The sequence below is a fragment of the Mustela putorius genome, unplaced genomic scaffold (genome assembly GCF_011764305.1).
Source record: "Mustela putorius furo isolate JIRA1106 unplaced genomic scaffold, ASM1176430v1.1 tig00003983_pilon_pilon_pilon, whole genome shotgun sequence".
NCBI classification, from domain to species: domain Eukaryota; kingdom Metazoa; phylum Chordata; class Mammalia; order Carnivora; family Mustelidae; genus Mustela; species Mustela putorius.
This window is the reverse complement of record NW_025422123.1, coordinates 4,377,358-4,521,536: the sequence shown is the minus strand read 5'-3', so window position 1 is coordinate 4,521,536 and position 144,179 is coordinate 4,377,358. Positions and strand designations below refer to the sequence as shown.

Here is a 144,179-nt window from a genome sequence, read left to right as displayed (position 1 = left end):
CCCCATTTAAAGTATAATGACATTGAAACTCAGAGCGATTAGCTGGCCACCTGCCCCAACGTCACGCAGCTGGTATCAGACAGGGGCTAGGTCCCTGCAAAGCCGTGCCAGAGGGAAACACTGTGCCAGGGATGCCTGGGGGCCCCTTGTCATATGAGAGAAGTTTGGATGAACATGGAAGGTACCGCTCACAGGCAGCACCATAATGAAGGGAGGGGAACTTCCAGAGTTTTCCTCAGCAGGAGTTCTGTGTGGAAGGGTGAGAGGTCAGAGAACTTTAAGGTTAGCTGATCTGATCTCCCTTGACTGACATTCACCCGAACAAGTCTATAACCCGACCGTTCCCCCCAAAGAGGCTTCAAATGTTAGTGGACGCCGCATCCACCTGGGAAGCTAATTTAAAAATCAGACCCCCTTGGCCACCCCATAGGTAATTATCATCCCCAGTTGGCGAGTGTGGAACCTAAGGCTCAGAGAGGCTAGGTAACTTGCTCAGGACCACACAGCAGAGCTGGAATGGAACTTCAGGGCTCAAGCCCTGAACAACAGTGCCAGACTCTGTCTCAGACCCAGGTGCAAGCATTTGAGGAAGCCACAACCAATCCCTTGGGGGAGCAAGATCACGGACAGGGGCCAGAGCTGGACAAAAAGGGTCAGGACCCCAAACTCAGAGGCAGGCCTTCCAGGCAGGGTTGTGTTTCCACTGGGGGCTGGAGGCTCAGAGAAGAAACTGAGGCAGAAGCACATAGGCTCAGCTGTGCGGACGGGCTCAGCAAGGCAGCAGGGCAAGTTCCTCATGGTGAAGGACACTGACTCTGCAGTTAGCAGGGACTGTGTGACCTTGGGTAAGTGATTTGACCTCTTTTAATCTATTTTAAAAAACTACAACTGGATAACAACCAGCCCTACCACACAGGGCCGTTTGAGGAGTAAGTGAGCAGATGCACACATCCTAGCTCCAGGCGTCCCTGTTTGGGTGGTGGTTTAGCCTCCTACAGACCCAGCTCTGAACCTCCAGCGGTAACTGGGTGTACCACCCGGAAACTGCCTGAGGCCACCTTGAAGCCAGCAGGACTCCCCTTCCTCCCCTTCCTCTCCAGGAGGGGAGCAGAAAGGAGGCCTACGTTGGATCCCGATGCAGCCGGGCTGCTAATAGAGTTCCCTGCCCCCGCCCCGGGCTGCCATCTGTGCAGGGCTGGACAGACCTGCAGGTGTCAGAGGGCTGTTCATTTATAACCCACCCGGCTACCCATTTACACTGAGCCAGAAGGGCCGAAAGCCCTGAACCCTCAGACTCTCAGCAGGAGAAGGAGAGGAGAGCAGAATCGGGAAGAAGTTCCAGCCTGCATTCCTTTCCTCCCAGGGACGGACAGGTAGACAAAGGGGCATGGAGGTGAGGCCTCCTTCCTTTGACTCCATCTATCAAAGCCGTGGTCTCGTGTCCACACCTCATTAATCTGCACACTTCCTCGAGAAGCAGAAGCGGGGGTGAGCCTGTGGGGGCAGGGGCTTTGCGGCTCCCCCGCCTGCATCCAGCCCCCGTGCTTATCAGCTCTGCGACCTTGGACGAGTTGTTTGTGCTCTATGGGCCTCCGTTTCCTCATCTAGAAGCCGGAGACACCACCAGAAGCCACCTCCTGGTGCTGTTGTAAGGATTAAACGATAATACCGATAAAGATTTCCAACAATCACAGGCACATGGTGAATGTTCAACCATCATTATCAGCGGCTGGTCCGTCTGGTGTCACTGTGGGCACTGGGGGGCCTACTCATAATAAGGAGGCTGATGTGCCTCATGGCCTCCCTGGGGCTGAGGGGGGGCATTTAATGAATAACAGTTTGGATAATTGAAGAAGGGCCACACAGTGGAGGGAGAAGGGGGAAAGTGGAGGGTGTCCCTGAAGTCTGGGTTGAGGCTATCCTGCCTGGCTCATGCTTTTCCCTCCTTCATTCTTCACTTTTCTTCACTTTCCGAGCCACTTCTAAGGGAAAAACAGAAAGAACATCTGTTGTTGGTCATTCCCCCGCCATCACCAGGCTGGCCTCTGGAGGCAGTCCTTTAGGATCTCTGCCCCTTGGTTGGCCCAGGACTCCAACAGATCAGCGTGGTCCCCACTAAAGGGGAAAGCAGATTGTTGACCAGGAACCAGGAAGCTCTGTTGTCTTTGGGAATAGTCCAGCGAGGGCCCCAACAAGAAGGCATTTTGTTTCAACTGTACATTCAAAAGAGGCTCCCTCACGTGTGGTATCTCCTCCACTCAGACATCCAGCTCTCTGAAGAAACAGTCACTGTTCTGTTCCCTTGTTTAGGGGCTCCCTGAGGGAAGGGTGTTGTCCCCCCTTCAGATTGAGTCTCACTGAGGACAGGGCTGTGTTTTCCCCCTCAGACTGGGATCCCTGAGCGCAGAACTCTGTCTTCCCCCTCAGACCTGGACTCCCTGAGGCAGGACTGGGTTTCCCCCTCAGACTGGGATCCTTGAAGGCAGAACTGTGTCTCTCCTCATACTGGGGCTTCCTGAGAGCAGGGCTGTGTCTCCCCTCAGAATGGGGGTCCCTGAGGCAGGACTTATCACTCTTCAGACTAGGACTCCCTGAGGCAGGGCTTGTCTCCCCTTCAGAGTGGGGCTCCTTGAGGGCAGGTGGATACCACCTCATGTATCTTCTGGAACAAGACTCATGGGTGTTCTAGGGAGGGAATGATGGATGTTCCCTTTACCTCACAATTCCTTTCCTCCTGGGCCTCTTGGGTGGCTCAGTGGGCTAGCATCCAACTCTTGGTTTTGGCTCAGAACATGATCTCAGGGTCGTGGGATCAAGCCCCATGTCAGGGTCCACCCCCAGAAAGGAGTCTGATTGAAACTTGCCCTCTGCCCTTTCCCCTGCTTGTGCTTGCTCTCTCTTTCTTAAATAAATAAATCTTAAAAAAAAAAAAATCCTGTCATCCTATCTAGGTAGGTGGGCAGTGAGATAGAGAATTAAAGGTCCTAGCAGGAAGTGGAAAGACAAGCGAGAGCCGTGGTGTCCCTGTTCCAGCAGTGGAGGGCTGATGGGGGTTCCATCCAGGACGCACCCCACCTTCCCTGCCCCAGCCCCAGTTGCAGCCAGCAGTTTTCACAGACCTGGGTCTGGCTTCAGGGGCAAGGGGTAATGCAGACAGCTCCCCAGTGCCCAGCCATCTCCAGAGCACCAGAGGGAAGCACTTGTGCTATGAGAGCCAGAAGGCCCATCTCTACACACACACCACACACAGATTGCTTCAGTTTGAGTGACTGCCCATCTAGTGTTTGCTGAATGAATAATTGCCAACAGTCATTCTCCCAGCCTGGTTGGCTCATGTCTACCAGCCTCTACCTGTCCAAATCCTCCCAGGTACAGATTCTCTCAACCTTCTCAATCGCATCCTGGCCCCCCATTTATTCAAACGTGGCCCTCACTCCACTGTTCAACCTTGGCAGGGGGAACCAAGGGAGTTTCCTAAAACACATGCCTGGGCTCCACTGCCCCAGGGATTCTGATTTCATTGCCTGGGTGTGGGACCGCAGGACACTGATTCTGTTTAATTCCCCAGGTGATGCTAACCTCCTACAAGGTTGAGAACCACAGGATCAAGAGACCAGGCTGTGGTGTCCTCCAGAGGAAGAGGGAGCCCTTGATTATCACTAAATCCCAGTGCCTAACACCATGCTTGGCACAAGCAGATGCTCAATCAAAGTTTGCTAATAAACAATTTCATGCCAGATCGGCTGATCCCCTTCCTGGAGGGGAGACTGTGATGAAGAGCTTATCTCTGTTGACTAACAGACTCGATTCAAATTCGGCCATTTCCTCAGCCAGGCAAGTGGAGCCTCAGTCTCCTCACCTGTGAATGGGGCTAATAAGAGCCAACTACCTCGAGGAGTTGTTCTGATGGGGATGGAGAGCACATCTGCAAAGGCTTAGCTCAGGCTGTGTTAATCTGGGTCCTGGCGGGAAGCAGAAGGTTCATTCAAACCACTGAGGAGAGTCTATCAGAGGGGTTGCCTGCAAAGATGTGGGCAGAGTTGAGGAAAATAGTGAGGGATGTCACAGAAAGAACCCCAGGGCTGGCACAACTAGGGAGCTATTAGCACCCCCTAGGCCTAGAGGAAGTTGGGGAGAAAGGGGTCATGGGGAGCAGGAGACAAAGCTACCCTGTGGGAGGGGGGCTGAGAGGAAGCGGCCACCGCATCTCACCCCAAACACCGACCACCCCCTTCCTCCCCTTCCTCCTCCATATCTTAGTGCGACCTCCTATTGGACAACACCAAGCAGGGGGAGGGATCTCCGGGATCCCAGGGGAAGCAACCCATAGAGCTCAGCCTCCCAGGGGCCCCAGGCGGGGAGGAAAAGGGCAGAGAAGGGGGGGTTCAAAGGAGCAGACAGAAGATACCCAGCGCCTTGCCATATGGTAAACACTGATTAAATAGTACTGCTCTCATTACTGTTCAAGGGGCTCCTGTGGACCGTTTTGTGACATCTGACTTGGACAATTTAATTGTATCATAGGCACACGTCAGGTCTCCCTAGCATTAGCGTATGGTCTGGGGGCTGGGCCCAGCTCCTTAGCTGTCCCATCTGCACACAGCAGGGGCCCTGCACACACTGGAGGGAGAAAGGACCTCAGAAAGGAATGACAGCACCTTTCCGTGTTCAGCCGTGGGCTTCTGCATGTTTGACAAGCCATCAAAATGGCTTTGCAATAGCAAGCTTCATTAAAATGGAAGCATGGTGTTCTAGTATGCAGATGGGGCCACTTTATTACTTTTTAATTTGTTTACAGAAAGCCCATGTTTGGTGTACACCATCTTTGCAAATAGTAACAAATGGGCATGTTTGCTGCCTCCAAAGCTGCCGTGTCCCTGGATAAATAGGCTGAAACCGTGTTTGAACACTGCGCTTGGTTACTCTTAATAGAATCTGACATGATCCTCAAAACGTGCGGGAGGCTGCAGGGAGCGGTACACAAAATGTGTGGTGGGTGTGGTGTGCCGTGTGTGTGTGTGTGTGTGTGTGTGTGTGTGTGTGTCTTTCCGGGACTTGTGTCCCACTCTGGACTCACTTTCTTGATCTGCACAATAAGAGCCCTGGGCCAGATGGTCTCCACAGCCTTTGCAGCTTTTCTATCCCAGGGCTTTGTGAATTCTCTCCCATCCTAGGAGCTACAAACCTCCCTGAACTGATTCCCAGGGGAGGCCCACTTCACTAAGATGAAATAAAACTACAAATTACCAAATGCATTTTGAAAATGGGTCAAATTGAATGAAGAATACTTAACGGAGCGTTAACTATTCAAGCAACAGTTACAAATACTTACACTGCAGTCCCCGAAAGCAACAATATTTGTAAATCCACTAGAACCCTCCAATCCCAGTTTCACTCGTTAGTAGCTGTGTGATGTCAGATAAGTTGCTTCACCTCTCTGTGCCTCAGTTTGCTCCTCCATGAAGAGGGGGTAAAAATGGGGCCATTGTGGGGGCTAGATGAGATGACTCTTGCAAAGTATGCAAAGCCCTTCCCAGAGCAGGGCTGATTATTAACAACTGTCATTATCTTATGTGTGGTAATAGTATTTGTATTCAAGAGAAAGGACGTAGGCAATCTCTGTTTCATGAATTGTCCATTCAACAGAGCCTGTCCTGTCCTGGCCATGACCAAGGAAGCGGCCTCGCTGCCACAGATTTATTTCCCTTGAGATGCACATCACAACCTAAACCCCCCTTCTTATTTAGCTTTCTGTTTATGTCGGTCTCTATCCACCTCAGTATGGGCTGCACGAGGGCATGGACCTTTTCAGTCTTATTTGTGGCTGTCTTCCCAGCACCTACAATGGCATCTAACTTGTAGTTCTCCACAAGTTCTCATCCAGGGAATGAACATGCGGTGCCCGCGCCGTGCCTGCGATGGTGACCAGACCGGAGCATGAACTCTGGAAACCACTGGTCAAGATCTGGGCCCACCTGGACGCCACATATGTGGACTCAGTGTTTTCTACACACACAGCTAGCCTCCGAGATCCCAGTTCATGGAACTGTCCATTAATTGGACTTGTGTTTTGACTTTTAGGATAAAGCAAGATCAGAAACCCATGGGGAAGAGCATATCCTATTACTTGGGAGGAAGTCCCAGACTGAGCAGCCTTGAGCCATCACCTGGACCCCCACTCCTTGCAGTAACTCCTTGTCCTGGAAATGGGTCCCCAGCTGAGGCTCCTGGAGGAGGATACACCCCCTCGGATGCCCGGGGCTTTACAGTTTAGAAAGTTCTCTTAGAGTCCCCATCCCACCTGATTCTCCTTGGGGATCACAACCCCCATTTTATAGATGCAGAAGCCAGATGTGGAGGCAAGACAGCCTGACCAGGGCACTTTCCAATGATATACTGAGGCCTCTGCAGAAAGGAATGTTAATTACCCTGCTGACTAAGGCATAGGAAGGAGTTGGTGTGTTTCAAATAAAAATTTTTTTTAAGATTTTATTTATTTATTTGACAAACAGAGATCACAAGTAGGCAGAGAGGCAGGCAGGGCGGGGCAGGTGTGGGAAGCAGGCTCCCTTCTGAGCAGAGAGCCTGATGCAGGACTCCATCCCAGGACCCTGGGATCATGACCTGAGCCAAAGGCAGAGGATTAACCCACTGAGCCACCCAGGGGCCCTCAAACAAATTTTCAGCTACAAAGAGAATGAAACTGAAGGGAATGGGCTACTCTCAGCAACCAGAATATTCGATTAACCAGGAATACAACCCCTCCCCTCAGCCCTCAACACTCTAGCTGGAAACATACCTTAAAGATCATCCTCTTGGATGTTTCTAGGATTTCAGAAATTATATATTTCTTTTCTTTTTTTTTTAATATTTTATTTATTTACTGAGAGAGAGCATTGGGGAGGAAGGGAAGAGGGAAAGGGAAAGGGAGAAGCAGACTCCTGGCTGAGCAGCGAGCCTGACATGGGGCTTGATCCCAGGACCCCAAGATCATGACCTGAGCCAAAGGCAGATGCTTAACCAACTGAGCCCCCCAGGTGCCCCAGAAATTATACATTTCTAATTGATCATTCTAGCAAAGATTCACACAGTATGGTAAAAACAAAAAGTCCACCTTTCCTGAGAAACATTTAAAGGCATTCTCTAATTACAATAAAAATACCCAACCAAGGGGCACCTGGGTGGCTCAGTCAGTTAAGCGCCTGCCTTCTGCTCAGGTCATGGTCCCAGCGTCCTGGAATGGAGCCCCCACATCAGGCTCTCTGCTCAGTGGGGAGCCTGCTTCTCCCTCTGTCCCTCCCTCATTCCTGCTCACTCACTCTCTCTCTGCCAAATAAATAAATAAAATCTTAAAAAAAAAAAAACAAAGGGCGCCTGGGTGGCTCAGTGGGTTAAGCCGCTGCCTTCGGCTCAGGTCATGATCTCAGGGTCCTGGGATCGAGTCCCGCATCGGGCTCTCTGCTCAGCAGGGAGCCTGCTTCCCTCTCTCTCTCTCTCTGCCTGCCTCTCCATCTACTTGTGATTTCTCTCTGTCAAATAAATAAATAAAAACCTTAAAAAAAAAAAACCCAAGTATGTACTTACTATGTTCTAGGCACTGTCCTAAGCCCTTCAGGTCACAACCTTAAGATGTATCATTTCCCCACTTTATAGAGGAGAAAACCGAGGTACAGAGATGTTAAGGAACATGCTCAAGATCACACAGCTGGTAAGTCGCAGAACCAGGATTCATACCCACATATTAAGGCTCCTGAAATCATGCTCTTCACCGTTGAATCCTGCTCTCTCTCCAAGGGGAAAAAAATCTTAGTAAATTTTAAAGAAGTAAAAAGATACAGCAATATTGGTAAAAATCAGTTTATTGCCAAGGTTTTAAATCACAAAGATAATGGCTAGTAGTGAAAAATCATGATTATTACACTGGGTGTAAGACATTCCTTATAAATACATCATCTGTGAGCCAGGCTGGAGGAGATAGAGCATCCCTTTGGCTCGTGGATGTGGCAGAAAGTGAGTTTGGGTCACAATTATAAAACACTATTAACTACCACTCCTGCATCCCAGGATGGCACACACATCTCACCTCCGTACTTGTTTTACAGGTAAGAAACCCAAAGCCCAGAGAGGTTAAGTGATTTGCCAGAGGTCACACAGCAAGTGAGTTGGAGAACCTAACCTACTCAGTTCAATGAATGTTTATATAACACCTGCTATGTGATTATGTTCTTTGAACTAGAAGCCAAAGAGGAAGGTGAAGGCCAGATCATAGTAGGCCAACTTGTGAGCCTGGGGCTATTTTCTGCCTTCCACACAGCTGCCACTATGGGGTAGTCACTTAAAGGTTTTAAACCTTGGTTCTCCCCAGGACAGGAAAAAGGAAAGGCCAGACACCTACTGCTCCTTTTATTTGGGGCCCAATGAATCCTTCTCACCTCTCAGAAACTTCCAAATAACACTCTCCCGTCCAGTAATTCTAGGAGAATGAAAATGGACTCCCACCTGCTTCTCCTACCACCATTCAAGCTAATCGCTCAGGGAGAGGCAGGGCAGCTTCTCTGTGTGCCTGTGGTCTCCTCCTTCTCCTTCTCCTCACTGGCCCAGGGATATCCATAACCTCCATCGGTGATGTCACAGGACTAGGTGGGGGGGAGGCCACTGTCCTGCAGGTGACATAAAGACAGAATACTCCAGCCAAGTGGCTGGGAAGCGGGCAGAGCTGAGGAAGGGGGCCAGGAGCCCCTCCATGGGTCTGTGTTGGAGGCTTTCGTGTGAGGCGACAGCAGCTTATTACAGCTAATTTCCTTCCCCTTGCTAGAACCACAAATCCACAGGGTTTTCACAGCATATTTGTGTATCTGGCACTCTCAGCTCGCCTCCCCTTGGGGACCATAAGAGACGCTGAGGAAAGAAACAACATGGTCTTCCATAATTTCAAAGTCAGTTCCAGAGTTAATAATAAATTAAGAGCTGGGGGCGGGTGGAAGGGGACTAGATGTGGAAGGCCCACTCCCTGCCGGTGTAGACTGGCTCCTCTGGGAACATCTTCTAGGAGTCAGGAGAAATAATGGAATCTCTGGGATCTGAGATGCCCAGATGGCTTCCCCAAGGTCACATGGCCACTAGATGCCAGATCTTTGTGGTACCAAACCTAGTGGGTCCCCTACCCTCCCCGCCGAGGATGGCTGGGTGGGGAATGGAAGAATTGAAGCACATTCTCTCTCATGGATCTCTTTCTCCCTCTTGGTGGACAGTGGGGGCACCGGAGCAGGCCCCAGCACCGCCCCTCAGATCATCTGCTGATCCCAGAGAACGGGCAGGACAGAGAGAGCTGGAAATTTCCTCTCCTTGGAAGATAACTAAACCAACTCACCTCTGAGGAGGTTTCTGGACCAGCAGCCACCTCAGCTGGAAATTCAACAGTCCCAAATACCTGTGTAGTTTCGTTAGTCAGTTTTTGGTCCTAGGAAGACTACCTCCCAGACTGGGAGCTCCCTGAAGACCAGGGCCTCTGCCATCAGCCTGGAAGCTCAATTAATTCTTGTCAGGGCTAAGATCGTGAAGGGACTTGGAAGCAGGGGTGTGAGGACTGCAGCCGTGTGTTGGGCACTGCTGGGCAGGTTGAGCCAGGAGAGGACAGTGGGGGTGGGGTTGGACAAGATGGCCACCCCATCGTCCCGGAAGGGCTGTCCTGTGAATCCTCCAGAATTCACTCCTTCCAAGTCCTGCCCCCCAAGAAGAAGGCTAGAATTAAGGGGAGAAGATACAGGGGACTGGACTTTGTTTCCAGGAAAAGATCAACTCTCTAAGAGAGTTGGACAGGGGAGAGGTAGTGAGCCTCCCCCTATGAAAGGCGGAGCTTCTGAGGAGGGGTCCGAAGCAGTTGGCAGCTGGACCAAGCCTTTAAGATCCTTTCCAAACCCAAGGGTCAGTCAGTGATGGTGGATATTCTGGTCTCATCCACCCCCCACCCCTAGGGCAGCTCCTCCTAATAACCCCAGGGATGGACCAGAGGTAAATGGGCAAGAGGACACAGGGACCAGGACCCAGCCAAGGAGGCCACTAAATCCATTAGTCAGGCAAACAGCTACAGCAGAGAAGCACGAAAGCAGTGGTGACTGCTGCGGGCCTGGAAGATGGCCCTGCCATCTGCAGCTGAACAGACAAATAAATAGGGAAATAAACCTTCCTTGCTGGCCAGGACGGTGCTCCATCCTCTCTGCTACAGGGGAGCGAGGCCTCTGCTCACCTAGCACAGAGCACCTGCTCGTTCTTCACAAGGGAACCTGGGCCAGAGCCAGGGAGTGACTTGCCCACAGTCACATGGCCACTGGCTCGCAAGGGGCAGGAGCAGGGCACAGCCCTGGGGCTCCTTACTTGCAAGCCAGTGCTCTTTCCCCCACTCTTGGCTGCTCCCACAGAGCCATCTGCTCCAGCATCGGCTGGGATTCCTTTTGAAAAATATGTTCATCTCAGGCAAGTCCCAAAGTGGACAGAGAGATGATACATGTTCTTTGCCGACCCAGGAAGAGCAGACAGAAGGAGCTCCTGATATTTCTGGGATATCCAGGAATGTGTTACGCTCAGTCTCCTTGTTTCCACCCCAAGCCATGGCAATTTGGAAGGATGGGAAAATTCCTGCGCCTTTTGCTTCCTTCCAGGAGCCCTTCCACACCTACATTCTCCAGTGGCTGATGGGCGAATAAACCCCTTGCTAGAAGATCTTGAAGACTCAAAGAGTTGCCCCTCCCAGGAGAACTTACATTTTAAGTCAGCCTCTGCTAGAGAGGAAGGCTTAATAAAGTGTCCAGAACCTGGACAACAAGGACTTTCAGGACGAGAGGGAGAGATGTGGAGGATCAAAGATGCCTTCCCAGGGCTCTACAGCTACTCTTGGATAGGGAGAGAAGCCTGAGGTAGAGGTGGGGGCACTATCCAGGAGGGAAGGCAGATAACAAGGACCTGGGCACATCACTCAGTGTTGGGGGCAGCCCTCTCCACCAGGCACCAATGGTAGGGCTGTCCCCAGCTAGCCTTGTCCTGTAGAGATCAATGACCTCTCCCTGTTTGTTGATGAATCCTGGAGAACAGGAATTAGAATATTCAACACTAACCCACATCTGAACCAACCGACCACCAGGACCCACTGCAGACCATCCTCCTTCACCACCCCTCCCCCAGCCCCCAAAACAGACACTCCCATCTCACTGACTTGGGTCCCCTCTTGGACCTCATTTTTAATTATTTATTTATTTTTATTTCCTCTTGGACCTCATTAATCACACACTGTCTGCATGCTTAAGACTGGACGCAGTGACACACACACCTCCAACCCCCGGGGAGGGGGGTGGAGGAGCAGTCCCTGCTGGAGGTTTCTAGCTCCATCAATCCTAGGGCACTGGGAGAAGGAGCAACTCCTAGGGATAGTGCACTAAAAGGAAGCTTGTTCACGGGCTCCAGAGCAGGGCCTGAGCAGAGCCCGGAGCTCCTGATCCCTCCCCCACCCCTCCTCTCAGACCCAGGGCAATTTCCCCAGAAGTGTGCTCACGCTGCGCCCTTCGAGCCTCAGCGCCAATTGACTGGATTTCAATCAGAAATCCATCTCCCTTAAGGACCGCTTTGGATAAAAGCAGAAGTAACCTGCAATCTAGATGCTGATGCCAAGTCATAATGGGGGAGCCGGAGAGAGGCCAGCTGCCCCACTCCGGTCCCCAGCCCGCAGCGAGGATGGAACCAGGCTTCCGCGGCGGCCAAGTCAGCTTCCACCGACCTAGAGAAAGGGGGTAGCCCAGTCTCCCTGCATCTTGCCACCCGCCGCGACCGGCGGAGCCGCCGAGCGTGGGTGAGGGGTTAATGGGCGGCTAGCCCTTAGCCAGGGTCCGAGAGCCAGCAGTGCGCACTGGGGGCGCCCCCGGGCGGTTCCCGAGGCGCGAGAGACAAAGACGCCTATAGGCTGGCTGAAGGGGACCAGACGTGCCCTTAAGAGCGGGAGGAGCCCGGGGCTCAGCACCTAACCCCACCCACCCGCCCACCCCAACCTCATCGCAAGCTGCCACTTCTGTCACTCGTTCCTCTCCTGGTCTGTCTACTGCAGTCAGGAAAGGGTCATTCCGCAAGACGGTGGCTGCTCCAATCCCCTCCTCGTCAAGACCCCGCACCCTGCGGGCGGGGCAGGAGGGACCCCCGCGGAGCGCTGGCTGCTCTGGTGCGCAGCGCTGGCAGCCTCCGTGGTAAATAATGCACGCCTCCCGGTCCCGGCTATAGCAGGTAGTGTATCAAAGTAATATCGCGCTGAGAATTGCAGTGTAATCGCCGTAATTTAGGGCCCCATGGGTGAGCCCGTTTCGGAAAGGCTGCGCGCCCGGACGGGCAAGGTGACTGGAGCGTCTGCGTCGGCTTTGACCTCTGGATTTCCTCCAAGCTAAGTGAAGCCATAAAAAATTCAGAAGCCCAGGCTGTCTCCCAGCAAATGGGGTGTGGGCAGAGAGATGGCATTGTCTATCTAGACCCAGAGAGACGGATGCGGGGCCGGGAGGAAAACGCTGTCGCTGTGCGCGCACATCCAGACACGTTGGTCGCCCGCGCGCTGCGCTCGTCCCCTCCCAGGTGGGCCAAGAGGCCGGAGCGGTGTGCCCGGGGACCCTGCCAGGAGCCCGGAGATGTTTTCATTAGGACTTGGGCGGCCCCTGCAGCCTGCTGGCGGATCCGTCCCTCCCACGGGCTGCTCAGCAACCGGCTTCGACTAGGATCCGGCTGGGCCGCGCGGCCGTTCTGCCTCCCTGAGCTAGGAAGTCGTCGGGCATTAATATTCCTGCCCAGGTCCTCCTGAGGGGTCTGCTGCCCGCCTCCCCTCCCCCAGCCCAGCCGGGGAAAGTCATCGTGGGGTGGAAAGATGATAATAGGAAATGTATTTGCAGGCTCCCTTCGAACTTCTTGATGGGAGCCAGCTGGAAGCGCCGGAGCCGCGCTGTCCCTCTGCGCTCCGCTTCTGGTGACCTAGAAGGTGATAATCATGAGCTTCTCTGAGGAAAGACAAAGAAATGGAAAAACTTATCAGGCCCTGCAGCCCTGTCACATTGCATTAGCAGAGAGCCTGTGTATGTGGCCCTGCTCGGCTTAGGTGCTGGAGGGGCTGTTTCGTGTCTCTTCAAAAACCCCACACCCCACACCTAATTGTCTGGATTCAGGAGTTCTCTTCCCTTCCCAGCCCTCTCCAAATCATTTTCATCTCTCCGTGAAGAAATGTGACATACACCAAGCTTTCCTGGCTGACAATCTGCTAATGTCCACCCTCCCCCAAACCCACATCCGTTTCCACGTTCCCCTTTTCTCTCTTTCACATTGGCAGTGAGCCTGGGAGCTGGTAGGGCCCTTACAAACCAGCAGTTCTCGTTAAACAAGCAGTGGTTACCCTTACAGCAGAATATTCTATAGTCAGCAAGAATCAATACATTGTACCCCTGAAACTAATCTAACGCTGTATGTTTATTACACTTCAATTAAAATATTTAATAAAAAACAATGAAGGATATTAGTGTGTGTGTGTGTGTGTGTGTGTGTGTGTGTGTGTGTGTGTGTGTGTAAAGATGTCCAGGCTATATTGTTAAACAGAAAAAAAGCAAGTTGCAGAATAGCATGTAGAGAACAATCTCATTGGTGTTACATTTTAAATAAAGGCTATATATACTCACATGCTTGCATATGCATAGAAAATGTCTGAGAAGATAAAAAAGACTGTTAACAGTGGTTGTCCCATGGGATATGGAGAAAGGACTTTAACCTCTTACTTTTAGATTTTTGTACTGTTCAATTTTTTTCAACAAACAATTGCATTGCTTTCATAATTTAAACATAAATCTCAAAAAAAAAAAAAAAGAGAGAGAGAGAAAGAGAAAGAAAGAACAAGAAAAAAAGAGAATGAAATCTTTCATCCTAATCCCCCCATTTGAAACTGGGGCCCAGAGAGAGAAAGTGACGATCTCAAGTTGTGCTGGCCTATCCTGTTCCCACACCAGGCTCCTTCCCAGGCACACCCAACCACCAGTGAGGCTCAGGGGGCCCTCAAGGGAATGATGGGATTCCTTTTCCAGAGCAGTAATGGCCTCTGACAGGAGTGTGACCTGGTTGGAGGGAGCAGCCAGATAAAGGCAAGGAGAACCAAAGACAAGAGTTAGAGACATACTTGGACACTTAGCCAGGGTGGTGACAGATTTGGATGCTTGCCTATGGCCTTGCTTTCATCCAGCCCCCACAGGCCCAGTCTTCTGACCCAGCTGGCTTCTCTTAGTCCAGCCTTAGCAAGGATGGAAACTGAACTTAGGGGGTCCAACTATCTTGACTTGTCCAGAACCAGAGGGTTCTCAGAAGGTAGGCCTTTCAGAGCTAAAATTGAGCCCATTCTAGGCAAACCAGGACATGGACACCTTGTGCAGCAACCCATGAGAGTTCGGCCAGGACACCCCTTGACAGCCCAAAGGTGAAGATTCGAGGTTATCTCCAGGCAAGGACAGCCAGCATCTGCTCTGGCTTTTCTGAGATGTACAAAGCTGTAAGAGTGAATTTATGCCTTGTCAGTTGTGATTTCCCTTCAGTTCAAGCACATGCACGCAGGTGTGTGTGCACACACGTACACAGAACCCCTCCTTCCTTCCTTTAGTCTGTCCATTGGCACATCAGCCAGGGCCCAGCTAGACCACCCAGAGCCTCCACGTGTCTCTGAGCAGCATAATCCTCAAGAAATTCCAGAGTCTTTAATTACACACGGGTGCATTGCAATTTCTCATCTCTCCCTCCCCACCTCAGGAGACAAAAAGGAAATTTCACACCCTAGTGAGCCCAGCTCGTCTTTTCCTTCTTGATGCCAGCCTGGGGTTAAAAAGCAGGGACAGGCAACACACACCTCCTCTGGGTCCTGATTCCTTGGCTGATTTTGAGATTCAAAGCACGCCTCTTAAAGATCATAATCTGATTTTGCCATGCTCGCCTTCCCAGCCGATTAATGGCACTCTGGCTTCCGTGTTGCAGCACCCAGAGTTCTCCAGAATGCCACCTTCCACACCCTGCCCCCATCCCACCACCACGAGCCTTAGGCCCTCCTTGAGACTGATAAGCCAGAGGAGAAAAGGGCAAGTTTAAGCAAGGGGCTATCAGAGAAGAAATGGGAGATCCAAGGTCAGGTCTTGTTCTGTCACTAACTAGCTGTGTGACTTTGGACAAATTGCTTCCCCTCTCTGGTCTTCAGTTTTCTCATCCACAAAATAAAGGGATGACTTAGGCAGTTTCTAAAGTCCCTATAGTCCTAATAAACCAAACTTGCTGAGCTAAAATCCTGGCTTCCCCTTCTTGGTGGGTGAACTTGGGCAAGTTACTTAACCTTTCTGTGCCTCAATATCTTAATCTATCTGTCTCATTGGATTGTAGTAAGGTTTAAGCGTGGTAATATTTGTAAAGTCCTTAAAGCAGTGCCAAGCATATACTAAAGCACTCATGACAGATATCTGTGCCTCGACCATATCCCCTCCGCACTCACTCATCCCATGTGTAGCCCTTGGACTTGCTCCTGCTCCAAGGACCTGTGTTCCTCTGCCTGAGAGCTTCCTTTGATTCCCCTCCTCCCATCCCCAGACTGCTTGCCCTGAGCTCCAGGCAGGCTGGAAGTGTGAGGACTTTAAGTGTCCCAGAGCAGCGCTTGCCCACCAGACCATAGGAGCCGGTGTATAAATACCCCAGCAGCCTTGTCCCTCACTGGGGCAACTCTGAGGCTTGTTCCACACGGTTCCCCAGAGACCCAGCAGGACTGAACCCAGGATCCTGGGTGGGATCTGCTCTTCCATGCACCCTTTCCTGGCTTTCCTCCTTCCCCTGCCTCCCTCCCGGTGCTTCCCAGAATGACCCTCTGGATAAGCTACTTGCACACAAATCATTCCCTCAATTATTATTCTGAGATAAGGCACTTAACAGACATGACCTTCACGTGTTGGGACAACTCTGTGAAGTGAGGGTGATCGTTCTGTGTTACAGATGTGGAAACCGAGGCCCACAAAAGTTAAACACCCTGCCCCAAATCACATGAGTGATTTGAACCCAGGTGTGTCAGACTCCATCGCCCCTGCATTTCCATCTGCTGCCTCTGAATCCTGCTCCAGGGACAGACACCTCATTCTTTCAGAGCTACAGCGGCTGCTCCTTTGCTCCCGGCAGGGAAAAGGGGCACAGGGCCAGAGCCATCTGTGAAGTTTCCTCCCTGGCAGCCACTGAGAGGCCACCTAAGGACTCCTTTTCCAATCACACGGACACCCACAGAGCCCTTGGGTGGCACAGTCCTGGGCAGAGCCATCAGGTGCTTGGTACCAAAGCCCCAGTTTAAGTGCAAACACGTGGAGACCCTTGGGGGAAAAGAAGTGGCCTCCCAGGGTGCAGCGGACCAACCAAGCAGCTGCCTGCCCAGAGGGGAGGCCATGTTTCCTGGCCCCCAGCTGGGCCTCCCTCTTGGCCTCAGAAGTGCCTACTGGAGGCAAGAGCAATGGGCCATATGCCCAAAATGGGAGGAACCGAGCTTCACAGCCATCCCCCAGTAGAAGACCTCACGACAGATTTGGGCTCATTACAGTCCCTGATGTTCTAAGTCAGGTTTTATACTTATCAATAGCTTTTATATGCACATGGTTCCAAACTCAAAAAGACTCCCTCCCTTCTTGGCACTCCACTTTCCCTCCCTGAAGACAACAGCCGCTGTTGCTGATTTACTGTGAATCCTCTCAGAGATATTCTACGGATAGACAAGCACACAAATGGAGGCATTATAGCACCTCGTTCTTTTTTCCCCAGAACAATATATCCTGGAGATCTTTCCATATGAGTACATAAAGAACTTCCTCGTTCCCCTTATAGCTGTTAGTATCCCCGTGTATTTATGTCCCATAATTGATTTGACCAATCCCCAATGGATGGATATGGCCATCCGTTTCCGATCTTTTGCTAACACAGACTTTGTACATATGTTATTTTGCACACTTGGGAATATATAGGAAAATTAGCTAGAGATGGAATTGCTGGGCCAGGGGATAAGTGCATTTGTAATTTTGAAAGATGCTGCCAGACTGATCTCCAAATCATGGTGAATCAGCCATGTGCCCTGCTGAGGGCCAACTGTGCCCGGCATGCATGTGCCTTGCTGACTTTGATCTCACAACAGCCCTGGGAGGGCGGCATTATTATGCTTGTTTGATGAGAAAAGTGACAGAGATTCAACTTTGCCTAAGATGACCCAATAAACCTTTTATTGAGCATTTAATTGCACGCCAGGCTCTGGGCTAAGTGCTTTACATTCATTATCGTATTTAACACTCCCAATAATACTATGAGGTACTTCCTCTTACTATCATCCTTCACTTTACAGATGAACCAAGTGTTGGGGCTCAGAGAGGTTTAGTTTTCCCAGCATCACACAGCCAGTAAGTGGCAGAACCAGATTTGAAATTTCTTGGTGTGGTTCCAGAGCCTGGTCCACAGCTGATCCCAGCCTCACAGATTCCCTATTTGCTGTCTTATCATGTGCCCTGAACTCCTCTAGGCACCATGTGGGTGCACAAGCAGAGTCCCGCTAGGCATTAGAGAGATAGACAGGGCTGGAAAGGACCATGAAAATGCTTTTCAAAGGGGGATCTCTGCCCTGGGGCAGGAAGGGATGGGTTGATAATGTGGCCATAAAGAGTGGTTTCTGGTTGCTTCAATGCCTTGGGCACTACTAGGATCTAAACTGTCCTGCCCTGGGGACACCTGGGTGGCTCAGGGTTAAGCCTCTGCCTTTGGCTCAGGTCATGATCTCAGGGTCCTGGGATCAAGCCCCGCATTGGGCTCTCTGCTCAGCAGGGAGCCTACTTCTCAACACCCCTCCGCCCCCCCCATCTACTTGTGATCTCTCTCTCTGTGTCAAATAAATAAATAAATAAATAAATAGTAAACTTTTCTGCCCTTCAGGGGAGGATCTCACAAAGAATTGTTCCCCCCAAAATGCCTGCAGCTCCTCTATTAAGAAACTCTGGGACCTTTTATTCAGCTAATGAGGAAATAATGGGAGGATTCATTTGGGGGCAGGAACAGGAATACGGTTAGAGGCAAAACCAAGACTAGAAATTGCGCCACTGAGCTCCAGGCTAGAGCCCAGTGCTCTAAACGCTGGGTTCCATGGAGCCGATTCCTGCAAGAGCTTGCATAAAGAGAACCAGACTCAGCAGTTTAGTGTGTGTGTGGAGGTGCTTATTTATGAAGCACCTGCTGCATACACATAATCATTTAAGTTCCACAGTAATCTTATCATGTACATCCCCAGCTCAGGGGGAGCACTAGGAATTGGAGAACACAGGGATACATTAAGTGGAGGTAGATTTGGAGAGAAGGCTGAAACCCATACAGAAGGCATGCCACTGACGACGTGGACAGCAGTGAGTTAACAGGGCTGATTAGAGGTTCTTGAACGAGAACATGACTTCATCAAATGCGTGTTTTAGTCTACTCACTCTGGTGACAATGGTTTGCACATGCTGTTCCCCCTGCTCAGATAGCCTTTCCTCCCTTATACACCTGTAGAGTTATAGCTGAAAGTTCTCTATGAAGCATTTTCTGACACCCCTAGGAGTCTGATCAGGTGCATCCACACCCCCTTTGTTAGATGGGGAACCCCCAAAGCAGTGGCTGGGTCTTATCTTTGCATCCCCAGGCTCTGGTCCAATGTCAGATACACAGGGGGAACCCCATAAATGTTTATGGAATGAATGAATGAATGAATGGGAGAGATAGTGGCAGCAGGAAGAAAAAGGATATATGAAGCCAGATTGAAAGAAGATGGACAGGGCCTCTTCACTAGTTAGACAGAATAATAACAGCTTACACTTTCATAACACTTACTGTATACCAGACACCATAATAGAGTTGTTATTATTATCCCCATTTGACAGAAGAGGACACTAGGGCTCAGAGAAATTATATAGCCAGGAAGAGCTTGAGGTCACATAGCTAGTAAGTGGTGGAACTAAGCTTTGAACCCAGGCAAGTAAAGTCAAAACTGTGCCTTCTGGGCAACTGGAATCATGATGCCCAGAAACCCCAGCTCTTCTGATCTCTGATCTGTTGCATTATCCCTGCTTTAACATATCCCTCCCATTTATCATCTCGAACCCTCTCCCAGGACCCAAGTTTCAGCCCCTTCCAAATGTACAGCCTGGACAGAAGGGGCAGTGTCCTCTCCCTTTCTAGAGCCAGTGTGGAAAAGGGGGCTGGGGAGCACGTGGAAGTGGCGGCAGGGATCAGAACCCACCCTAGTGGCTTTCGGCCTGCCCCAGTGGGCTCTGGGCGCCCCGCCAGTGCAGGCTGCAGTGCCATCTCTCTGCTGCACCTCCTCCTTCACCCAAGTCACACTCCACACGCTCAGGTTCCTTTGTGGTGGGTGTTTTGATTAATTTTATTCTAATTAATTCAGTAATCTCAAGCTGTTTGCAAAATCTGCACTGAGCGCTGCTCTGTGATGGATCTGCAGAAGGGGCTGCAGACAAACACACGATTCATTTCTCCGTTGGCGCTATATATATCTTACGTCTGGGAGGGGGTGGGTTGGGGAAAGGAGCGGGAACACTGTCTGCCTACTGCCTTTCAGTGTCATCTCCCAAATGCCCTCTGCTTGCTTGGGGCCAGCGCTTATGGACGGAGGGTGGTAGGAAGACAAACACCCCCACGGCTTTCTTGCAGGCAGGCTTGGTGTCAGGGATGTGAGTGCCACTTCTGCCTCTTTTTGTGTGTGTGTGTGTGTGGCTCCTCCGGTGGTTTGCTTACCCTCACCAACTTCAGCACCCTCACCTGGAAAACGGAAGCGAAGTGCCTGCCCTGGCTACTTCATGGGCTCTCAGAACCAGCTAGAGTCTGGGGACAGGCTAGGGAGATTATATAGAAACAAAGTGCTGCTGGCATCAGTATTAGAGAGCGATAGAGCATGATGGTTAAGACTCAAACTAGGTTTTCTGCCTCAACTTCTAACTACCTGAGTACCTTTAGAAAGGTTCTTAGTACCTCAGTTTCCACACCTGGAAAATGGGGGGGAGAACACCCACCTTATAAGAATTCTTATAAGGATTAACTGAATATGTGTTTTTACTTTTCTTTCTTTTTTATTTTATTTGTTTATTTTTTCTTTCTTTCTTTCTTTCTTTTTTTTTTTTAAAGAACACTCTTCACCCACTGTGGGGCCCAACATGGGGCTTCAACTCACAATCCTGAGATCAAGACCTGAGCTGAAATAAAGAGTTGGACGCTTAACTGAATGAACCATCCAGGCACCCTGAATGTGAGTTTTTAGAACAGTGCTTGGCATGAGGTCAAGCACTAAAAAAAAATTACTATTATTATAGTTATCTTAGTCACCTTCATCCCTCTGAAATCTTCCCGGTGCAACACAATGTCCAGTTAGGCAGGAAGCCTCTGATTAACCATGACAGAACTTGTGCCCTGGTCCCAAAGCACCCATCCTTCCCTCATTTCTTTGAATGCACTGAAGTCTTCAGCCATAATCTCTATGTCCTCTTTGGGTGGCCCATTTTTGCTTCCTGCTCAACAGAACACCCCAGATTACAAGACCCAACTTGCCCTAAGTCTACAATTCCCACTGATGGGATTAAAGGGGCTGGATCCATGGCTATTCCAGAAGTCCCGTCCAAAGAGACTTAGAGGCAGCAAGATGACTAGAAGGGAACTCATCTTGAAGCTGAGTTTGCTAAGTATTCACAATGATTTTACTTAAAATCTAAATAAATATAGGAAAGTTTCTTTTTAAGTGAAGCAGTGTTGATTCTCTATATGAATGATGATTTTCCTTTATACAAAGGGACATTGGAAGGGACATATGGAAATGATGGAGGAGAATCTCCCTCAATACGAATTTGTACTAGTGCCATGAAGAGGAAAATCTACTGAATCAACAACCAAGAGGGTAATGGAATGGGAAAGGAAGTGATGCTTTAGATGGGTAGTCAAGGAAGGTCTTTTTGAGAAGGTGTCATGTGAGTCAATGTCTAAGAAATGAGAGAAAGCCTGTTGCATTGCCAGCAGGGTGATGAGCACTCCAGATAGAGGGCACAGTCATGCAAAGACCCTGAGATAGGAATGAACCTGGGGTATCTGGAAGACTGAGAGCAGTGGCTGAGGGGGACAGAAGGATAAATCAGAGTCTTAAGGCCACCAGGTCCAGACAAAAGGGTCTCACAGGTCATGGTAAGGAGCTGGATTTCATTCTAAATGCATTGGGAGCCACTGAAAAGTTTTAAGCAAGAAATTAACCCAATTGCTTTGTTTTTAAAGGTCACCTTAGGGGCACCTGGGTGACTCAGTCGGTTAAGTGGCTGACTTACAGCTCAGGTCATGATCTCAAGGTCCTGGGATAGAGTCCAATGTCGGGCTCTCCACTCAGTCTGCTTGTCCCTCTCCCTCTGCCTCTCCCCCTACTTGTGTGCTCACTCTCTCTCTCAAATAAAAAAGATCTTTCTAAAAAAGATAACATTAACTACCTCTCTAGAATTCATTCATTCATCCTTCCATCCATTCATTGACAAGAATTAGCATGCACCTATTGTGTGCCAGTCTGTGCCCAGAACTGGCAGTTCAGAGTGGAGTAGAACATTACTCTCCCCTCCTAAATAAACCTCAGCACTAATGAAGAAGCAGACATAGAGATGCCTTAAAGGCAGGGTGGCAAGTGCCATGGTAAAACTGTGTACAGGATTTGACTGTGGAGGAAAGGCCAGGGACCTGAGACTGGGAACAGGAAAAGCTATCGGTTAGAACAGTTGTTCTCCAAATTGAGTGCTTCAGAATACCCTGAAGGGATTGCTAATAATAGATTGCTATTGCACACACTCTCCCCACACAGATTCTGATTTGTCCAATCTGGACTGGGACCTGGGAACTTGCATTTCTAGCTAGTTTCCAGGTGACGCTCATGCTGCTGATCCAAGGAGTACACTTTGAGAACCACTGGGTAGGAGGCTCTCAGCTTCTATGAACCAAAATATCTAGTTCTGGGAATCCATTTTAGCACCTGGGGTCTTGGACAGTTCCTGGCATGCCCCTTCAGTGTTTCTCTTCCACCCCAGGTGTGAGACAGGGTAGTCTGCTGAGAACAGATGAGGATGGTGATTTCACCACCATCTACCTCCATTAGCTTCCCCTTGAATTCCACTCACAACCCCTTCCTCTCCCCCTCTCCCTCCCTGGAAGGCACATCTTCAAACTCTGTCCTGCAACTGAAGGAGCAATTTCACTCTCAGTCACTTTCATTGATTCCTTTCAGGATGCAGAAGACCTCGGCCACCACTGAACACAGTTTCCATTCAGCCAGCCGACAGCCCACATCTCCCTCCTTCTCAAAACTGTGCCTAGGGCTGGGGGATTCCAAGTCGCCCAGCCTTCACCCAGCCTTCATCTGCATGTCATAGGCTTTATTCATTTCACCACCCTAATGGTCAGACATCTCACCCTCTTCCCCTCTTCCTGCCCCCTGCCTTTCTCTGTGCCATGAGTGTTCCCTTCTCTCCCTAGTATTTTTCCCTAGTTCCCTCCCCTCCTCACCCCTTTGCCCATACCCTTCATGCTAAATTTGGTCAGCTCTCCCATGAAAAACTAAATTACCAGGACTCCAAGTTATCTTGGCCCTGAGTCCCTCAAAGAGGTGGGGCTGAGGTTTCCAACATCAACCAGAGCCCAAATTTCAAAATTAACAAGAATTCTCCAATTTGGGGTTTTCCCAACTATCCTCCAAGACCAAAAATATCCTTGGAGTTTCAGTGGGCAGCAGATCCACTCCCCTCTCCTCTACCAGATTATAAACTCTGAGAACAAGGAGCTTCGCTACTCAACATTGAGATAATATGCTCCCCACAGTGTCTAGCACCCAGACCCTGCTCAGTAAATGGCCCCTTTATTATTACCAGTGTCATGATTGCATTATCAGTGTTATTGTGCCCTCCCTTCCTTGTGCCTTGCCCGGTACTTGGCACATAGGGTCTCAAACCCTTCCAGGTAAACACATAACAGAATGCAGAGTTGTTCTCACCTCGATAGTCTCGCCTCCTACTGCCTCATTCGCCTGTAACAGCTTTTCCCTCATTTGCCTTTTTTTTTTTTTCTCCTTAACTGCCGCTGTGTTCCGAGCTGGAGCATGTGAACGATTTTTGTGCAATAACTCCCCACCCCCAACGCCCAGATCTTGGAGGCCTGGGAGATTAGTGTCAGGAGATTTGGTGGGTAATGGGTTCTGGGCAGTAGCAAACGGCCCCCTTTTCAGAGATACAATTATGCAGGTTACACTTCCCTGGCTTCAGACACAGCTACGGACCTCAGGGAAACTGGTGTCAGCACGTACGGTGCATGGGGCCACATCATATAGAATATTCTCCACTTGCTGTAAAGCTGTTGACAAATCTATAAGAAACAAGACGGTTTTCTTTTCCTTCTTTTTTTCCCCTCCTTTAGCCAAATACTGCAGGCCCTCGTGAGTCACAAAAGTTTTGAGATATTACTCAGGAATGTAGGAGGAAAACTCCATATTTCCCCTTGTCAAAGGTTTGGTTTTCTTATTTATTTACTAGCGTGCCACTGGGTAAATTGAACCCTGAACAACATTAAAAGGAAATAAACATATCTCTCAGCTGCTCACGGACCTGGCACTCACCAGGGAACTGGGTTATCAGCAAGCCTCCCCAACCAAGGATGAAGTCGCAGCCTGGAGGTGCAGTGGGGGTCTAGGGGCCTACAAAGCAGCGGACCTTCAGCTCCCCACTCAAGGTGTGTCGGAGATCCTCTCCCACCCACTGGCTTCCAAGACTCACGACAGACACCTGCACTCGATGTCCACAGCAGTTCCATGCACACAGAATGGCTCCCTTTTTATCCCTGCCTTTGTAGTCCTTGTGCTTCTCACCAACCCCTACACACACACACACACACACACACACACACACACACCAGCAATGACAAACAAACCAGAACCACAGGAGGAATGTCATCTCAGAGTCATATCTGCATGGTTGAAATCAGAGGATGAGATGCATGAGAGCATTCTTATGGCCTGTTTACAGTCACTGAGAATCAATACTTACTTTTGGGAAAGAAACACACACACACACACACACACACACACACACACACACACAAACACACCCATATATATAGCTATGGTGGATGGATGGATCCCTCGCACCCTGAAAACCATGACAGATGGGTTTTGCTCGGACCTCTATGCATTTTAAAGGTGCATTTAAACTCACTAAATTAGAACCTGGGTCGGTGGTGGCGCCCACCCAGCCCTGGCCTGGCCTCCTCTCTCCCTCAGCAGGGGGCAGCCAACCAGGGCTTCTTTCAAAATTCAATCTCGCCTAAGTGGTGTGACTGTTTCTCTCTCTGTTTCTATAACGAGAGAAGCTGGGCCCTCTCCTCAGGGGGCAAGCCTGCACCAGGTGGGTTTATGCAGGTAAAGGCAGAAGCCCCACTGCCCTGTGATCTTCAGAGGCTTCGACCCCACCCCAGTTATGACTCAAGGTTGATTGGGATCAGGACAAGCCGTCCCACACAGGCTCCAGGAATGCAAAACCCTTTCTGACACTCATTCTCTTGCTCAAGAACCTGCAGTGGCTCTCAGTTAACCAGAGCAACTAAGCTTCTCAGTCACAACTATGCCTCAGTCACATAGCAGGGATGGAGATCCAAGGCCCAATGGGGCTTGGCAGGGAGAGTATAGTGACTGACTGGCAGGGTCTGCCATGGATGGAGGTGGGAGATAGGAAGCACAGATGCCAAAGAGCCATCTTCCCTGGATTCCAGAATTAAGTCCAAATACCTCTGCTGCTCTTTCAAATCCCTCCACTACTGGCCGTTCTCTAGTGTTGTCACCTCCTTCTCTCTAACAAGGTCACCCCTCTCACACCAGGCTTCACACTCTACTGGCATGGGTGACCTCTGTACCCACATCCTCCGGTCATTTCTCTATTCGTTGTCTATGAGTTTGAATCCTACTTCTTCCTACGGTCCAGTTCAATTCCCCCTCCCCCAAACAGCTTTCTTATCTGCTTCAGTCTGTGTGGGTCTCAAGGCACTGAAGGATACTACCGCATATTGAAATATCCACGTCTTTGGCATTTTTCCTATTTCTAAGTCTCATCTCCCTAGCATGATTGAAACCTTCACCCCACCATCACCTCCAAATAAGAATCACATCTTAATTTTTTTTTGCATACCCCCAAAGCACTTCACACAATCTGGTCAAGACCCAAGACCCAGAAGAGGACTTCTACAGGCTTCAACAAGTGCTTTGAGACCTCTAGGGTCTTAAAGACCGAGATTATGGGGCCAAAGATAGAGTCAACTTGTAGCGGGAGTTCTCTTGACCCAGATTCCATCCTTTATTCACTGTGCTACCTGTGGCTTGGGCACAGCTTAGCTCAGTTTCTGGGCCTTGAAGTGTCATCTGCAAAATAGGTAGCCACTTTTTGCCCCCTTCCAACCTTCCCACAAGGCAAGGGGCAGAGTTTCACCATCTGCCACCATCAAGCCAGAATCACAGCGCCGGAGACCAGGCCTCCCTGAGCCCCAGGGTCCTTCCTGAAACATTCTCAAAGGAGAACGGTGTTCAAAATGGGTTTGCTCCCTTCTCCTTGGTCCTACTCCCTGAAACACAGTGGAGAGTAATTGGGGAGGAGGTGAGGAAAGGGGAGGCGGGAGAGATGTGGGGCTCAGCCTCTTAAGTTTGGTATCACTTGCCTTATGCTAGAGTTTTCTCTCTCTCTCTGTTTGGTTGTTGTTGTTGAAAGGGAGGCAGGGAAGGGGCAAAAGAGAGAGAGATCATCTTAAGCAGGATCCACACACAGTGTGGAGCCTATCATGGGGATCAATCTCACAACCCTGAGATCATGACCTGAGCCGAACTCAAGAGCCAGATGTTTAACTGACTAAGCCACCCAGGCACCCCCCAGAGTTCTCTTATTCCCCCTCACCTCTCCCTGGGCTAAGGAAGAATTTGGGAAGACAGATGTGCTCTACAGGGTCCATAAGGCAGGGGTCATGGGAGCACTTGGGCCTCCACTGGCTGAAGGGGGTAGATAACTCTGAGGCCTGGAAGTCAGTCATGGGACAAGTCAAGGGAGTTAGGGAAGTCTGAAGGCCCAGTGGCCTCCCTGAGGAGCAAGGTCAAGTGGAGAAGGGCTGAGAAGACAGACCCTAGTTGGAGGATCAAAGAGGGGTAGAGAGCAGAGGTCTCCCAAGCCAGCAGGGCCCTAGTCCTATTAGTCACTGGCCCCTCCCTATCAGATGTACATAGATCCTTCTTGGCCCCACACAGGGACCACCACACCTCCCTTCTCCCTACACGCAGATCACAGCTGTTCTGCCCCACCTTCTCCCAGGTAGTCACGTGGGAGAAGAATCACCACAAATGGTGATTATGAAAATGATGGGAAAATATATGTGGCAGAGCTAAGTGCAGAAATCAGGACACAGCACAGTATATGCAGTGAGAGTACCATAGGGTAAAAGGTGTTGAGAAGTGGTAGCCAGCAGACGATAAGCCTGGGTTTAGCAGATGATAAGCCCAGCTCTGTCTCTTCCAAGCTGCATGACCTTGACCAAGTATTGACCTTTCTGTGCTTCAGTTTCCTCATCTGTAAAATAGGCATTCCCTCCACACCCCATAGTGAGTTAATCTTCAGAAAGCACTTAGCCCAGTGCTTCATATCACTGTGGAAGCCACTGGGATGGAAGCTCAAAATGGTGCAGACTTTTATCTCTTTGATTTCCTGTTTTATCCCTGCACCTAGAATACCACCTAGCACATGGAAACATCAACAAATTATGTATGAATGAATGAATGAATGTTGGTGGGAGGGGAGACACACAGATCAATCAGAGGCTGCCACATGCCCACTCTTGGGGAAAGCAAACACACATTCTGTGACTATGTATGTGAGTCTGGCTTTGCACAAACACTGAGCCTTCACTCTCTGCCTGGCAATGTACTATGTGGTGGCAGGGGTACCACATAGGGATGAAAGAAGCCAGGGCCCTATGGTAGAGACTGATAACTATTTTCTTTCCTTTCTCCTCTTCTACCCTACTCCTGGAGCTTTTGGCAGGTCATAGGGCTAAATAGAAAAAAAAGACTACGCTTCCCAGCTGCCCTTGCAGTTAGACATACTCACATGACTCAATTCTGACCACTAATATTTAAAAGAGATGTGTCAAATGAGAGCTTCCTTAACAGGCAGGTGGCACTCACTCTTCCCCTGGTTGACTGGAAAGTGAACAAAATGACTGTAATTGGAGCAGCTATGTTAGACTATGAAGGGACATTGGTCATGAAAGCCATCTGTCACAGAGCAACAAAATGGTAGGAGCCTAGATCTCAGAGGACCCAATGGTGCAGAGCCACCATATCAGCCCTGGATGCCAGACTTTCAAGAAAGAAAGAACTAAACCCTCTAAATTGTATAAACCAGTATTTTTAGGGTTTGCTATTATCTGCAACCCATCTCAATCCTAACTGATGACTCCCCCATCACTGGAAGCTCATAGTCAACTAGGGGAGGCACCAAAGGAAACAGACCAACTCTGCTGAGTGAGGTAGTAAGAGACATGCACAGGGTACTTACTATAGGGGGTACACAGAGGATGGGGGACCACAATCCAGCTGGGAGGAGGGCGTGCGGGGAAAGGCTCTCAAAGAATGGGGAAGAGTTCAAGATGGTGGGAGGTGGGGACAGTGGGGAAAGCTCGGAAGGGGAAGGAATTTTGTCCCAAGAGACCAAAGAAGGTTTTCCAGAATGAGTGGAGTCAGACTGTGATGAGAGGGACTATGTCAGGCCAAGGCTGGGAGGAAGGACATTCCTAGCTGAGGAAAGCAAGTGCAAAGGCAAAGGGGCGATGGCTGATGGACAGGGATGGTCTGGAGTCATTTGAGCACCACGTGTGCATAGCGATGGGGTAGGAATCATGGCAGATGAATTGTGAGTGTTTTAAACCCTGGTTGGAGTAAGACTGGAGCTCTGTACCAAGTGGCTAGTGTTTCAAGTATGTGATATGTATAAACTCCCTCAACCTCACTATAACCTGATGAGGCAAGCACTCTTAGAATCTCCTTTGCAAATGCAGAAATTAGGCGAAGAAGATTTAAATCCCTTGCTCCAGACTGTATAGCAGTGAATGACAGGGTTCAGATTGGAGTCTGGGCAGTGGGACTCCTCAGCCTATGTGCTTCCCCGAGACCCTATGCATTCTCTCAGAGCTGCAGACTTCACAGGGATTGGTACTCTTAGCCCTTTCCCTCCACCTGCACTGGCACACCCCTGCCTATCCACACCTGGCATCCTCTGCAGGCTCATACTGGCACCCATCCTACTTATGGCAATGCCAGGAGATTTTGATCTCGGTCCTAAAGGGAAAGGGAGAGCGGGTTCTCTTTGGGGAGGGGGGCAGCAAAATCCAGAGCAGCCAGAAAGAAAGGCACATCTGAAAAGGGGAACCTGGATTTATTCAGACAGTGTCCTCCTTTCATTTTAGGGGGGAGATTTCCAAAAGGAAACTTCCAGTACCTAATCTCGTTTGTACAATAGGGATGTAATGACCATTTATACATTAATGCTTTTCTTAGGTGTTTCCATTTACCCGGGCAGGTCAACTCTATGAAGTTTCTAATCTCACCGTTATTTTACAGACAATCTGAGGCACAGAGATGGGAAGTAACTTGCCTGAGGTTGCCCGGCTCATAAATGATGGAGCCGGTCTGCGTGACCCCCAAGCCCACTCGTAGTCGCGCCTGGCTCTTACTGAGTTATCTGTCAGAGATCTTTTTATCCGTGATAGAATTCCGTTCAGATGCTGCTGCCTCTTCCCTCCCTCCCTTCCCCCTCCCATCCTACTCCCACAATCTGTAGTCAACATATGCCTCGAAAAGGCGACAAAGCCACAGACGTCCTCAGAGGTTTAAAAAAAAATGTAGTATTATTATGCAAGAGCTGAGAGAATCATTGCTACAAACACCCTTTGCCTTACTCAGTCCCGGCACGTTTGGAAAACCCGTCCTAAAACAGGAATCTGAGTGCCTTCGGGCACCGAAGACCTTGGACTGGTCCTCCTCCATCCCCCGCCTTAGGGAAGGAGGCCTCTTAAATCCGCGCTGAGCCTGGGAAGGGCCCCTCTGGAACTGATGGAGACGCGCGCTTCCCCGCTCTGGCCACGGATTTGTAATAACCTCTTGGCGGGGAGAGGCCCAGAGCAGGGGTGCGACGCCACGCTAGTGCAGGGGTGCGACCTCACGCCGGTGCAGAGCGCGCCCCTCACTCACCACGCCGCAGCCTCTGTCCCGGGCGTGGCGGGTGGCCGGCCCACCCCCTCGCCCGCTGGCCTCCGCCCCCCGCCCGGGTTCCCAGGTCCCTCGGTGCCCCACTGCCCGGCCGGCCCGGCTTCCAGGGCTCCGCAACTGCTCCCGGCCCGCCTGCTCCAGACCTTGTGGCATTTTAAGCCCCAACTTGAAGCTGACTGATGGCTGGCTGCTGGGCGGCCCACACGTCTGGAGTTCTTCCCGGGAGAAGCCCCAAGTACAGCCCAGTAAATCAATAAACAAATTAATAAGCAAATACTGCTGTCTGCCGAGCCGAACTGGGACTCCCGGGCGAACAGATTTCAAATCAACGCCAGACGGCCACAGGGCATGCCGGGAACCGGGGCACCTTTGGGGTGGAAATTTCAAAGTTCCCCGCCCTGGCCCCCAGGACTCCAAGCAAGGCTGGGGGCGGCAACCGGCCCGGAGCTGAGCCGGACGGAGGCTGCTACGGAGGAAAGCCCCGTTGCAGCCTGAGTTCACCTTCATCCCCAGTTGCTCCCATGGGCCCGCTGTCTCCCGCGGAGAGAGACGCTCGGGCACAGCTGGCGGCAGCTTTGATCTGGGTCCCACGGACGATGATGACGTGGGTGACAAAGGAGCCTTGAATCACAGAAGGCACCAATTACGGGAGTTGGCCCCTTATTGCCAACTGGCGGCTCCTTGCCGTAGTGGCTGCAGAGGGACTTCTGTTCCTGGAGTGGCGTGCGCAGGAAGGAGGAGGGGCCGGCAGCCAGAGGGAAGCCGGGTGACCCCCGTGATCGCCACCCCCATGACCCCATTTGTGAGAAAGTATGCAAGTAGGGGTGCTGGTGCCTGGGGAAGACCGGAACTCCAGCTCTGGCACAAATCTCGGAGCTAGCCCCCTCCCCAGGCAGCAGAGCAGCCACACCCCCATCCCCCACCCGGAAAGTGCCGAGGGGCCAGGGTCAGGATGCAAACAGACGGGCCTGGACAGCTGAAAATAGACTCAATCGGACCTCCTGAGAACTCCAGCCAGGAAGCCTGCGGTGCCCTTTTCTGAAAGGCCCTCCAGAATCCTCGTGTCTTCTTTTTTGTGCTCACAAATGCCACCCAATCGCTGTGAGGCCACTGAAGCTGAATAATAAGGCAGAGAGAGTGTCTGCCTGGGGCGCTGGCCTCTGGGCTGTCTGCCAGGGCTGTCAGGCCGCCCAGACTTCAATACCAACAGAGCTAAGGGACAAGAAAACAGCTCCTGTAAAGGCTTGGAAGCTGGGGAGGGAAATGACCTGTCTTGTGAAGTGACAGAGTTCAGTCTGCCCGAGGCCTTCTGACGTGAGGCTGTTGCAAGGAGGCCCCTGTGGGCAGGCTCTCCCCCACCGGGTGGGCACTAATCGTGCCCACAGTCGGCAAAACGGGCCTTGTAAGCACTGCGCTGCCTGGTTGCCTATGGCTCATGCTGCTAATGAGCCTGGGCCCACCATTTCTTCTGCCGCCATTGGGGAGGGGTCTTGCCAAGCTGCTACAACACTCAGCAAACACTCTTCAGAAGGGAGGGAAGATGCCAGCCCCAAACACCCCAGGACACAGGGAGAATTCTGATCATGCAGTCCACGTGCTGACCAACCTCTGGTGATCTGCCGTTGGCTTATAGAACCACGTCAAGACTCGCGAACATTCCAGTATTCCTCTGCGGACTCAGTCATAGGGTGCCCACTCTGTCCCTTTGAGGAAGGTGTCCAGGTGGTGACAGTGAGCGAGACAGACATGGTTCCTACCCCACCTGAGCGTGCAGTAAGAAGATGCCTGGCTTCCAGATTCAAAAGGTGGACTGGGGTGGGCAGGGTACACTCTAGAGGGAGGCTGGGGTTTCAACAGGACTTAGAGGCAGGCTGGGCTAGGCTGGGAGCAGAATGTGTCGCAGAGGGTGGAGAGGAGGCTGGCAAAGGGCAGAGGCCAGGATCAGCCAGTCAGGGAGAAGAGGAAGCCATCCTGCCCAGAGGGTGAGGGTGTGAGGCAAACAGAAATCTGTCCCGCTTCCAGGCCAGGGGGAAAGACAGAGGGCCCAGACCCGGAGCCTACCTTCTGCTTCCAGAGCCACTTGCCTCATTAATTGGCATACCACTGCCCAGCAAGCTCAGGCCCACACTCATCCCACACCAATCACCACATGAGAGGAAGAGAACAGGGTTTGGAGGAAATGCCAGAGGAAAAAGAGATCAGGCCCAAGACAGCTACCTTGCTGGCCCCAGAGAAGCCAACAGAAGGTACATGGCTGGGGAGTGCAGACCCGTGGGCCAAATCCTAGCTCTGTGTCTTACTAGCTGTGTGGCCTTGTGTGAGTCACTTCCCTTCTCTGTGCTTCAGTCTCCTCATTTGTAAAATGAAGGTAAAAACAGTATCAATGTTCATAGGTTCTTGTGGGAATTAGGTGGGCTCAAGTACATGTAGCACCTAGAGCAGCTTCCAGGGCCCAGTAAGCGCTATGACTTTTACTCTGAGGAAACAAGGCAGCTGGACCTCCTCACAAGGAAGGTGTTCTGGGCCCAGCCACTTCAGCAGTGTAGGCAAAGGAATGAAAAAGAAAGAAGAGAAGAAAGGGGGACAAGTAGGCCTGGAACCACAGGCTGCTGCAGCGAGCTCAGGCCCGCACTGTGTTTGCTGAGTGCTGTAGCAGCCTGACAACTAAAGGCCCCAGGCTTTTAGAAGAAACATGGCACACAAGTGGGAACCCACTAGGCTCTGACATGTGTGCATGTGTGCACGTATATGTGTGTGTAAGAGAGAGATTTTTGTACTGTTGAATGCACTGATCTTAAGTGTACTGTGTAGTCAGTTTTTACATATGTGTACACTTGTAAAATCACTATGCAGGTCAGGATAATATTTCCATCACCCCAGTTCTGTGTATTTCCTACGGGGACAGTGGAGTGGACAGTGGACAGTGAAGACACAGTCTTCATTGAAGCAGGGAGCTCACACCCCAACGAGGCATGAATCTACTGGGTGCCACTTCTATTTTATCTCATCCTTTTCAATTTGGCTTTGTGCGTGTACTTTATAATGCATGTAATACATTAGCACAGGCGTGCATGTTTAGAATTAATAGGTAAACATACATTTGCTGGGGATATGAGCTGAATGTCTCTCCTGCTTGTTCCCTTGGCCTTCCTCCTCCACCCTGCCCTGGGGTTTCTGGTAAGATCTGGCTAGTGCGAGGGCTGACAGGAGGACAGGCCAGTGAAGGAATTTATTTTCAGGCTTCTCTCCCTGTGGGGCCACCTCAGATGGTTGTGTCCCTTACTGGGCAGCTCCTCACAGGTTGGCTCTCTCCCTCTAAATTTTGACAATCATTCCCTCCCCTCCCCAGCAGACGGAAGGATGGCTTTTGCTCTCCTTACCACACTGTCCGTAGTGGTTCCTTTGTATATAAACTTTCTTGGATCACTCTAATTTGAATATGGCATCTCTTTCCTGCTGGAACCCTGGCTGATATACAGGCACATCCTAATAAACGTCTCATCCACAGGGATATGTGCTCAAAACATTTGAAGATCACTGTTCACTGCGTAGTCACTTTGTCCAGAAATCTGGACCCATCAGGGTAGTCTTCCTATTCCCAGAGGAGATGTGAAGGTCGCCGTTTCCAGCATTTGCTGCCCCCTCTCAGCAACAGGTGTCCAGTCCACTTTGGAGATGGAGTGGCCCAGCCCACACTTGTGGTCACCAAGGGTTCCTCCATTGGGATTGGCCCGGAAGCACCCTCCGGTTCATTCAGCTGCCTCGAAGCCCCCATTTCCTGCTGGTGAGGGGAGTTTGATAGTTTGCTTGCAAAGGTGCAAGCGGAGTAGGAAACCCACAAGGCACACTGTTGTACCCTTGGGCTGGCGAAATTGGAGAGCCCCTAAGGGAGGAGCAGTATGGAGGGGGCTGCCTGGCCTGGGTAACTGTGGATACAGGGATGTGATCAGCTCATGGTAACCTCACTGGGGGGATCTGGGTTCCTAACCTCCCTGTCCTCCCTTTTTCCTCCAAACCCAATTGGAAGCCAGAGGTCAGGGGAGCCCTTGGATGTGTCCAGAGACAACAGCTTTCCCAGCCAGGCAGCGGGGTGTGGAAAGGCGGGACTCAGATCTGGAGGGACAAAGGGAAGACTTCCTGCCCAGCACCAGAAATGACTTCTGTTCCCAAAATGCTTTGCCGCTACCCCCCAGGGCCCCTGGTCCCCTGGGTGCTCAGGGTGACCACAGCACAGCTCCATACAGCTCTCCAGGTACAAAGCGGGAGGGACTCTTATCCCAAGGTGAGGCTGGAGGAGTGAGTGGAAATTTGGAGGAAGAAGTCTGAACCTTCCCAGCAGGGAGTGGAGGCAGCTAAGCAGTGATCTGGCTGATTCGAGGCCTGAGCCGGCATCCAGCACAGATGGACAGAATCTCTCTGATTCCTCACAGCCTCAAAGAGAGGAGGCGAGGGAGAGGGGAGGCCACAGATAAAAACACCGCTGCCTCCAGCAAGCCATTTAGGAAGAGCTCCTGAGCCTTTGTTCACTGCAAATACACAGAACTGGTTCTCGCTTCCCCTGGAGCTAAGGTTCTGGTATTTATGGCTGGGAAGGAGAGGGGAGAGGCAGCTGGCGGAAATGGGGGAAGGGATTTCTCTCTCCCTCTCATCCCTGGGAAAACTCAGATCCCCTCAAACCCAGCTCCGCTTGTTTCTTTTCTGTGTAGCTCTGGGCAGTTTCCTGCATTTCTCTGGGCCACAGTGTCCTCATCTGGAAAGTGGCAATCATAGCACCCTCTTCCCAGGGTTCTTGGAGGAGTAAGTGTGACAACACGTGTGCAAGCATATGTCCCTCACCAGAAGAAACGGAGGATGGTGGGCAAGTGCCATTTTATGGAATACCCAAAAGGAATACTTATCTCTAAATATGTCTTGTTGAAATAACAGGACCTTTCCCCCGCCCCCTACTGGTTTACTGAGTGTCTTCATACCCCCATCCCTCACCCCTCTTTGTGGGCTGCCCTGGAGCAGGGGAGAGGATGGGAGGCCGGCAGCTGAGCCAGAGATCAGACACACACAGACATCAAGTGTGGGAACTCTAGAAGTGGTGTACGGCAATTCTGGAAAGGGGGAAATTGGGCCAGGGGGCGCGAGGAGTGTGCCTAAGCAGTGGCAGGGTCAGCATTCCGGGTGAGAGAAGCCTCCCAGGTAGGAGGAGGAGCTTGGAGCAGGAACAGCACCCAGGAGGGAAGGTACTAGGAGGAATTAGCCAGAAGGGCCACATACAGGTCCTGGGATAGTCCGCGTTCTCAAACACCACACCATGTGTCTTTTTTGTTTGTTTGTTTGTTTTCTGGTGGAGATTTATTTATTTATTTATTTATTTATTTGAGGGGGGAGGGGCAGAGGGAGAGAATCTTCAAGCAGACTTCTAGTTGAGCACAGACCCCAATACCAACCCTGGGCTCGATCTCACAACCTTGAGGTCAATACCTAAGCTGAAACTAAGAGTCAGACCCCCCCTTTTAAAAAATATTTTATTTATTAGAGAGCATAAGCAGGGAAGGAGGGGGCAAGGGGAGGAGAGGCAGATGGAGAGAGGCAGACTCCCCGCTGAGCAGAGCCTGATGGGGGACTTGATCCCAGGACCCTGGGCAGATGCCTAAATGACTGAGCCACCCAGGTGCCCCAAGTCAGACGCTTCACCAACTGAGCCTCCCAGGTGCCCCACCACAGCATGTATCTTGATAACCACAGAGGTAGAGACTCTACTCCAGAGAAGCCCTTCCAAATCTTTGTCCCTCTTACTGTTTTTCTGCTCCTTCCTCTGAGCAAAGCCCCATGCCTTAATCAGTCCGGACTGCTGGTGTCTGCCAGAGAAAGTGATTCCTTCTTGTTAGCCCTGGAGTCCCTACAAATTCATTCACTCATTCATTGACTCACACATTCAACAAATATTTATTGAACATCTATTACTTATGTTCACTATTTTAGGCCCTAGGGGATACATCAGTGAATGAAATGGAGCCCTGTCCTAAGGTAGAGAGACAACAAACAAACAAACAAAAAAATAAGCAAAATATATAGGAGGTATAATGGAGGAAAAGGAAGGAGAATAAGAGGATGTGGGAGGGAGGTCAATGTAAAGAAAGTGCCAGAGGGTATCTCATCAGGAAAGCGCCTTCGCCTTTGGAGTAAAGACCTGAAGGGAAGAAGAGAGGAAGCCATGTAGGCGCCTGGAGGGAGAGCATTCCAAGCAGTATGAACAGCAGGTACACAGACACCAAGGTGGGAGTGCCTGACATATTTGAGCAAGAGCAAAAGGCCAGCATAGCTGGGGTAGAGTGCACAAGGGAGAGTAATAGGTGACATCAGAGCTCATGGGAGGATCAAGCTGTGGAGGGCTTTGGAGACTGTTTTAAGATCCTCCCCTCAATCAGGCCCTTAATGTGGCATTTGGTTTCCTTCGTTCAAGTTATTTCAAAATTTCAAATCCCCTGTATCAGTTAGGGTGCATTTAGGTTGCATTTGAAAACCCAACAGTCAGTGCTTCAGATAGATCATAAGGATATATATTGTGTCCTGGACAAGTGTCTGAAGGTAGTGGGTCCCAAAACTAGTTTCACAGTTCACAGATGTCACCAAGGCCCCAGCGTCTTCCTGTCTTTTTCATTCTGTCACCCTCAGTGTGTCTCCTTATGGTGACAGGATGGCTGCTACAATTTCAAGCCTCACACCCCCTCCCAACAGCTTCCCAAGTAGAAATGAAAGTCTTGGACAAAGAAAAATGCATGTGTTTAGTGAGAAAACAGGAAGATTTTCTTCTTCCATATGTCTCTTATCATGGAGGAAAGAGTTTCCCAGAAGACCCAACAGACCTTTTGTTTCATTGCCCAGAATGGGGTCACATGTCTACTCCTCAGCCAATCACTGTGGAAGGGAATAGATGGTCTTAATTGATTTGTACCAATCATGATTCATCTTGGACCTGGACACATTGACTGGTGGAGAAAATTGGGGCTTTTTTAGCAAGGGAGGAGGAAAGCTATGGGGTAGGTGATGGGTACTGTCTACCATGTCCTTCTCAGGTCCCCTCAACCACCCACCTGCCCTCCCACCCCGTCTGTGATCCCTTCACCTATACCCTGGAGCCCAGCCTTCAGGGTTATCATTCCACTGAACTCATTGTCGTTCTTCCTAAATTAACATCTCTGCCTGGCTCTCCTGTCCCAGCAAATGGCAACACCATCCACTAGCCCAAGACAGAATTACATGCTTGCAATGTGCCAACAGGCGCGCCAGTGATATATTGCATTAGCATTACGTTACTAGAGAATGTGATGCAAACAGAGCTCTGTGGTTTAGGTTGGCCTCTTGAAGTCTTGCCATTTGCTGTGAGAAGAACAGGTTCCCGGCAAGCTGTTATCCCTTCAGCCTGAGTCCCCAAATGAGAGAGACATGGAGCAGATATGAATCTGAGCAGAATCACCCAGCTATCCTAAAATCCTATGAGCAAGAAGGGCATACCTGTTCCTGTAGTCACTGAGATTTTTTAAGATTATTTGTTACACAACATTATTGCAACAGTAGCTGACCAATATAATGGGCATTCAGTTTGTTTCCAGTTCTTGGCTAGTACAACAAGTCACCTGCTTGTAACAGGTCACCTCGTGCACCCGTGTATCTTCAACTTTTCTAGTTAGTGCTGACTTGTTTTCCAAAATTTTGTACTAATTTACACCCCACCAGCAATGTATCAGAGTTTCCATGGCTCCACGTTCTTGTCAACACTTGGTTTTGTCAGATGTCTGCTGATCTGATGGGTGTGAAATTGCATTGTCTGTCTAACTCTTACTCATTCGTCCCTTCCTCTGAGCCTCCTTCCCTAACTCCTTAGTCGGAACTAGGTCTGCATTCTCAACACATTCCTGGCTCCTTATGCTTGCCTCTCACACTTCTAGTAATATGGAATTGTGTTTCTCTTTTAGTCTATCAGACAGAGCCCCTGTATCCCAGTCCCAGTATAGAGATCAGCACTTAGTAGGCACTCAGTAAATAATTGTTGAATGAATATTTGATGAGAAACTTTAATGAAGCTGGTCAGCTCCTGAATGTACGAGTTGAGGCAACTGATTCATCACAGGTACAAGGTGTGTACAAATGTCAGAGACCAATTGCTTTTCATGTGGGTATCTGATTTGGGCTTTGAATGCTGCTGATTTTTAGCTGAAAATGTGATCAGACCAATGTGGATCTCAGGAGACAAGCAGCAGCTACAGAAGTGAGTGAATGCTAAACCCAACATTTTGTGGGAAAATGTGATCTAAAAAAAAGCAGATAATGGCAAATAGTTAGAATTTACTATTGTTGCACGATATTCTAAACATTTTATACATATATGGAGGCTTACAACAACCCTATGGGGGTAATATCAGAGGAGGAAACCAAGAAGAGCAACTCGCCCAAGGTACACAGCTGATGAGTGAAGGACCTTGACTGGTTTGAACTCAGGCAGTCCGGCTTCAGAGCCTGAGCTTTTAATCACCATTCTCTGCTGCTGTTCTGGAAACCACACATACCCCCAAGGCAATTGCTTTAGAGATCATGGAAGTTGGCACTTCCCAGAGATCTCATCCCTGAAATGCTGAGAACCCATTTGGATGGCATGGTTGTGTTTGATATATCTAAGATTATATTCAAAGGTCAGAGTTCTGAGCGATCCTTGAAAATGCATCTCTGCTGCCAGTCAGAGCGATGGAAAGAACACAGATCTGGGAGCAGGGAGACTTGGGTTTTAATCCACTCTTGGCCACAGTCTTAGTTTAGGTTATTTTTGTTACATGAAGAAAAAAAATAACTCCAAAATTCCCAAGATGAAGAAAAAGGCTGTATTATAAGGGATGGATTGTGCTGGTGGGAGGTCCAAGTGTTGATCTAAGAAGGGACGCATTGATAGGACACTTTCTGTGCCTTTCTCTCTGAGCTTAAGACCAGCATCTCATTCCAGGGTCACATTTTTGGGTGATGAAATCTGATTGGTTTAGCTTCAGTCAGGTGTTTTCCCTCAGGTCCAATCAATCGTGGGGAGGAAGTAAGATCACTTAAACCCCAGGCAAGGGGGATCATTGTGAGGTGGGTGGATATCTCTGGAAGGTATCTAATAAAAATAGACCTTAGAGAAGCCATCTCCCCTCACCCCCCGCCCTGGGACTCAGTTTTCTTATTTGTATCTTGTTTACCATTATATTTGCTATGTCTTGCACATAATAGATATTTAACAATGATTGAGTGGGATCAAGTCATCTCTGTATTACCTTCTGACTCTGATAGTGTGTCTTCTAGAATGCTTATATGTAAGCTGTGGGGGTTATGAGAGCTAACAGTGAGGAAGAAGAGGGAGAGGAGGGTGGACAGACACTGACTGGAGGTGTCCAATTTAAGCAGTCCTTTCTCTGGGAATCTTTCCAGTGTCAATCCTCTGTCCTCACCAAGCAGCCTTCTGGACAGAATTTGGCTTCTCTAATGGACTTTGTCCCTGGAGAGTTAGTGCCCTTTATAAGTTAAATTGGCTTCCTGACAATAGCCAGCACAGTGTCCTTTGGTAAACATGGTCTTAAAGAGATGACCCTGGTTTTTTTTTTTTTTTTCTTTTTCTTTTCAACCCTGGATGTGATTCCAAGGTCTAGAACCCAGACTGTTCCAGTTACTATGTGACTTGGGTGGGTCACTTAACCACTTGGTACATCAAAGTCTTCATCAGCCACACAGATATGAGAATATTTGTTCTGCCTCACTCACAGGAGTGTTTGAGGGATATTGCATGTAAAATTATCCAGAATGATTGAACTACATTTACGAAGTGCTGACTCGATGCTAGGCATAGCATTATATGCTAAAATGGAGGATTTCACATAATCCTCACAAGAATTTTAGGAGGTACCTACTAAGATTATCCCCATTCTTTATAAATGAGGAAACTGAGGCTCAGAGGTTATGTAACTTGCCCAAGTTCACACAGTTGATGAGCAACAGAGCCAGGTTCAGAGCCGTTCTGAACCACAAAGCTCCATGGCCTTTGTCAGTGGCCCAGCTATAGACGAATGCATGACAATGTGGTAGTAATTATTATTACCAGAGCCAAAGCCCCCTTGGTCAAAATTAACTTTGAGTTTCCTGACATGGGACCTTCGAAACCAAAACTTGGACTCCAGAGAAACACAACTTCAGGGTATCTTCCCTCAGTAAAAAGGGAAAAAAGTCTAGAAAATATATGAATTAAGACATCTCTAGGCTATGAATGAAAGAAACTCAGCTCAAACTAGCTTCCTCAAAAAAGGAGATTTATCAGCCTCCCTCTTGGGAGGGGGTGAGGGTGAGGAACCTCCCAGCTCAGGGCACTTTCTCTCTCTGACTCTCATAGGTGTTTCTTTGTGCTCACAGCCTGCGTTCTCTCATACTTCACATGAGCTGCTTCTCCTGGAAGAGTGATCAGCCAATAGCACTTCCAGGATCACATCTCAATAGCTCTATAACTAGAGCTGAGATGGGATTTCATTTCCCAGCTAGAGATTAAGAATCTCACTGAAGCACTCCATTGGCCCAGTTCAGTCATGTGTCCTCTCCTTTGAGCCAATCAGGACAGCCAGGAGCATGTGGTTCTATGATTGGCTGCCCAGCTTGGGTCATGTGCCACACCTATGTGGTAGTGAGGGACAGTGGAGATGGCAACAAAGATATGGACTCTGGGTGGGGCAGGGCAGAGCTCTGAAACCAGTGGTCACCCCAGTTTGTGTACTCTTCAGCTGGTGGCTCCAAACTTCCTAATCCACATGTACTAATAAAAGTCACCTAGTAGGCTGTTAGTTTCATTTTCTTGTCTTTTTCTTCAGAGGTGTTCAGGTGGTCTTCTAGAGAGTTGGGGGAGTGGATCTGTCCTTTTCTGCAAGCCACTTCATTCACAAATGTACCTTAGCTTCCTTGCCTGCAAAATAGGGATGATCTAGCATCCGCCCAACTTCCTTACAGGGATGTGTGGGGACCCACAGAGCTAATGGATGTGAAAATTGCTTTAGAAGGAACAAAGTGCCATATTTACAAACACAGGATGTATTTATTGATTTATTTATGCTCCTTTGTGTTCCAAAAAAGGATTTGAGATAGTTTACTAAAATGCACACAATACGGCAGGATAAAAATAGATAAAATGATAGAGCAAAGGGAAAACAAGGGTAGAAGAATAAAATAAAGTCAGGGAAGATGCTGGTACATGGAAATCCATGCTCCGAATCCCTGAACAAATTCAGATCTGAGCTTCCTCATGAACAAAAACATGGGAAGCACGATCAAAATGTATAGCAGCCATTAAAGTAAAAACATAACAGCATACCAGGAAAGTTTTCATAGCTTATCTTAACACTCATATCTGATCAAGATGATATTGTGGATATCAATATATTATGAATATGCATATTCAACAATATTTAGATCTCTGTCCTTCCATTTTCATGTTGTCACTTGACATCTACTTCAGAGTCTCATGTGGAGCCATCATTTATGATTTGATTTCATTTAGCTAAAAACCAGATACCAATAAAATAGCAAGCAAAAACATCCCTTTCATCTCTTCTGGCTTTCTTTTTCTGGGAAAATGAGATCAGATGCACGGAATGGTACATGAGTTCCCCAGTGAAGTACAGGACAAAAAAGTTCGAGCATTTTGGTTTCGCTGAAACATATAAAAATCACCAAGACATAAAACTGATCCAAGCAGGCCATAAAGACACTGCTGCCTTTGCCTCAGAACTTGGGCTATAATCTGCTGTCCTGGAAGAAAATTCAAACATAAATCAGCCTCCACTGTATTTTTAACCACCTACGAAATTCTTCATTTCCTGCCTGAAATGCTTCTGACAGTGAATGATTCCATTCTCCCCGACTTCTGCTCTGAGAAGGTGCCCTCGAGGCAGTAGTGGGAAGGGGAAGGCTGGGGTCCAGGTCTGGACCCCTCGGGTCAGGCAAGTCCAGTATGCACAAAGGGGTGGAAAAATCGACTAAGGGTCTCTGTAACAAATAAGCCAGGGTTGTGGCTAGCCTACACAGTGATTTTGTGTAAAGTTGAAAGGGTTACCCTGTAGGCATAGGAAGTCCCTTGGGGTCCCACCTGGGGTGCCCTCTTCCCCATCTTCACCTAATCTAATCTCATCTTCCCTCCCAGACCCATAATCTCCACAAAGCCCACAGAATTCTCTTTTTTTCTGAGTTTCTAATGCATCAACAGTACGTACCAGACAGCTGGCATTTAATTATATGATGTCTGGTGTTCACTATTTCATGTTGTCAGTCTGTCTCTCTAACTAGATCGAATCTATCTTGAGGGTAATGATTGGTTTTTATTTGATATGTTTACCTTACAGCCAAGGAGAGCGCCTTATGTCTAGATGCTTTACATATAACAAGGTCATTAAAACAGAATCTTAGGGTGTCTAAGCAGTCTAATTCCCCCTCCCCGTCCCCATGCCCATTTCACAGATGAGGAAATTAAAAACTGAAGAGGAGGCTTTATCTGCCCAAGGTCATGCAGTGAGAACCCGGCCTAGCCAGGAATGAACCTGTTCTCCTGTCTGCCAAGGCAGTGTCCTATATCCCTTAAACGCTTAGCTCTAAAACTCATAGACAGTTCATAATCACAGCCCACTGGAGAACAAAGACAGACAGACAGACAGCCCACAGTAATCAATCTGCATGTGGCCAGAGTTTATAGCACAAAGCCAGGCCAAGCTTCAGTAGGCTCGTCAGACGGCCCCCATGGTAATCAAAGCTGGTCTTGTATGTAGCAGGGGGACGAAAGGACCTCAGTGGGTCATCTGGGGCTTTTCAGCCTCCCCAGCACCACAGGATCACGCCATCTGTAATGTCTGGTCACATAAAACCATGATTGATGGTCTCAGCAGGAAGGACAAGAAGATAGGTGGAGAGACATCACAGAGAGACACTTGTGTAGGTTGGGGGCTGCCTTTTGCAGTGAACCCACTTGATAGCAAGAAACCACCCAAGTATTTGCCCCAAACTCCTAACAACAGGTATTTTACAACAGTGTCAAAGCTGATCAAAACCAATATCAAAATAATAACAACAAAAAAAAATACAAGTGGCAACAGTTGCTAAGCAAACCTTATACCAGAAAGCTGGCAGCAGAAGCATCAGTCCTTCCGAGTCCCTGCTGGTCATTCACAAAGCACGGCACCAGTGGCTTCGTAATGCTCATGATGACCCTACAAGCCTGGTCTCATGAGCTTGTTTCGTTTTTCAGGCCTGGGAAATTATGGTTCAGGAAATGTAAGTGTCATGTCCCACATCACACCACTGCTAAGTGGCAGAGCTGGGGATGGGAGTCCGGGTCGGTCTCCCTCACTCCCCTTACGCTACAACCCACATGTGCATTTCTACCAGCCCCATTTCAAGTTATTTGTCCTCTTATCAGAACCATGGGACAAGGTTTGGGTGGAAAATCCGAGGCTCTTCCAGAAAAAGATAACAGCTTGCCCAATATTTCACAAGGGAATTGGAGCAGGGGGAGAAAAGGGATTGAAGCCCACTTAGATCTCCGTGGCTTTTTCTTGGTGCCAAACAAACGCATGAGAAGCCACTTTCTAAAAGAACACAGTGTTTTCCCCTCTCTTCTCACCTCCCCTGGGCCTGTGCCTGTGATAATTGGGAAGTACAAAGTCTGGTTTTTCTGGGATTGGAACCAATGCTGTGAAGAGTGTTCTGACAATAAATGCTGTTGATTGACAGTTGATGGACAATGTTTTTGAGCAAGTGTTTCCTGTGCCAGGTGTGTTAAGCTGAGAACTGCTCTAAACAACTACTCAACAGCCTGCTTCCTGTTCAGACAGAATTTACTACACTTTCCCTCTATGGGCCTCGGTCAGGTGTCCAGGCGAGATGCTATCTCAGGTCCCCTCCAGCTCCATTACTCAATGACTCTATCAAGAAGAGAACACAGATCTGAAAACAGTCCTCCTCCACCCCCCAAACATTGAGTCAGGGTTAATCATTCACACACAGAAACACAAGCTCCAGTAGAAAGGTAGCTGATCAGAAAATAAGGCATTTCATTCTGGTATCATATCCTTTGGCCTAATAATTCCACTTATTTGTGAATTTATCTTAAAGAACTATATACACAAAGATGTTTGCTTTGGCATTATTTGGAAGTAATGTCCCATAGAATAATGTCCAATACCAGAATGGTGTGACTCAACTGGCAGTATATACAGCTATCACAAAAGATTATTTGAAAGACATGAGAGAATGTCTATGACTGCTTTTTTTTTTTTTTAAAGATTTTATTTATTTATTTATTTGACAGATAAAGAGCATGCACACAAGCAGGGGCAGCAGCAGAGGGAGTGAGAGAAGCAAGCTCCCCACTGAGCAGGGAGCCTGATGCAGGGCTCTATCCCAAGACCTTAGGATCATCATCTGAGCCAAAGGCAGATGCTTAACCAACTGAGTCACCCAGGTGCCCCTATGACTGGCTTTCAAATTGCAGTTCAGTATCCATTAATGGATCATGAAATAAACTTAATAGGTCTCCTGCCACCAACTCTTTTTTAAAATGAAATAGACTGGAATAGAAAATACAGAGTACATCACAGGTGGTAAAGGTGTTCATCAGGAAACCAGTTTAGGGTATGTGGATAACTGGGCCAAAATACCCATAGTATTTTTGTATCATATGGTCACAATTAAAACATCTCTGAAGGGGGTGTCTGGGTGTCTCAGTCACTTAGCATCTGTCTTTGGCTCAGATCATGATCTCAGGGTTCCTGGGATTGAGCCCCACATCCAGCTCCCGGATCAGCAGGGAGCTTGCTTCTCCCTATTTCACTCCCCAGCTTGTGGTCTCTCTCTCTCCCCTGTCAATTAAAAACAAAACAACAACAACAACAACAAAACCCAAATCTCCAAGGACATAAGTCTACAGTGTACTGTACAATAGGATTACAAGAGTGTAAAACACTCTATCTGAGACAAAGCCTAGAAGGGAATACACAGGAACAAAGGTAAGAACTGTATTAAGAGTGGTAGAATAGGGGTGCCTAGGTGGTTCAGTGGGTTAAGCATCTGCCTTCAGCTCAGGTCATGATCTCAGTGTCCTAGGATGGAGCACCGCATTGGGCTCTCTGCTCAGAAGGGAGCCTGCTTCCCCCTCTCTCTCTGCCTACTTCTCTGCCTACTTGTGATCTCTCTCTGTCAAATAAATAAATAAAATCTTTTATTTTTTTTTAAAAAGAATGATAGGATAAAGGGTGTTGTTTTTCATTTACAAGTTTTCTGTGATGTTTGTAGGCAGGTTTGTTTTTTGTTTTTGTAAGATTTTATTTATTTATTTGACAGACAGAGATCACAAGTAGTCAGAGAGGCAGGCAGGGAGAGAGAAAGGAGAAAGCAGGCTCTCCGTGGAGCAGAGAGCCTGACCTGGGGCTCGATCCCAGGACACCAGGATCATGACCCCAGCAGAAGGCAGAGGCTTTAACCCACTGAGCCACCCAGGCGCCCCTTGTTTTTGTTTTTTAATTTAACTTTTAAGCAACCTCTACACACCAGGTGGGACTTGAACTCACAACCCCAAGATCAAGAGTCACATGCTCCACCTCCTGAGCCAGCTAGGAGCCCCTGTAGGTGGTTCTTAACAATAAAACAATAAAAATGAGTAGAAACACATGACCAAAACCCAAACCAAAACAAAGGAATACCAATTTGTCATTATGAGAGCCCAGGGGACCAAAGGGCTCAAGGTGGGGCTTCATGGAGCAGCAGAGCTTCAGAAAGAGCCTTGAACATGGGACAATTTGAACGAGGCACGGGGGATGGCCTCTAAATAAGTAGGGTGTTCACTAAAAGGACGAAGGATACAGAGGATAAAATGGGGTGGAAAAAATGCCTCCGTGATGTAGAACGGTTTCATCTAGGAAGGAAAGGAGCGCCTCCATCTCTGGAGGATGGGAGACTACTCCTCCGGAGCCAATCTAGCCATCCCCTCCCGGCCCTTATGTGAGATTTTATTTTTGTTTTTATTTTTTAAAGATTTTATTTATTTATCAGAGAGATAGGGGGAGAGAGCGAACACAGGCAGACAGAGAGGCAGGCAGAGGCAGAGGGAGAAGCAGGCTCCCTGCTGAGCAAGGAGCCTGATGCGGGACTCGATTCCAGGGCGCTGGGATCATGACCTGAGCTGAAGGCAGCTGCTTAACCAACTGAGCCACCCAGGCGTCCCTTATATGAGATTTTAAACTACAGGTTGCCCCTCATAAACATGGCCGCGCCAAGATGGCCACGCCCCCTCAGCAGGGTCGCGACCACCAGTAGCCCCGCCTCCCAACGTCTCTGCGGCCAATGAGAGGGAAGTACGGGTGTTGGTGCATGCGTGGTGCCACCAGAGGGTGCGTCCAATAATGACTGGGGGATCGAGGAGAGTAACATGACCAAAAAGAAGCGGGAGAATCTGGGCGTCGCTCTGGAGGTGAGGGGACAAGCAGGGGTGGGCCGCATCGTTAGCTGCCTTCTCCCTGCAGCGGGGTACAGTGGGACGGCCCGGCTGCAGGTTGGAGGAGTGGCTGAGGGGAGGAAGTGAGAGCGACGCGGATTTGAGAGAAGGACGCGAGGGGCGTGAGAGCATCGGATGAGGGACCCGAAGATGAGGGGCGGGATGGGTGAAATGGAGTTTGGAGAGCCTGAGGGGGCACCGGAGGTGAAGGGACCTTTACAGGGAGGAGACCTGGAGGTGAAGGGGAGGCCCCGAAGAGGATTGGCCCCGGAAATAAGGAGGCCCTGAGGGGAGACATGTGACTGAAGAGGACGGGCCCTTGGGGAACCGGGCGCTCCAAAAGGATAGATACCTGTGGATGAGGGCCCCCCAAAAGTGAGAGAACCCATACTGTTTAGTGTATTACTAAATGACTTAAACATCCCCTGAGATGGGAAATTTTTCCCCTGGGGTACTGAAGCTCGTGGCCTGAAAATTACCATGGGAATTATGGGAATTTATGGAGAATTCTGGAATGATGAAGTTCCCAAAGAGCTTAAAAATAATGTACTGCATATGGAAGGGAAAGCAAATTGAGGCATATTGAGCAGCCGCTGTGCCCTACTTCATTTGCATTCTCACTAGTCAGTACTCACTAAAAGCCTGTGAGAGTTTTATTTTGTTTTTGTTTTTTAAATTTTATTTATTTATTTGAGAGAGGGAGAAGCAGACCAACCCCCCCGCCCCAGCGGGGTGCCCGATGTGGGGCTCAGATCCCAGGACCTTGGGATCATGACCCCAGCCGAAGACAGCGGTTTAGCGGACTGAGCCGCCGAGCCACCCCAAGTCTGTGAGAGTTTTAAACCAATGGGGAAGCTGAGGTTTCAGGCAGAGCTCAGGCCAAAGCAGTGGAGGAGCTGAGACGCAGGCCAGGTGATTTGCCCTCTAGGGCATCTTATTTCTTCAGTGTTACATACAGTTCCCTCAGATACTGACCCAAGAGTTACCAGAGAGATAGATACAGGGTAATATTCTTTGGGAGTTTACTGCCAGTTCAGTAGTTCTCAAATTTTAGAATGCATTAAGGATAATTTGCAGAGCTTGTTGAAAATGGAGACTTGAACTGTCTCCCACCCCAAGTAATTCAGTAAGACTTGGATATACATTTTCAACAAGGAATCTGCATTTTTTAAGTAGGCTCCATGGCCAGCATGGGGCTTGAACTTAGAAACCTGAGATGGAGAGTCCCGTGCTCGACGGACTGAACAAGCCGAGCACTCCCAGGAATCTGCATTTTTAACCAGCTACATGTACCCATGTTGATGCGGGAGGTTTTAATACCACGCCTTAAGAAATATTGTACTACTTGGTACAAAAAAAAGATTGGTGGAAATATGAACCTCCCTCTAAAAGAGAATATGAGTGGTAAAATGAGGTGCACTGTGTGGTGGAAAAAGTATAGACTTTATTAGATTAGGACACAATAATTGCTGAAGTAGAGAAACCTTAAAATTCAGTGGCTTCAGAAAGTTTATTTTTTCTAGTAGGATAGAGCAGGGATTGACAGATGTTGCCTATAAATGGCCAGATAGTACATTTCTAGGCTATGTGGGCCATATGGTCTCTGTTGTAACTACAGTTGATCCTAATTATTCACGGATTCTGTATCTGTGAATTTGCCTTCCTGCTAAAAATGTATTTGTAACCCCCAGATCAGTACTTGCAGTGCTTTTGCAGTAATTCACAAACAAACCAGTGAAAAATTTGAGTCACCTGAGGCACAGCTAAGGTCGAACAAAGTAACACTCTGCCGTCTTATTTCGGCTTATACTATAAACAGGTGTCCTTTTGGTGGTCTATTTAGTGCAATGTTTTTTGTGTTTGTGTGCTTTTTGTTGGTGATTTTGTTGTTTAAAATGGCCCTCAAGTGTAGTGCGAAAGTGCTGTCTAGTTTTCCTAATGTGCAAGAAGGCTATATTTGCCTTACAGAGAAAATATATGTTAGATCAGTTTTGTTCAGAGTTGAGTTACAGTGCTTTTGGCTGTGAGTTCACTGTTAATGAATCAGTAATATATATTAAATAAAGTTTCCGAACAGAAAAACACACAAAACACAGGTTTTGTATTGATCACTTGATAAAACTGTTGTGACCAGAGGCTCATAGGAATCTAACCTGGTTCAGTATTTGGTAATTCCTTGTTGGCAGCAACTTTATAGAACATAGCTACCATAAATAAGCAGCATCAACTATGCTTAGATAGGCTATCTTAGCACAATGGCAGCCATAGACAATCTGTGAATTAATGGGTGTAGCTGTGTTCCAATAAAACTTTACAGGGGACTGTATTTGGCCCCCGGGCCGTAGTTTGCCAATCCGTGGTCTAGAGTGGTTCTGCTATAGTCCCCTCATCTTGTGATCTGCCATCCCTCAGTTTCTTAATGTCACCTCATGAATGAAATTAAGTCACATCCCATTGATGTGTCCACTGGCAAGGAAAGAGTGGAAGAAGCATAAGCATCATTGTCTTAAGAGTCATGGGCGCAGGGGCACCTGGGTGGCTCAGTTGGTTAAGTATCCTACTCGTGATTTCGGCTCAAGTTATGATCTCATGGGTTGTGGGATCGAGCCCCGCCTTGGGCTCCTCCCTTAGTGGAGAATCTCCTTGAGATTCTCTCTCACCCTCTGCCCCTCCCCCCACTCAGATGCTCCCTTGCATGTGCACTCTCTCTCTTCAAATAAACAAATCTTAATAATAACAATGGGCCCAGAGTGCCCACTTTCCATTGGCAAAGATGTGAGCTAAGACTCGAGACCTCACCCAACTGCAAGGAGCCAACTGCAAGAATGCCAAATGCATTCATTGGCTAGGGGGCCACATGCCCAGCTACAGCTTGATGGCTATGGAAGAAGGGCCTAGCATGTTTAGTGGACAGCCTGTAGTCTCTACTGCAGATTGCAATTTACCTCAAGTGTTTTTTTTTTTTAATTCTTTATTTAAATTCAATTTCGTTAACATATACTGTATTATTAGTTTCGGGGGTAGAATTTAGTGATTCTTCAGTTGCATGTAACACCCAGTGTCATCATATCATGTGCCCTCCTTAATGCCCATCACCCAGTTACCCCATCCCCCTACCCAGCTCCCCTCCAGCAACCCTTAGTTTGTTTCCTATAGTTCAGCATCTCTTATGGTTTGCCTCTCTATATTTATCTCATTTTATTTGTCCTTCCTTTCCCTTATGTTCATCTGTTTCTTAAATTCCACATGAGTAAAATCATAGGGTATTTTTCTTTCCCTGATTTATTTCACTTACACTCCAGTTCCATCCACGTCATTGCAGATGGCAAGATTTCATTCTTTTTGATGACTGAATAATATTCCTCTGTGTGTATATGTGTGTGTGTGTGTGTACACACATACATACATACATGCACACCACATCTTTATCCATTCATCCGTTGATAGACGTGGGCTTTTTCAATATTTTGGCTATTGTGGACATTGCTGCTGTAAATATTGGGGTGCAGGTTCCCATTCAGATCACAATATTTGTACCCTTTGGGTAGTGCATTTGCTGAGTTGTAGGATAATTCTATTTTTAACCTTTGAGGAACCTCCATACTGTTGTCCAGAGTGTCTACCAGCTTGTAATCCCACCAACAATATAAGAGGGTTCCCCTTTCTCTGCATCCTTGCCAGCACCTGTTGTTTCCTGAGTTGTTGATTTTAGCCATTCTGACTGGTGTGAGGTGATATCTCATTGTGGTTTTGATTTGTAACCTCAAGTGTGGTTTTGGGGAGACAATATGTCTGAAATACCAGCCAGTGGGTCTCCAACTTCTCTTCCTTTGCCCACCTCCACTGCAGAAGTTAGAAAAGCTCAAGAGATACTTTCCCAGACTCAAGTATGGTTTTGAGAGGACCATATGTGTGAAATATGTAGCACACGTAAGGCTCAAGATGGAGATAATCAACAAACAGTGCCCTTATTAGTAGTCTTTATAGTTCTTTTGCAGTATTCCATCATGGTTAAGTCCAGCCCCTTTGTTCAGACTTAGTTTCTTTTTCTGATATACGATGACCTTCAGTTTCATCAGGGGTTATAAGCTCATTGACTATGATCCAAATACAGGTCACAGAAGTCTTGTTTGGCTGACACAGGTTTCTAAAATGTTTTAAATTTGGTGGGCCTGTGCGCTCCTAGTATGTTCACATTCAACCTTTTTTCTTAAGTCCTGTCAGTACCAATGTAGATATTTACATTTGTAACTATCTAGAGTTTGTTTAAAAAAAAAAAAACAAAAAACAAAAAAAAAACCCTCTAAGGTTACTTTTTGCTTTGATATTTTAAGATTCAATATCTATAACTGTGCACCTTAGGAAAAGCTTGGCATCTGGCTGTCTCCCCACCTGTTCCTCCATTGCCCCCCAGCAGATCTAAGTATTGAATGTGCACTGATGCTCAGTAGCAGTGGATATTGTCCTCTTATTAAAAGTCATGTGCCCAGAGCCAATGAAGTGGTGATTTAATCAAAATGTTTGTTAATCTGACGAGTGCAATAAAACCCCCACAAGTGAGTAATCTCAGCACCTGCAAACAGTCTCCACTTGTTGTAATGAAGCACTTACCAAGCAGGCAGCACTTACCCTGAGGGCTGGCTTGGGCCAGCTGAACTGGGCAGTCACCTCCCAGGTCAACCAAGGCACCCCCTAGCAGCCTCCATTCCTACATCTCCTCTCAAGGTGTGTTTATCCAACTCATTTGCCACCCTGTAAGATCTCAAAGTTGGAAAAGACTGGCTATGAGTTTAGCTTCTGAGAGTTAATTCTGAATAATGAGAGCATTCAGATGAAAAGTCACCAGCTTTGCTACTGATTTTAATGTGTGGAAGGAGGGAAAGTTGCATTTCAGTCTAAACTGATAGATTTTGACTGATGTAAATTCCTGTTTCTGTTTTTGTGACTCTGATAGTAATGAGCTGTTACTTGGTCATTGTATTTTCTTTCACAGACCATTCAGCTACGTGTCTTTAGATGTTTCAACAGCCAATGTGTACTCACAGATGTGTGTTGTCTTAGCTGACATCTTAAGGGGATAACTAGGTTAGATCTGGTTCCTAGTACAAAAATCTATCAGTTTGAAATGTTTGGCTATGAGGCACAGAACTGACCTAAGTAAATAGGAATATACTTTCTTCCCCATAACAAATTTGGAGGTAAATGGCTACTGGCATTGGTTCAAAAGCTAGGTCAAGGCTGGTACTTCTACATTCTCTAAGCTGTTTCCTCATATTCTCAAGATAGCTACCACAGCTCTAGTCATCATATCCAACTTTAAGTTAGGAAGAAGGATAAAGGAACTACAACACTGTTCTTTTTTTTTTTTTTTTCAAGATTTTATTTACTTGAGAGAGAGAGAGAGAGATCACAGAGGCAGAGGGAGAAGCAGACTGGTTGCTGAGCCCAATGTGTGACTCGATCCCAGAATCCTGAGATCATGACTTGAGCCGAAGGCAGACATTTAACCAAGGGGCCATCCAGGCACCCAATGTCCCTTTTATCAGCAAAGCATAAGATGTCCCAGGAGTCTTCGAGCTGATTTCTGGAACATTTCATTGGCCAGAACTGGATCATGACCATCCCTGGCTGCAGTGAGTGTGGCAAAGCATCTCTTTAGCTTTTCTAACCTCTGTAGTGGGCAAAGGAAGAGGGATTGGGAATCAATGTTGTGTTGGCCAACTAATAGTATTTGCCAACTAATAGATAAAAGTGAATGGGAGTCATTTAAATTCACAAGAATCCTTACCAGAAAAAGAGGTAATAAATTGAGGGTAGAAAGTTACATAGGCAGGATGAGCACAGGAGGAAAGAACCTTGACATGTAATTATTTGCTCAGTATAAGCCACTGCTGTAAGCTCTCTGTGGGCATAGAGAGGCAGAAGCACCAAGTTGTTGGTTTGCAAACTGGCCCCCTTCCATGGAGGTCAGAGAGACCCAAGAAAGAGGCAGTCCACGCCAGGTTGATAGGTGGCAGGTTTAATAAGCAAGGGAACTTATTGGTGAGGCTTGTCTTGGGTAGTGAATAAGAGGACTAGATCTCTGCACCCGCCTGCCAAATCTTCAAAGTTTGTCCAGAGGCCTTAACTGGGTTCAGTCACGTATACTTTTCAGATGGTCTCCACAACACATGGTCTCTCAAGACTATGTCCTTGGAATAGCTCCCACTGTGGGAACAGTGGGCAGAACGTACATTCCAAGGTCAGTGGAGGGATGAGGAGCCTCCAATTGCCCTGGTCCCGTGCTCAGGTCAACCAGTGGTCACATCCACTTTGTTACCTCCTCCAGCACCAAGATGAAGAGAGTCACAGGCTGTGCACAAGGTTGGGGGGCATCTACCAATTTTCTGAGACAAGGGGCAGAAGCAGCTTAGTGGACCATCAATAAATATTTACTGAATTGGCTTGAGTAGCTGGAGGAAGCGCTTGAACCCTCGCCCTTGCCGTCTGGGCCCTCTTGAGTGGTTCGCTGGTCAGGGTTAGGAGGCTAGCATGGGGCAGGCAGTAGGACACCACCTTGCGGGGGAGCCACCCGGCCAGGGGCCGAGAGAAGGGCCACTGACCATTAAATGAGCCTCACCTGCTGTCAGGCGCAAGCGACAGGTTGCCATTGGGCAGGTGATTTCTCTCAACAGCCTGTGTCTGGCTCCATTCCACTTGACAGGGGTCAGGAGACTAAAACCTCATTACCTAACACGGCTGGATGTCAGCATGTGTGGAGTGGCTGTTTGCCAGCATCTTAATTAATGAATTCATAAGGCATGGGGTGGATGCCAGTTCTTGAATAGTGCTTTGAGCCTTTCAGCGATGAAGAAGCTTTTGCTAATTTATCAAAAAATATATATTGGGGGAAAGAGGAGAAAACAAACCCCAAACATTCTGGCCCAGGGACAGCTGAAGGCTTCAGGCAAGAACTGCCGTGGCTCTCCTTGTAAAGCTGCTCAGCACGCCAGAAGGTCTCACAAGGTCTCAGAGCTGCAAGCGTTTCAGCAGGGCCCCTTGTGTGCCTGACCTGGGGCGGTGGAGTAGGGGGCATTGAGTCTTCAGAGAAATGACAAGCCCTTTGGCTCTCTGCTTTTCCTGAAAATAACTCGTTGATTAAAAACCGGGAAGGTTTACGGTCTTCATCTGCTCACTCTGGGAGAGAAACTTCTGATGATTTGGGGAGACATGGATAGAGGTTTTGTCTTCTGTCCCCACAGAGCCCTGAGCCTCCTCCACAGAAAAACATCCCTTCAGCAGTGTCAGGGCAAAAAGCCCTTTGGGGTTTGAGGCTGGTCACCTGGGAAATCGAGGCCCATGACCCTCATGTGATTTGGCAGTGTGGCCTGATGGCCTCAGATGGAAAGCCCCAGCACTCTTGCCACAGATACCTGGGCAGGTGTTCTGGCCTCTTTACCCATTATAATAAATGTCCTGGGGCCTCCCTGACATGTGAAAATGAGTGGATTTCCAGAAATCCAGTTCTTAGGCTGCTGGGGCTGGAGATAAAACAGCTGGCACCATTCTCAGGGCTGTGAATTGGCATGTGAAAAGAAAGGCCTTGCTACCCACTAGGGAAAGAAGGGCTTATCAAGCCTACCCTAGCTCACCTTTCTCCTTCTCAAAACTGGGTCTGTTTTGTGTGAATTTTGGAGGGTGCTGTGGCAGTTTAGGCAATCTGGGGCGGGGGTAGGGGGGCAGGGATCTTCGAGAAGCCGGAAGTTGGAGGGTGGGTAGTTGCCTTCAACATGAGGATATGCACCCTGCTCCCATCTCGCTGTCTCCAAGCAGATTTCAGTCAGGTTCTTGCCTCACAGAGAGTATCTGTTATGTGGACAGAGACAAGGCAAAGCCCTTGTACAAGATTATTCAGAGTAGAGAATCTATTGAAAGCAGATCAACAAGCTTAGATTGGCTTCGACTGGGATGTGGAATGACTTTGTTCCACAGAACCCTTCTTTGTCATGAATGTTTTCATGAGGGATTTTGGAGAAAGAGCTTGAAGTGTTGGAAAGAATATAAGCTCTGAAGCAGAAAAACCTCAGATTCAGACCCTCAGTTCTGCCACTTCCCAATTACATGACCTTGATTAAAATCTCTACACTGGGAGTTTACTCCTCTCTAAAACAGAAACAGCCCCTTCCTTGCAGAGTTGCTGCAGACATTGGTAGCCTACACGAGCTGCACAAACTGCCTTGCCTGGAGTACAATGACTGGGGGTTATTCCCAGGAGCTAAGAGGCTTAGGTAGGTAGGTATGTTGGGTGGCAGCTAACAGCACAGAGTTGGACTGCCCAGTGCCCACCATGTGTGCCCTGTGACCCTGGACAAAGGACTTCCATCTCCATAGCCCAAGCTTGCTCATCTGCAAAACGTGAATACAGGAGTTCCCCCTTACCCATGGTTTTACCTTCTGAGGTTTCAGGTACCCACAGTCAACTCAGCCTGAAAGCAGATGATCCCCCTTCTGACATATTGCCACAATGCCTACATCATTCACCTCATATCACCTTATCATGTAGGCATTTTTTCATCTCCCATCAGCACAGGAAGAGTGAATATAGTACAGTAAGATATTTTGAGAGAGAGACTATATTCACATAACTTTAATATATCCCCTTTTGTCATAATTGTTTAATTTTTAATTTTAAAAAAATTTTCCTTATTTATTTCAGAGAGAGAGAGACAGATAGCAGACACAAGCAGGGGGAGTGGGAGAGGGAGAAGTAGGCTTCCTGCTGAGCAGGGAGCCCAATGCAGGGCCTGATCCCAGGACCCTGAGATCATGACCTGACCTGAAGCCAGATGCCCAACAACTGAGCCACCCAGGCACCACCATAATTGTTTTATTATTAGCTATTGTTGTTAACCTCTTATTGTACCTAATACATAAATAAAACTTTAACATAGGTATGTACGTATAGGAAAAAACATATATACACACACACACACACACACAACCATATATATATCATATATATACCATATATGTATACCATACAGACCATATATGTGCCATGTATACCATATACTATATTTATTTATTTATTTCAGTACTATATGTGGTTTCAGGCATCCATTGGGGTTTTGTTCCCAGCAGATGGGGGGGACCACTGACTGATGCTACTACTACCCCCTCATAAGGTTATTGTGAGCATTCTGTGCATGAGGTGCTGAGAACTGTGCCTGGCATATAGCACATGCCATGGAAGTGTTGACTACTGCTGGTAGTGTGATTTAATGTTGGGTGGATTTCGGCTTCTGTAAGTTGTTTTGACTCTTTATTAGCAAGTACCTGGCCAGGGAGCTGTAGGATATAACCCCATGACCACTGCCTGACTCCTGAGGTTAACCTGTTCCAGAAACTTCTGGCAGTCAGTTGCCAGAAGCTGAGAGCAAGTCTGGGAAAACCGGAAATAACTTCCTAAACCAGAAAGCAGAGTGGCCTGCGTAACCCAGAGCTCTAAGTCCTGAGGGTGCTTTCTGCCTTTTTCTGAAGAAAGCCTCGCCCTAGACAGTGGCTTGGGGTGGGTGGGGGAGTCGCCTCCCAGGCTGGGGAGAGGCTCTTGGGAGCACTGTTCAGGTACCCTCACTAGGAGCACCTGCAACAGGGTAGTGGCAGCCTGTGGCTTACGCCTGTCAGCAGGATATGAGCTGTGCACGAGGGCCCGGCAGCTGCCGGACCTGGGGTGGCCCCCCTATATCCCAAGGGGACCTGATTTGACCAGTGTGCTGGGCAGTTATCCGTGCTTGAGCTGGCACTAGGGTTCTCTGTCTCCAAAGAGGCCTCATTCGGGGTTTCAATTCCAGGAGGCTCCACACTCCTGAAAAGATGCCTCACGGGGATTTCAGATGAATTTTACAGTTTCTCTTAACACAGTGGTTTTATGGCGTTATAGGGCCCCAGGGAGACTTCCCTAAAGCTCTGAGAATAAGGTGTTATTCCCCAACTCAGGTGGCAGAGGGGATTTTGCTTAGCTGGCTCAGGGCTCATGACTGGCAGGTACAGCACATGGAGCACACGGCACTCAGAGCCACATCCGAAGGGCACAGTGGGGAAGGCTGTGGGAAGTCTCTGCCCCTGGTGATTGGAATTGAAAAAGCCTTCACTTCTCTTGGCACCTGCCAGCAGGATCAGCGGTCCCATTTGGCTGGGGTGGGGCCTCTGCTGACCTTGACTGCCTGCCCCGCTGACCTCAGATCTTCACATTCTTATGTTGGAAACGCACCCCCCCAACACCACCCAGCCTCCAGACTCTGATTCCCCAGTCTGTGTTTGGGTCAGAAAGGCAGTGGCTCTCAGTCTGCCTGCAGTAGAATCACTCGTGGGCCTTTCCTGATTGAGTGCAGACTTCCTGGATCCCCGTTCCAGGGCCTCCTCTGGGACCTTCAGCTTCCTCCCACTCCCTGCCATATAGGCAGAGTTTGCTAAGCTCCCCCCACCACCTTTCAGACTTCTTGTGTCCCTTTGTAGCTGTGCTTCACCTGCTCATCATCATCTCAGAGAGACACAGTGTTCTTTGTCCCTGTATAAAAATGGGACACTTGATCTTCTGAATACTATGTGTGTGTGTGTAATGTAGTTTTATTACTAATTTAATAATTATATATAATATAATTTTACATTGAGGGTATCCATTCTCACTCCCACACTGTGCCTCATCCCAGTCCCCACCTCAGCCGTTATCACTTTGCCTATGACAGTCAGTTACAGCCAGCCTTGCTGCCCCCTTAGCTCCAGGAAAGTCTCAGTACCTGAGGCACTTTTGGGCCAGCCACACTCTTTCTGCCAGTTGACCCTGTATCCATCCTGCTGGGCAGGAGTCCTGGGAGCCTCTGTGGCCTCGAGTGTAACTTCTTCCTGCTAGAGTTGGTCCAATCTCTTTGATGGGGCCTCTTTCTGCTGTAGTCCTGGGGCTTCACATTTCTGCTCCCTGTAGAGCCATGGTGTGGGTAAACATGGTCTCCGTCTGCCAGGCTCTGCCTGCCATTCCATGTCTCCTCAGATGCCCATTCATGCCCAGACCACACCTGAGTCTGTCTGCCCTTGGACGCTGCTCTAGGCCTCATCGTCAGGTGCTACCAGGCCCATCCTCAGCAAGTTGGTGCTGGCTGAAGAGCCCAGCCTGGTTTTAGCCCCAGGCAGGGACATGAGGTTCCAGCATGCTGTGTTCCAAGCCAGCTGGATGGGCTAGCCTTTAGAGGTGGTTCTGTTCGGATGGGCTACCCTGCAGGCCCCCTCTCCCCTCACCCCATTGCTAAACCCCTCTGTAGACTCAGAGGAGAGCCATATCCCAGCTAGATGGCCTCCTTTTGCCACTGGTGCCAGCCAGTGATGAATGGAGATTCCTTTCTATCACACACCCACACTGTCTCCTCTTACTTTGTCACGTTAACTCACTTTTTTTCTTTCTTTTTTTCTTTCTGTTCCACAAAGATCCAGTGAAAACCATTCTCAGCTAATAATGACAGCATATACTTATTTAACTCTTACTGTTTTAAGCACCTTACATGTGTTGGCTCATAGCATCCTCACAAAACCTTTTTGAAATATGAACCATTAACTTCGTTTTACACATGAATAAAATGAGGCACAGAATTAAGGAAGTCCTTTCGAGGGCAAGTGAGCAGCAAGCTGAGGCACCCAATTACAGCCCACCCTCCTCACTACAATACTTCTCAGGACCTGCAGTTTCAGGCTTCTGCACACTTGGGCTCCCAGCTGCTTGTCCAGCTTTGACCCTGTGTTTTTAAAATGTTCCTGACATTTGTCTTCTTATTCTGGCCCTAACCCTGTGGCCTCTCTCCTGTACTGGCTATATTGTCCTCTGTTGCCTTTAGCCTGGCAGCAGAGAGAAAGCTACCCAAGGACTCTAGATTTGCACTGGGGAATCTGCGAAATGCATAATTTACATAAATGCCATCAAGAATTGACTGAAAACCCAAGGAGCGGCTTCCTTTAAGGCCCACTTCCTGGGTCCTCTCTCCCATTTCTGGTCCATTTGAGTCAGCCCCACTCTGTAGGCACCACTCCTGACCCCAGGCACAACTAAAAGGTGCATCCTGACCTTCTCTCCCTACCTTCTTGTAGCTGGGTCACTCTTAAGTCTTTGCATCCATTATTATAGCTGCTTGAGAGCCAGCTTCTGCTTCAGCAAATGCTGCAGGGTATTTGACTGCCAGCGGGGTCACCTTCTGAGGACGGGTTTGTGGCCTGCTGAAGAGCTTCCTGACAGTCTCAGCCTCCCCTCACTCAGCTCACATCATGCAGCTGGGTTATTAAAAAAAAGGGGGGGGGGACTTGCTATTTAGAAGGGAATCAGAGAGAGCTGTCAGCAGGACATAAATATTCATAGAGGGAGGTTAGAACTTGAGTCCCTAAAACCTTGATTTGTGTTCGTCCGTTTAAGCCTCATTAAAAAGTGGTAAATGAAAGTGGGGATATTCAGTGGAACTGCAGATAAATTGGGCTTGTTCAGATAAAGGCCTCCAACTGCCAGCTCCACAGGCCCTGCCCAGAGCACGACGGCAGATTGGCTTGGTCACTTGTGGTTTGCCAACCTCAATTTAAAGATTTTGCTTAGCATGAGTTCCCAGCCTTGTTCTGGGCCAATTACCACTTGTTTGGGCACCTGGTAGCCTTCCAAAGGTGTCTAGGGATGGAAATCCCCCAAGCTGCTTCTTTCTCCCCAGAATGACATGTGAACTAGGACTTGGCCCAAGGGGCAGCAGGAAGAAATCTAACCTAGGCTAAAGATTTGCACTGGGTTATCCACAAAGTACATAATCTGTGTGTGAGTATAGTTGCTTCTCCTAGCCTCTTCAGGCTTCTGTGGGCACTAGGGAAGGGTTTCAGGCTCGAGTTGCTACATGAGGTCTAGATCTGTCCCTAGCTCCTTGGCTCATCCATGTCCAACCCGAGTCATTCCTCCAAGGCTACAAACACAAAGACTGAAGTAGGCCAGGCCTTTTTGGAGACCACAAAGGAGAGACTGGTGGCCACCATTCTAGGATAGGAGCTACAAAATCAGGCATCCTTAGGAGCCAGGCAGTCATATACACAAGTGGAATGGGCTGCACTGGGCAATACTTGATCCCTGAGCCACAAGTTTACACCATAGGCCCTAGGGGTTACCAGAGTCTGGTAAGGTGAGGTTGGATGCTCATAGCTGGAATGACCTAATGTGCTGTCAGCCTTACGAAAAAAGGCCTAATTCATTTGCCAAGGGAAGGATATGGTACCTCTCCAGCCAAGGGCAGCAGAGAAGGCCTTGTGGAGTAGGTAGTGCTTCAAGAATAAAGCTTTGGGATCTAGTGTGGAATTTGGTGCCCTGACTGTGGTTTCTATACCATGGGATGGTAGGGTCCCCAGGGGCTGGATTGAGGGTCCTGCTACGGCAAGTGGGTCACGTGGTGGCCTGAAGCACCTGCTTTTCTCATCCAGCCCCAGTGACCATCACATTAGGCTGTTACTGTTCCCTGAGCCTGGCTGCCTGGTGCTTATTTCCCTGCGGTAGAGGTTCCTGGATGGCCTTTAGCCTCCCCAGGTCCAGGCCGCAGCTCCTTGCTAAGGCTGTTCCCCAGGACAGTCCTACGTTTGGTGCCAATTAGCAGAAAAATGATACAGTTAACCAGGCAGTCAACTCAGGGCTCTTCAGTTGCTCCCTCTCACAGGGCCCAGCTTCTGGAGCTGGAGTTGGTAGCCAGCTGAGGCTGTAGGGAAGGGACTAGATGGTATGTCATTTGGGGCAGGCCTTAGGATAAGGCAAAGTGGCTGACCCAGAAGTGACTGGGTAGGTGCTGGCCAGGGAGAGGGGCAGAAGGTTTCAAGTGCATCTCTTCTGACACGGGCCCCAAAACACCCACTTGAAACACTGGGATCCATACGTATAATCATTGATTACTGTCTCCACAGGGGCCTTTTTGGAAGGGACTGGCTAAAGAACTGGCTGAGGCCAGTAAGGAGAGGGGGGACTCCCGTCTGTCTCAGAAAAGTCATTCTCTTTGGGATCCCAGTCTCCCATTTGTGAAATAGAGATCATATTTGCTATCCCTCCCAGGGATGTGGCGAGAGTGAGTGAAGTCAGATGGAAAATTGAGCATCCTTGGCACCCAAGGCACTATTCTGTCAGCTGCCTTAAGGGACACAGGGCCTTCTGAACCTTCCCACCCACTGAAACCTGGGCTCCCGCCAGCAGGGCAGAGGTAGTGGAACAGACCTGGGCCAAGAGAGGTGGCCAGAAAGACATGAAGACACCTGGAGACAGACAGACACAGATGAACTTCCAAAGCTACATGTATCATACCAGGAACTAGGCTTGGATGATCCAGTCCAGTATTTTACAAAATATTTTCCCACAACTCACATTATTTGCCCAAGAACACGGCTTTGAAACTATAATCAAAACAAATGGGAAAACTTATACCTTTGGCAGCCAGCCTTTGAGAAGCTTAGCTGTTTTGCCCTACAAGCTACAGCTGCCTTGATAATGATTTTGCACAAGAACCAAGTCAGAAAGAAACAAGTTTTTGAGCTGTGTGGTTGTTGTTTTTACACTCAGTGGATTTATTTTATTGATTCTCATGGGAAAATACATATTATTAACAACTTAAGGCCACCTTAAGTGTGTCAGTGCAAAAAACACTCTGTTTTTTGTCCCTTAGATGTCTAATCCCCCCATCCCTCACGAGTGTGGAACGCTGGGGGAAGGCAGCACCTCACTGCATTCTAGGCTAGGCCTGTGTCCCAGGTGCCTGATGGATTCCCCAGCCCTGTGGTCTGCACAGCCGGGCTGTGTGCTGGGGAGACAGAGCTGCTGCCCCCAACCCAGGCTTGGTCCAGAGGGGCAGGGCCGCTGTGAAAACTGCACCCCACCCAGAGCTGCTTCTGGTGGGGCCCCACTGTGTGGAAGCAGGAGACAACAGAACAGGCTGGGGGGCCAGGATCAGGGGACGCAGGGCACTGTCCAAGAAGACTCCCAGAGGCTCCTTCCTCCCCATTCCAAGATCCTGTTTTTGAAAGTTTTAAGGCTCTAGCACCCATCTCTAGTTATTGGGTGTGCTGTGTGTTTCAGATCGATGGACTGGAGGAGAAGCTGTCACAGTGTCAGAGAGATCTGGAGGCTGTGAACTCCAGGCTCTGTGGGGCAGAGCTGAGCCCAGAGGCCAGGTAACACATCTGCCTTGGACTCCCACCTTCCCCCACACCCTCATATTTATCCTGAGGTTCTGGCCCTGAGCTTCCTTCACCCTGCCCCTTGCCACTAGGGATCTGGGCCCCTGTTCACCTGGTCCATCCTGCCCCCGTGTGTCAGCTGCCCCTCAGATGGGAAGAAAAGGGCTTGAACCAAAAAACTCCTTTCCTCACAGGAAGTCTCTGGAGAAGGAGAAAAACAGCCTGATGAACAAAGCCTCCAACTACGGTAAGAAAGTTCCCTTCCTTTACCAGCTTCATCCTTCAGTCCCAGGGTCATGAGGGGACAGATAGCCCAGGGAGCCCATCAGGTCATGGGGATCAAGAGGGTTCTTTGGGAGGGAGCGCACCCTCTCCCACACCACCCCGTGGACCACCCCCACCCTTCCTCTCCACCCCCCACCCCCCAGCTCCCCACCCCTCTGCCAAGGCTCTAGGAATCCTCCGTAAGCCTGGCAGCCTGGAAGGAAAGCAGGTTTGTTCCTTTATTCCAGGGGAGATAGAGAAGCTTATGGGTCTGTTCTTCCTCTGTGTGATGAAGGGGAATGGTAGTAGGTCCAGAAGAGACTCTCACATCCACCCAGACTGAGTGAGAGCAGTACCGCTCCCCCCTCCCGCCCCCCTCTCGCCCCCCACCTCCTCCCAGGAAAACCCTAGAGGTGAAGGAAGGGCTTACTGTGGGTGGAGCAATGCTGCCACCTTCTGGGGGTTGGGGGCAGAGTCAGGTAGAGCCAGGAGGGGGCAGGGCAGGAGCACGACTACTGCCCCCCCCAACCCCCTCCTGGCCCCAACCCTACCTCATCCAGCCTGAGAGGAAGATGGTCTGCAGAGGTTCCTCAGATCTCTTGGATTGGTTCTCCCCTTGAGAGACCAGACTTGCCAAGAATCAGCCCCAGAATAGTCCAGATGACAGGGACTCTCCCAGAGGGACCAGTTTGAATCAACATTGTAAGCATAGCACACGTGTGTGCACACACACCCCCTGCCTAGGCCCCAGTCTCAGTCTGGCCTGCCCAGAGTTGATTTCCAGGTACCTACCCACTCTTTCACACAAGTAGGGGAGGGATACCCATTCTGCCTCCAGCCTAGCGATTTTTATAATTGCAGCCTCAGCCCTCAATTTACCTGAGAGGTAGCACGGTACCACCCACCTGCATGTCACACAAGGGGATGAATGGATGCCCTTTCCTCTAGAATAGGACTGGCTTCTTCTAGAGGCGAGCCCAACCACCTTGTGGGCACACTCTGCCTTCTTCTAGCATCCCTGGTTCCTGCTTAGCTGGGCATGCAGCAGGGGCAGGACTGGAAGCACTGATGGTGTGGCCCTCACCCTGTATCTACTCCAGTGTCAGGCCCCAAAAGTCCCAGCCACCCTGAGCTTCTAGTTGGCCAGATGAGACTCCCTGCAAGGAGGAACACCACAAAGCACCCCACGCCCATGCCCTGCCAGCAGTGGCAGGCCGGAGCACTCACCTGGTAATGCCAGGTCAGCACCTAGCTTGGCTATCAGATGTGGCCTTTTTGATGACCTTATACACTCCATCCTCCACTTCCACTGCATTTGAAGAATGGTTGAGCAGCCCTGGGTGCTGGGATGCCTTTGGGCCAGGATCTGCAGCCAAAGGTGGTTGAGAATCTGGGCAGACCAAGGAGGATAGTCATTTTTGTGGATAAAGAAGTGGAGAAGCTGGGTGGGAACACCTCTGCTCTCAATAGTGTGTACACGCATTTGCCAGAGAGCAGAGGCAGAGGCGAGTAGCAGATGGGCCCAGACTATCTGTTCACCACCCTGTTTTCTCCCAGAGAAAGAGCTAAAGTTGCTTCGACAGGAGAACCGGAAAAACATGCTGCTCTCTGTGGCCATCTTCCTCCTCCTGACACTCATCTACACCTACTGGACCCTGTGAGCCAGAGATTTCACCAGTCAGCACAAGCTTCACCTTGGCCCCCTGGTCACTACTAGCCTGGCCCTTCAAGCCTCAAGACAATCAAGGCACAGAATTTCTCTCCAACCCAGACTCTGGAGCAGGGCTTCCTGTCCGTCCAGCCCCTCACCCCCTGGTCCTGCTGTGGGGCCTGGGTCTCCAGAAGGATTGTGTGCTGGTTCCTCCCTCAGCCCAAGGGAAAGGCAATAAAGAACAGCCAGGCTTCTCCCGTCTGCTGAGTAAATGTCACAGTCTGACTGCAGCTGGAGGGCAGTGGGGGTGGCACTCAGGAATCAAGAAGAAAAGATGTTCAAGGGAAAGTGCTTAGCTTAGAACTCAGGAGTGGGGGAAAGGGGCATTGCAAAGGTGAGTCCCCAGCTTAAAGTGGGGAATAAGACCATGGAAAGCATTTGTAAAGCCAAAACTATTCTGGAAGCCATTTCCAAGGCTTAGGGATGGCACCACCTGTCCACCGCACCCACCAAACATGCTCTCTTGCCCTCCAGTCGGCCACTGCCTCTAATTATGGCAGAAAAAAAGCAGCCTGTGCACAGGGGGTGACTGGGGACTTGAAGTGGTCAGATGGAGGTCCCACAGGGGTATAGAGTTAATCCATCTTCAAGAGGCAAGCAGGGCTGGTAGGCCTGGCAGAGGGAATGGGCAGCAAGAGCCATGATAATGACCGGACAGACTTATGGTGACAGTGGCCAGTAAATCAGGCAGGGCTCACTGGGAGAAGCAGTCATGGCAGGGCTGATCGGAGCAGGGGCCAGGAACCGCAAACACATACCCTGCTGCCCGTTCCTAACTCTACCCCCAGCACACCAGGACCAAGAGGGTCAGGAGTGTGAGGTGCCATCAGCATCTGCGTGCCTAACCCCAAGCGCAGCCCCTCGCACTCTCCAGTGCAGACTCAGAATGGAGGGGAGGCTGGCTAGGGGTCAGCGAAATCCTCTCTCCTTCCCTTTTCCTCCGGTCTAGTGACACTAATTGGTCTGACGCCTCTGTTATTTTAGTCACACAGACTGATCCTGGATTGTCACAGTGCCACCATGGAGTGAGCCGTGTGATTTATGTGGAGGGGGGTAAGGTGCCTCCCTGCCCCGCTGGGCTATAGGTTCATTCAGTTCTCCAGTCGCTGCTTCCAACAGGAGCTGCGTAATTTCTGGACTCTTCTGGGGCCCTCTCCAGAAGCAAGCAGCAAGGCCTGCAGGGCCCAGGAACTTGCATAGGCTCTGAGTAAACCAACCTGCTTTTCCCCCTTCTTCTTAAGCAAAGAGCTTCCCCCCTTCTCCAGCCCAAGCAGTTTCATCCAAGCCAATCCCACACCACACAGCACCAAGGACAAACAGCAACAGCCCCAGCATAGAGCCACACAGGAATTAAAAATATGTTTATCTTTAATGATCCAAGATTCTTCAAGACACACCGATATACCCAGAACTGGGTGGAAATACAGCTTTCTCAGCAGTGCTGCCACCAACCTGGGAGAGAAAGGCTGGATGCTAGCTGGAGACCCCCCCTTCCCCAGGTATAGTTCCAACCTCCGGGGAAGTCTCAGTGCCTTATCTCCATGGAAACAGCCCAGCACTGGGATGCTGCTCTAGGAAGTCCATAGGAGCATCTCTGAGAGGTATTTCCCATTAAAAACAACCAGAGGTGCCCTCCCCCACCCAGAGCTACTACCCAGCTTCCCCTCTTCCCCCTCTGCCAAAACAGAGGAAATGGAGTGACCACAAAAGGACAAACAAAAGTGACTGTACTTCCTACTGGGCAAGAAAAACGAAGGGAGGGGTTAGCAAGGTGGCTGTGGCAAATGGCGGTGCCATGATTGCCAAAGGGCCAGGTGTAACCCAACCCCAGAGGTACCCCGTTTTGCCAGGGGGCCAGTGCTCTGGGGCATTGAAAATGGCAGGTCTTCAAGGCTGCTTCCTCTAGAGCTGCCCAAGGTTTAGATTGAAAGGGGGGCGGGGGCCAGGAAAGCAGTCACACCCACTGCCAAGACACTACCTGTGTCGTGATGCAGTGTCAGGAATGTGTGGCCCATAAGCCTTCCTTCCCGGCCCGCGGGACTATCAGAGGTCCGGCTGAGAACTCCAGGGAAGACCAGGACAGGGGTCAGGGGAGGAGACCAAATCTTCTCCAACTTGGCATCAAAACAGAGCAAGTTCAAAGAAACAAAACATTGATTTGTACAGCAGCTGCCCCTGGCCTACACCCACTTGGGGTCAGCCCAATAAAAAGCTGGGCAGAGCAGAAGCATGGCCGCCCTCAGGGCAGTGCAAGAAACTCAGAAAAGTGAGTCTACAGGATACAGGAGAGAATGGCAGAGCCAACACCCTGCTGTTCTCTGACAGGTCCTCCACCGGCTGCACGTTCCCTGGGCCCTGACCTCCAACCCGCCGTCAGAGCAGCATCCTCAGGCTGAGCCCTGGCAGGCAGGTCTCCAGGGAGGGAAGTTCAAAAGGTGTCCCAGAAGGAATGCCTCTGGGACAGAGTCTTCTGAAGGCCCCTGACTGAGTTCTTCAGGGAGAATGGAGAGGAGACCACCCAGCCCTTATGGGCAGGCTGCAGTGACTGCGCTCCTCAGTCCCTCTCCTTGAAGAGCGCCCTGACTCAGAGAACAACAGGTCAATCGGCAGGGGTGGGCATCCCCACGCCCTCAAGCGCTGTGTGTCTGGATGAACGACAGGACATCTTCCTTGGACAGCTTGTCTGGGTCCTGGGGCTTCTGGGAGTCATGCACACGGATGCCATCCCCCCACTCCCAGAAGAGCCTGCCGTAGTAGCAGATGCTGGGAAGAAGGAAGAGAAAGGAAGTCAGAGGGCTGTACTGAGGTGGTGCAGGACCAAGAGACCACCCCAGCCCTGGCGACCGTGATTTAGAAGGTTGGTTCTTAAGAGTCGGGTCTGGTGTGTGGGGGGGGTCATTTAACTCCAGGTTAGGGTCTTCCCTTTGGTGGCCAGAAGGTACCCGGCAGGCCCCAACTCCTCCTCCCTGACTTTCAGAATCCGCTTTTCCCAACAAAAAGAGGCTGCTAATTGTGTCCAACTGGATTCCTACAATTACTGATATTCCTGGTTTATCTGTCTGTGCTGCTTTATTAAAACAGTGTGGCCACAGAAACTACTGTCAATTGCTAATTATAGGCACATTAGGGCTGCTGGCTACTGTCAGCAAACAATCTGACAACTGGACACTGGGTCCTTGTGATGGACGACTAGGACCCTGAGTCCCAAGAGGCTGGGCTGCAGGCCCTCAGTATGTTCCCACCAGCAGGCCAGTACTGGAAAGTAATGTAAACAGTGGCTGATGCTCCAAAGAGCAGATGCCCTGCCTGGGTGAGGCCCCACCCACCGAGGACCCCCAACCATTACAGCAGTTCCTAGCATCCCTCGCCTCGCACTGAGCCTCTCTACGCAAAAGGGGGCCACATCCCTACCCTTGGGAGGAGCCTGGCCCAAGCACAGGGGAGCCCCTGCTTGGGCAGCCATCTTTCTCAGGACTTGGGGTGTACCCCAAGAAGGCTGGCATCCTGGCAGGAGCACCTGAAGCTGCAAAAGGGGAAGGCACAGAGGAGGGCCACTTACTGAAAGGGGGCAATGGAGTCTGCAGGGAGGTCAAAGGTAGAGATCTTGGTTTTCTTGTTGTAGAAGAATTTCCTCTTGAAGCTTTTGCTGAATCCCATAGTCCATGGCTCTGGCAGAAGGAAGAAGGAAAGGTTATAAAGAACATCCATTATTCATGGGGGACGGGTAGACCAACATAAGGGTGTATCTTGCACTCCTGTTCTTCCATTCCCCTCCCAAAACGTAGGCAGAGAATAGCTTGTGAGGATGCAGCCTTGATCACCAGTCCAAAGAGGCTCAAGAACAACTAGATAATTACATCTCAGCAACCCCACCCCAGTCCTACCAACCTGCCACCAGGGCAACAACTCTAGGACCCTGGCAAAGAGAGGGCTCTGTTAGCCAGAGTGCACTGAGGAAAAACGGACTGTACCAAAGATGCAAATGGCCAAACTTGACTTTCTGGATCTGCTGCTGCCCCCTGAGAAGGCCCTTTTCCTGCCATGAGGACACCCATCTGTGCACAGACCAAATGGGCTTCTCTCTCCCTAGCCCCAACCCAATCCCCAGGGAGGAAAAGCAGTCCCTACCCCTCTCCTCTCCTAAAATCACCTCCAGGAAATGCCAGCCTGGCTGCTGTGCACCTCAGCAGGCAGCTTTCAGCTCTGGCTCAGTCAGCATCTGGGCCAGTCATCCCGGCTGCAGGAAGCAGACAGGGAACTATCCCTCATCACCTACCATTCACTGTCCTGACGATGTAGAGGCCGGTGGGCACAAAGTGCCGGTCATCCCGCCCTGTGTAGCTGAGCTTCGGAGTGCCACTGGAGCCCTTGATGATCTTCATTTCTAACCTGATTTCCCCAAGGTAAGTAAACAGGAAGTATGAGTCCATAGTGGAGGGAGAGTAGGAGAGAGTGAGGGCGCCCTCACATTAGCCTCTAGCCAATACCAAAATCTCACCATCCATGGCATTTTATCTCAGCTCAACATAAGAAACTGAGGCAGAGACAGGAGTGGTTCCAGGCCAAACAGCAAGGAAGTTTGTGCAGAGCTGGATGGAGGACTCAAGCTCTGAACTCTCGATTAAGCAGTGGAGGCAGGAAAGTGACAGATGGCCCCGCTCTGTTGCTGCTGTTGGAAGTTTCAGGGTGATACCAGTAGGGTAGAGTCTGAGGATCAGAGATGCCACTGGGCCTTCAGTCCACCACCTACGGCACTGCGGTGGCCACTAAAGAGTTAACACAATACCACGGATGCCTGGCCCAGCTCCCATGGCCACGGTGGGCACAGGCCCAGGATGAGAGCCACAGACTGCAGCAGCCCACACACCACTAAGGATCCAAGGAAGCAGTTCTGTACCCCCCACCCCAGGCTCAATCTCTGTCAGCACCAGGAACGGGGATTTATAGCATTTCGAGCAGCTTGCTGCTTTGCCCCTCACAGGGACAATCGTAACTATTACAGCATCAGTGAGCCCGTATTTCTGCCTGACACACCCCCGCCCTGCTCCCCTCCTGACAGGGTGCTGAATCAGCTCTCAGCTGGGGGGCTCTTGACTGCAGCCGCAGGGTCAGAGGCAGCCTGCCAGGCCCAACTCACTGCCTCCCCCGCAACCCATCTCTGCAAAAAAAGAACACTGCATCCCCCGCCCCAACTCCTCTCAAATCCTGAGTGAAGGGAGTCACTCACCTGACAAAAATCTTCTCCATCTCCTCCAGCCTGTACACCTCCTTCACCCTGTGTGTAGAGGGACAGAGGACAAAGGTCCTAGGGGCTAGGGGGCAGACATTCTTGTCTGGCAGGAGGCAGGAGGTGGTGCCTGTCCTCGTCCTCTGCTTCAGGCCCCTGTACTCCCGACCCACCAGAATGAGGACCCAAGTCTGGCTCGGTGCTGTCCCTCAGCCATGCCACTAGCTCAGAGCTACCAAACACCACCTTTGGCCTGCCCCAGGCCACTGGGAAGCACAACTACAGTTATGGAAGAAGGGCGAGAGGGCCAGGTAAGGCAGACAAAGCTGTCCCTGCCAGCATTCCCACCCCAGGTCATCTTCCCTGTTGCCATGGGCAGAAGCACCAAGGTCAACGCTCATCCCCAGATCTGTCACCATGGATTTTAGGGCTTCTTGTAGCAGAGTTACTTCCAAACAGTTCTAACAGGCCTTTTACCATACGGGGTAGGGGGTCCCTACCCAAGGCACAGGGCTCCTCCACCTCTGGGGGCCCTTGAATGTATCTTTGGAACTGCTACTAGGTAAGGTCCCCAGGGAGCCCAGCAACCAGACCACCAGCAACACAGGGAGGGTCCCTGGAAGGTGGCCCTCAGGACCTGGCAAACAGGAGATTCTAAATGAAGTGTAAACAGACACCTCAGTCTCTAGTCACGTAAGCCCCGAAGGTAATAACCTCTGACCTGGACACAGCCTGAAAGTCTGTTCTCCATCCATTGAATCCCTGACTGTCCTCATCCTCCTCTCCTCCCTCAGGGGCCTGGAACTTTCACACTACCTAATGTGGCAACAAACTTTCTCTTTTTCATGTTCAAAAACTCCCATTTCCTTAGCACCCTTTTCTTACCTGAAAAAAAAATTGAAAAGGCCAGGTGATATGCTAATGACATTTGCACGTGAACGTGCGATTCACAGGGTTTGTGAGCACCCTCAGGAGCATGTGCATCTTAAATGCAGACACCTTACCCCATAGGAATGAAGCTCTCCTCTGGAGGTTGGCCCACAGGGACAGGCAGGATGGGGAGAGACTTGGGGGCGAAGGAGACACCTACCTATCCTAGCAAACCTCCCCCCCCTAAACAATTCACACTTACCAAGGGTAGTCTTATCTAAAGCCAGCCTTGCCTGGTCCCCTCTACTGAGCTCTCCCATCACCCACAGGATGGGGAAGCCAGCACTGGCCACAAAGCAGCAATGGGGAACGGGTTTGGGAGGGAGAGACCACATGCTCACCTGATGGGATTCATGTCAGGCCGACTGGGCTTGGAAACCGCTTTCACAAATTTCTCAGCAAGCTGAATTCTACAGTTCAAACAGAGGCTGTCAGAGGCAAGCAAAGGCACCTCCGCTAGCACCCAGCCCCCAGAGTATTTCCATGGCAGCCATGAAGGAACACTTCCAAGTGTGCAGCACAACTGCTCTGAGATGCAGCCCTCCCACCCCCAGGGAGCCCACCCCACCCTGCACTGCCATCCTTACGCAGGCCTGCCCTCTCTCTGGATTCCCACACCCAGTTCAGCTCCACCCTGGGAGGCTTTCCTGCAGTGTGCCTTGAGGTGCATTTGGTCCCCCCCCCACTATACCTTCAAGTATCATCTTTCTTGTATGTGTCCACTCACCCCAAGCCACTGATACCACAGCATACCACACGGAAGAACCACCTTAGGAGTGACGTCAGCAACACAGCAGTGTCAGCTGTCCCTACTTTTTGTCCCCTGCCTACAACTGATCAGGCACCCATCCACAAACAAAAGTAATCCAGATGAACAGACTGAAATGGGACCACCCATGCTTAAGACATGTTCTGTAGAGACCCTTCCTCTCTCTGTAAGATTAACATCATCTTGCTCAGCCTTAACACAAACATCACTTCTGATCTGAACAGCTATGGCAAAACGGGGTGTGCTGGTATCTATGGCCATCAAGGCCCATGCCCTAGCAACCTATGCAGTGCCCACAGTAATTCCTCTCCCTGCCCCTGGAACCGGCCAGTGGGAAGAGAAACTAAGGCTATCTTTCAGCAAGGAAGGCCCAGGGGAGGGGCCAAGCCCGAGGCTGCTGCCACAGGGTTGCCCTGGCCTACCCAGCCCTCTCTCCCCAGGGCCCAAGTCAAACCGCTGGTTGAAGTGCTGCTCCCGCACGTCGCTGCCATTCAGCACGAGGACATCAAGGATGTGGATGGCACTAATCTTCCGCTGGGCCTTACCCTAGAAGGACAAGTACACTGCCCACCTTGCCAGGAACTGGCCTGGGGCCCACTCGGCCCACCCAGCACTCTGGCCTCCATTCTACCTAGAGCCCACTCTTGCCCACCCCCCTCCCGCTCCCTAGCTCATTCTCAGCACCACACTGGCCCAGACTTCTGAGCAGGCACAGATCTGAGGCTTTGGCTGATGAGCATCCTAGGACCCAGGGAGAGGAGACCACCATGGCCCTCCAGCCAGGACCTAGCTTCCCATCCTTTCATTTTCATTGACAGTTCTGAAAGTCATCTGTACTGCTGTAATGGCCAAAGCTTAAGGGATCCCTGGTAAAAACAAAATGAGCAGCTTAAAAAATAGCAGCAAGCCCACTAGGGCCCTCACTGCCTAAAAATGATCTAGATCCCCTCTTATAAACATGGGGACTGTGGTCCTTCCTACCTGAACATAGCATGGTTTACAGCAACTACTTGAGGAAGAAGAATCATGACAAAACCTTCCTCCAGCCCTGGGCCCCATCAAGCACCACATACAACATAACCCAGTTAACTCAGGGAGCTTAGCTATACAGCTTTGCTGGCAGGACCAGAACACGTGAGCAGAACCACCTCTGACCTCCCCTTTCAGCTCATGGACGATCTCCACAGACAGCAGAGTATCCCGGGGTAGCTCTGTCTTCAGGTCCAGCTTGACCCAGCGGTCTGACTGGCGGCCATCCCATGTGTAAATCTGGGACTTCTATGGGCAGAGAGAAAGGGCCCATTCAAGCAGGCATGGAGATCAAGGCGTGAGAGACTCAGTTCTCAAAATGGCTTTCAGTTTGCAGCTATAAGCTGATGGGGCTAGGAAATGTCAGAAGAAAATGTCTAGGAGAGATTAGCCATTATACTTCAGCGATAGGGATCTGGTGGTTCTGGTGGGACAGAATAGGCTCAGGGCACCATTCAAAAGGCTTAGGTCCACAATGAGTGACCGTCAAAAAAGATCAAGCTTAGTGTATGTATCTCTAAGGTGGGCTTGCAGAAAGATCCAGTAAACGGGGGGCAGGGGGTGGGGGTACAGAAAGTAAAAAGAGAAAAAGATCAAGTGTGAGAGAACACAAAGTATGTGAGGGAGCAGAGATAAAGTTACACAAAGATACAAGGCAGAGTGGAAAGAAAGCAATGATGACTTTACCCAATTAAGATACAGAATTGCCAAGGCTTGGGGCCCCTGCAGGCTCAGTCAGTTAAGGATCCAACTCTGTTCTGACTCAGGTCATAATCTCAGGGCCTTGAGATCCTTGGCCTCAGTCCTGGGCATGGAGCCTGCTTAAGACTGTCTCTCTCCCTCTCCCCCACTCCCCTTCACTCATACACATGCTCTCTCAAAAATAAATAAATAAATAAATAAATAAATAAATAAAAAATAATAATAATAATAATAATTGCCAAGGCTTTCCCTTATCTTAGACTCCAAGGGCTCCGGAGCAAAACAGAATGACAAGGGATGGTGTTGCAAAGAAATGCAAACCATATTAGCCTGCTGACCATTCTGCTAGGCTAGGAAGCTTAATCTCACAAGAAAAAGAAGCAGTGTTCCCTTTAGCAATGAACAGTGATGAGTAAGCAAATGTGTGAACTGAAAGGATGAAAAACTGAATATGGCTGAATGACACCTGGCTAACTCAGAGGAAGAAAATGAAGCTCTAAGAAATACCTTCCCTGGGGTCAAAGCCCCAGCTCCTTGGTGCCAAGAGAACATACATCAAGCATGGCAAGCAGCTGTCTAGACCCACAGACCTACACCAAGGTTCCACACCCCAACTACTAGATGGGAAGCCAGCGGCAGACTTACCCCCAGGCCAATGAGGAACTTCTGCTCGCTGCCAGACACCATGCAGCGGTAGTCGAGCACTGGGCGGATCTTCTCCAGGGTTTTGGAGGTGAGCAGCGTGGGCTTATAGCTGAAGATGTCAATCTCTGTGCCCTGCAGCCCCGGGTCAGAGAAAACACGGCTGGGTTGGGGGAACAGACAGGCGCTCAGTAGGGGTGACTGTATGGTGGCAGGGGCAGGCTGGGAAGGGTGAGGGACAGGAAGCACTGGCTCTCTAAAACATACCCGCCTGCACCCCTGCTCTACCTAACCAGGCACTAACTGGGATCTAATTCCATCTGCTTGAAGTGTTCCTTTAGGACCTATTAGGACAGGCTGGGAAGGGAAAGAACACCGAGTCCCTGAGTACAGATCAATTTACCAAAGCCATAAGGAAATGTCACCAGAATATAAAAGCCAACCCTTCAATAAAACTGAAGGCGAGGGCTCATCAGTAGTTAGTCTGAGAGCAGTTAAGTGACCTCTCCACCCCATTTAGAAAAATGTACACATGCTACTCTTTCGAGGTCATCTTGAACCACATTCCCCAGTCCTTGATCCCATAAAACCAGCACAATGGCCCATGATCTGGGCCAGATTTAAATGAAGCCCAGAGAAAAGCTGGAAGTCAGGTGATAGAAAAAAAAACAGGGCAGAAGAATTCTAGGACCAGCTCACCAGAAACAGAACAGGGAGTCCAGGGTTAGGCTAGCCCCACTGTGGAGCTCCCCTGACAGCCTCCCCCGGCCCTCTACCTAGCTCCCCGGCCTGAGATCATCCCACACTTCACTGTCTCCCCAGCAGGCAAATCTCATGTGACCCTGAACTTGCCAAGGAGTGATAGCCAGCCCCACCCTTCGGGCAAATGGGAATGCTAAGCACATCACATTTCAGGACAAGCATCTTCAGGCATCACCCGACACCGAAGATACCACCTATGGTGGCCTCAGCCTAGCCCCTCAGAGCCTGGAAGGTACTTGCACAAACCATCTGGAGGCCACGCCTGGAGCATTTCAGTGATACTTCCACATCTAAAGTTAGGCCTCTCCAACTTTATTTTCCCCAGATACCAAGCTTACCTGGATTAGCTCAAAGAACTTAGATTTGGGGTCTGAGGAAGAAGGAGCAACTCGAGCCTGGTCTGGGATCTGAAAGGAGACAGCAACCAGCTTTGATTTTCAAATGCACTTTGGACAAAGGCTGTGTGTGAGCTTATGCAGGCGAGGAGACAGGTCCAGAGGGGAAAAGACAATGCCACCTAACAAAGGGAGCTAGAAAGCAGGAGGTGGAGATAGGTAATCCAGCCACTGCCCGATTTCAGGCCTTGTGGTTGTACACCACAAAGGCCACTTCCCTCTCTCTGGGGCTCACTGTGGCCAGTGCTGCTGTACAGGGCCCCAGAAGCAAAATGAGGCCTGGTCACCCACCATTCTTGTCCTTTCTGACCCAATTGTAGGACCACCCTGACAGTGAAAGGCTGAAGAAGGTAACTCCTGTCAGTGCTGAGACAGCCAGCTCTAAAATGCCATGAGGGTAGGCGGACGTTTTCTAATATCCTAAGGTGACAATTCATTGTCCTAAGATGGTCAATTCATTCTTGTCTACAGCTTCCCTGCCCTGGAGCAACAATGGGCTGGGGAGATGCTCACCCCCCAAAGTCGAAGGCACTCTTTCCGGATCTCTGCCTGCCGAGGCTCACTCAGGGTCCTGGGAAAATGAAGCCAATAAGTGATTAAAACCTCCAAGAGGTGTACCCCTCAGGACCCCAGAGATAGGGAGCCCACATGAGTAAACGTGTGTGGACACAGAGGCCACAATGCCATCAGCTCAGGGTACTAACAACACTTACACAGCTCTGCCCGTTAAAGATGGGCACTCAGAGGTACACAAAATGGAATGACCTCCCCTTTCCACCACAAAGGGAAGGGGGACTATCTCCCTGATCACCCTGGATGCCAGAATTCCCCATGCAGCCTTCTCTCAATGACCCATCAGCATGTTCTGGCTCCTCCTCTGCTGAGAGAGGTCACATTAAGTCCATCCCAGTGGACGTCACTATGTCCCAGAATGCTGGATCAGCTTCTGCTCACCCCCTACCAGAGGGCTAGTTTTTCTTAACCCAAGTCCTGTCTCCCCTCTCTGGAGCACTCTTTACTCCATGTCCCCTGAACATCATATATGCTATTCATACTGTACCACTCTACCTCCTCTGACACACTATTAATAATTCGTGCTGTATCCTTTTCCTGGGTTACTCTTCTCTACCCAAACACAAACACCAAGTCTTTGAGGGCAAGGTTCATGCTATATACTTCTCTAGCATGCTTCACAGACCACAGCAGAGTATAAGATAAAAGAGTAGATGTTTTAAAACATTTGTTGAAATGAAATAAACAAAGAGCATAGAACAAAATGAAAAGATCTTCCCTTGAAATAGGTGAATTCTGGGGAGTGGCAACACTTACGTGTCTTGAACAAAGGCATGGATTTTGGCCAGAGCTTTGATCTGCAGACTACAGTGGCTAGAGAGAGAGACAGGGAGAAAAAAAAAAAAAAAAAAAAAGATTTAATTTCAGAAGGTTTACCAAAAAAGAGAAGTTCAGCCAGAGCAGTGCTATCTATTTTTGGGGCAGAAGCTGGAGATCTGAAAGAGAACTCCCTTGACCAAACCCCAAGGTAGAGTTACGTGGGGCCTGCTTATAATAAAGCAGAATTGAGTCAAACCCTGCAGACACTCAGCTCCCAAGTCCTGCTAAACGGCAAGTTCTGATCCCATCCTTAAAAATTTGATAGCAGTAGTGAACTAATTCTAAATAAAGCAACAACAAAATCCAGACCCAGTTCAACTACAGACTAAACCCTATACTAACAACTGCCCTTTCTACTTTAATCCCCAGTGTTCTTTTACACACAATGTCTGGCATTAAATAAAAAAGTATGTGACATGTGATAAAGCAAGAAAATGTGACCAACTAGCAAGAAGAGAAATAATCTGACAGCACAAGATCCAGAAAAGGGTCTGAATGTTGGAATTATCAGACAGGGCCCCTAAAATAACTGAAAAACATGTTAAAGGATCTAGCAGAAAAGATGTAAAATGTGCATGTAAAACAGAGAATTTCAGCAGAGATGCAGAAACCACACTTCTAAAAAACAAAGATTCTAAAGATAAAATATATAATATTATAGATGAAGAATGATTTTGATGGGCTTAACAGCAGACTGAAAATAGAGGAAAGGATCAGTAAACCTGGGGACTGAAAAATAAAGAGAGAAAAAAGTGAAAAAACCCACCAGCACTGAAGCTCTATAGGACAGCAGCAAATAGTTCAACATAAATAAGGAGAGTCTCAGAAGCAGAAAAAAGAATAGGACAAAAATACTGCTAATAGCCAAGAACTTTCCAAAACTGATAAATGAAATCAATCCACAGATCCAATGTCAGAGAACCCCAAGCAGAATCAATATAAAGAAAACCATACATAGGGCGCCTGGGTGGCTCAGTGGGTTGGGCCGCTGCCTTTGGCTCAGGTCATGATCTCAGGGTCCTAGGATCGAGTCCCACATCGGGCTCTTCCTCAGCAGGGAGCCTGCTTCCTCCTCTCTCTCTCTGCCTGCCTCTCTGCCTACTTGTGATCTCTGTCAAATAAATAAAATCTTTAAAAAAAAAAAAAGAAAACCATACATAAACACCTCATAGTCAACATGCTAAAAACAAAGATAAAGGGAAAATCTTGAAAGCAGTCAGAAGAAAAAGGACACAGGACATGCACAAAAACAGTTAAGAATAATGACTAAATCTCATCAGAAACAAGGATGGCAGAGAACAATGGAACATTATTTTTCAAGTGCTGAAATAGAAACATAGCCAACCTCAAATTCTATATCCAGTGAAAATATCCTTCAAAGATGAAAGGGAAATATATACATTATCAAAAGAAAAAAGCTGAAGGAATCACTCCAGCACACTTGCCCAACAAAAATAGGCTAAAAGAAATTCTTTGGGCCAGAGGGAAATGATTCCAAATAGAAACCTGGGTCTGCAGAAAGAAATGAAGAACACCAAAACAGGTAATTAGGTCAGTCAATATGAAGGACCTTTAAAAAAACAATTGTACAAATACAGGCATACCTTGTTTTATTGTGCTTCAGATGTGCACACTTCACAGATAATGCATTTTTTAATGAATTGCAGGTTTTTGGCAGCCCTGTGTCAAGCAGACCTATTGATGCCATTTTCCCAGCAGCATTTGCTCACTTCATGTCTCCGTGTCACATTTTGATAATTCTCACAATATTTCAAACTCATTATTATTATTATTATCACCATCATTTTATATTTGTCATGGTGATCTGTGATCAGCAAACTTTGGAGCCTAAAGATGAATCTGAAATGCTATAAAACCTTAACAGATGAGGAACTGTTTCTTATGGATAGGCAAAGAAAGTAGTTTCTTGAGATGGAATCTACTGCCAGTGACAATGTTATGAAGACTACTGAGATGACAACAAAGGATTTAGAAAATTACTTAAACTTAGTTGATAAAGCAGTGGTAGGGTCTGAGAGGAACGACTCCAATTTTGAAAGAAGTTCTGTTGGTAAAATGTTATCAAACAACACTCCATGCACAGAGAAACTGTTCATGAAAGGAAGAGTCATTCAGTGTGGCAAATGTCTTATTTTTAGAAATTGCCACAACCACCCCTACCTTCAGTAACCACCACCCTGCTCAGTCAGCAGCTATCAGCACCAAGGCAAGACTGTTCACCAGCAAAAAGATTACAACTCACAGACAAATGCTTAGCATTTTTTAGCAATAAAGTGTTTTTAAATTAATATTTGTACATTGTTTTTTGAACACAGTGCTACTGTACACTTAACAGACTACAGTATAGTGTAAACAAAACTTTATATGCACTGAGAAACAAAAAAATTCATTTGTCTTGCTGTATTGCAATATTCACCTTATTGAGGTAGTCTAGAACCAAACCCACATTATCTCCGAAATATGCCTGTACAGGCATGTGTACCTTTAAATCTCTTTAAAAAGATGATATGGACTTTATAATTTAAAATGAAAATAACAGCAAAGTAAAGTAGGGTTTATATGGAAATAAGAAGATGCACATGCAAGTAAATGTATATTTACTATGGTAAGGTTCTTACATTGTTCATGAGATAGAATAATTTTTGAAGGTAAACCATGGTAAGTTACAGATGCATACTGTAATCTCTGAAACAGCTAAAACATAACACAAAAGGTATATAAAAGGAAAAACCCAAGGAGATATAAAGGACTATTGGAAAACACCAAACTTTCACCCTCTACCCCTAAAAAGGAAAGAAGGAACAAAAAAAAAAAAAAAAAAAAAGAAGACAGGATAAACAGAAATCAAACCACCAAAATAGAGGATTTAAACCCAAACATATCAATAATTACATTCCATGTAACTGTACTAAACACTCTAATTAAAAGGCAGAGACTGATACATTATATGTTAATAAAAATAATAAAAAAAAATTTTTTTAAAGGCAGAGACTGTCACACGGGATAAGAAGGTAAAATCCAAGCATAGGTTATTTACAAAGACAAAGGTTGAAAATAAAAGAACATAAGAAGACAAACCAAATAAATACTAAGCAAAAGAAAGCTGATGTGGCTGTATTAATACCAAACAAGATAAACTTCAAGACAAAGAGTATTACTAGAGATAAAGAAGGATATTTCATAATAACAAAGGGTTAATTCATTAAGAATAACAGAGAATACAGATTTAGAGACTAATGTACCTCATGAATATAGATTCAATAAAATATTCATAATCAAATATAGCAATATATGAGTGATACTCATAACCAAACTGCATTCAAAAATGCAAGATTTGGGGACGCCTGGGTGGCTCAGTTGGTTAAGCAGCTGCCTTCGGCTCAGGTCATGATCCCAGCGTCCTGGGATCGAGTCCCACATTGGGCTCCTTGCTCAGCAGGGAGCCTGCTTCTCCCTCTGCCTCTGTCTGCCATTCTGTCTGCCTGTGCTTGCTCTCTCTCCCTCTCTCTCTGATAAATAAATAAAATCTTTAAAAAAAAAATGCAAGATTTGTTTACCATTTGAAAATCACTCAATGTAACTGTATTGAGGGAATAAAGAAAAATAACATAATTTCTATAGACACAGAAAAATTATTTGGCAGAATTAAACATCCATTCATGATAAAAAACTCTAAACAAACTCAAAATAGAATAAAACTCTTCAACCTGATAAAGGACTCTAAAAAAAACAGAAACATCATACATAATGAATGATTAAACACTTTATCCTTAAAATCAAGAATAAGGCAAGGCTATGTGCTTTTATCACTTCAATTCAACATCAAATTGGAGGAATAGTCAGTGCAATAAGACAAGAAAAAAAAAAACAGAGCTACCATATGATCTAGTAATTCCACTTTTGAGTATTTATCAATAAAAACTGAAATCAGGATCTTGAAAAGATTCAGTACCCCCATGTTCATTGTAGCACTATGCACAATAGCTAAGATGTAGAAACAACTTAAATGTCCACTGACAGATGAATAAATAAAATGTGGTAATATACCTATAATGGAGTATTTTATTTTATTTTATTTATTTCACAGAGAGAGAGAGAGATCACAAGTGGGCAGAGAGAAAGGGGGAAGCATGCTCCCCGCAGAGCAGAGAGCCGGTCGTGGGGCTCGATCCCAGGATCCTAGGATCATGGCCTGAGCCGAAGTCAGAGGCTTAACCCTCTGAGCCACCCAGGCGGCCCATGATGGAGTTTTTAAAATTTTTTATTTCAAGTAAACTCCACACCACATGTAGGGTTCAAACTCACAACTCCAAGATCAAGAGTCACATACTCTACTGACTGAGCCAACAAGGCACTCCTTTATATATATACTGAAGTATTATTCCAATTTTAAAAACAAAGAAAATTAAGCAACATGAGACAACATGAATGAATCTTGGGGACATCATGCTACGTAGAATAAACTAGTCATAGAAAGATCAATGCTACATGATTCCAATTATATAAGGTATTTGAAATAGTCAAATTCATAGAACCAGTAAGTAAATGAAACATTCTCATAGGATACAGTCAGTATACAGAAATCAATTGTATTTCCTCATACTAGCAATGAACTAGAAAATAAAATTTTAAACATACTACTTACAATACATCCAAATGCACAAAATTCTTAAGGAAATTTAGCAAAAGATATGTAAGACCTCTATACTGAAAACTAAAACTCTGCTAAGAGACGTTAAAGAAACTAAATAAATGGCCATTTTTTAATTTATGGATGGGAAGATTCAATTTTATTAAGATGTCCATTCTTACCAAATTAATTCATAAATTCAGTGTAATCTCCATCAAAACTCTAGGAGGCTTTTTGTAGGAACTGACAAAGTGATTCTAAAATTACACAGAACTGCAAAACAAACAAACAAAACAAAACAAAGACTAGCTAACAGTCTTGAAAAAGATCAATGCTGGAGAACATACACTACCTGACTTCAAGGTAATTTGTTTCAAGGTAGAGTCATCAAGAGAATATGACAAAGGACAGACAAACAGATTCATAGAATAGAACAGAATGCTCTAAATATAATCAATCACACATATAATTTTCAAAAAGAAAATTTTTTTCAAAAAGAGTGCCAAAGCAATTAAATGGAAAGGGGAATGTATTTTTAACAAATGTGCTAGAACGGGTATCTATAGGGGGAAAAAAAGAACTTTAACTCCTACCATCACACCACATGCAAAAATTAATTTCAGGTGGACTACAGACCTAAATGAAACTTCTAGATGAAAACAGGACAATATTTTCATGACTTTAGTGTAGGCCAAGACTGTGTAAGGAAAAAACTCAAATCACTAACAAAAAGAAAAAAATGATAAATTAGATTTTATCATCAAAATTTAAAAATTCTAGGCATCTAAACGGAAAGAAAAATAGGTGAAATTACCTCAGTTCACAGATAACATGACCTTTTATGCAAAATACCCTAAAGATTCCACCAAAAAGAATTATAACTAATAAGCAAATTTGGCCAACCTACAGGATACAAAAATCAACACACAAAAACCAGTCATTTCTATACACTAATAATGAACAATCTGAAAAGGATTACGAAAACAAGTCCATTTACAACAGTGTCAAAAAAAAATAAAATAGGAATAAACTAAAGAACTGTAAGACTTGTACACTGAGAGTTACAAAACACTGCTGACAAAAATGGAAAAAGGCATAAATGAATGGGAAAACATCCTGTGATCATAGATTGGAAGACTCAATATTGTTAACATGATAATACTATCCAAAGCAATCTATAGATGCAATGCAATCCCTATCAAAATCCCAACAGCAATTTTTGCAAAAACAGGAAAACCCATCCTAAAATTCATATGGCATTTCAAGGGACCCCAAAGCCAAAATAATCTTGAAAAAGAAAAACAAATTGAAGGACTCACACCTCCTCCTCCTTTCAAAACTTACTACAAAGCTAGAGTAATCAAAACTGTGGTACTGGGGCGCCTGGGTGGCTCAGTGTGTTAAGCCTCTGCCTTCGGCTCTCGTCATGATCTCAGGGTCCTGGGATTGAGCCCCACATCAGGCTCCCTGCTCAGTGGGGAGCCTGCCTCCCTTCTTCTCTCTCTCTGCCTGCCTCTCTGCCTACTTGTGATCTCTGTCTGTCAAATAAGTAAATAAAATCTTTTAAAACAAACAAACAAACAAAAAAAAAAAAAACAAAAAAGCTGTGGTACTGGCTTAAAGACAGAAACATAGACCAAAAGAACAGAGCAAAGAACCCAGAAATAAATCCTTGCATATATGATCAAATGATTTTCAACAAGGGTACCAAGACCATTCAATGAGGAAAGAACAGTCATTTCAACAAGTGGGTTGGGGAAACTGGATATCTACATGCAAAAGAATGAAGTTGGTCCCTTATCTTACATCTACAAAAATTAACTCAAAATGGATCAAAGACCTAAATAAAAAAGCTAAAACTATAAAACTCTTAGAAGAAAACAGAGCAAAATGCTTAAGATGTTGGATTCAGTTATGACTTCCTGAATATTATATCAAAAGCATAAGCAATTAAAAAAAAAGTAAATTGACTACATCAAATTAAAAACTATACACTGAAGGACAAAATCAATACCCAGGGGAAAAGGCAAAGAAGGAAAGAAAATATTTTCAAGTCATACATCTGATGAGGGATTAATATCCAGAATATATAAAGAACTTCTACAACTCAACAATGAAAACAAAGCAATTTAAAAATAGACAAAGGACTAGAACAGACATTCCTCCAAAGAAGATACAGAAATAGCCCAATATAAAAATATGTACATATCATTAGTGATTAGGAAATGCAAGTCAAAACTACAGTAAGATACAATTTCAAACCCATTAGGATGGCTATTATCCAAAAAACAACAACAAAAAAAGAGAGACAGACAATAACAGATGCTGATCAAGATGTGGAGAAATCTGGTGGGAATGTGAAATGGGGCAGATGCTGTAAAAAATAGTATGGCAGTTCTTCAGTAGCTGTGCCATTTAAGCAGAATTCACTACATGATCCAACAATTCCACTTTTTGGTATATACAGAAAAGAACTAAAAGTGGGGGTTCAGTTACTTGCACACCAATATTCAGAGCAGTATTATTCACAATAGCTAAAATGTGGGAATGATCCAAACGTCCAACAACAGATGAATGGATAAACAAAATGTGGTATATACATATGGAATATATTATTTAGCCCCGAAAGACTGAAATTCTGACACGTGCTACAACATGATGAATCATGAAAACATGCTAAGTGAAATAAGCCAGACACAGAAAAACAAATATTGTATGATTTCCCCTTATATGAGGTACCTAGACTAGGTATATTCATAAAGCTAGAAAGTATAATAGAGATTACCAGAGGCTTGGGGTGGGGGAAATGGGGAGTTATTGTTTAACAGATACAGATTTTCTGTTTTGGATGATTAACGTTCTGGAAATATACAGTGTTGATGGTTCCACAACAATGTGAATGACTATATTTAATGCCACTGAATTATACATTTTTAAAAGGATCAAAATGGTAAACTTTAAGTATATGTAACCACAATTTTAAAAAGATAAAATTTTTTAAACTTCTGCTTATCAAAAGATATCATTAAGGAAATAAATAAGTTAAGTCACACATTAGGACAAAATATTCACAACACACATATTTGAAACCAGACTTGTATTCAAAACATAGAAAGAGTTCCTACAATTTAAGAAAAAGACAAATCAATTTTTAAATGGTCTAAAGACTTAAAGAGATACATCATAAAAGAAATATACAAACAGCCAATAAACAAATGAAAAGAGCCTCAACATCATTAGTCATCACAGAAATGCAAATCAAAACCACAAGAGATACCACATAATGATATCACATAATGATTATTATGAAAAAGAAAAATAACACATGCTAGGGAGGATGTGGAGAAAAGGGAATCCTTGTGCAGTGTTGGTAGGAATGTAAATTGGTGCACACTATGGAAAACAGTATAGGGGCGCCTGGGTGGCTCAGTGGGTTGGGCTGCTGCCCATGATCTCAGGGTCCTGGGATCGAGCCCCCCATCCGGCTCTCTGCTCCACAGGGAGCCTGCTTCCCCCCCCCCCTCTCTCTCTGCCTGCCTCTCTGCCTACTTGTGATCTCTGTCTGTCAAATAAATAAATAAAATCTTTAAAAAAAAAAAAAAAGGAAAACAGTATAGAATTTTCTCAAAAAATTAAAAATACAGAACACTACTACCATAGTCTAGCAATTCTACTTCTAGGTATTTAACCAAAGAAAACAAAAACACTAATTTGAAAAGCCCATAGGTGCTCCTATGTTCATCACACTATTACTTACAATAGCCAAAATATGGAAGCAAGCTGAATGTCCATCAATAGATGAATGGATAAAGAAGATGAATATATATAACAGAATGTTACTTGATCATGAAAAAAAGAACAAAATCTTACCATCTACAACCATATGGATGGACCTAGAGGCTATCATGCTATAATAAGTAAAATAAGTGAATAGTCAGACACAGAAAGACAAAAACCATATGACTACTTATATGTGGAATCGAAAAAACAAAACATGAACAAATAAAAGCAAAACAGAAACGGACTTACAGATATAGACAACACTCTGATGGTTGAAAGTGGGGAAGGAATTGGGGGGGGGATGAACAAAATAGGTGAAGGGGATTAAGAGGTACAATCTTCCAGTTAAATAAATAACACATAGGAATATAAAGTACAGCATAAGGAATACAGTTAATAATACTGTGACAACTTTGTATGGTGACATATGGTAACTAGACTTACTGTAGTGGCCATTTCATATATGTATACAAACACTGAATCACTATGTTGTACACCTGAAACTAATACACTATTCAATTTTAAAAATATATTTAAAAAAAAAAAACTGCAACAGTCAAACACTACACCTCTACCAGAATGGCAAAAATGAAAAAGACTAACAATACCAAATGTTGGCAAAGACGTAGAGCAATCAGAATTTCACACTCTGCTGGAGGGTGTACAAACTGGTATAAGTACTTTAGAAAACTGCATGGTATTATTAAAAAGTTAAATACACATCTAACTTATGATCTAGAATTTCTGTTCTTGGATATTTATCTAAGAGAAATGAAAACATTTGTCCATCAAAAGCCCTTCACAAGTGTTTTAGCAGCTTTATTCATAACAGCCCCAAACTAGAAATATAATATGTGTCCATCAAGAAAGAATAAATTTGGGACACCTGGGTAGCTCAGTTGGTTAAGCAGCTGCCTTCGGCTCAGGTCATGATCCCAGGGTCCTGGGATTGAGTCCTACATCGGGCTCCTTGCTCGGCAGGGAGCCTGCTTCTCCCTCTGCCTCTACCTGCCTCTTTGTCTGCCTGTGCTCGCTTGCTCTCTCTCCCTCTGTCTCTGACAAATAAATAAATAAATAAAATCTTTAAAAAAAAAAAAAAAAAGAAAGAAAGAAAGAATAAATTTGGTAAGTCCATACAATTGAATACTACTCAGCAATGAAAAGGAACAAACACTACAAGAAAGAATCTCAGAAACACAATGGTAGGGAGAAAAAAATATGGACACATGGGTGGCTCAGTGGGTTAAGCCGCTGCCTTCGGCTCAGGTCATGATCTCAGAGTCCTGGGATCGAATCCCGCATCGGGCTCTCTGGTCAGCAGGGAGCCTGCTTCCTCCTCTCTCTCTCTCTGCCTGCCTCTCTGCCTACTTGTGATCTCTCTCTGTCAAATAAATAAATAAAATCTTAAAAAAAAAAATATGGACACAAAAGTGTCTATGTATGATTCCATTTATACAAAGTTCTAGAACGCCAAAACTAACCTATGATGATAAAAATAAGAGTGGTTACTTCAGGATTGATGGACAGGAACACAAAGGAATTTCCTGAGGTTACAGTAATGTTGGTTTTTTTTTTTTAATCTTAATAGAAATGTAGGCTACATTAATATATGCATTTGTCAAAAATGACTGAAGTGTCCACATAAAGATCTATATTTCAGTTATGGAAGTATACATCAATCTTTTTAAGAAAAGAAAGAGAACTGGGGCACCTGGATGGCTCAGTTGTTAAGTAGCTGCCTTTGGCTCAGGTCATGATCCCAGGGTCTTGCAATCAAGCCCTGCTTCAGGCTCTCCTCCACTCAACAGGAAGCCTGCTTCTCCCTGTCCTACTCCCCCTGCTTGTGTTCCCTCTCTCACTGTCTCTCTCTGTCAACTAAATAAATAAAATAAAAAAGAAAGAAAGAAAGAAAGAAAAGAGAACAGATTTGATATTGAATTGCTTAACACTGAACCTTTGGGAGCATTGAGAAGTCCAGTTTCTTTTTCTTTTTTTTTTTTAAGATTATCTATTCAAGAGAGAGTGGGTAAGAGAGAGAACATGAGTGGAGTGGAGGGGGCAGGGAGAGAGAAGCAGACTTGCACTAAGCAGGGAGCGGGATGTGGGGCTTGATCCCAGGACCTGAGCCGAAGGCAGACAGGAGCCTCCCAGGCTCCCCTGAGAAGTCCAACTCTGCAGTGCGTCCACATGTGCTCATAGCAGACAACACAGTTCAGCAAAAAGAAGTCCAGAAATGTTACAAAGCCGTGGTTTTGCTGACTCTAGACCAGTTCAGCCTGCTTCCTCATGTATAACATGCTGAAGCTCAGCATCTGCTCCACCTTGGTACCTCCCATTACCATCAAGATGAGAGCACTTTGGTGGCAGTACTGTGGAGAGTTAAAATACTGCAGGATGATGGATAAATGGGTAAAGACTTCCTCTTCTGTGATTCTCCAAGGCCACCCATACCTTTAGACTTCTCTGGGAGAAGGGACTGTACCCTTAGAAATGACCTTTCCAACACCTGTCTGCTCTGTAAGAAAGCACCTGTACCGATTCACTGCTACTATACAACTCTCCAACATACCTCCAAAAATTTTTCTCTCAAGCTTGCCCACTTAGAAGACTGAGCCAACTGTCACTACTTTAAATTACTACCAGTAACAAGAAGCAGGGACCGAGGGTGGGAATCAAAGAAGGTTTAAAAAAAACAAAGCAGAACAACATTCAGATCACCCAACTGGGGAATTCATGAACTGGCAAAAAAGCTTTAATACCAGAAACTTCCAAAGCATGCTGCATCCTTGCTTCCTAGCCACCTCCTGTCTCCAAACAGGGAGCTTCACAAGGCCAACAACCATGACAGCCTTTCACAAACAGAAGCAATTCAAGAGCAGTCGCTCCTGCCTCCAGGGACACAGGACAAGGCTGCTCTGTCAGGTTTCACTGTCATCCTCAGGCTCCCATGGGCAGGGCTGTACCAACTAGGTTCCCACTGGCCACACTGGAACAGGGCATGGGAGTAGGATGAGGGTCCCCCAACTCCTCAAAGTCCAAGGAGCTCTGGAATAAGCAGACTCATCCTAGTTACCAATTTTTTAGGACTGACCAAGTGATACTAAGAGCCAGTCATTCAGTCCTTCGTTCTTGGTCTTTCTTGATACCCCAGTGGTGTCAGCAAAAAACACCCGGTCTTGCTTACCTCTCGTTGGATCGTATCATGTAGTCAGTAAATTCATGGTCTCCCTTGATCACCTCCAAGGGGACCACAAGGTTGACGTCAGAATCAGTGTTCTGCAACTGGTTGAGTTTAATATTGACTGAGAAGAGGTAATCCCGCACGTCATCTATGCCCACCTTCAGGCCCTTGCACACCACATATCTGGGGGAAGAGACCCTGTCAGTCCACTGAGCAAGGGCTTCTCCCCCACATTCCTCCTCCCCAAACTCCCTGCTGAGTCATAAAGCTAAAGAGACTTAAGTCTATGCACAAAGAACAGCAGAGACTCTGCTGCAAAAGTTCAGTTCAATTCTTTCCTTTTTATGTTGGGCTGTATCTCTACCCTCTGCAGCAGCGGTTCCTGCCCTATGCCAGGCCAGCTGCATCACCATCACCAGGGAGTCTGTTAAATTACAGACTTACTTAAAAGACTCTCCAGGAATGGAGCCCAGAAACCTGTGTTTTTAACAAGCCACCCAGCAGTTCAGACTGGCCACAACTTCTCTCACATCATGCAGGAGCACTATGTACTGTATCCCCACTGAGATAACAGCAGTGCCTCTGGTTGGCAGCCTGCTTTACCTTGCCCAGCCCATGTCCCTCCAGGTGCCCTTTCTTCTGGTCACCTTCTCCTTCCTGGACCAAGCCCAGGATCACCCACCTAAGTGTGCGGAATCAGGCTTATGGGGAAGGAGGCAGAGGCTGAAGTGGCACACCACAGAACCATGAGGGTCAGAATCTGGACTCCTACTGGTTCTAACTACATCCTTAAAAAATCAGGGTTTTAGTGAAGCTTGAGTAGTTATGCCAGAGATGCAGCAGGATGTGCTGTGCTAACCCGCAGTCAACTAGTCTGATTAGAACAGAGAGGAAAGCCTCACCTCTCTGAGTTGGCAGGACGGCTGGTAATCGGCTTAAAGAGACACACTCGTTCGAAGCAGCAGTAGAGCAAGTAGATGAGCCCCACACTGAAGGGTGTGAATAGGTCAAAGGTTTTACAGATGAAGTGGCCTCCTAAAGTCGAGCAAAAACACCAACAGCAGTCAGTGGGTTCTAGGCAACCTCAGGGAATAAATATGACAAAGCCAAGGACCCAATGCCTGGGCCCATTAAAGGAGGCAATTTAAGGGGAAGACTCAGCTTTCGAGGGGCTTCTGGGGCTTCTATAGCATATACTGCCCTAAATTCCTCATTTAGCCTCATTTAGTCACCTGAGCTAAGCTGGGTTTTTTTGTTTGTTTTACTCCCAAGCCCTGTACATGCTCTTGTCCCACGGGGCCTCTAATGGATCTTAGGCCGGGGAGACAGCTGAGAAGTGTCACCTGTTCGGACAACAGACAGCGCCATGAGGAACTGACAGAGCAGCAGCTGCTTGCTGAGGATCTCTTGCAGGTTCTCCTGCCCCTCCACGGAGAAACCCTGAAATGAGAGGAGGGTAAGAAGCGGAGTAGGAAAGAGATACAATGAGGACTTCATTCATCCCTACCCCATCCTCTCTGAGACGTCTTCAAGTGTTTTCATTGACTTCCACCATCTGACTGATACAGACACAGCTCAGCGTTTAATTTATTTTGGCACAGTTGTATGGCACCTCATGGGTGAAGTCAGCACTAGGACCCAGGCCTGACTACTAGAACAGGGCCTTCCTTCTGCTTCATCGCTCCCAGGGGATAGAACCAAGTCTACTTTTTCAAGGAGACGGTCCAAAAAAGTGTAAAACCCGTGTGGGAATCCAGGGGAAGAGTAAGGGAGGACGGAGGCAAAATACTGGCTGGTCATAGGCCAACTACAAGCTAGGAAACAGAATACCCTATTCGTCCCAAGAGCCATGGAGTGGTGTGATGGCTCTGCCCGGGCTTACTCAGCCACTGTGCTGATCACCGACCAGGCCCCAGTATGGTGACAGAAGAAAAGTTAGCTCAACTCTTGTCACAGTAATCTCTCTTTCTCTGCTGACCAAAACCCCCTTCCTGTCTCAAGACCATGGAGCCTCTCCCTCCAGCTGGCAGGGCCTCTGGCCAGGGTGTTTGTTCAAACAATGTGCCTTCCTGTTCCTCGAGTGGTCTCCCTGCCTGTGAGATGCCAACAGGAGCAGAGAGTCAAGCTCACACAGAAGTAAAGGAGGCCAGTGGCTGGAGGAGCTGGGGAGAGGAGAGCTGCTGTTTACTGGCCACAGAGTTTCAATTTCACAAAAAGAAAAAAAGCAGGGTAATCTGTTTCAAAAAATGGGGGACATACTTAACACTACTAAACTGTATACTTAAAAATGGCTGAGATGGAACACTGTGTATGTTTTTTATCACAATTTTTTTTTAAAAAGTAAAGGAGGCTGACCTCTGTTAAGCTAGCTCCAGCCAGACCAGGTCTCCCTCACTCAGTCCTACAACGGTAATAGCTAACTGACCCAGAGTCCAAAATTGTTTAGCCATGTCCTCCAGATTTATAAATTTTTCTCAAAATGCATGTCTATTTGTAGGGTCAAAAAAAAAAAAAAAAAGCCCATGTCACCAGTCTATATTGCCTAAGCAGAAAGACAACCCTCGAGTTTGCACGCTGGCTGCCAGCCACATGGCACTAATGGCCTCAAAAGCACCATTAGACCCCCACATCTGCTCAGCGGCAGCAGTCCCCCTTCCCTTTATCCCCCAAGCCTGTCTCTCTGCTGTTTCCTGCTATGCACAATGCTTTGGTAAGACAGGGCATCTTCAGATCCTGTGCTGGTATCCTGCCCGTTCCTTCACCTTTCGACATTGTTACTGCTTGAGAGGCCACCCAAGGACCTCTGAGGTTCTCAATTCTAGCCATGTGACACTGGAGCAGTTGCCACATTCTCTGTCCTTCCTCTTAGAGAAAGTAGTGGCCCTCTGGAAAAGATTTCCAGCAGCATCATAATGGGATGCCCTCTGTACCTCAAGCAGCTGCCCAAAGAACAAGGCTCCCTGAATATTCACTTGAGCCCAACCACTGACCTCCAACCAGAGCCTCCTGTGGGTTCCCCCGAGCTGCTGCCTTTGGTTTTCTGGTCATCTGTCAGCCATCCAGAGGCTTAGGGGTGTAAGGACAGCCTCTACCAGGAAACACACCCAGGTGACAAATGATGGAAATGTTCTTCCCAATCATTTTTGCCTAGTCCATTGTGGTCACAGTTTTCACCTACCATCTCTTACAGCCAACCAAGGCCCTCTGAGGAAGTGAGCTAAGAATCCACTTGCTCCAAGCAAAGATGTCCACAACATTACAATGTTACATTACAATGTTAACAAAAAAAACACTGAAAATGTGTGCAAAAAGAATAAAAACATACATCCCACATCCCTACTATCTGAAGAGTGAACCACCACCCTCTGGGGCAGCAAAGGACCAAATAAAACAAAACAAGCCTCTAACATGATAAATCCCTAAAGCATCACTCTATGGAAAAAAGACCACCTACCCCATCGGCCATCAGAAAGTGGACACCCTTGCGATCTGTGTTATCCAGGACAAAATTCCGAAAAGCAGTGATATTCTCCGGGCGGGTGATATCTCCATCTCCATCGATCCCACCTTCACCTGGCAGGGCACAAGATTCACATTCAGCTCATCCACCCCCTGCATCCCAGGAGCTGGGACATAAGCGCTCTGGGGCTGGGAACACAGGTTCTCCTTGAGGACCAGGAGAAAAGGCCCTGTGGGGAGCAACTCACTGCAGGATCTGTCCTGCCAAGCTGCCTTGTAGTGACAGACCAAGAGGCAAAAACAGGGCTCTGCTATAACAGAACAGAATTCAAAAAGAGTTGTCCAGTGAAGAGTCACCAACTGAAACAGAGGAACTTCCTCTCCAAGACTGAAGTTGTGTTTAAAGCACCAACATGGGGGCACCTGGGTGGCTCAGTGGGTTAAAGCCTCTGCCTTCAGCTCGGGTCATGATCCCAGGGTCCTGGGATTGAGCCGGGCATCCGACTTTCTGCTCAGAAGGGAGCCTGCTTCCTCCTCTCTCTCTGCCTGCCTCTCTGTCTACTTGTGATCTCTGTCTGTCAAATAAATAAAATCTTTTAATTAATAAATAAATAAAATAATAAAGCACCAACATTTAGAAACAAGTATCAATTTTTAAATAAGAACCGTTACGAAAGAACTTGGGATTTGCTGCCAAATCACAGCAATCAAGAAAGAGTGGAGGGGACTGCGTGGGGCTGCTGAGCTGTCTGTTACCCAGTGCGTTCCACACCCGGTGCACAGTGCCGGAGACAGGCATGGGGTTTGTATTTGTTAATAACTCTGCCAATTCTCAGCCGGAGATCAGGCAGTTTCATTATCTCCTGTCACCACAAGAGAAGAAAAGAGGATTTAATATGGTTTTGATGAGAGTTTGCCTTGTGGAGTGTTTAACCTGCATCCTACAGGCCTGGGGTAAAAAGAGACCATCTAGAGGGAACCAAGATCTTCAAGACATGGACTAGAAACCCCAGGCTGAGGGACCCAGTAAAGGAAACATGTCCAGTGGATAATAACTGCTTCTGACCTAGAGTCCCCACAGAGGACAGTCTCCCATTGCCCCTAGGACCTCCTCCTCCGTGTCCTTACCATAGTAGGGTTCGAAGAGCTCACTGGAGGCTGAGTAGAAGTCCTCCAATTTGAAGTCATTAGGGCCCTTCAGAGTCATTCCAAAGCCCTTTGCATGCCACTTCTTCCTCCATAGTACATACTCTGAGAAACCGCCTGGGCCTGCACAGACGTCAGCAAAGTATAGAAGCTCAGCTTCCCGGTCCTTTACCAGTGGTTTCTGCAAAGGCAAGTGGAGGACAAGGGAGGAAGGGAAAAAGTCTGGCTCAATGGGGAACAGGAAGGAGAATGCAGGGGGAGTAAAATGAGCCTTTCAACAAGCACAGTGTAGAGCTCCCGCCAGGGCCGCAACACCCAGGAGATGTACCCTCTGGAGTTGCCCATCCCTACTTCAAAATACCCCTGGTGCCCTCAACCATAGGGCCCAGCTCAGACTCCTAATAATAGCATCTGAATAGGAATCTGAGCATGCATTTTTATTTCTCAGAGTCTTTTCCTTATCATATCCTGCCTACAAGAGTCCCACTGAGTAGACTAGATGCTGTATCCCCCACTTACAGAGAAAAAAAAGACACCAAGACACAAAGCAACCTGTTCATAGCCTGCATGCAAGAAAGCTTATTCAGAATCCAGTCAGCCTGACTGCTAGACTCAGGTCTTCCCATCCAAAGCCTGAGAGGCTCTAACATCTCCCCCTCCCAATCACAGGGCCTACCTTTCCAAACCACAGCCTTTGCTTCCCTTCTCTTCCTTCTCGACTCTCCCTACTTTTCTCCAATTAACTTTTTATTTTGGAATAATTTTAGAGTTACAGAAAAGCTGCAAAGACAGAGTTCTCATATACTCTTCATCCAGATTCCAATTCTGTTGACATCTTACCTGGCCATTTGTCAAAACTAAGAAACCAACATTGGTACACTATTAACTAAATTCGACTTGATTCGGGCTTTATTAGTCTTTGTTTTGTCCCAAAATCCAATCCAAGATACCACAGTGCACTGAGCCTCCTCCTTTTTGCAGTCCCTTCTCCTGCCTTTGCACCTCTGCAGGCCATGTGCATGGGGCAGCGGTGCAGAGCTGGAGGCCGACAAGGCAGAGGGTGAAGGAGACACTGGTGTGCAGCCCCCAGAGGGCCCGCCCACCTCAGAAATAACTACATTACAATCATCATTTAAAATTTTTACTGGATTACAGGTTTGGTCACTCCAGTACCTTTTAACTCTTAATCTGAAATTTAAGTTGAACCCAGCACTGGCCCATACTGTTTCCTTTCTATACACCTGGTCGTAGAGGGTGAATTCTACTTGTCCCGACCTGGCTCCAAGGCACAGAGGATATGCCATCTGCACTGGTGACAAGAAGAGGCTGAGCTCTAGAGCAAATGACTAAAAAGGACCCTGAGGAACATCCAGCGAGAAGGAGCTTAGGCAGCTCAGCCCTCCCTCTCCATAGGTTTGTCATGGCTGAGTACTTGTCCAGAGTTCTGTAACTGCTAGATAAAGATAAGAAAGCTTTAGGGGAAGGTTTTAAGAAAGAAATGGAAGGGGTGCCTGGGTGGCTCAGTGGGTTGAGCCTCTGCCTTCGTCTCGGGTCATGGTCTCGGGGTCCTGGGATCGAGCCCCGCATCTGGCTCTCTGCTCGTCAGGGAGCCTGCATCTCCCTCTCTCTCTGCTTGCCTCTCTGCCTACTTGTGATCTCTGTCTGTCAAACAAATAAACAGAATCCTTAAAAAAAAAAGAAAGAAAGAAAGAAAAAAAGAAAGAAAGAAATGGAAAATACTAATGTTCACAATCTCATCACTTTCTGGGTGAAAAGGGCCCTGCCTCTGATGATAGCTATCCAGCTTCATCAAAACAGTGAAGAAGTCTCTGGAGAAACTGACTTTAGCTAAAAATAAACTTCATCATCCTATGACAAGCCCACCCAGGCATGCGGAGATATATCAGTTCTTGCTCTTCTTTCCCACCAATCTAGCCCAGTATTCTTTGTTCCCGAGCCACCAATTATTCATATTTTTGTATTATATTCATTTGCACACAAAAAAAAGATCTAACGGCATTTACTGAGAACATTACATAGCATTTTCTAGGCAGCACAGTGCCAAGGAGGCAAGAGTCACAAGTTTAAGGCCTGCACACACTGGGAAGAGGAAAAACAACGTTCCTCATCACTGGCCATACCTAGCCCAGGCTGTAGGCTTTCCCAGCGAGCTGCTGGTTCAGGAAGGCTGGGCAAAGGAAGGAAAATGAATCAATGAAAGAATATTACCTCCAAAAAGAGGGCATAAGTATGATTTCATTCTTTGATTTCAAGACATGTGGCCCTCACAGGTCATGGCCAGAAGGTCTTTTCATAGAAAGGACAGCTAAAGTTCTCACCTCTGCCACTTACGGCCTGTGCAGTTAAAGGCAGCATACAATTTACGCCTTTAAGCTTGAGCTCCCTCAACTATAAACTGGGACTAATGTAGGTTCTCAAGGCTATTGAGGGATTAAAGTACCATATGTCAAAGATGGTTATAAAAATTAAATACTAAACAAACATAAGATGATATAATATTCAACTATATCAAATTCCTTGGAGTCAAAATTCTTGTCCCTTTCCATCACCTCATGCAGTACTCATGTTCAGTGGGTACTTTGTAAGTGCTAATTCCTTCTGAGATACCACTGCAATTCTAAGATCCACATTCAGTTTTTGTCTCCTGTAAGGCTTCACGGACAACATCTACTTACCTCAGCAACATTCCCAAGCACACAAAGCCCACACATAATGTTATGGTTTATTATAGGCTATCATACCCCCAAAGAATCTAAATTCCCTTCTTTCCCTTGTCTCTTCCAATTCTTGTTTATAACTCGTTTCCCTACATAGTCTCTTCTCTCCTTTTACCACAACCCACAGAACCAGAATGCCAGTGAAAAACTTCATAGTCCCCCACCTCCCACCTCCCCACACTGCCCAGGCTTCAAGTTCTCCATGTTCTTCTAAAACTTGCCTGATCCAAGAACTACTGAGACCCCAGCAAACACTTCAGCTACTCCCGTCTCTGCAGGTGACTGTGCTAGAGCACAATGCTCACCTGAAAAACACACTCTGGTCCTCAGGGGAAAACAGAGATGAAAAGAGAGAAGAAAAGAGTAGGGGCTGGAGAGAAATCACTTCCTATAGTAGAGTGCAGAGAAACATCTCTGAAAGGGCAATTCTCCATGGCCAGTAACAATCAGTTCAGGTCCAGAAGGTGCCTGAAGCATTACAAACACAGCTGCCTTTTCCTATGTAACTAACATCTCCACCCTTGACCTGAATGGTACAACCCTGGTGCCTCCTTTGCTTTCCTGACAGCAAAAGACAATAACCAGATCCCAGCTGCTGGAGGCGTTTACAATCAAAAGCCCAAAATGATGTGGCTTCCCAGCAGCCTGACAGAGCTCCTTTGCCAGGCAGGGGTTTAAAGGAAATCATTTGGAGCTCAGAAAATTAAACCAACATTATATCAACCTAATTTTCTCAAGATGCTAACTCCAAGAGGCCTTTTATGCTGCCTGCTGGTCCTGAAAAACAGGGAGGGAGACCTGGGGGAGAGAAATAACTATGGGCTAGAGGGGTCCACATGCCAGTTTTGCCAGCATGGAGGGAAGCAGTAAGGGAGGTGAAACTGAAACATTAAAGAACTTGGAAAATAAGTTCCTTTAGCGGGTGGATAATCATGAGCCTAGTGTAAGTAGAGTGAAGCAGAAACAGGTTTGGGAACAGCTGGCTCCTAGCCCGTCACTGTCAAAGAGAACTAACTTTTAGGACTGAGTGAAAGTGCTTTGAAACCCTGAAGGGAATGCTAGAATGAAATTTCCTTTTTCTCTATCATTATGGTATGTCTGTGTTCAGAGAAATGAGAAAATCATCAGTAGAAAATCATTTTGCTCTACCACTTCTTGAGAAGGGTCAAAATCTAATAATTATGATCCAATACAAAGCTGGTTCAGAACGGCAGAAAGGGAAAGTGGTCACATCTGAAATCACAGATCTTAGAACTGGAACAGATCCTAAAGGCCTCTGGTGCTACCTAAACACTCTGACATGATAGTAGGGCTAATTTCAGGGATGAGGCAGCTGAAGCCCAAAAAAGGGAGAACTTAAGTGACACCCCTATAATGTAAGTGCTATACTTCCTGCCCCACAACCCATCACTGAACAACACAGCCTAGATTTTCAGACAGGATACTGATTTTAAACGGACCGGTGAAAGGACCCAGATGCTTACATTTCATTCAATACTCATGTCACATTTCCCCAAGCACTCCCTTCTCATTCTAGCCACAGCACACAAATCAGACGATGTCACAGATTTGAATTTGGAAAACAAGCTCACTGTAAAGACTACATACTCATCCTGGCAGCAACTGGCCTCCACAGAAAGGCTTTACAAACATCCCCACCCCACACCCTTGCCAGTTCTCAAATCCACCAGAACTTCCAGAACCTAAATGCCACAGGGGAAAAGATCTCATCTATCTCATTCAAAATTATATTCCTGGTGCCCGGCACATGGTAGGAGCTGGATACATGTTTGATGGAGGCAGAAGGAGGGCCCACGCTCTATCTCTTACCCTCCTCCTCCCTGCTCCGTAGGCCTACAGATGTCACAACTCCTGATTTTGCCCAGTAATGTCCCTTTGCCGCTGCTGTAAGCCCTACCCTCCTCCGCCTGGGGTGAGCAGCAGGATCTGCAGAGTTGGGGGCTACAATTCTGAGCCTGAAGCCCTAGAGACAACTGCTTACTGGAGCTTCCCTGGGACCATAGGATGCACCATGGGACCTAATTTGAGAAAATCAAAGCAAAATCTCTCTCACATAGCAGGAATAGTCTCCTGACATTGCACAAATGGCAATTTCTAGGCCACTGAAGCATAAGCCCATTTAGCACTATGAATTCAGACAAAGAATTTTGTTCTCACCCCACAAGAGTCCCGTGGATTTGTAAACATGCGATCAAACACAAAATCCATGTTAGCCATCTTCATGGCTGCCCTGTAATAAAGACAGAAAAGCAAAACTCAATACACCAGATGTATGGAAAGCTATGAAAAGGTGGAACAGTGGATGTCAGGGGAAGGGAGAGGTGGGCAATGTCAGCAAACCTGTTTAGGAAGAAGACTCCTCGGATCATCTCGTAGGGATTGGCCCGGGTCCGAGCTCGCCGCATCTCCTCCCCATCTAGGACATCGAACACACTCTGCCCAGGGAGAGTCAGAACCTTAAGGTGAGCATCACCCTCCAGGAAGGGACAGGGGACTTAAAAGCTTAAGGAGCCCATCTCAGCCCTTGGAAGAGCTACAATACTGCCACATCCCAGCTCTGAAATGACCAGTTGTGTGATCCCAGACAAACTGCTCAATCTCTCAGACCCTCAACTACCTCACCTGTGAAGTGGTAAAAAACAAATGATAAATAAAATGTATTTATCATTTATTTATATATCCCTGCAAAATGGTTAATAAATGGCACCTGTGGGTAGGCACAAGGCCACCTGTTGGCATCACAAATCCTCAGAACAAATCTGTTTCTCCAGTCCAGCAGCAACTTTCCAAGGGACCAGAGTACTGATAGTAAGGCTCACTCAGAGGGCAAAGCAAACCAAAACCAGTGTTTTGTGATGGCACCTACCCACACAGTAGGGATTCCTTCTCCCTTCTTCTATTTTCTCCCTGAGAAAAAAAAGCCTCACTTCACCAGAGTTCCTTAAGGATATTCCCAACCCTCTGCCTACAAAAAAAATTTTGTGAGGCTGGTCTGAGGCTTCTTCTCTAACCCATTTCTTCCTCAGAGCTTCCCTGGCTCATCCTGCCCTGGGCCATGTACTTCCTGACACAAACTCACACCGAAAGCTATCAAGGAAAGACTAACATTTGCCCGCCCAGCATGTTAGGAGCTTCATGCTGACTATCCAATTTAACTCTCAAAACAATCCCGGGAAGTATTTTCTCCCCATTTTAGAGATGAGGAAACGTCAGAGCAGCTAAAGCAACTGACCCAAGGTTACACAGCAAGAAAGCTGCAAAGGGCCTAAATTCACAAGGATGTGAATTCAGGTCTACTGACACTAAAGAATCATTCCAAACTTTTCACTACACCACACCCCCTCAGGACTATGATGGACTGACCCAATGAAGTTAAGTGGAACCTTTCCTAGCTACTGACCACAGGAAGAGCACAATACTACAAGGCCCCAGGAAAAGGATACACTGGAGAAATGTGGCAAGCCACACATCTCATCTCCAAGAAAAATCTTAGCTAAACTTCAGTCCCCCACCCCCAACCAATTCAAAAGAACTGTAAGAGCCCAGCACATGCCCTCACACAAGATACTCCAGCCCCACAGGCCTTACCTTACACTGCAACACACTGTGAAGCAGCTCTTCCCCACAAAACTCTGTCTCGTCTTCAATAATCATCTTTCTCTACAGAAAGAAGAAAATAATCGATAATGACTACGTATGACTGCAGTTGGGGGAATGAATGGAGAAATGAGGGTTCTAAGTGAGTAGAGCAAGAAGGGGCTTGAGTCTCTGCCAAGAACATCAATCCTTGAGGGGCAGGAAAGAGAAAATCCTAAACCCCTCTGGCTGTACTCCAGATGGCTGGGAGATAAAGCAGCCCCCTGGGCACTCTGACTAGAGCACCATATAGATACAAGACTCATGAATGCTGAGGCTGAGAAAGCACACAGGAAGGATACATTCAAGCTGTCTGCCCCCAGAGCATGGAGGCAGAAGAATGGGGACTGCCCTTAAATGACATAAACCTGTCCTTCAACCAGGAAGCCTCTTGATCCGTAAGGGGTACAACTGCACTGACCTGGTAGCATCAGAGATAACGAGGGCTCAAGAGACCCTCACAGGGGTGTCAAATCAAACCTCATGGCTCAGTGAGGCTATCTCTAAACCAACGATGCTCAAACTTGGGTGTTCTCAGGTTTTACACATTTCAAAACCACTAAGGACCCCAAAGAGCTTTTGTTTATGTGGGGGATAATATACACAGCAACATTTATTATTAGAACTAAGACAATTTATTCAGTGTAAAAGAACACACTATGTTAACATAAATATTTTTATGAAAAATAACTGTATTTCCAAAAAAACTTTTAATGAGAAGAGCAGCACTGTTTTTCATTTTTACAAATCTCTTACTATTTGGCTTAATGTAAGATGGCCAGACTCTCCTCTCTGCATTTGCGTTCAACTGGTTGTGATACAGCCTCTAGAAGACTCCACTGGAACTTGTGAGAGAATGAGTGAAAAGAAGCACGTAAATTTCCAGTATCATTATGAAAATAACTTTGACCCTGTAGAGCCCCTGAAAGGGTCTTGGGAGATCCCCAGGGGGCCCTACACTTGGAGAATTGCTCTCTAGACCATACTGATTTGGTAGCTATGTACTTTATTCGTAGTTTTCCAGAAGGAGATTAAACAAATTCCCTCTGTAACAACTCCCTCATTATTTTTCTGTGGACAGGGACAGTGTCTTTTCATCTACCTGGAACAGTGCCCAGCAGTGATCAGAATATACACAAATGTATAATAAGCTACTCTAAAAAGCATCCATGAGAAAGACAGAAGTTATGCATTTTGTGCTGCCTTGCAAGTTAAATGACTAGGAGAAAAAAATGCTGTCACATCTCTCAGGGGCATACCTGTAAACCCCTTGACACACCACCTTGACAAAACTTTATTCTTGCCAGTAATGTCAGATTCACATTTTTCTTACACTATGAGTATACATACATACACACTGGACTCAAGGAGAAAAGTCAGGAGGTAAACGCCAAGAATTCAGGGTACATTTTCTTGAAGTCCTACCTTTCCCACAACCATCCAATCACTCATTTCCTGAGTGTCAGGAATTTCAGTGGTACATTCTGGAAACCATGACACCTGCTCACAGGCACTGGGCTACAAACAGAAAAGAGGAAAGTAAGTCGAGGAAGATGGCCCATCAGAGTTATGCTCCAACTTGCAAGGGCCTCCCCAAAAATAAACAAAAGGGATTCAGACAGATGGAAGGGTCTGGGAAGCTGAGGCCAAATGTGCTGGTCAGACTTGAGAACTGAGCCAGGAGACTGAGGGTTAACTTTGGAAGGCTAGCTACAATTCCAGTTTGAATCTTAAGAAACTTCCCAAACCTTCAAAGTTTTTTTCATTTGTTCCAGTATTATTTCATAAACATGTACTATGGGCTAAGTACTCAGAATGCAGTTAAAATGATATGATCCTTGACTGAAAGGACCTACAATCAGACGACTAGGGACACAGAGAAGTACACACAGGATATAAGTCTATGAAAAGGTAATTATACCAGGAAGACCCAATGGCAATGAGTCTCATCTCCAATGCCCTTTAAAGTGTTATTCCCAAATAGGATTCCTTGCCTATTCAATCCCAAAGCAGAAACTGGCATCTCAGTGGTGCTTTCTCTTAATTTTTGAATTACATTATACATAAGAAATACCTGCAGTCTTTTTTTTTTTTAAGATTTTATTTATTTTTAAGTAATCTCTACACCCAATATGGGACTCGAACTTACAACCCCAAGATCAAGAATTGCACGCACCACCAACTTAGCAAGCCAAATACCCCTCCGCAGTCCTTTAAAAAATACTGATAACAAGGCCTCACCCTCAGAGTATATGATTCTGTCAGTCGAAGGCAGAAACGTGGTATAATCACATTTTTTTTAGAAGACCCCAGATGATTCTAATGTGCAGCCAGGACTATGTACACTGAGCTAGAGACACAGATTATAAAACCTAAACAGGTGGCTAACCTGCATGGCAGCTCTACCCACTGCCTCCCAAGCAAGTATGGAGAAGAGATTCACTGTTGCAAACTGAAGCAATGTGATTAAAGGTAATATTACATGCTCTGAAAGGCATAAAATGGTAACACAATGCAAGGTCTTGAGGGCAAGCCAACCATCAACAACACAGAAAAAGTTTAAAAGAAAATTTATAGAAACCCTTTTGTCAATGAATCTGGCAGTGAATCACGGCTCCCCCTCCCCCAGTCAAATCTATCACCTTTAACCATTTATAAATGGTTATAAGTTATATACTCTATGGGAAAAAGAGCTCATGGAAACTTGGGATGTCCCTTTGGAGAGAGTAAACAGACTCAATTTCTCCACAGAAGCATGAACATTAGGAGGAAAAATGGATGCAAAGTGCTGTCTGTGAAGGGTCAAACCTTACCCTCTATAAATCTGCGCTGTAGAAGCCACCAGGCACTTCCTCTGCAGTGACTGGACAGTCACCTGAGGCAACACAGATTCCTCTCCCTCAAAGAAGTGGATACCAACTAATAGTTAAGACAAACTCTTAACCAAGAAATAGAGCATCTTTTGTTGGAGAAAAATTAATACCCGATAAATGATAATTAGGACAGCCTTGCCTCAAAAAGGAATTTCAATAGCCTGTCTCCATGAAAAATAGAGATTTTTATGGGCAAATTTGAGACTTTGAGTTTAGCTAAGTTCTAATTCTGCCCCACTATGAGGATGGGGACTCTTTACTGGTTTTCATACAAATGAGGACCCAAAAAGCACCAAGAATTTCTGAGGTAAAAACCTACATCTAAGACCCAATTACAAATATTTACCCTATTCTTCACTGTCTCATCTGCTATTCTGCTGGTCTCATCTCCTTAAAACTACAAGGCAACACAGCCGGACCACCCCCAGAAGCCATTAGCTCCTGGCTTGTCAGCATCTTACTCTGAAACCTTATTAGGCTTTTATCATGTGCAATTCACGGGAATTCTTTCCTGAACTGGAACATCAGACAGACAAATAAAATATCAATTCTCCAGAGTTCACAGCCACATGTGAAGCTCAACTACACCAGCTACATAGAAGACTAGACATTTGTGTTCTATTTTCTCTAGCTTCAACTCTATAATGGCAATATTTCATAATTATTTTAGTTGTTTCACTATACCTACTTGGAATTCTCTGTGAAATAAGACAGGACATATACCAATGATTAAAAGTAAAATCTCAACATCATCTGTGCCATGAAAAAGGACAGGAGTCTCTTTTGGTAGTTAGGTCCAAACAAACTGGTACCCAAGCAAATAAGCAGACTAAAGCCACACCAGGAAAGCTACACAATATAAATAAACACCTACACAGAGCTCAGGTGTCATAAAGCCGTAGAGGTATATAGGACCTTCAAGGGTACCTAATCCAGTCACTCCTCCAATGGAGGACCAGGTCCTCACTCAACCGCTTTGAATCCTTTTAGCAGAGGGAACTCATTGCCTTACGAGGTACCTTAGCCACTAGTGGGAAGGCATATCTGTTTAAGTTCTTTGTGGAACCAAACTCTGCCTTCCAGCATCTTCTACTCACAGTCGTTAACAGAAAATAAATCCACAGCCTAGCATATCTCGCTCAGTATATCTCTTCTGTTTCCATTCTGGACACCCCCAGTACCCTCCATGTAAAATCTCAGTTCCAATTCCCACTGCCTCTGGAGACTTCTAGTTTGTTAACATGGCTACTTAGAGCCATGCACATGAAAACACAAGCTGGCCTTCCAGTCTCCTCCTCCCCTCACCAGTTACCTCTGGCTCATCTCGCCAGTCCACATTCAGCTCTTGATCAAAGCCCTGCAGTGTCAGACCCAAGCCTCTTCGGCCTTTCTGATTAGAGGCCTCAACGATGTCCTTCCGACCCTGGCTGTATTTACCCAATCCTTCACCTTCCCTGAAGCCCATCTTGGCCTGAAAAAGAGACAAAATAGAGCATTAATATAAATAAAGAGATAATAACAGAGCACTTGCATAAACCAACAGACATTTACTCAGCCCCTACCATGTGTCAGACATTATGCTAAACTCTGAGAAACACAGATAAGTAAGGCTGAAAGTTTTCCTTCTAGCCTAATGAAGAAAATAAGCATAAGTAAGTAACTACAGTTTATCTGTGCATGCAGTGGCTATTTACTCTGGAGGTGAAAGTCTAGGGCAACCAGAACTTGGATAAATGAGAAGGCACCTCATAGCTGTAATTAAAAGCACCAAAAGCACTTAATGAATTTCACTGGACATCTGCACAACTACCCTTCCAGCTAATTTCTCTGATTAAGTGAAAAGTAGATCTAGAGTTGAGTTGGTAAGGAGAACATAATTTACAATGGAACTGCTTCAAGCAGCAACTCGACCTTAGCCACAGCCATTCAAATAGCCTTATTATGTAAAGACAGTGAGGGCTTGCAGGAACCCACTTGAACTTACTTCATGTAAAACTGAGGTATGGACCCATAAGTACCATAAGACACCAGACAGGGCCTTTTTTTTTTCCCCCCCTTAAAGAGAGAGCGGGGAGAGAGAGAATCCCAAGCAGGCTCCATGCCCAGTGCAGGGCCCAATGAGGGGCTCAATCTCACAACCCTGAGATCATGACCTGCCCTGAAACACTCAACTGACTGAGCCACCCAGGTGCCCTGGGAATATTTTTTTAAGTGTCACAACTGTCCATAAGCTCACATAAACTCTAGAGTCACTAGGCCCAGATATATACCCCCAAAATCAGAGACCTAAATCCCAAAGCCCAAGGACCCTTGTCTAATAAAATAACCCCAACCCTAAGAAAATGTAATCCCCTCCTGAAGGTCTATATTCCCTTTGGAAGGGGTATTACGAACTCAAGAGCTGGAGAGAATTCCTACAGTAGCCACAAATCTCTCCCCAGGTCAAAAAGGCTGACTGAGGGGTACTCTCTCTTCCTCTCCCCCTGTCCCTCTCCCTTCCCAAACTCTCTCTCAAATAAATAAATAAATAAATCTTTAAAAACAAAACAAAACAAAACAAAAAGGCTGACTCAGTCACAAACCTCCCCATTGTCCACTTCCCCAAATCTACAGCCCCCCAACTAGAATCCTGACTATGACCTGAGAAGTGGCAGTTCCCATTCCTTAATGAATCCAAATGAAAACAGAGGAGTTAATACCTATAATATTAAAGCTAGCCAGAAAGCAAACTTGGAATTCCCTAATCTTTGTGCACTTACACTGAAGTTTTATCAGGGAAGCCAGCAGGTCTTCCTAGTCATTTTTCTTCTTCTGGTATATCAATGGGGTAAAGAAGCTAGGAAGGAAAACTGGACCTTCTTTTCAAAGTCATATTAAAGACTGTACTACTCTCATTTATTTTTGGGCACATGGAGTGAGCAGCATTTTAGTCATTCTCTTGAGATCACTCACTAGAGCAAAAACTCACATGATGAAGCCTCTTTACCCAACCACACATGTCCATGTGTAGGGAAGTACCTTCACATGTACTCACGATAAGCTTTCATTACTAAGGAGACCAAAGGGTGATCCAGCTTTGGATAGGACAGGACAAGCGGCCTGCACAGCCACTTCCCATGGGTGATTCAAATGTGACAGATACTTCTGTTAAAAAAGGGGCCACACTCTCTACTAAATCTCTACTAGAAAGCAAAGGAAAAACTCATGCCCTAGCTTTTCTTCTTTTCACATCAATACAATTTCCCTTCTCTTACTCCACTGGTAGAGCTTTAGAAACCCACCCCAAACACTGACATACCATAAGCTTCTGGGAGACACTATTATACATGGAATAGCGAGAAGAAGTTCCCTCCACAAGGGAGTCTGCTTTAAATGCATCGTCAAAAGAGTCAGAGCTGTGTTGCTTCCCCTCGGTCTCACTGTCAGACCCACTTAGGCTCGTGGTAGATGCTGGAAAAGAAAAAAAGAAAACGCTCAGGTGAATTTATGGCACCAAGTAGCCTCTAAAAGTCCAAGTTTCATTTATTCAACTAGTGTTCAGTATATGCACTATACACATCATGTTCTTTAAATGAGCCAGGGTCAAATGTATTCTCTACTTCTTACTGTGTTATCTTGGGCAAGTCACTGAAAGTTCCTAATGGTACCTGACAGATGATGGGAGCTCAAAATATCAGGTGTCCTTTCCCATTCTTTCAATTTTTCCCCTACAAAACTGAGATGACACTACCTACCACATGGACTTATATGAAGATAAATGAAATAATGTGTCTGAAAGTACACTGTCAAATACAAAATGTGTTTATTAAAGATATGATTGTTATTTCTGCTGCTTATTATTTGAACATCACCTTCCAAACATGGATACTTAGTACCATTTTCAGAATTTTATCATGGGACTAACAGTCTCATTGTTTAATCTCCTAGATTCCTTTGTTTTCACGGTCCTTCAAAGTCACAGGTAAGAGGGTATGTCTGCCCCAGAGAAGAGCTGGCTCACAGATGAGCTGTGACATTTTATAGAAGTAACTGTTCTCTTTTCATCACCCCCCTTGCCTACACACTAAACTCTCCGTGTTGATGAGTCAAAGCCTGGCTGCTTGTGGGAGGTGTTGAGGAAAGGCAGCAGTGTAAAACAACTCTTCAAAGATCCATGAAGGTCACTATTCAGGTATTCATAACTTGCAATGGCATCATAATTCTAAAGCCTATCTGCACTGATTCATCCACTTCCCCATGAGAACATAAACTTGTTCAGGGTTAGCATTTGAGAAGAGCAAAATGCTCTCCCCAGCCCCCCAGGCCCAATTCTCCTTCACACTGTGCTCCAGGGGCAGCAGCACCACCAGCACAGCATCCAGCACAAATGCCATCCCACTGGCCAGGGTCACTCTTGGGAGAGCAAGAACTGTGTCACACTCAACTTTCCATCTCCAACACCTGGATTGAGTCTTCCTATTCGACAAAAAATTAAGTACTCATTACAATGAATTTTTTAAAAATTTTAAGTCTTGATTGACGGCCTTAATATATTAATCACTAATACATTTGTTTATAGAGGGAGGCATGTACAAAGTAATCTAGGAATTTAAACATAAATTTTCCTTTCAACAGTTTCATATACAAGAAAAAACTTGAAAATAGTAATACCCATAGGACAGAATTTGTACTACTACCAAAAATAGCTTCAAGTCTCATTTAGGTACATTTAACTCTGTTCCAGTGTTAAAACTTTGACAAAGACTGTTTTAAATAAAGCAGCTTTATAACCTGGTGCCATTAAAAAGAAATTTTAAGTCTTTAAACTTTTGTTAAAAAGGTTAAACAATAACAAAGAGTTTAAGCATGAGTATGAAATGCCTGTATCTTAGAGAATCGGGCCTTCCTTGGACTATTATTTAAGAACTCCCATTCCCCCACGCCTCCAGCCAGTAGGTTGAAATACGATATCTGTCAGACGTGTAAAGGGAATAAAACACTGGTATTATTTAATTGATCAGACAACTTTTGCCCAGGACATGTTCTTTCTTCTCTCTTCTTCTTCTTCTTTTTTTTTTTTTTAATTTATTTGACAGACAGAGATCACAAGTGGTCAGAGAGGCAGGCAGAGAGAGAGAGAAGGAAACAGGCTCCCTGCCGAGCAGTGACCCCCCACAATGCGGGGCTCGATCCTAAAACCCTGGGATCATGACCTGAGCCGAAGGCAGAGGCTTAACCCACTGAGCCACCCAGGCACCCCAGGACAGGCCATGTTCTATAAAAGGTCCATCGTATATACAATGGGCCTCTCTCCTACAGAAATAATCCTATTCTCAGAGAGTTTAAAAACCAGGTAACTAAGGTCCAGGTTGAAAATGGTGATGGCAGGTGGGTCCTGGGTTTCTGAGCTGCTAAGTCAGTCAGGGACACATGTGGGGCAATCCATGTTCAGTGGCACCCATGGCGGTGAGGAGGGCTCTGCTCAGATGTGGAAGGCCCTCTCATACTTCATAGCGCTCCCCGATGTGGGGAGTATGCTAAACGTCTTCCTGAAGTCACATCACAGAGAGCATGGAGAGCCCCAAGTTCATCGCCTACCTCATTCCTGCACCAGGTCAAAGCCCTTTCCCAGGCGAGATGATAGTCACACTCTATTCCATAATTCTCACATGAATCCACTTCCAACCACCTATGAAAATGAGTAAGGAGAACCTGGACCACTACCCAGCGGGGACCACAGCACTGGTTTGGACCATGACTCTGCATGAGGACCAGAAAAGTATATGGGACCTCAAGCTCACCTTCCTTACTTGTGTCAAATGATGACCAGAATACTGATCTTCCATCCTTTTGTTTATGGCAGGAGATGGCTTAAATAAATAACTTAGATTGGTCCATGAAGAAAGTATTAAAATAATAAAAATTTTTTAAAAACACAAAAATCAGATAGCTAAAATAAACATTTTTTTTTCCTTTTAGTGATATAACATTTTGCAGAAGAAAGAAAAGGCTTATAAACATATTTGAAAAAACTAGAATAAACTTAAAACCAACATTTTGGCTCCCAAGCAGTTAGCAAGGAGAAATTTTGGTTGAGAATAACCTCTTATGAAAGGCACCAAATCTACCCCTTCCTCTTTTCTTTTAATAAAGATGGTATTTATTTATTTTTTTTTAAAGATTTTTTCTTTATTTATCTGACAGAGATCACAAGTAGGCAGAGAGGCATGCAGAGAGAGAGGAGGAAGCAGGCTCCCTGCAGAGCAGAAAGCCCGATGTGGGGCTCGATCCCAGGACCCTGGGATCATGACCTGAGCCAAAGGCAGAGGCTTAACCCACTGAGCCACCCAGGTGCCCCTATTTATTTACTTATTTGAGAGAGAGAGAGCACGTGTGCATGAGAAGCAGGGAGGGCCAGACAAGCAGACTCTCCACTGAGCAGGGAGCCCAACGTGGGGCTTGATGCAGGGATCATGACATGAGCAGAAAGCAGATGCTTAACTGACTGAGCCACCCAGGCACCCCTACCCCTTTCCTCTTAGAAAGCTATCCAGTTCCCTAAGGAGATGACTTGCTTACACAGACCAACGCAGCACATGTCACAGAGTGCCAGAGAGTGCCACTCAGAAGGAAAGACCCAGAACATTAATAATGAGTAACCATGGAAACTGTGAGGTGAGGTTATATTTATTTTGTTTTGCACTTTTCTTCATTTTCTGTGTGAGAAGAATATATTCATTTGAAAATTAGAGTAAAAAAAAAATACAGCTATAAAGAAATAAAGTATCATTCCTTGAGAAGAATTTGGTTCCCTTCCAGACCAAGCTTGAGAGGACAGCAGATCTAAGGGAAAAGACTTCTTAAGTGGCTCGAGACTATCCCCGGGTCTCTCCTCTCTGATCTCCCATGCAAGAGAAAGAGGCACGTTCTAAAACAGAGGGCCCACATGCTAAAGAACCGTACTTCCAAAGATGAAGCCTCTCTTCATTCAGTCACTTCCATATTGCTGGTACAGAAAAGGGGGGGTGCCAAGAATGTGGATGGTTCCCTGAACACAGTCCCAAAGTTTCTTTCTGTGCAGCCCAGGGACCTGGGGTCCTGATTCACCAGAAGCTACAACGTTAGATCAGTTACTATCCCTTTCACCGGCTTTCTGGGGATTCACAGGTGAACCTCCGAAAAGATTAGGAAAACCTGGTATCCTTATCAAAGGAGAGTGTGCCCTTGGTCCAGCTCTAGGTGGAATTGCCAGGTTGTCAGGTTTGCCTAAGGACACAATAGTGGGCACTCATCAATGGTATGAACATCATTCCTCCGCATGCAGGGTACAAACCACACTCAGATATCAAAGAGATATCTTTTGTTTTCTTTGTCTTCATACCATTCTTGGAGCAAAATGACAAGGAGAACCAAATTTGGATGGAGGGCTCATTAGGCAAATCAGTGGTGCCTAAATGCAAAATACCAGCACCACACTCCAGGACAGAGACGTTTCCACTCCATACCCTTCACCAGGAGTTACCCAGCATACAAATGTCTGTACAGGTTCTGAGAGTGAGGTGAATGAAAGCTAAAATGCATCCTACTAAGCATTTCTTTGTGAGATCAAGAAGTGTGCTGGATAAGCCTTATTTGTCTTTTATTTCATGTGGTATTTGAAGCAAGATTTTAGTCTGATGATTAAGACAAAGTTGCCTAGACTAGTCCTGATGTCCACACACAGCCACAGCCACTGCCCATTTTCACGCCTGGGCCTTTGGGGCCATGCTTTTCAGGTGGAAAGAAGACAACTGTTGTGGCTGCAGCAATAACTAAAGGGGAGATTTCATCTCCAAAGACTGGTAATAATTCAGCAAACACTGAGCAGACAATTTTGTATTGAAAATATAAATTAACAGGAGTAATAAGGTCAGTCTATTAAAATGATTAGTTTCATTAAGAACTTGCCAAAGCTGGGTGGTATTCCCATTTACCTCCCCAGGAGCTTCCCTTCTAAAACCTAAGATAGCCCAAAACATTATTTAGAGTTTTCATTTAAGACTTCTTCTCTACCTGATAGAAATCATTACTCTTAAGTCATTTTAAAGAAGAAAAGTTCAAAATTTTTCACATAGGAACAGAACAGCAGGGCAAAAAATTTTTACATGGCAACAGAACAGTAGAGCAAACATGCCAACATTAAAAATGACAGTGACAACACATACGGAGAGGCAGCTCCAACCACTAATAGCCAAGGTAAGCAGCACACAGATACGGAGGAATACATTATGGGTTTTAATAAATATCACAACCTGCCTAACAACTGCTGTGGAATATACTCATTCCTGTTTAAAGACTCAATTTCTCCTTCATGCCAGACAAATGGTAACTCGTTAGAGCAATTTAAACAGATACCGATAAAGGAAGTTTTTGATTAAGGTCATGAATCTGGGCTGACAGTAAAGCAATGGTGTTTTAGGAAGAATAGCCTATTTAGCAAAGAATTAAACCTGGTAGAGGGAAAGGCACTACTAGTGTGGTACCTGCAAAAGGGCCTGGCAACTTCCAAAGCAACACGCTATGGGAGGGCCAGGAGCCCACACTGGAGAAAAGAAAAGAAAGAAAGAAAAGAGAAAAGGAGAAAAGAAAATTGTCTTGGAAACTAGACCACAGTTTTCCTGAGAGAAACAACCAAAAAGAAAAAAATGACCCCTATCTGCCTCTTTTTACTTCAAAGGTTGTTACTTAATAGCAAATTTCTAAGAGTTTATTTAGGCTTAAAAATGCCTTCAAACTCCTCTTAAAATACTCAAAAGAACACATGATCCCACAGTGGCCATCACAACAACATCCTTTTTTTTCGTTACTCTGGTCAGATGTCAATCTCCGACCTGGCACCGCACTTACCTTGTCGATAAAGCAAAACAAACAAACTGATTAAACTAAATAGATCTATTAATGAGGCATCACACTGATCTAGCAGAGAAAGCACAAATAAGGCTCAGAAAGACAGAAATAGTAACTACTATTTTTTGTTTTTCTATTTGCACTCCCTAAAGAGCGTTTTTCAATCACTTATTCAACAGTACGTCCAGGTAGAAGTGGTTGAAGCAAAAGGGCTTCATTGCTTTGCTGCAATGACTTGACTAGGAAAGCTGCATATAAATCTCAGCGGATATATATCTTCTGGTGAGACAGTAAATTACCAGGGCACACTGTCCAGGGGACACCTAAGAAAAGCCAATTCCAGGGGCACCCTTGGCTCAGGTCATGATTCCAGGATCCCGGAATCAGGCCCCTTGTCTGGCTCCCTGCTCAGCGGGAAGTCTGCTTCTCCCTCTCCCTCCGCCCCTCTGCCCTTCCCCTCAACCCCAGCTCGTGTTCTTTCGCTCTCAAATAAATAAAATTTTAAAAAAAGAGAGAACGAAAAGCCAATTCAGAACAGAGATGATATAAATACTAATTACTTAATGAAATGATCTTCTATAGAATGGAGGAGGGATAGGCAAAATCAAAGAGGTAAAGCATTTTAAGCTTCTTGGAAAAGATACTACTGTTGCCTTCTATGAAGTATTTATTCCATGCCAGGTATGGGGTGAGGGGGAGTGGCACAGAGAGCAATCTTGCTGATAAAGACATCACACTCCAACCCTCAGTTTTTATGACAACAAAAAGCTAAAGTAAGCTAAAACAGGGAAATCTAGCATTGTTTATTTGCCTCTGCCTCTTGCCTCATTTTCGGAAAAATAAAAAGGACGAGGGGCACCTGGGTGGCTCAGCAGGTTTAGTGTCCAACTCCTGATTTCAGCTCGAGTCATGATCCCAGGGTCATGAGATTGAGCCCCATGTCAGGCTCCGCGTGGAGCCTGCTTAAGAGTTTCTTTCCCTCTGCCCCTCTCCCTTTCTCTCTTTTACATTCTAAAAAAACAAAAAACAAAGTACCACATGGCCTATTGCCAAACGCATATAAGGTACTGGCCATTTAGATTTCCATTCTGTACACACAATAGCAAGTCAATCCTAACTGAATCACATGGTGCTACTTCCAGAAAAGGTTAAAGCTATTTGGTACAATTAAGGGAAATGCAGGGGGCGGTGGACAATCTCAATTCAGTCAATTTTAAAAGCTTGAAATTTAAATCAGACTGGTTCCCTTAAAAGACCCTTAACCATATGCCTCCCTCTACCTGTCAGTTGCCCTCTCTTTACCACAAGAATATGCCCCCTGAGATCCACTTAGAACTAGATACCTCCAGCCCCTGGAGTACATTTATTCTCCCAGACATGCTCTCCCTTTTTTTTCCTTATAGGCCATCTCTCCCAATAATCCAGAGCTCTACCTAAGGAGACTCTACCTTCACCAAGCTGCTCAAATCCCAGGTGAAAAGCAAAACTCCCTTTCTTCAATAGTCCCTAGAACCAGTACACCCACTATGTTTTTGCCTTCCTACTTCCTACCTCAATTACAGATAGCCTTTCCCAGCTATTCTGGAATCCACTGTGACAACTTTAAAGGGACTCATATCTCCACACACAAGGCTATAAGAGAGTCTCTTATTGAACCAGACCACAGCTGCACCAAGCCCTTCAGCTGTACTGCCTTCTCCTTTCTGAACCAGCTTCTCAGTACAACTGATGAGTAACTGCCCTTCAATTACAACTGCCTACCACTTGTAAATTTTATTTCCTACCACTCTCAAAGGATGCTTTACACCCTTTCAGTCACCAATCTATTACCAAACTTCATTCTAATTGATCAATGATCAAGCAAAGGCTCCAAAATGCAAGACTGCTGGCATACCAGGTTGAATAGTGTCCCTCTAAAAAGCTATGTCCATTCTGCACCAGGGAATATGATGTTTGGAAATATGGTCTTCGCAGATGTAATCAAATTTTAAAAATGTCATATTAGATTAGAGTGGGCCCTGATTCAATGACTCATGACCTTTTAAGAAAAGGAATATTTGCAATAGACACACACACAGGAAAGACAGAGGCAAAGACTGGAGTTAGGCTGTTATAAACCAAGAACACCAAGGATTGCCAGCAACCACCAGAAGCTAGAAGAAGCAAGGAAGGATTCTTTCCAAGAGCCTTCAAAGGAAGCATGGCCCTGCTGACAGCTGGATTTCAGATATGTAGCCTCCAGAACTATGGAAAACAGACTTCTGTTGTTTTAAGCCACCCAGTTTGTGGTACTTTGTTGCAGCACCCCTAGGAATTGAATACAGCTGGAAGTCAAGGTAAATGCAAATAAAGCTGCTTGATATTTGAGGCAAGCTTCTAGGCACTCTACAATTTCTTTCACAGAAAGCCATCTATGGACACTGCATATGTCCATAACCCTAAAAAACAGGGAAAGCAAAACGTTAGTTTCAACCAGATCAGTGAACTCTTTTGAGCTTAATGTCAACAGTGAACACAGAGATGCTCCAATTCATATGGCTGTTTCTGATCACAACAGTTGAGGGAATTGAGAAATCAGAATGCAAAAACCTGAGGGGAATTAGGCCAGATCACTGCAGCAAAGAGCCTATCCCCTGTGAAAGAGCCCCAGGATCATTAACAGCAATTACGAGCACAGGGCACTCAGCACTCACCACTACTTCTAACTGGTTTAAGGCAGCAAAAGAGTGCCACCTACTGAAAGACCAGCCAAAGAATTAAGGTACTACTGTAAAAATTCCAATTATTTAAAATAAGTTGCCCATTCTAGTAGAATGGGCTGAAGGAAAAAGAGGCTATAGCCAACATCTCTCTGTAGAACTTGCCTAACTTCCCTTAGCGGGCAGATGCCTGTGTTCTGCCCAATTCAGGCACTAGGGAGTCAAACAACCAGATGGCCAGCGGCCTCACATCATGTGGGCAAGCATACCTTTTGCTGCATGATTGACGGAAGAGGGAGGTTCATCATCAGATGTAGAACTGAGGCTCAGGGCAAGCTCTGCAACTCTTTTCTTCTGTTTCTTGATAGGGGCAGTGCATTCTGGATCATTTCTCCTCTTCATTGTTACTGCAACCATAAATCCAGATAGTCAGCTGCCCCTGTTAGAGCCACTCGGATCAGAGCAGGGATTCCAAAATATAAATCATCAATGGGATGGGATTTGGCAATTACAAACAGCTTCAAATGCCAGCACTTGAATAGCCTTTTTCTCAAATTGAGGTCCAGGAAGGATGCTAGCCAGCCTCTAGTCTTCAATAATAGCTGTTAGTTTTACTGGAAAATGTGTGGTGCTCACAGACCCAGAGACCTCAGGGCCTTGATTTCACATACCAAAACATCATGGATCAACTCTACAAGCCACAGGGGAGAAAAAGCCTTAGGTACTTATTATTCTATAATTTTCATGCAACACTGGCCCTGTGTGACAACAATGTACACTGGACATTATGAAATCTAGTGAATATCAACCAATATTTGCAAGGTGAGGGGGCCAGCCCAGAATGATAGCTCCATCACCATCATTATTTTACCAATTCGGAAATTACATAATGTGATACAAATGCTGGTTTTGGTTTATTTCAGGATGTTTGAAACCATGAAAGAACTGGGAAAATTTTTAATGAGAATAAGGAATGGAAGCAGTGGTTGACTCAGGACTAAGGAAATAGAAGATTGGGAAAATTATTCAAACTGGAGATAGCCACATCATGAACTCTGGTGTAAAAATAATTTTAACAACACCAATACATCTCCATGAAAAAAGAATGGAGATGATTAGGCACCATGTCATCATCATCCATGCCCACTGGTAGGTATAGGAGAGGTAAGCATGATTGGGGCCAGCGGGAAATGAGATGGAATGAAGTGATTATGCCATCCTGAAACCTTAAGAAATGATCCAGTTAAAGAACAAGAGAGAGTAGTAGTGAATACAGTGTGGTTTACAAACAACTGATGGGCTATAAGAAGACTCAGAAAAGAGAACTCAAAACATAGAAGCAAACAGGTGGGTGGCCAGCTGAGCTGCAATTCCCTGAGGAAGGGGAGGTGCAGAGGTACAAGACACTTTTAACTGGATCACAGCTGCAAGAGCAATGAATGCAACGATACCACTGATCCCCTCAACCTCACAAAACCCTGAATCACATGTTTCACTTCTCTGCAGCTCAAGGTTGAGCCTGTCAACCCAATGCATTATCTTATCCTAAGGAGGCAGCCAGCCTCTTACTAGCCACAGGCGGGGGCTATCCTGGGGAAGTTAGAACGGAGAACCTTGAACAAAGAGAAAGCAAAACCACGTTTCACTTTAAACCACCTTCTTAAATGCCCCCCCAAAATGCCCATAACAAGCAAAAAGGGCCTTCTGATTCTTAGCGACTCTGGGAGACTGCAAGCACGGGAAACTCAATGTGGACTGCATTGGGGTGGATGCAAAAGAAGGAGAGTGAATAGTTGTGTGAAAGGCAGGAGATACTGATGCTCCTCCCCAAACCACCTTAGATTCAGGCCTTCCGAATCATCTACTCCAACACTCTCATTTTCCACTGGATAGAACCGACGCCCGAGAGGGAAGGCCGCACACCTTAACCAGTGCCCCGCTCAAGTGAGCAACACAGGCCAGAAGAATGCGCCCAGGCAGGGAACTTCTACATGTAAGGCAAAAGGCCTGGTTGTACCTGCTGCTCCCCAAGGAAAGGGTTCAAATCCCCTCTTCCAGTCTTCTCTCCCAAGGTGTCGGTTTCGCCACCCTTATTCACTGAGGGAGATGAGCACCTCTCTCTCCCCGCCAGTCTTTTCATTTGAAAACAACGTGAGTGTGTGAATGTGTGCGCAGAGACGTTTGTCAGCGGCAACTCGAGCTGCTAGGAGCTGGAGGAGCAGGTCGGGGGCGGAGGAGGGTTGAAGGAAGTCGGGGAGAGAGTAGGGGCGGCGAGGGTCACCACCGCCAGTGCGCGGCCGAGGCGGCGGTGGAGGGGAGAGGATGCTTCGCCCGCGCGCCCGCCCTCCCACTCGCTCCCCCCAGGCCGCGCGCCGGCACTCACGCTGAGGGGAGAGGGTGAGCTGCCTGGGAGCGGAGAGGGGGGGGGGCTCAGCCTGCCGTTGCCGCCGCCGCCACCAGGCCTGGCCCTGCCGCTGCCAGAGCCGCCGCCTACTCCCTCAGTTTCGTTTCCCCACCGCTAGCCCGGTCCGCCGGCCGCGCTGTCGCGCTCGGGTCCCGCCCTGCGGCCTGCGCAGCTTGATGACGTCACGGGCAGCCCGCACCCTCTGCGCGGCGGGGTCCCGGCCCCGGGGAAGAAGACACGGGTTCGGGCCCGCCCCACCCCCAGCCAGGGCCGTCCAGGGCGCCTGCGCGCAAGAGCCTAGGGGGAAGGGTACAAAAGCAAAAGTAACCGAGTTATCTTCTTTCCCGCGCTAGGCACGAGAAACAAATATAAAAAAATTTAAAAAGCGGGTGTCGGCACATTTCACCTGATCTCATTATTATTTTCATTTTACAGATTAAGAGCAAGTTGAGAGAGGTAACTGGTGAACTGGTTAAGGTCAGAAACCCAGTCCCCTTGTTCACTGCTGTATCCCCAACATCCTGCGTATAATACATCCTCAACAGATGTTGAACGAAGGTCGGGAGGAGAGAAGGAATGCTGCCTATGCCATCTTACCATATGGAAACAGATGGCTTCCCATCCCAAACCCCTCTCCCGATTTTCTGGCCAATATGGCCAAAAGTCTGCTGAACATCCTCACTTAGTCACTCACACCGATAAATTAAAATCTGATTTTATGTTTTCCTGTAAGCCTGCTCTTTTTGCAGTGAATGGCACCACCGTTAATCCGTTGGTCCAACCGGAAATCTGAGATGGCCCCATCTCCCTCATTTCCTAGAGCCTCCAATATACACTTCATTGAGTTTACCGCCTAATTGTCTGTCAAATGTATACATTCTTTTCCATCCCCATTGCCACAACCCATGCACTCGCCTTCTCTCGACAGGATTTCCCCAATAATCTCCAAATCATTGTTCCTGTCTCCAGTGGTGATGCCTGTAGTGTAAAATTTTTAAAAATTTATTCTGATTCTTTCACAACCTGTCAATGATTAAAACCCATCAATGACTTCCCATTTCTCTTAGGTTGTCTTTAAGATGGGGACAAGGTCTGCAGTCCTTGCCTTGTGTTACTGGTACTTTCTCCCCATCCCCATGTCTCTTAAGGGTTCACCCTCTCCCACCCCCAACCTGGATAGCTCTTCTTCCCTTTTGCTTAGCTAATCCCCACTTAACTGTGAAATGTGTTTAGCAACCTTATCTGGAAATCTTTCCTGACTCTGTAAGTCTGAGTTGGGAATCCCATGCCTGAGTTCCCATAGTTTTGTCCTTCTGCTATCAAAGTACTTATCTCAGTGTTGTGTAATGACCCCTTGACTCATTTGTTTCCCCCACTCAGTTGTAAACTTTATTTTTTTAAAGATTTTATTTATTTATGTGACAGAGAGATCACAAGTGGGGGGGGGGGGGAGCAGCCCCTCGCTGAGCAGAGAGCCCAGTGCAGGGCTCCATCCCAGGACCATGGGATCATGACCCCAGCCGAAGGCAGAGGCTTAAACCACTAAACCACCCAGGTGCCCCATCAGTTGTAAACTTTATACAAGAAAGGTTATCTCTATCTGTCTGTACTAAATCCATAAGATTCACAAGATTTAATACAGTGGCTAGTAGTAGGTATTCAATAGACATTTATGGAATCTTTATGGAATCTGTGGAAGTATGGAAAGTGAATTAAGGCTAAATGATGTGCCCAAGGTCACAGAACTAGGAAGCAGCAAATGAGCATTTAAACCTAGGTCTCTTTGATTCTAAAGCTAAACGTTTTTCTACCTCACTAGGGGCTCTTAAAATATGTATCTTTTGGAAAACTTTGGTAATCTTAAAGCTTATGGCCCCATTCTCAAAGTAATAATTTGAAGGGCATAAAATACAACATATAGAATTACAAAGGAAATCAATTATATTGAAAAAGAATTATTTAGCAAATTTTGTGATTTTTTTGGTAATTTTAATGTAAAGCATTAAATAATGCATTTAAAAATAGAAAAATTAAAAATAAAACTAGTTTTTAATACATAAGAGTAAAATCAATGAATAGTGCTGGAACAACTAGATAAATTTATAGAGAAAAGGTGACCCTTGATTTCTACCTTACATCATATGCAAAATTAAATCAAATAGATTAAACCTAAACATAAGAGCAAAAATGATAAAGCTTATAATAAAAAATTAGGCAACTATAGTGAACAATAATATATTGTATATTTGAGAGTTACAGGTAAATCTTAAAAGTTCTCATCACAAGAAAAAATTATAGAGGTGTGAGGTGATAGATATTAACATATTTATGGTAATCATTTCACAGTATATACATATATTAAGTTCATTATGTTATACACTTTAAACTGATACTGTATGTCAATTATATCTCCACTAACAGGGGGAAAAGGAAGTTTAAAAAAGAAAACATAGGAGAATATCCTTGCAGACTTGGAGTAGACAAAGATTTTTTCACAAAAGACCCAAAGAGCATTAATCAGAAGGGAAAATTGTTAAAATAGGCTTCACCAAAATAAAAGGCTTTACTCATCAGGAGACACCATTAAGAAATTGAATAGGCAAGCCACAGACTGAGAGAAAAACATTCACAATATGTACATCTGACAAATGACTTACACTCAAAAAATATATAATACTCAATAATAAAAGAAAAACAGGGGCACCTGGGTGGCTTAGTCAGGTAAGCATCTGCCTCCAGATCAAGTCATGATCCTGGGGCTCTATGACCAAACCCCACCACAGGCTCCCTGCTCAGTGGGGAGTCGTCTTCTCCTTCTACCTCTGCATCACTCGTACATGCTCACACGCTCACGCACACTCTCTCTCAAACAATTAAATAAAATCTTCAAAAAAATATTTGGTGCTGAAAAGATATTTGAAGAAATAATGGCTGAAAACTTCCAAGAGATGGGGGAAAACCCATAAACTTACAGATTCCAGAAGCTCACCCTCCAAACAAGAAAAACCCAAAGAAATCTATTCCCAAACGCATCATAATCAAACTGCTGAAAACCAAAGGCATTGAAAACAGTCAGAGAAAAACTGAGTATCACACATAGAAAAAGGACAATTAGAGTAACTGAATTTCACATCAGAAATGTCAGGAATGAAGGAAGAATGATAAAAATGGCAAATATTTAGATAAATAATAGAAACTCTCTTTTTCTTTTAAGTCCTTTAAAATTCACATGAGAGGGACGCCTGGGTGGCTCAGTTGGTTAAGCAGCTGCCTTCGGCTCAGGTCATGATCCCGGCGTCCTGGGATCGAGTCCCACATCGGGCTCCTTGCTCAGCAGGGAGCCTGCTTCTCCCTCTGCCTCTGCCTGCCATTCTGTCTGTCTGTGCTCGCTCTCTCCCCCTCTCTCTCTCTCTGATAAATAAATAAAATCTTTAAAAAAAAATTCACATGAGAGTTGAAAGCAAAATATATGACATTGTCTGGTGGAGTTTTCAAGGGATGTAGGTGTACTCTATGTATCACAATTATAACATAAATGGGGGAGGGCAATGTTACCTATAAGGTTTCTGTATTTCACTGAAAGTTGTAATATATTAATTATAAATAGACTATGAAAAGTTAAGTACACATATTGTAATCCCTAGAACAACCCCTTCAAAAAGATTTAGGAATTCCAATTTCTGGAATGGCATAATAAGGACTTCTAAAAATACAGTCTTCATAAATGCAAAGAAAACACAGGCAGATTTGTCAAAATCAATTTTTTCAGAACTCTGGAAATTAACCAAAGTCTTAGAACAATGGAAGGAGGCTTTCCTCAGGAAAAAAAGGTTTCAGTAAGAACAATGAGATTTGTGACATTTTAACTTGCCCCATTCCTACTCCCCTATCACCAACTCCATGGTAGACTTGAAAACCAACAACATCACAACTATGGTAGCTATGAAAACCACAAATCTAACAGCAAGTAGCAGTACAAAACAGGTTTGGAACTCCTTCAAAGCCCCACCCCCCAGAAAATTATCTCTATTTTAACTGTCTGACAGTTTGCCGAAAAATTCCTTTCTCAGAGCATGTATTTATTTTATCTGATCCAGAGGTTACTCTGTGCAAACAATTCTATTTGCAAAGCATTATCAAAAATAATAAGCAACAACCATTACCTGAGGCAGCATTACCAGTTGGAGCTAACAAAATCTAAAAATAAAATATCTGGGAATGAGTTACCCAAAGGGATCTCTAAAAAGCCCTAAAATGGGGCACCTGAGTGGCTCAGTTGGTTGAGAGGCTGCCTTCAGCTCAGGTCATGATCCCAGGGTCCTGGGATCTGGCCCCACATTGGGCTCCCTGCTCAGCAGAGAGCCTGCTTCTCCCTCTCCCTCTGTCTGCTGCTCTGCCTACTTGTGCTCTCTAGCTCTCTGTCAAATAATGAGGTAAAATATTTAAAAAATAAAAATAAAAATAAAAATATATAAGATAAATAAAAAGCCCTAGAATATTCCTAGGTATCTAGAAGGCTAACAGGGATATGCAGGCCTGTTCACTTGCCTAGGAAAGACCTGAGAAAGCCCTAGTCTCTCACCTCTGACCTACTGTTGAGGTTCTTCACAGCAGGAAGTGAAGATAAAGGGAAAGTTAGTTGTAAACTGCCTGTTAGAGCACTGAAGCCATGCACACACAGATCTCAACAAAGGCTAGGAGATTTATTGGTTCAAGGCATTTAAAGAAATCTGTCCAATCATTAGCTGACAATTAAACTAACCATGCAGAGACTTTAGTGGCCATGACAAAGAGTGCAAACTTTACAGAATTAATCCAGGGAAACCGCCAAAAAATAGCAACAAAACCAAACTAGTTGGGTGGGATGTCACATTATTTTCAAAATTCAGTTTTCAACACACAAAGAAATGGTAAAATATGACTCATTCAAGGGGGAGGAGAAGCAGCTAGTAGAAACTATACCAGTGAGTGCCCAAGAAGTGAACCCAGTAGACAATGACTTTAAATCATCTATTCTAATATGTTCAAAGAATTAAAGGAAATTATGTCCAAAGAATTAAATGAAACTATGAGGGAAGTGTCTCACCAAATAGAGAACATCAATAAAGAATAAAGTAGAAATTCCAGCGTTGAAAAGTACAATAACTGACATGACAATTTCACTGTTGCCATAATAATATGGACTGAATTGTGTCTCCTATAAAATTTATATGTTGAAGCTCTAACCCCCAATGTGACTGCATCTGGAAATAGGGCTTTTAGGAGGTAACTAAGGTTAACTGGGATCATAAGGGAGCCTCAATAAGATTAACAGCTGACTTTGCATCAGAAATCATGGAGGCCAGAAGGCAGTAGGATGACATATTCAAAATGCTTAAAGAAAAAGACGGTCAACCAAGAATTCTATACCCAGCAAAACTTAAAAAAAAAAAAAAAAGCAAAAAAATACAAACTGGGGGGTTGGGGGTCATAAAGAAGAAATGTAGACATTCCCAGATAAACAAAAGCAGACTTTATTATTATCAGACCTGCCTTACAAGAAATACTGAAATGAATTCTTTAAGCTGAAAGAAAGGACACTAAATAGTAAGTTGAATGCATGCAAAGAAATGTATAACACCAGTAAAGTTTACCTCAAATCCATTTTGGGAGTAGACAAATGAAAAACAGTAAATAAATTACATTCAGAGTTCTCTGTCTTATATTTCCTACTGTATTTATAACTGTCATTTAATCAGAAAACAAAGTCAGAAGTAACTTGAGAGGATGTACTTTTATTTCTTACTAAAAAAAATATTATATGAATTTTTAAAGTATACACAGAGATAAAGTTTAAAAAGTCACTGTATCAATTACAATGGAAACTTTTAAAATTTTTATAATTTAAATTCAATTTTATAATTTAATTCAAATTTAATTAAAATAAATTCAAATTTTTAATTTAAATTCAATTTATTAACATGGTGTATCATTAGTTTCAGATGAAGAGTTCAGTTATTTATCCATTACATAACACCCAGTGCCTTCCATAATGCCTATCACCCAATACACCATTCCCCACCCACCTCCCCTCCAACAATCCTGCTTGTTTCCTAGAGTTAAAAGTCTCTTATTATTTGTCTCCTTCTCTGATTTTGTGTTATTTTATTTTTCCTTCCCTTCCTCTATGATCATCCATTTTATTTCTTAAATTCCACATATAAGTGAAACCATATGATTATTGTCTTTCTCTGATTGACTTATTATTCTCACAAAATGGAATCTTTCAAAATTTCAAATAATCTCATCCAAAAAGTCAGGAGAGGGGAGACAGAGGGATGGAAAATAGAACAAACAGAATATAAATAACAAAATGGCAGACCTATAGCTAAACATATCATAATTGTATTTAGTCTCAATGGTCTAAATACATCAATTATAGAGGATAAAATAATCAAGAACCAACCTAGACACTATCTATAAAAATTCACTAAATATAAGAGTCAGTTAAAATTAAAAGAATCAAGAAATAATATACCAAGCAAACACTGACCAAAAGAAAGCTGAAAGATCTAGAATAATATCTGTCAAAGTAGACTTCCGAGTGAGGAAAATTATCAGGAATAAGGAAAGACATTGGATGGGGGACCTGGATAGCTCAGTTGGTTAAGGATCTGACTCTTGATTTCTGCTCAGGTCATGACTTCAGGGTCCTGAGACTGAGACCCACATCATGCCCTGTGCTGAGCATGGAGTGCTTGAGATTCTCTGTCTCTCCCTCTGCCCCTCCCCATGCTCACACACACACACACACACACACACACACACACACTATCTAAATAAATAAATAAAGACTTTGTATAATGATAAAGGGGTAAATTCATCAAGAAAACATAACAATCTTAAACATGTATGTATGTACCAGAGCTTCAAAATAAAAGTGAAGACAGATGGAAATGAAAGGGAAAATGGACAGCTCCACAATTATGGTTGGTGACTTCATTTCTCAGTAATCAGTGGGACAGGAGACAGAAATCAGCAAAGATATAGAAAAACTGAACAGCCTCATCAACCAACTGGATCTAACAAACGCTTAGAGAACACTTCATCCAACGACAGCAGAATACATTTCAAGTACACATGTGCACCAAGATAGACCATATTCTGGATCATTAAACAAACCTTAATAAATTTAAAATAATTGAAATCATACAAAGTAAGTTCTCTATGTAATATTAAAGTAGAAATCAGTAACAGAAAGGTAACTTAAAAATCTCCAAATACTTGGTAGTTATTTTAATTATTCCAAGTGACCTATGGATCAAAAATAAATCTCAAGTGGAATTAGAATATTTTGAACAAAATAACAAAATAAAAATGCAACATAAAATAATTTCCAAGATGCAGTTAAACCATGCATCTAGGTAAATTTTATTGCATTTTATTGCACCCCTACCAATGTATTAAAAAAAAATCCTACACCATGGCAAGTAGGGTTTATTCCAAGAATGCAACAATAATTAAATATTAAAAAGGTCAAGGTAGGGCGCCTGGGTGGCTCAGTGGGTTAAGCTGCTGCCTTCGGCTCAGGTCATGATCTCAGGGTCCTGGGATCAAGTCCTGCATCAGGCTCTCTGCTCAGCAGGAAGCCTGCTTCCCTCTCTCTCTCTCTCTGTCTGCCTCTCTATCTACTTGTGATCTCTGTCTGTCAATTAAACAAATAAAATCTTAAAAAAAAAAAAGTCAATGTAATCCATCATATTAACAGACTTAAAAATCAAACCACATGATAATAATTGGTGCAAAAAGTATTTAACAAAATTCAGCACTCATTTATTACTAAAATCTAATTTTAAAATGATATACATATATATGTAAATATATACCATATATCAATTATCATAATATAATGTGATATATTATTACATATTACTTATTATGTATATTAAGTATCCTAATTAACAATTTAAAAGTCTGAATGCTTTTTACCTAAGGTCAAAAACAAGACAAGGAAAACACACATATTCAAATCATACTCGAAGTCCTAGCCAGTATAATAAGGCAAGAGAAAAAAGACAGAATTGGAAAGGAAGGAATGAGAGGATCTTAATCACACACAACACAATATCTACACAGATAATTCCAAGGGATCTACAATACACTTCCTAAATTAATAAATGAGTTTTGTAAGTTTGCAGAATTCAGTGTCAACAGATATAATTTGGCATTCCTAGGTACCAGCAATTAACAACTGGACATCAGATTTTTAAAAACACCATCTACAAAAGTTTCAAGAAAATGAAATATTCTAACAAACCTTGTTCAAGGTATGTCTACTAAAACAAAAACAAAAACAAACAAATATTAGGTACTGATGCAATAAATCAAAGAATTTATGTAGAGAGAAATGCCACATTCATGAGCTGGATGATTCTGTGTAATTAAGATATCAATTATCCTTAAATGATCTATCAATATAGAACAATTCTGATAAAAATTCCAGCAGAAAAATTTATAGATATAGACACATTGATTTTTAAATTTATGTGTAAAAGCAAAGAAATTGGGTAGACAAAAACAATCTCAAAAAGAAGAAGGTGGAGAGTTCATACTCCATGATTTTAAGACTTACTAAAAAGCTTTAGTGATCAAGGCAGGGTGACAATGTTATAGAAATAGACACATAATCAATAGAACAGAATATAAAGATAATAAATGAACTCATACAAACATAGCCAATTGATTTTTGACAAAGGCAGCTCAATGGAGAGAAGGTTGTCTTTTCAAGAGATGGTGTTAGAACACCAATTAAATACCATATGTAGAATCATCATTATCATCATCTTGAACTAAACTTCAACTTAATACAAAAATTAAACTCGGGGCACCTGGGTGGCTCGGTGGGTTAAAGCCTTTGCCTTCTGCTCAGGTCATGATCTCGGGGTCCTGGGATCAAGCCCCGCATTGGGCTCTCTGCTCAGCAGGGAGCCTGCTTCCCCACCCCCTCTTTCTCTGCCTGCCTCTCTGCCTACTTGTGATCTCTGTCTATCAAACGAATGAATAAAATCTTTTTTTTAAAAAAGATTTTATTTATTTAAAATCAAATAAATAAATAGACAGAGATCTCTATCAAAGGAATGAATAAAATCTTTTTTTTAAGATTTTATTTATTTATTTGACAGAGATCTCTGTCTATCAAACGAATGAATAAAATCTTTTTTTTAAGATTTTATTTATCTATTTGACAGAGATCACAAGTAGGTAGAGAGGCAGGCAGAGAAAGAGGGGGTGGGGAAGCAGGCTCCCTGCTGAGCAGAGAGCCCAATGCGGGGCTCAATCCCAGGACCCCGAGATCATGAACTGAGCCGAAGGCAAAGGCTTTAACCCACCGAGCCACCCAGGCGCCCCTGAATAAAATCTTTAAAAAAAAAAAAATTAAACTCAAACAGATCACTGATATAAACATAAACTCTAATGCTATAAAACGTTTAGAAAAAAAATAGGAGGAAATCTTCATAATGTTAGTTTAGGCAATGAGTTCATAGTTAATGGCACCAAATCATGATGATCCATAGAAGGGGCACATGCATCTGAATGTTTATAGCAGCAGTGTCCACAATAGTCAAACGATGGAAAGAACCTGGATGTCCATCACCAGATGAATGGATAAAGAAGATATGATACACACACACACACACACACACACACACACACACACACACTGGAATACTATGCAGCCATCAAAAGAAGTGAAATCTTGTCATTTGTAACAACGTGGATGGAACTAGAGGGTATTATGCTGAGCGAAATAAGTCAATCAGAGAAAGACAATTATCATATGATTTCCCTGATATGAGGAATTTGAAAGGCAAAGTGGGGGGCTTGGGGGGTAGTGAAGGAAAAAATGAAACAAGATGGGATCAGGAGGGAGACAAACCATAAAGGACTCAATCTCACAAAACAAACTGAGGTTTGCTGGGGGGAGGGGGGGAGGGAGAGGGTGGTTGGGTTATGGGCATTGGGGAGGGTATGTCCTATGGTGAGTGCTGTGAAGTGTGTAAGCCTGTTGATTCACAGACCTGCACCTCTGGGCCTAATAATACATTATATGTTAATAAAAAAAAATGGATCACAAATAAACACCTGAAAAGATACTCAACATCATTAGCCATTAGGGAAATGCAGATTAAAACCACAGTTAGATCCACACCTATTAGAATGCCTACAATTTTTTTTTTTTTAAATCTCATAATACTAAGTGTGGTGAAGATACAAAGCAGCTGAAACTCTTATATGTTGCTGGTGGGTGTATAAAATGGCACAAGCAATCTCAATAAGTTTCATTTGGCAGTTTGGCAGAATCTTATAAATTTAATATATATACACACCTTATTACCCAGCAGTCACACTTAGATCTATTTACCCTATTTAAATGAATCTTCCTTTGTAAGACTTTATGTTTAAGTAACCTCTACATCCTACATGGGACCTGAGCTCACAACCCCAGGATCAAGAGTCACATACTCTTCCGACTGAGCCAGCAAGGCACCCCTGTATAAAGGAATCTTATGTTCACACAAAAACCAAATACCAATGTTTATATAGTGAGTAGCTCTATTCATGATTGTTAAAATCTGGAAAGAAATGAGGTGTTCTTCAAGGAGGATGGGTAAACAATCTATGATATACCAATATAATAGAATGCCATGCAAGCAATAAAAAAGAACTATTGCATAGGGAACAACATGAAAGAATTTTAAATGCTGAGTAAAAGAACCCAGACTCCAGTGATTACATACTGTATGATTCCATCTACATAAACTTCTGGAAAAGACAAAACTATAGGGATAAAGAATAGATAGGTGATTGTTAGGAGTTAGGAATGGAAGGGGATGGGGAGCAAGGTTTGATCATAAAACAAAATGGGATCCATGAGGGACTATTTAGGATGATGAAACTATTTTATATGCTGATTGTGGTGGTGGTTATGCAGATCTACATGGGTTAAAACTTAAGAGGACCATACACCAAAGACCCAATTTGACTATATGTTGTTAGTTATCAAGAACACACAAATTCAAACCATAATGAGGGGTGCCTGGGTGGATCAGTCAGTTGGGTATCTGACTTTTGGTTTTGGCGAGGTCATGATTTCAGGATCGTCAGATAGAGCTCCTGATGGGCTCCACACTCAGCAGGGAGTCTGCTTCCCCTCTCTCTCACCCTCTGCCCCTCCCCCACTCGTGAACTCTCTCAAATACATACAATCTTAAAAAAAAAAAAAGATTCTCTCTCTCCCTCGCCTTCTGCCTCTCCCTCTCTAAAAAAGCAAAAACAAAACAAAAAATGAGATGTCTGGGTGGCTTGGTTGGTTAAATGTCAGTCTTTGGTTCAGGTCATGATCCCAGGATCCTGAGACTGAGTCCCCCTTTGGGTTCCTTGCTCGCCGTGGTTGCTACTTCTCCCTCTGCCTGCCACTCCCCCTGTTTGTGCTCACTCTCTCTCTCTCTGACAAATAAATAAAATCAGGACTCTTGTACATTGCTTGTAAATCACTGTGGCAATTTCTCATGAAGTTAGACATAACTTATTCTATGACCCAACCATTTCACCTCTAGGTATTACAAGAGAAATAAAAAGATATGCACATGAAAAGACTTTTATATGAATGTGCATAGCAGCTGTATTGGTAATCACCTCAAACATAAAATACTATGCAAAAGAAGCCAAGCAGTTGAAGTTCAAGAGCAGTTGAAACTAATCAATGGTGATATCAGAACAGTGATTGGCTCTGGAACAGAACTGACTGAAAAGGGGTGTGAAGGAACTTTCTAAGGTGCTAGAAATATTTTACATTTTGATTGAACTGGTGGTCACACAGGGACATACATTGTCAAAATTCGTAAACTGTTCACACTTAGTGCTGTGATTTAACTGGATATAAAATTTATCTCCATAAAAAATTACCATATATATCATACACAACATATATATGTAAGTCAGTGAGAAAGCTGTTATCCAGCTTAAATAAGAAAACTGAATTGCGAGCCAGTCTTTACACTCATGTTTTGTTGAACATTCAATCAATTTTTAATTTTTGTTTTTGATAGTCAGAAGTGTTGAAAATCCCCACTTGCAGATTCATAAAGATGTATTGCTACAAATGGAATTAAAGCTTCTAGAGTGTTTTTTAAAATCAAGGCAAGAATAATCCTATCTCAAGGAATACTAGAGTTCTTCAAGTGTGTTTGAGTTAAATTTCAATTATTTTTTTGCTCTAAGATCAATGAATTCATCTTCAGTTAGGTCAACATCTTAACATCTTTGATTCAGCTTATATAAGAAAGAAATGGATTGCATATCTATGGTTCAATTTAGGAGCCATCAAGGTAGAAATAACTTCTGAAGGACTTCTGAAGTGTTCCAGAAATTTGCAGATTTCTCTTTCCAAAGAAATTGCCAGAATTTTGTATCACAACTCCATCTTAGACAAGCACGTCCTCTAGTTTCTTCTTTAGCAATTACTTAACCAGGTGTGTTTTAAATTTTTTAGGAAGCATCTGTATTGTTGACTTCATAGCATTGAATTGAACGGTTTCATTCACGCGGTTGAAAGTAGATGCCAGGTAAGCCAATACATAGATAAAATTCCTTTTCTCGAGTTCCAAGGGTAGATTTTTTTTCCCTCTCTTTTTAAAATTTCAGTTAAATTAAAACTTCTGCCCTTAGAAGGGGGGAAAGAAAAAGGAGAGAGGGAAAGAAACCATAAGAGACTCTTAAGGATCCAGAACAAACAGGGTTGATGGAGGAAGGTGGGTGGGGGATGGGCTAGATGGGGGATGGGTATTAAAGAGGGCACTTGTGATGGGCTCTGGGTATTATATGTAAATGACGAATCACCAAATTCTACTGAAACCAATATTGCACTGTATGTTAACTAACTAAAATTTAAATCAAAATTTAAACCAAAAACAAAAAACTTCTGCTCTTAGTTCAACAAAGCACTTGAGCGGCATAGTCTCATGAAGGCCAGTGAATTTCTCTCTGTTAGAGAAAGAATTCATCTTTCGCTCTCATCTTTATAGCAAATTTTAAAATGCATTTGACTCAAAGATCTGCCTCTGACCAAGTTGGTGACATTTAGGGCTACGGATAAACCTTCTTTTTCAGGGTTGTGAGAAAAATCTTGTTGTCAGTGTATGTCTGCATAAAAAAGACAATGAGAGATGTGAAAAGTTTCCTTTCTCCTGAGAGTAGCAAAATTAGATGCATTACCAAGCATCTCAGGGCCTCCATCTGTGCAGAAAGTGAAGGTTTTCTTTCCCAAGTTTTATTTGGCAAAAAATATTTTTACCATTCTCAAAATGTCCAAAGCCTTCAGAGCTTCCAGAAGGACTCACAAAATAAGAATTCTTCCTTGATGGTACCCACATGTGTACAGTAAACAGAGAGGGAGCTGGCTGTACTGAGAAATATCTGTGGAGAGACACCAACTCATTTATATGCCCTTCCAGGCTGGACACATGTGAGATGCTCTTTGAATTTTGCTGACATTCTACCTCAATTCACATTAACTTGTATGCATATACATGCCCCACTCTGGCCTTTGTGTTCCAACACATTCAAAATACAAGTAAGAAATATAATACATGGTCTTCATCATCTGTCCTTTTCTTTGACATTTCATTTTAAATTGGGTTTGTCAAAAATAACAAAAATAAAGCTAAAATAAAAAATTTGATCTACTTTGCTTCCTCTTTTTAAATTTTGAAATAATTTAAGACTTATAGGAAACTTTCAAGAATGATACAAAGAATTGCCATAGACCTTGGACTATATCCCCCAATTGTTCACATTTTACCATGTTTAGTTTATCATTCTCTCTCTATATATTTGACATCTATACTTCTCTTTATACATACGTAGTTTTCTCTTTCATCATTTCATACAAAAATACATACACATTTATATCTATGGAAATATGTATTTTTTTTGAACCATTTGAAAGTAAGTTGCAGACACCATACCTCTTTATCCCTAAATATTGAAGTATTTATTTCATAAGAATACGGGTAATCTTGGGGCACCTGGGTGGCTCAGTGGGTTAAAGCCTCTGCCTTCAGCTCAGGTCATGATCCTGGGGTCCTGGGATTGAACCCCACATCGGGCTCTCTGCTCCGCGGGGAGCCTGCTTCCTCCTCTCTCTCTCTCTGCCTGCCTCTCTGCCTGCTTGTGATCTCTGTCTGTCAAATAAATAAATAAAATCTTAAAAAAAAAAGAATACGGGCGGGTAATCTTTTACTTAACTGGAGTATAATGATCAAAATCAGTAAGTTACCATTGATATGCTATTTTAATCTACAGACCTTATTTATATTTCACCAATTGTCCCATAATCCTTTATAGTAAATAATAATTTTGGGGGGTGAATAAAAAAATGCACTCTACATACACACACACACACACACACGATGGAATGAGGAAATCCTGTCATTTGCAACAACATGGATGAACTTAGAGGGCATTATGCTAAATGAAATAAGCCAGGGGGGTGCCTGGGTGGCTCAGTTGTTTAAGCAACTACCTCCCACTCCGACATGATCCTGGAGTCCCGGGATTGAGTCACCCTTCTCATGCTCTCTCTCTTTTTTCCTCCCTCTCTCAAATAAATGAATAAAATCTTAGGGAAAAAAAGAAAGAAAGAAAGAAGCCAGGCAGAGAAAGACAAATACTACAGTTATCACTTATGTGGGAACTCTAAAAGAAAGGGAAAAAAAAAAAGCTCATAAAAACGGGGAGTAGAAAAGGGATTGTCAGGGCCTGGGAGGTGGGAGCAAGAGGGAGAGGTTGCTAAAATGATAGAAATTGTCAGTTATAAGATGGATAAGTTCTGATGATCTAATGTACAGCATGGTGACTATACTGGATAATATTGTATTGTATAATTGGAATTACTAAAGGAATAGAACTTAAATGTTCTCACAAAATAAAAGGTAAATATGTGAGGTCATGGATATGTTAATTATGGGGGAATCCATTCACAATGTATATTTATATCAAATCATCACATCATATACTTTAAATATCTTATGATTTTATTTGTCAATCATACCTCAGGAAAGTTGGGGAAAAAAACCTTTCTTGTCCTATCCAGGATCATTTGTCAAATTATATGAAGTCACATTAGTCCTCTTTAATCTGGAACAGTTCCTAAATCTTTGTCATTCATAATCTTGACATTTTTAAAAAGTTATTTTGTGGAATACTTCTCAGTTGGAATTTGTCTAATGTTTCCTTATGACAGAATTGGAGTTATATACTTCCGACAAGAATACCGTAGAAATGGTATGGAATGGTATGGAATGGTGGGGAACATGATGTCAATTTGTATCATTACTAGTGATGGTAACTTTGATAGCCTGTTTAAGAGGGTGTCTGTCAAGTTTCTCCCACTGTAAAGTTACTATTTTTCCCTTTACAATTAACAAGTATTTGGAAACTATATCCGTGTTCTATTCCTCATCAAACTTTTACTAACTAGTTCTAGCATCTGATGATGACTCGGTTAAATCAACTTTTACTGTGATAGCTACTAAATGGTAACTTTCCTTTTTTTTTTTTTTTACAATTTTATTTATTTATTTGAGACAGAGAGAGAGAGAGAGAGCATGAGCAGAAAGAGGGGTGAAGGGAGAGGGAGAAGCAGACTCCCTACTAAGCAAGGAGCCAGATGCAGGGCTCAATTCCAGGACCCTGAGATCAAGACCTGAGCCGAAGGCAGGTGCTTAACAGACTAAGCCACCCAGGCACCCCTAAATGGTGACTTTCTAACTACGTCTTTCCTTCTGACTTTAATGGCTGGTATTCTATTGTAAGAAGTTTTCCTTCTGTATGTATGTATGTATGTATGTATGCATGTGGTTATAATTGAATTCAGTTATTATGCACTACTATTATTTATTTTAAGGCTCCAAGTGACATTTTTGAAACTCAGTTTTTGTATGATTTTTAAGTAAATTGTCTTTCATGAACTAGGGAGAAATAAGTAACTTGTATGTTAGGTAAAATGATGTTCAAGAGATATGTATAAGTTATAAAACAAGGCACATTTTCTACTTGATCTGGTTTTATCACCTTTATGGACTTCTAATGCTTAGAGAGGCATATGGATTATAGCAACAAAGGTCAAGAATTCTATCCTCCCAAGAATCTGGTTTTTGTTCCACATGGTGTTGAATAGCTCTCTGTGACTTCCTAGAAATAATGGTTCTTGTTTTTTATATCATTCAGCTTTTTACAAGATTTTTATTATCATATATGTCACATCAACAGTAATACAGTGTTTTAATAATTGTTTTTTATCATCTGTTTTTTATGATAGGAAATGAGGAAAATCTGTTTCTCATCTTTTATATTAACCCACATACTAACCATTTCTGGTGCTCCTAATTTCTTCTTGTGGATTCGAGTCATTTTTGGTGTCATTTCTTTTCGGTCTGAACAAATTCCCTTAGTGTAACTTAAAGGCAGCTTTGCTAGCAATAAATTTTCTGTCTTTATCTAGAAATGTCTTTAGGTGACTTTCCTTTTTGAAGGGGAGTTTTGCCGGGTAGAGAATTTTTCATTCAGCCCATTGAATATGTCATCCCGCAGTCTTCTGGCCCCCATTGTTTTGGAAGAGAAGTCAGCCAACAGTGGTATTGATGCTCTCTGTATGTGATAATTTTTCCCTTTCTGCTTTCAGATTTTTTCCTTTGTATTTCAACAGTTAGACTATGATGTGTCTCAGAATGGATCTCTTTGCATTAATCTTACTTGAGGTTTGCTACATTCTTGCATATATAGATTCATGTTTTCATCAGATTTGAAAAGTTTTTGACAAGTATTTCTTTTAAAAAGTCTTCCCTTGGGGGACCTGGGTGGCTCAGTCATTAAGTGTCTGCCTTTAGCTTGGGTTATGATCCCAGGGTCCTGGGATCGGGCCCCGTAGGGCTCCCTGCTCGGTGAGAAGTCTGCTTTTCCCTCTCTCTGCAGCTCCCCCTGCTTGTGTTCCCTCTCTCACTATGTCTCTCTCTCTGTCAAATAAATAAATAAAAATCTTAAAAATAAATAAAATTTAAAAATAAATAAAAAGCCTTCCCTTTTAGCTCTCTCCCCTCCTTTCCTTCTTTGGATACAAACATCAGGTATATGTTGGCAATCTTGATGTTGCCCCACAGGTCTCAGAGCACTATTTATTTTTTTTCTTCAATTTTTTTCCAATCTTCAGATTAGGTCATTTTTAAAAAAGATTTTATTTTTTTCCTTGAGAGAGAGAGAGAGAGAGAGAGCACAAGCTGGTGGAGGGACTGAGGGAGAGGGAGAAGCAGAATCCCCACAGCAGGGAACCCAACATGGCACTCAATCCCAGGATCCTGAGATCATGACCTGAGCAGAAAGCAGATGCATAACCAAAGGCAGGAGCTTAACTGACTGAGCCACACAGGTACCCTCCAGTTTTCTTATTTTAAATGTTCAGTATCTTCTAAGGAGAAACAGTATACAAATACCACCTGTACAACATACTGTGTGTTCATGCCTTTATTTCAAAACATAAACAATATACAAAAAGGGAGTTTAAGGGGAAAAGGAAAAGAAAAAAACCTCTGCTACCTCAGAATTTGTTACTGTATACACCTGTATCATGTGTTCACAATAATAATCTCAAAGAATATTCTGTAACTGTTAGCTAAACTATTAGACATGTGTTCAAGTGGCTCATCCACATTTCTAGACTGTATTCTAGAGGCAGAGTTGCACAATGGCTGGCCAGCACCAGCACACAAATGTAAGTAGATGGAAGACTGTAATCATGTATTATCTAGTGGCAGATCTAATGATACTGCACTTCTGAAGTTGAGAGAAGTAGAAATAATATTTTGAAATGTCTACAGCAACTTTGATGTGAAATGAAAATAGTTATGGTTTCAAGAAACAGACTTCTTTGTTTTTAAGGAACAGATTCTTTTTTTTTTTTAAGAGTTTTGTTTATTTACTTGACAGAGAGAGAGACAGTGAGATTGAGAACATAAGCCAAAGGAGTGGGTGAGGGAGAAGCAGGCCTTCCACTGAGCAAGGAGTCCAATCTGAGGCTCGATCCCAGGACCCTGGGATTATAACTCAAGCCGAAGGCAGATGCCCAACGAATGAGCCACCCAGGCGACCCTAAGTAGCAGATTCTTAACTACAGAGGACAAACAGATGGCTACCAGAGGGGAGTAGGGTGAGGGGATGGGAGAAACAGACAATGGGGATTAAGGAGCACTGGGTGATGGGTGGACCTGTTGAATCACTATGCTGTACATGTGAAACAAAATTACACTATATGTTAACTAACTACTTTTAAAATAAAAACTTAAACAAAGAAACAAAAAGAAAGCAAAAACCAAAAAAAGGAAAATAGTTGTGGTTTCTATTGGTGATAAAGTCCTAGATAATCGCTATTAAGCTATTACGCTATTATTAATAGGTTTGTTACCTATTGCATTAGTTTCCCTACTGCTGCATAACAAATTGCCCCCCAAATTTAGTAGCTTAAAACAACACTGATTACCTCAAACTGTGTCTAGGGGTTAGGAATCTGGGAGCAGTTTAGCTCAGTGGGTATGGCTTAGAGTTTCTCATGAGGTTGAAATCGAGCAACTGGCCAGGATTACAGCCATATAAAGGCTTGACTGGGCTGAAAGATCCATGTCCAAGCTCACTCATGTAGCTGTTGGTCAAAGCCTCACTTCCCCTAGAACACTATGTCATTCTGGGTGGCAATCTGTCCAGTGAAAAAAAATTATAATGCTAGCTTCCTAGGCAGCTAGGTATGACTATGACTAGGTTCTAACCAAAGATGTGTAAGTAGAAGTTGTTGAGTGGAACCTCTGAGAAGTCTCAAAACTTCCCAGGTAGTTGCTGTCCTGGACTATCAAGCAACCACTAAAGACAGTAAAAGAAAAAGAAAGAGCCTGATTCCTTAATAACAATAGAGTTTCCCTTTAGCTCCCTTTCTATCGAGGGCAAATGGCTCATTTAGGGCCCTGGAGTAGCCTAACCTAATTCTGATAGGCTTATGTAATCTCACTTCACCCTCACAAAAACCCTGGGAGGAAATATTTTATTATGCTCATTTTATGGAAAGAAAATCAGAAGATAGATTTACTTACCTGAGTTCATCTGGGTGGTAAAGGTGTTAGAGTTGGAATTAAAACCCAGGTGTGTCTGACTCCTTAGCAAGGGCTCATAACCTCCAGAGCACGTGGTTGTTTTGCAACACGGGCAATATAAGTCCTTTACAGTAACAATAAATGACAATAATAGCAAGGGCTCACACCAGGCATTATGCTACAGGCTACATACTTACCATTTCACTTAATCTTCATAACACCCCCCACAAGGTAGGTATTATCATCCCCACTTTACAGATGGAGGAAACTGAGACCTGGAAATTTTAAGTCATTTGCCCATGACTCAAGCAGAAACATAGGTGGCCAAGACAAGATCTCATGTGTACTTTAGAAAACCACCTTGGGATAAGGAGTGGAAGATGGATTGGAGAGGGAAATAGCATCACCAGGAGCTTACTTAGAAAGCTGTCAAAAGACTTTGAAAACAGGGGAGGAAAACTGAGCACCTGTGTATTCTGTCCCGTGTCCCAACTTCTAAGATGTGTGGTATGTATGTTCTCAGGAAGCTCCTTATAAGAAAACATCTGTAAGAGGGTAAGGCTAAGGACATGTCTGTTTCTTTGATCCCTGAGCTTTATTTATTTTTTTAAGTAATCTCTATGCCCAATGTGGGGCTCAAACTGACAACCCCAAGATCAAGAGTCTCATGAATCAGCCAGGTGCCCCTCCCTGAGCTTTTAGGGAGTTCCTTCTATTCCCTCATATCTCTCATCTCCTTTAGCTTCTGGAATGCCTTCTCTCCCAGTCTCACCCAAAGTTTGTGAGGAAGAAAATGGTAGAAGGGAAGAGATGATAAACTTATTTGCTTTAGAATGTTATAAACTTAAAAGAGAACCCCCAGTGGGTGGGGGGAAAGGAAGGGAAAGGAGTGGTACCATCAATCAGCAGTTCAACCTGTTGTTCATTACTCAGTACAGGCCTTTGAGGGGCCATCTGAATTCTTTAACCAGAGCACTCAGAGTGGGAAGTGCCCTCTTATCTGTTAGAAGAGGTAGGGTAACAGGCTAAAGCTCACAAAGTAAAAAAAAGACTGGAAACTCATATTTTTTTTTTCTTTTTTAAAGATTTTATTTATTTGAAAGAGAGAGAACGATCATGAGCAGAATAGAGGCATAAAGGGGGAATTGGACTTCCCACTAAGCAAGGAGCCTGATGGGGGACTCAACCCCAGGACACTGGGGTGATGACCTGAGTCGAAGGCAGACATTTAACCAACTGAGCCACCAGGTGTCTCAGCTCATACTCTTTTCACCATCACATTTGCTACCTAGACAAATAATGGAACCTGATGTTAACTCAAATCAAAATAAAATGTTTTGGAAGGATATAGGCAAGCTCACAGAACTAAGCCGAGGCTAACCAGGCAGGCAGTGTCGGCTTTCTGACTCAGGCACACTACTTAGAGAAGGAATACGTTGACGGGGTTGAAAGGATATTTCAGAAGAGGCTTGGAAGTTATGCAACCAGGAATAATACCCCAAATTCATGCCACAGAACCAGTCTGTTGAACTCACCACTGCCCCTAGCATCTGGGCACACACACCAAAGCTTGCACAGCAAATACCCTTGAATGTGGACAGTGCTGAGCACGATTACCACAACTGTTTCTAGAAACTGAACTCACGAGCCACCATCTTCCAGAACCACACTTCTGCTGGGCCTGGGTTTTTTGCATCACATTTCCCATTCACACTTTGAGTGTGTTCAATTAGTGGATCCCTGTTGTGTACATAGCTCTAGCAGCAAGGAGTTCTGGAAAAGTGAGTATTTGGTATTTTCAGCTTCTTCATGGAGAGGTGGGCCTTGCTTCATAAGGAAGGAAACTAGTTAAAAATAAGAAAGAACTTGGGCACCTGCGTGACTCTGTCGGTTAAGCGTCCAACTTTTGATCTCAGCTCGGGCCTTCATCTCAGGATTGTGAGTTCAAGGCCTGTGCTGGACTCCATGCTGGGTGTGGAGCCTACCTAGATAGATAGGTAGATAGATAGATAGATAGATAGATAGATAAATACATAGATAAATAAACAAATAAAATTAAGTAGTTCAGGTGCTGGACAATCAAAAAGAAGGACAAATGTAGGTGGAACAGTTGCAGGTAAAAGACAGGAACCAAAGATTTTTGTAAGAGCCTTTTAAAATAATGCTTACTTTGTTCCCACTCTTGCAGCTGGAGATTAAGGGAGAAAAGAGAGTGGGAGATTAAGGATTACATAAGATTATATTCTCAAATATGAAGAGTTCTTATGAATATATTATATTGCAAAGTGGCGACCCACTGGGTGACCAGTCTCCAAGCAGGGGTGCAGCGAGAGGCAGAAGCACAGTGAGACCCCCTTCCCTCCCCTGGGAGGAGTGGCACAGGTGCACACCTCAGGAGTCCATAAAGTTCGGAGTTACAGGCCTGAGATAAAAACGCTCGATCATGGGATGCCTGGGTGGCTCAGTTGATTGGTCATCTGCCTTCAGCTCAGGTCATGATCCCGGGGTTCTGGGATTGAGCCCTGCATTGGGCTCCCTGCCGGGCAGGAGGCCTCTCCCACTACCCCAGATTGTATTCCCTCTCTCACTGTCTCTCCACTGTCAAATAAATAAAATCATTAAAAAAACAAAAACAAACAAACAAAAACAAAACTGCTGTATCATGGGCTGGCTAAATAGAGTCTAGACAGAAACTAAGGAGATAAGAGTGATTGACTGCCTTTCTGTGAGGACACACTGAAGGGTGCTGGGGTGTGAACTTTCAGTTCTGAGGCTAGAGATTGGGCGCTGCGGGATTTCATGCCTCACATGGGCTCTGGAGCAGTTTAACCTGAGTCTGACCCCTACAAGGGGTGGCACAACTCCACCCAGGCAAAAACACCTGAGAATCAGTGCAACGGTCCCCTCTCCCAGAAGACCAGCTGGAAATTCCAGTGAATATCAAGTTTCCTGATCAAAGAGAACTGTAAAACTCCAGATCTTGCAGAAAGAAGTATATAGCATTCATGGTCTTTTTATTTTTTATTATTCTTTAGTTCTTCAATTTTATATTTTATTTTCCTTTTCAGCTATTTTCTTACTCTATCTGTTCTTTTTTTTTAAGTCTTTTTTAATTTTCATTTTTACACTTATGGTTTTATTTTTCATTTTGGCTTCCTTTCATTATATTCAACTTCATTTTTGTGTGTATATATATATATATATATATATATATATATATATAAGTTTTTCTTTCTTTCCTATTTTGGGATCTAGTTTCTTCTAAAAAACAGACCAAAATACACCCAGAATCTAGTTTATTGTTCTGTTCAACTTCTTGTTTGATGTTATTCTCATTTTTCTTTTCTTTTGTTTTCTGTTCTCTTCTGATTTGTGTAGTGTATATTTTTTGGGTGTCATTTTTCCTATTTTTGTATTTCTCTCTCTCTCTCTTTTAAAGATTTTATTTATTTATTTGACAGAAAGAGATCACAAATAGGCAGAGAGGCAGGCAGAGAGAGAGAGGGGGAAGTAGTCTCACCATTAAGCAGAGAGCCCGACTCAGGGCTCAATCCCAGGACCCTGGGATAATGACCTTAGCCAAAGGCAGAGGCTTTAACCCACTGATCCACCCAGGCGCCCCCCCTCTCTCTCTTTTTAAAGAATTTATTTATTTATTGGACAGAGAGAGAGCACACAAGCACAAGCAGAGGGAGCACCAGAGGGAGAGGGAGAAGCAGGTTCCCCACTGAGCAGGGAGGCTGACACAGGGCTTGATCCCAGGATCCTGAGATCATGACCTGAGCCAAAGGCAGATGCTAAACTGACTGAACCACCCAGGCACCCCTCCCTCTCATTCATCAATTCTTTTCTGGATATAGTGAAAAGATGGAAGAACTTATCTCAAAAAAGGGAACAAGAGGCAGTATTCACTGGAGGGATTTAATCAATATGAATATAAGTAAGATGTTGGAACTAGAATTCAAAACAGCAATTATAAAGATAATAGCTGGACTTGAAAAAAGCATAGAAGACACTAGAAAATCCCTTTCTGGAGAAATAAAATAACTAAAATCTAATCAGGTCAAAATCAGAAAGCCTATTTCTGATATACAATAAAAAATGAAGGCTCTAACCACTAGAATAAACAAGGCAGAAGAGAGAATCAGTGATATAGAAGACAAAATGATGGAGAATAAGGAAGCTGAGAAAAAGAGAGATTAACTACGGATCATAAGGAGAGGATTCGAGAGATCAGCAATACCATAAAGCAAAACAATAATAGAATAATTGGGGTCCTATGGGAAGAGAAAAGACAGAGAGGGGTAGAAGATTTATTTGAACAAATTATAGCAGAGAACTTCCCTAATCTGGGGAAGGAAATAGGGATTCAAGTCCAGGAGGCACAGAGAACCCCCCTCAAAATCAATAAAAATAGGTCAACAACTTGACATATAATGCTGAAGCCTGCAAACTTCAGGGATAAAGAGAAAATCCTTAAAGCAGCTTGGTACTAAAGGTTCTTAGCCTATAAGGGTAGAAACATAAGGCTGGCAACAGACCTGTCCACAGAGATGTGGCAAGCCAGAAAGGACTTGCATGATATATTCAGGGTCCTAAATGAGAAAAATGTGCAGCCAAGAATGCTTTGTCCAGCAAGCCTTTCATTCAGAATAGAAGAAGAGATAAAGAGCTTCCAGGACAAACAGAAACTAAAAGAATTTGTGATCACCATATCAGCCCTGCAAGAAATATCAACAGGATCCTTTGATTAAAGAGAGAGTCCCAAAGTACAAAGACCAGAAAGTAGCAGAGACAATAAACAGAAACAGTGATTTTACAGTTAATGCAATGGCACTAAAGTTGTATCTTTCAATAATTACTGTGAATGTAAATGGACTATATGCTCCAATAAGGGGCACCTGGATGGCTCTGTTGGTTATGCATCTGCCTTCAGCCAGATCATAATCCCAGAGTGCTGGAACTGAGGCCTATGTCAGGCTCCCTGCTTAGTGGAGAGCCTGCTTCTCCCTTTCCCTCTGCAGTTCCCCCTGCTTGGGCTCTCTCATTAGCTCTCTCACTCTCAAATAAATAAATAAAATCTTTTAAAAAATAAATAAATGCTCCAAAAGGTCAGGAATATGACAGGAATGTCCAGTCTCTATGTTCAACACAGAAAGAAATAAAAAAGAAATAAATGGCTTCCACATTGGCAAAGAAGAGGTGAAACTCTCACTCTTCACAGATTACATGATACTCTTCAAGGATAACCCAAAAGTCTCCATCCAAAAATTGTTAGAATTCATACAGGAATTCAGCAAAGTGGCAGGATATAAAATCAATCCACAGAAATCAGTTGCATAACTATACATTAACAATGAGATAGAAGAAAGATAAGCAAGGAATCAATCCATTTACAACTGCACCAAAAAATCATAAAACACCTAGGAATAAACCTAACCAAATAGGCAACGCATCTATATTCTGAAAACTATGGAACACTTATAAAAGAAATTGAGGAAAAGACAAAGAAATGGAAAAACACTCCATGCTAATGGCTTGGAAGAACAAATATTGTTAAAATGTCTATGCTACCAGAGCAATCTATACATTTAATGTAGTCCCTACCAAAATACCATCTACATTTTTCACAGAGCTAGAACAAATAATCCTAAAATTTGTATGGAACCAGAAAAGACTCTGAATAGTCAAAGGAATGTTGAAAAGGAAAACCAAAGCTGGTGGCATCACAATTCCGGACTTCCAAGTGATATTACAAAACTGCAGTCATCAAGAAAATATGGTACTGGCACAAAACAGACACACAGATCAGTGGAATAGAACAGACAGCCCAGAAATGGACCCTCAACTGTATGGTCAACTAATCTTTGACAAAGCAGGAAAGAATATCCAGTAGAAAAAAGACAATCTCTTCAACAAATGGTGTTGGGAAAATTAGACAGCCACATGCAGAAGAATGAAACTGGACCACTTTCTTATACCACACACAAAAGTAAACTCAAAATAGGTGAATGATATATATAAATGTGAGACAAGAATCCATCAAAAACCTAGAGGACACAGGCAGCAACCTCTTTGACCTTGGCCCCAGCAACTTTTTATTGGACACGCTGCCAAAGACAAAGGAAACAAAGGTGAAAATGAACTTTTGGTTGGGCGCTCAGGTGGTGCAGTTGGTTAAGAGTCTGCCTTCAGCTCAAGCTGTGGATCTCAGGGTCCTGGGATCAGGTCCCGCATTGGGTCCCGCATTAGGTCCCGCATCAGGCTCCCTTCTCAGCGAAGAGTCTGCTTCTCCCTCTTCCCTCTGCCCCTCCCTTCTGCTGGTGCTTGCACACCCTCTCTCTCAAATAAATAAAATCTTTTAAAAAATAAACTATTGAGACTTAATCAAGATAAAAACCTCTGCACAACAAAGGAAACAGTTGAAAAACCACAAGACAACTTACTGAATGGGAAAAGGTATTTGCAAATGTCTTATCAGATACAGGGCTACTATCCCAAGAAGGTATTTGCAAATGTCTTATCAGATAAAGGGCTAGTATCTGAGACCTATAGAAAACTTATCAAACTCGATACCCAAAAAACGAAATAATTCAGTCAAGAAATGGGCAGAAGACGTGAACAGACATTTCTCCAAAGAAGATGTACAAATGCCAATGCACACATGAAAAAATGCTAAACAGCAGTAGGCATCATGGAAATACAAATCAAAACCACAGTGATTTATAACCTTACATTCTCACTGCAGTCATAATGCTAAAATTAACAACTCAGGAAACAACAGATGTTGAGGATATGGAGAAAGGGGAACCCTCTTACACTGTTGGTGGGAATAGAGGATGATACAGTCACTCTGGAAAACAGTATGGAGATTCCTCAAAAAGTTAAAAATCAGCTACCTTACCACCCAGCAATTGCACTACTAAGTATTTACCCAAAGGATACAAACATTGGGACCCAAATAGGAACCTGTACCCCAATGTCCATAGCGGCAGTGTCCACAATAGCCAAACTATGGAAAAGCCCAGATGTCCATCAACAGATGAATGGATAAAGAAGATGTGGTATATATATATATATATATATATATATATATATATATATATATGATGGAATATTACTCAGCCATCAAAAAAAAATGAAATCTTACCATTTGTAATGATGTGGATGGAACTAAAGTATATTGGGCTAAGCAAGATAAGTCAATCAGAGAAAGACAATTATCATATGATTTCACTCATATGTGGAATTTAAGAAACAAAACGGGATCATGGGGAAAGGAGTGACAAATAAGTCAAAATCAGAGAGAGAGGAAATCACAAGGGAGTCTTAACTACAGGAAACAAACTGAGGGCTGCTGGAGGGGAGGTGGGTAGGGGAATGGGGTAACTGGGTGATGGGCATTAAGGAGGACACTTGATATACTGAGCACTTGGTGTTATATACAACTGATGAATCACTAAGTCTATCTCTGAAAGTAATATTACACTCTATGTTAATTAGTTGAAATAAAATAATTTTTTAAAAGTCAAAGATGCAATAACAAAAAAAAAGTACTATTTTTTCAGGTGTACAAAATAGTGAATCGCCGTGTAAGCCAATAATTCCAGTCTTGGGTATTTACCCAAAGAAAATGAAAACACTAATTTTTAAATTATTTTTTAAAAATTATAGCTAAGATGTAGCTATTTTAAAATATGGAATTTAAAGCGTGTCTAGGTGGATCAGTAGGTTAAGCATCTGATTCTTGATTTCAGGTTGGGACCTGATCTTAGGGTCAGAGATCGAGCCCTCTGTTAGACTCTTCACTCGCATGGAAGCTGCTCGAGAACCTCTCCCTGTCCCTCTGCCCTTCCTCCTGCTCTATCTCTTTCAAATAAATAAATGAATAAAATCTTTAAAATATGGAATTTAAAGGAGAAGAAACAGCAGCCTCGAACATCAAGAACTGGTCTGACACTGACATCTGGCCCTCAATGTGGTCAGAAGCTGGCTAATGCCCACCACTTGGCCATATTCTTCTCCTGTGGAACATAAGCCAGTCATCTCACAGAACATCGGCATCAGACAAGGACACTCTGAAACCATGACATCGCTTTGTGTCATTAGAGACAAAACAAGGCACTGAACACACAAAATACCAAATATCTCCCTCTGTTGGCGAATGTGAGCAATTGCTGCTTCTTTACCATGACCGCTTGAGAAACTCAACCATGGAATTGCCCACACATCCTGACAACATGCAATCAGGAGTGAGTCCCAGCTTCCACAGATCTTCAAAAACACCCACCCAAAATGGAACTAGAGGGTATTATGCTAAGCAAAATAAGTCAATCGGAGAAAGACAATTATCATATGATCTCACCGATATGTGGAATTTAAGAAACAAAACAGAGGATCATAGGGCAAGAGAGTAAAAAATAAAATGACGAAATCAGAGAGGAAGACAAAGCATAAGCGACTCTTAATCATAGGAAACAAACTGAGGGTTGCTGGAAGGGAGGGGGGTAGAGGGATGGGATAACTGGGTGTTAGACATTAAGGTGGACACGTGATGTAATAAGCAATGGGTATTATAGGAGACTAATGATTCACTGACTTCTACCTCTGAAACCAATAATACATTATAGGCTAATTAATTGAATTTAAATTTAAAAAATGGAAAAAATAAAATAAACTGTCAAAAAAAAAAAAAACAAAAACAAAAACAAAAGTACACCCATCCAAAGCCCATATCCTTATAGGTTCCAACACCTTCAAGTTAAGATGCCCCATGGATCCCAAAGTTCTCCCTCACTGCAACAAGTAATAGACTAATGATTCACTGACTTCTACCTCTGAAACCAATAATACATTATAGGTTAATTAATTGAATTTAAATTTTAAAAATGGAAAAAATAAAATAAACTGTCAAAAAAACAAAAACAAAAACAAAAATACACCCATCCAAAGCCCATATCCTTATAGGTTCCAACACCTTCACGTTAAGATGCCCCATGGATCCCAAAGTTCTCCCTCACTGCAACAAGTAATATCCAAGGTATATGATATATGTTGTGCTCAATAAATGTTTTCAGGGGCACCTGGGTGGCTCAGATGGTTAAGCATCTGCCTGCAGCTCAGGTCATGATCCCAGGGTCCAAGGATTGAGTTCCGCATCAGGCTCCCTGCTCAGTGCAGAGCCTGCTTCTCCCTCTGCCTCTGCCTTTCCCTCTGCTTGTGCTCTTTGGTTCTATCTCTCTGTCAAATAAATAAATAAGTAAAATCTTAAATAAATAAATATTCTCACTTGGGCTCAGTGAAGACTTATGTGCCTCCTATATTTTCCACATGGACACAGGCACCAACAAGACACCTGGACTAATAGACATGTCAGTTAGCTCCAGTGATGGGCATTTTTGAACACCCGATGACCTTGATGTGATACATCGTGTTCTGGTTAATGTCTGTACACTTCAGCTGTTATAATGCATATTAGTTACACTTTCATGCTGTATTATAAGCATATGTCTCAGACCAACATAGACAAACCCATTATTTCCATTTGAAGATAAATTTAATATACATATACCTATGAGTCTCACAATATCTTTTTTGAGCAGAATCCTGAAAACGAAGAGCGTTCTAGATGTATACTGTCTGCATGGTAGCTACGAGCCACATATGGCTACTTCAATTCCTCTCCATTTGAAACAATTAAAAATGCAGCTGTTCAGCACACCAGACACATTTCAAGCGTCACCTGCATATCTAGAGCCCCATGAAGCTCGTGGCCACCATACTGGACAGCACAGATACAGAACAATTCTTTCCACACAGAATGTTGTCTTGGACGGTACTGCTCTCCATGCTTTCCAGACCTTGGATTATTTAGACTAGAATATTTGGCCACCAGTTTCTTTCTTTTTCTTTTTCTTTTTTTAAAGATTTTATTTATTTATTTGACAGACAGAGATCACAAGCAGGCAGACAGGCAGGCAGAGAGAGGGAGAGGAGGAAGCAGGCTCCCTGCAGAGCAGAGAGACCAATGCGGGACTTGATCCCAGGACCGTGAGATCATGACCTGAGCCGAAGGCAGCGGCTTAACCCACTGAGCGACCCAGGCGCCCCATGGCCACCAGTTTCTTAAAAGTGAACATCAATCTACCCCTTCATTAAAATCAACTCACATATGACAGCAGTTCTTGTTGCCTTGACCAAATGTAAACTCTAGAGAGAAAATCAGAATTTTGGAAAACTTTTGATCCACCAAAAATAGCTTCTCACTACTGACAAACTTTCCTGTTGGCATCTGTGGTAATATTAAAACAAATGTGACATCTTGATAATTTGATTCCGGCCTAGTAAACACAGGAACACCTATAATACCTAGTGAAACAACATACTACTTTAAAACAAATCAAGCATTAGTACAAGATCCATTTGGTGTACAAGTTGGGCCTATAGATTTTAATCTAACAGAGACAGACATAGTTAATGAGATACTGTTTCAGGTACTACTTTGCAAATAACCTTACAGGAAGTATAACTTGTGTAGTTATAGTATCAAGCATGACTATGTATAAATATCTGAAAAGATTATGAAACATACTATTCTCCCATATTTATGCAAGGCTGTA

At 45.2% G+C, this 144,179-nt stretch overlaps 2 protein-coding genes across 6 annotated transcripts; one reads left to right on the top strand and one right to left on the bottom strand.

The window, feature by feature from the left end:
- Window positions 1–45,786: 45,786 nt before the first annotated feature.
- CCDC167 (coiled-coil domain containing 167) lies at window positions 45,787–63,288 on the top strand. The gene is made up of 4 exons (XM_004740002.2): window positions 45,787–45,893; window positions 61,012–61,106; window positions 61,307–61,359; window positions 62,934–63,288. The coding sequence occupies exons 1-4, from the start codon at window positions 45,852–45,854 to the stop codon at window positions 63,035–63,037; spliced, it is 294 nt and encodes a 97-aa protein (XP_004740059.1). The 5' UTR covers window positions 45,787–45,851; the 3' UTR covers window positions 63,038–63,288.
- A 1,149-nt stretch (window positions 63,289–64,437) lies between these two features.
- CMTR1 (cap methyltransferase 1) lies at window positions 64,438–114,562 on the bottom strand. 5 transcript variants are annotated; one of them, XM_004740010.3, is made up of 24 exons: window positions 114,368–114,560; window positions 112,254–112,391; window positions 103,719–103,870; window positions 101,733–101,891; window positions 98,973–99,065; window positions 97,500–97,571; window positions 96,252–96,346; window positions 96,069–96,141; window positions 91,135–91,333; window positions 90,002–90,120; window positions 87,891–87,987; window positions 87,450–87,582; window positions 86,551–86,730; window positions 74,873–74,929; window positions 74,057–74,114; window positions 73,487–73,555; window positions 72,390–72,521; window positions 71,169–71,291; window positions 70,468–70,559; window positions 69,586–69,654; window positions 68,315–68,362; window positions 67,364–67,476; window positions 66,647–66,755; window positions 64,438–65,850 (listed from the first exon to the last, which is right to left on the bottom strand). In XM_004740010.3, the coding sequence occupies exons 2-24, from the start codon at window positions 112,384–112,386 to the stop codon at window positions 65,718–65,720; spliced, it is 2,508 nt and encodes an 835-aa protein (XP_004740067.1). In that variant the 5' UTR covers window positions 112,387–112,391; window positions 114,368–114,560; the 3' UTR covers window positions 64,438–65,717. The 5 variants fall into 5 exon arrangements, 4 of the variants coding, with proteins under 4 accessions (XP_004740067.1, XP_004740068.1, XP_044927104.1 ...); XM_004740011.3 differs by lacking the exon at window positions 114,368–114,560 and adding an exon at window positions 114,002–114,327; XM_045071169.1 differs by lacking the exon at window positions 86,551–86,730 and having other exon boundaries at window positions 114,368–114,561.
- Window positions 114,563–144,179: the final 29,617 nt, after the last annotated feature.

Excerpts from the sequence above, each read along its gene's own strand:
- CCDC167 (XM_004740002.2), top strand. The coding sequence starts at position 45,852 with ATGACCAAAAAGAAGCGGGAGAATCTGGGCGTCGCTCTGGAG. Across the intron at positions 45,894-61,011 it reads ATCTGGGCGTCGCTCTGGAG|ATCGATGGACTGGAGGAGAA; the intron begins GTGAGGGGACAA and ends TGTGTGTTTCAG. Across the intron at positions 61,107-61,306 it reads GAGCTGAGCCCAGAGGCCAG|GAAGTCTCTGGAGAAGGAGA; the intron begins GTAACACATCTG and ends CTTTCCTCACAG.
- CMTR1 (XM_004740010.3), bottom strand. The coding sequence starts at position 112,386 with ATGAAGAGGAGAAATGATCCAGAATGCACTGCCCCTATCAAGAAACAG. Across the intron at positions 73,556-74,056 it reads AGTGCCTTCGACTTTGGGGG|ATCCCAGACCAGGCTCGAGT; the intron begins GTGAGCATCTCC and ends GTCTCCTTTCAG. Across the intron at positions 71,292-72,389 it reads AGTTCCTCATTGGCCTGGGG|AAGTCCCAGATTTACACATG; the intron begins GTAAGTCTGCCG and ends CTCTGCCCATAG.